The sequence below is a fragment of the Plodia interpunctella genome, chromosome 24 (assembly GCF_027563975.2).
Source record: "Plodia interpunctella isolate USDA-ARS_2022_Savannah chromosome 24, ilPloInte3.2, whole genome shotgun sequence".
Taxonomy (NCBI): Eukaryota; Metazoa; Arthropoda; class Insecta; order Lepidoptera; family Pyralidae; genus Plodia; species Plodia interpunctella.
Genome location: NC_071317.1, coordinates 4030201 through 4159516, shown reverse-complemented (window position 1 = coordinate 4159516; position 129316 = coordinate 4030201). Strand labels below are relative to the sequence as shown.

At 34.1% G+C, this 129316-nt stretch overlaps 2 protein-coding genes across 2 annotated transcripts; both read right to left on the bottom strand.

The window, feature by feature from the left end:
* Positions 1–3314: 3314 nt before the first annotated feature.
* LOC128680577 (fumarate hydratase, mitochondrial-like) lies at positions 3315–5233 on the bottom strand. The gene has a single exon (XM_053763816.1). The coding sequence runs from the start codon at positions 5173–5175 to the stop codon at positions 3673–3675; it is 1503 nt and encodes a 500-aa protein (XP_053619791.1). The 5' UTR covers positions 5176–5233; the 3' UTR covers positions 3315–3672.
* Positions 5234–37004: 31771 nt separating this feature from the next.
* On the bottom strand, positions 37005–100113 carry LOC128680553 (dopamine receptor 1-like). The gene is made up of 8 exons (XM_053763777.2): positions 99867–100113; positions 52906–53049; positions 51905–51992; positions 50434–50614; positions 49716–49844; positions 48543–48788; positions 46064–46311; positions 37005–44143 (listed from the first exon to the last, which is right to left on the bottom strand). Exons 2-8 carry the CDS (start codon positions 52933–52935, stop codon positions 43833–43835), a joined length of 1233 nt encoding a protein of 410 aa, XP_053619752.1. The 5' UTR covers positions 52936–53049; positions 99867–100113; the 3' UTR covers positions 37005–43832.
* Between the last annotated feature and the right edge of the window lie 29203 nt (positions 100114–129316).

Below are 129316 nucleotides of genomic sequence, written 5' to 3'. Positions count from 1 at the left end.
CTCCATTGACGTCATAAATTTTTGAAGTGTTTTTTATCCGAAACCTAATTTCCTATGAGAAATACTGTAAAGATTATAATTTGAGAACTGTAGGTACACCGCTAATTTTCAACTAGAAAATGTATACCTAGAATTGATAGTTACGTGTGTATTTTCCGCTAAAATTAACGTAGAAGGTATGATAATATCCCAATATAACCGTCGGACACACGATGGTATCGATTTTACTCAAATTCGCTCGCTCATACCGAATAATTCGATTTGTCACGTGTGCGTGGGTTTAGACTAATAATGCTGGTTATACTATTAGTGACATGACACTGAATAACTAGATAAATTTTGCGTTTATAACGTACTAGCGCTGCGCCTCGGGGCTTCGTTCCCGTGGGAATTTCGTGATAAAAAGTACCCTATTTGTTATTCCAGGTTATATTCCATCCATGTACCAAATTTCATAATAATCGGTCCAATACATTTTGCGTAAAAGAGTAACAAACATACATACATACACACATCCTCGCAGACTTTCGCATTTATAATTATAGTAGGACTTGCTTTTTGCCGTAAATTTTCCACGGGAACAGTTATTTTTCCGGGATAAAAGTTATCCTATGTCGTTTTCTATCCTTAAAACTACATGTACGCAAAGGTCCTCTATTTTGATGCATACAATTTTATGACATATTTTACCACGGCATACTTTTACTTATCATAATAATAGTTACGCACAATATTAATTTGGCGTAATGTTTGAGGCACAATTTTTTTACGCATACCTACCATAAGCATAACTATTTTTAAGCATAATATTCTAAAGCATATTGGGCTAACCTAACCTCCGTAACTGTAGCTTTATGCAAATCAAAATTATGGTAAAATACATTATCCTAAACTATAATTATGCTTATTGGAAAGGTATGTCAAAATATGATTAATATTATTATTATGTCAAAAAAATCGTAAATTCTAACTCGTTATGCTAAATTAAATAAGTATAAAAAATTTATGCGAAAAAAGGGATCCTGTATGCAAAATTTCAAGAAGATTGGTTGAGTAGATAGATTCTGAAGAGGTAACAAACAAACTTACTTTCGCAATTTATAATACCTATTAATTAAACTAGCTTTTACCCGCGGCTTCGCCCGCGTCATTTTCCCACGATAACAGTATGATTTCTTGCACTATTTCACGAATGTCGATTAAATAGAAGCTTGAAGAAGAACAAACTCACTTTAATATTAACAGTAGCTCTTTTGTTTAAGTAACAAAAAATCTTCTTTCTAATGAAAAATGTTGTCATTTTTCCTTGAAAGTTGGAATTATTTTTTAGCAGAAACCTACAGTGACACAAAGGGAACTACTTCCAGTGAATGACAAATTTAATATGTCCGCATTAAAATCCCTACTATATTACTTTTCACGTCACGTACGAAAATAGCTTGTGTTACACGAAACACGAGAGTTTGTAAATAAAGTATTTCTCAACTGGGAAAAACTTTGTTTATACGTTGTCATCTACATAGCTGTAGCTAGTAGCTAGTGGCTAAGAGCGTCCGCCTCAGACCGAAAGGTCCCAGGTTCGAATCCTACTCGTGCCACATGAGTTTGTATAACAATTTGTAACATCATGTGTAGTAGTTTTTATTGATCACCACTTGTTTCTGGCGAAGGAAAACATCATGAGGAAGCCTGCACACCGGTTGACAGTTTAAGTTCACTTGCCACTAGACGTTGGTAGGTTGTCGTAGACGTCATGCAAGATGCCTTTAGGCGACTTGATAAAAATTTGACACCAGTGTTAGCAATAACACACTCATAAATCGAATCTCTCAAACAGTACAGTTGTGTCGAATATGCCAAAGTAATTATGATTTAGCTAATTACCTAATCAATATATGCCGACTTATTTAAAACAAGTGGTGACGTGCCAAGTAAATATACTAGAAGAAATTCTAAAATATTGTTGATACCTTCGATGAAAATAACTATGTTTAGTTCTAATTGTTATGCCATGGCTATAAGAATTTTCAATAATTTACCACGAGACATTAAAAATATAACGAATCTCAAATTATTTAAGAGAAGTTTATACAGTTTGTTGGTAAATAAATGCTGATATAGTGTCAAGGAATATTTGAGAAAATGACTTGATATTTTGTAATTTATTAGTCAATGCTAATTTAATTTAAATTTAATTTTTAATTATTATGACAAAGTCCGTTGCACATCAGAAATGACTAAATGTGTGAAACGCTACTGATTTTTTCCACCATTGTATGTACCACATTTTATGCAATAAAAAATATTCATTCATTCATTCAATGCGTAAATATTTTAATACTGATTTAAAAAAAATTGAACAGGTTTCCAATACCAACACATAAAATTGTGAAATAATATAAAAACAAAATTAAAAAGAAACCCCCCGTCTCCGAAGTAGGTGTTATCAATAGATCACAAAAGGGAAAAAACGCGTGTGTCAATTTACACCAAAAACGGTTCAACCATTTGGCTGATACGGACTACTACTGTAGTTGAATAGTTAAGCAATTTGTATAAAAAATTTCGTGTTTGACTTAGCAATGGAGGGCGAACGCTCACTATATCGAGGCGATTCGCAGTGAGACGCAACTAATCAATCACATTGCGGTGTGGATGACATCGCGTCCCAATGGCGCATTGTGATTGGTTAGTTAGTATAGTGCGAATCTACAGGATAGTGAGTAGTAAATGCAAACCCACACTTTACTCTCGGGTGCATGCAAACAAAGCATCTAATAAGGCCACGGCACAGAAATCGTTTTAAAGCAATAAGATTAAGTTTAATATTTTAAATGTTGGAAATGTGTTAAACTGCTGCTTTGAAGCAACACAAAGGTATATTATGCTCGTTATTATAACTGGGTGCATAATTAAAGTCTGTCTCTGAAATCTGCATGAAACTACCTTCTAATACCGCGTTCACACGTAGTAGTTAAATATAGTAATAACCTAACTAAAGAAAATTTATATCTTTTCCACTATATCACGGAAAAGGTTGAAGGATATTTGTTACTCAATCACATTAACTACTTGATAGTATAGGTAAATATTATAACCTGGAATAGTACATACCTGGGGTACTTTTATCCCTAAATTCCCACGGGAAACGTATTTTTACTCACATAAGAAGTTGTGGGCAAAAGCTAGTACTTTATAATGCCTAAGTTACACTATCTTGCTCGAAATACGCTACTCCAAGTCAATGAATATCGATCACAAGTCTATGTCACCAATCACTATAACACAAAATTAATAATTGCACCAAATAATAATAAAATTTATATTTATTTTGAAGAGATATAATATAATGTATCCCTAAAAATTCGTACTAATTAAAATTAAATATCAAGCATTAAACATTTGTTACAATCATTTTAATGACATCATAATTATAGGTATTTTGTCCCTTTCAGGGAGAAACAGACCGGGACCATACGGGCGAAATACTATAATTTGGACCAAAACTTCTTAACCGCCCCGTTTAAATCGCTGTTGTCATACGTTTTCTTGAAATCTTTCGAAAAGCCGTTATTGTTCTATTGCTATATCATTTAAACTTTTGATACATACCTCTTGAAGTCGACTCAGTAATATTTACACCTAAAACTCAATAGCTTTGCGACGCCAGTGTTACTTTGGCCCCAACATGTTTTCTGGCTTGACCCACTCGTCGAATTGTTCCGCTGTTAAAATACCAAGTTTGATTGCCGTGTCCTTAAGGTTGCCGCCTTCTTTATGTGCTGTCTTCGCAATTTGAGCAGCTTTATCATATCCAATATGCGGGTTGAGGGCAGTTACCAGCATAAGAGACTCTCGCATGATCTTTTCTATCTGTTTCGTGTTAGCTTGAATGCCCACTGCACAGTTTTTGTTGAAAGATCGACATCCATCGCCAATAAGTGTGATAGAGTGGAGAACGTTAGCCACCATCATCGGTTTGAACACGTTCAGCTCAAAGTGACCATTACTGCCACCGATTGTACACGCCACATGGTTTCCCATCACCTGCGCAGCAATCATTGTTAGTGATTCACACTGCGTAGGGTTCACCTTCCCCGGCATGATAGAGGATCCAGGTTCATTCTCAGGTAGCAGTAGTTCGGCAAGCCCACATCTAGGTCCAGAGGCCAGCAAGCGGATGTCATTGGCAATCTTCATAAGTGATACAGCAATGGTGTTCAGAGCCCCGGAGACTTCAACCATACAGTCATGACAGGCCAGCCCTTCAAACTTGTTAGGCGCAGTTTCGAAGGGAATGCCTGTGAGATTAGCTATCTCTGCAGCGCATTTCTCCGCGAAACCAATTCTTGTGTTCAGGCCGGTACCGACGGCAGTGCCGCCCAGTGCCAAGTAGTGTAGCCTTGGAAGCGTAGCACACACCCGCTGAATGCCGAAATCCAGTTGTGTCGTATAGGCACTGAACTCTTGTCCGAGAGTCAAGGGCACGGCGTCCATGAGATGTGTTCGGCCGATCTTGATGATTTTCTCGAACTCTTTCGATTTATTTTTCAACGTGTCTCTCAGGCAGACCAGGCCAGGCATTAATCGGTCTCTCAGCTCCATAGCTACGGCTATGTGCATAGCTGTAGGATAAGTGTCGTTTGAGCTCTGGGATTTGTTCACGTGATCATTTGGGTGGACAGGGTCCTTGCTGCCGAGCTTCCCACCAAGGATCTGAATAGCTCGGTTGGAGATAACTTCGTTTGTGTTCATGTTGGACTGCGTGCCGGAGCCCGTCTGCCAGATGACCAGAGGGAAGTGACCCTCGTTGTACAGCTTGCCGGAGATGACATCATCGCACGCCTGCATGATAGCTTCGGCAATTTTCTTATCGAGACCGAATTCAATGTTTACTTTAGCGGCCGCCTTCTTCAATATGCCAAAAGCGACGATCACTGGATATGGCATACGTTCTGCGATGCCGCCGATGGGGAAGTTCATGACAGACCTGACGGTCTGAGCGCCGTATAGTCTATCATCGGGCACGTCCAGTTCACCAAAAGTGTCCTTTTCTTTCCTCTGATTGACATTTGTGATAGAAAATTTCCTTCTACCTGGTCTAATGAAGCACCAGAGATTGTTTCCGCGTCTGATTAACACAGACGATGTTTTGTATAATGAAGAACCAAACATAGCTACAAAATGTTATGAAATTATTGTACGCTAAAAAACACTTTTTCGACATTATATGTCATTGATATATTGATTGAAGTCACCTCGACATATGAAAATGTCGAACTAACCTGCCATAAAGGTTTTTTTGAACCAGAATTTACTCTATTTTGGTGTAAATTTATGGAGCAATTTAATATTTAATATTATGGTATATCCTATCCATAATTTCTGTTTTAAATTGATAAAATTAAAATGCCTACAACTAAGTACTTTTGTATTCATGTAATAAAACTGTCACACTACATTGTTACAATTACACTGTTACGGTAAAAGAATTTTAAAAAAATACGAGAAAAATCCTCATTAAAATTTTAACACCGGGTACTTTTACTCACCGACCACCACTTGTTTCTGGTGAAGGAAAATATCGTGAGGAAACCTGCACACTGGTTCATTATTATTAACTTGTGTGTGAAATGGAGAAGGCAATGGCAACCCCTCCATTAATAATGCCAAGAAAGTTGTTGTGTGTGTTTCATTCCACGTAATGACCATGACCCTCAGCCATGAGGAGTATTCTTCATGGCTGAGGGTCGTGGTCATTACGACCATGAAGAAGAACTTTTATAGTGGGTACGAAACGCTTCAATATGAACGGGTCCTTGCAGCAATTTTCAGCTCCCGAAATGCAAATAGTGGCGTTGTCATTCTAAATTGATATTAAAATGAAGTGACTTGAAATGAATGACTCAATACATTCATCTCCTTTATTTGCGCAGTATGTCATCAGGGCTTTGAGATCTGTGCAAATTTTAGTTTCTATCGCATATTCGTACCCTCTTATTCATATAAGTTAAAGCATGCTTTATGCTAAATATGTTTTGTCACTATCGCATTTTACACATAAAGTATTTTATTTAGTATTTAAATATTTATGTAATTGTAATACCGCGACGACATTACAGTTGCACATTACAGACATCGTCGCGGGGATAATACAATTTTATGAAAATATCATATATGACACAAACTTGTGTCAAGCTAAATAAATGACATTTTCGTAAAAAACTTATTTGGATTGGAGCAACGATCCATATTTCCATTTAAGATGAATATTATTTTGAATTATGTTAAATTTCAGCTACGTTTTACGTTTTGGCTTCAATGAATTTACTGTTGCCGTCTGAAAAGTTAGTAATTTGCATCATTCCACAATGAAGAGATTTATTTCAGTTTTTTGTTGATTATGATATAAAGGATAAGTACATTTATAAACCTAAAAACAAGTTTACACATATTTATTTTATGTATATTTTACTTACATTGTTATATTGCTGATAAAAAATTATACATAAATTTATATTTAAAAAATGGTAAGCCCTTCTGGCATAATAGGGACCAACACTGTTTGAATCGGAACAGTTCTTTCGGAATTTCTTCTCAGCAGTGGTCGTTCCGAAATGCTAGTAGTTTGTAGCTTTGATAAACATCATTTAATTTAGAATATGACGTGAAAAAGTGCCTGTGAAGACCTAATTTCTGAATAAATTATTTTATTTTGATTCAATTTTGTGAGTAAAAGATAAAGCAAAACAATTCACAAACTAAGGTAATTAAATCTAATATGTGTTAAACACGTAAATCAAAATTGACAAAAAAAAGTGAACTTTTACGGACTCTTAATTAGGGGCCGGCAAAAGTAGAAAAAATATTACTGACAAATGAGATACCAATGTATCCAAATACACAGACTGATTTCCCTATAGGCTACATAATGATTTGCTTTCAAGAAACGAAACAAGAGCGAGGATATTTAAAAAGATTTTAAATAAAAATTCTACAATCAAATGGTTGATATAGAAAATTTCATTTTGTCTGTATTTTGAACAGCAAATTTAGGTTTATCATTTTATTTAAAGAACTTATTCTAAATAAATCTATCAATATTAAGTTTCATTTCTCTAAATAAATACAAAACTTTCATCGTACAGTCAACAGCACGTCAAGTTACACTGCATGATTCTATGGCGAGGTAATAGCGAAGAGTTTGCAATAAGGGTGCAGTTAAGGTTATATTTATATATTTTGGGTAGGTTGATGCGCTATTGACTGTACAACGGGAGAAATAGATACACAAATGATCTTTATTATCTTGCTAATATTCTCCATTCCACATGCCAGATGATTTTATCAGCTAGAGTGCAGATTTCACCACGATGGTTTCCTTCAAGTAGTTTTCATCTGTCAGATTGGTATACAAACTTGCGTGACACGAGTAGGAATCGAACCTGGAACTTTCCCACCACTCACTTCCTAATCATTAGAACATCACCACCACCGCTTAAAAATCTTCCATCAAGAAACCTTTTAAAAATTTGGCTTTATCCAGCTCCACATGAAGTTTTAGTTTGCAGCTTGGTAGATAAGTGGTTTTTAAAACTGTGACACTTATCTTAGTTTCAGAAGGGTTTTAACCTATAGCTAATGGAAATGAGTTTGTAATTAATTTCAACCGAGACGCGACACAGCATAGGGACGGGCAAAATATCGATAATTTAGGTTATACATCGCCTAGTTTAGCAAGGGAACTACTTACGTATACGGGAATCAGTTGTGATAATATAATGTGATTTTCACCGAGTTGAAATTGCAATATATAAATAACTAAATAAATCACACAGATTGTGCTAGCCCCAAAGTAAGTTAACTTGTGTTAACTTGGTATACTAACTCAACGATACTATATTTTACAACAAATACATATATAGATAAACATCCAAGACCCGGGCCAATCAGAAACAGATTATTTTCCATCATGACCTGACCGGGAATCGTACCTGGGACCTCTCGGTTCAGAGGCAAGTACATTACCAATGCGCCACCGAGGTCGTCAAAATATTCGAGTCCCGAGTGCCCTAAAACCTGTACTAGGGCTGAATTAATGGCAGTTTCCGATGAAGCCATCGAAGTGGCTCGGTTCTGGCAAGAACATATTTGGGTGGCACCCAATAGAGCATTGTAGATTTGCCATCGACACGCGAAGAAGAAGAATATATTCGAGAAATTTCGAGGAATACCATCAAAGTAGTTACGAATTTACTTGCCAATGCTTAGTTATAATGTGCAAACTATATCAATTAATTGGACATGCCGATCTATGGATGTATCCGAACTGAATATCTTTGTATCTGCCAAACTAATAACAGTAAACCCAACAGTCGTGTATTGGCCGAATAAGGTTAATACTGCAGATTCCATTGCCCCTTAGAATTCGGAATATAATAGAAGTGTCACTTGCCTTACTTTAATCCTTATTCTGACACTCTTGGAAACGTCAAAATATCGTATCAAAATAGCCGTAAGATTCCTATTTTTTGTCATTAGAGTGTGATAATTATCAGTTTTATTGTTAGCTATGACGCTTATAAACTAGGGATAACATTGTTGCAGACTTTGCTTGACAGTGAAGTTTTATGACTAGTTATCAAATCCCTTTGGAGTGAGATTCCAAAAGGGGGTTGGCATCAAAAGAACTTATCCAGTCGAATATAATTTCAGTTCAAAAACATTGTTAAATACGAAATATTTTTCAATTGACATTTCAGCGCTGTTTCTGAAAAGGTAAGGACGATTCAAAAAAAGAGTCATCATCACATTTTTGTGTCTGAAATCGCCCGCTGTTTAATTCGCAGATCACCGTGTCACATGTCATTTCTATTAGTTTTTATTACGAATTCTAAGCATCGACCCATTCCTTAAAGTAATGCAAACAGCAGCCAAAATTAATGCCTCTTAACAAAGGGATCAAACAGATACCGGTATACGTGTTTCTCCTGAACATGTTACTGTAGGATTTAATCACTACAGTTCATAGATTAGACCATTACCTACTTGTTTCTAGTGAAGGAAAACATTCTGAGGAAACCTACACTACGATGACTAATGGCGTTGGTAAAACACATTTTTATTTTTAAAAACATTGTATTGATGAATTCGAAAATCTCATCGTAAAGGCCACGAAAGTCGCAAAGTAAATTGATTGATAAAAATAGCGTAGTAATAGTTTAGCTTTATTATTAATGCTAAAGACGATTTAGAAAAGCGAATTTTGTAAAAAATCATCGAGCAACCGACGACACTGGTTCCCTGGTGTTGATTAAACATGAAGAGGCAAGTTCGAGCACCCTAGCAAGTTGAGACACCACTCTACAACGAATGCAAGCGACAATCTAATATAAACATAGCTGATAAATTCGCATCAGCCAATTTACAACTCTCATAAGTCAAAAATGCAAAATTTTCGATAAGTATGGTATGTACATGAAAAATAAAATTTTAAATATATCCGATTTCATACATAACATGAAAAATCACACTGACATGTGACAGAAAAATATTCAGTTGTCAGTTCAGATAGCGGAACCGGAACTGATTAAATGAAACAGTTGAATGATAGTTGGATTCGAATCTTGTTTGGTAGCCGTTACGTTTTAGACATTCGATTAGCTTTGATGTCGTCGCGCAGAGTGGTCGTGCTTCTCTTAGTTTGTTGTCTTATAATAGAAAGGTATAAATTGTGCGGATGAGATGTTTATATTTACTAAACAAATTAAACTTAACAAATTTTGAGTTGTACCATTTTAGAATAGAAGTTGAGGGACACTCCACGTCACTTGCAGAGGCCCTCGACACAATAATCTGGAGTTTGGAACTTAGATTGATAAGATGAAGTTCGCTTGTGTGACATGATGTGGATTAATATTCATTTAGCTGACGGCTGACGTTGTTTTCTCGAGAGATTTCGGGAAAAACAATTAAGTGCTAATTGGATTTATCATAGGTCTTTAATTCTGAATTTATTAAGACGAAATTGTCTTGGTGGTTTAAAATTATTTTAAGTACTGCTCAATAATTAAAGTTTGCGACCTTTGCCCAAATAAAACATGTAATATTTTTTGTTCACTAATTAGGTAGGTACCTGTTTGCATTTCGAACGTCAATTTCAAGGCTAAAAATCACTCTGGTATAGCACACCTAATAGGAATAGATACTTAAAGAGATTGCGATAAATTCCAGGTTAAAATAATATCCCTCCGTCATTCCTGATACGATTCTAAAATTCTAATCATCGAAATAAAATAGGAATCTTAATTAATCACTGTCAAAGTGGGCTAAACTGAATGGCGTGACGCTTTTAACACATGACCGGGCAGATTATATGGCAACACCGAAATAATGTTTTTCGTGTAAATTTTGCTGCCGTTTCATTATAATTTTGTGGATGACGTCGCCGTTCCGATAAATCGCTTGTTCACGATCTTTGTATTTTCGTACTGAATATTTCATATTTCACGACAACAATAGGCATCTATTACAAAAACACACCAGCGATTGGAATCGCGAGGTTATTCAGTAAAAAAGTTGTTCAATTTTAAAGAATAATGGGAATGGACATTGTTTGAATTTTATTTACTTTTAAATCTTATCTTTTTTATTGAAACTCTACTACATATAGAAAAAAAGATTGATGTAAAAAAAAACGTGCATCGTCAAGGGTCAAAAAGAGTTAGTTATTTCATACCCCTGACCAAGCGGCTGAACTGTTGTTGATCGAAATCTAGTTCGAACATAACTTAATTTAGATTTCAAACCACAAACATAACTTAATTTTATGTTTGTGGTTTGAAATCTAAATTAAATTATAATTAAAAGATAATTCATAAATATATATTATGTAATATTTTTCTCTCCCTCTGACCCCCGCGTATTGCCGGTTATTTTAAGGTCGCAATGCTAACGTAAAAATATATCTAAAAATTTGGAAGATCCAGCTGACTTTACGGCCGGCCGCCTAACATGAACAATTTTTGGGTGTGCTGTTTCAAAGCACAATAGTACTAAACTTATTATTGCACATGTGGAATAGTTAAATGGTGCTGCAGTTAAGTAATTACAACCAAGAAGTGCAAGTTCAGAATTGGCGTTAGTTGCAATTCCCACTGCACTGCAGACAGACGTCGATTTAACTTAGTTATCGCGTAAATTAGCGGTGCAAGGTTTTGTACTAGAGGACTTTCAATGGGAATAGGTTGGGACTCTTGTCTTGACATTTCTATTTTATAAGAAGGAAAAATCTATTAAAGTTGAAATCGATCACGACTTATCCATTGCACACTGAGCTCTTACACCACGTGTTAACGCAAACAGGGACAGCTATAGTCTTATATTCAATTTCGCTCACACAAGAAAGAGACAATAATTTATAATGGCGATTTTGTGTTAAAGGTTTGGTTACAGTTCAAAAATAGGCAACTTTTTTTCAAATATCAACCCCCAAAAGACTGTATTATTAAAAGTTTGACCAAGCAAAAACTAATAAATTAGCTATCGCTGTCAGAAGTAAATATTCTACGCTGACGAAATCGCGAGTAAACCAGCTTGATAAGTACACTACCGAATACATTTTAACTAAATAATGCCATTGACACAGCATTACATAGATTCACTGATGTAAGCCGTCCGTAACGCACAACTTATTGAGGTACTCGGAACACTATCAACTATCTGGTTGTTCAATTAAGTAAATACTGTTCTGATGGCTGCCGAACGTTCAATATTCTATTCCAGTACAAAATGTAGATAGTACAGAGGGGTTAGTGCGGGTTAGCATTTCACTTCTCATCATCGAATCGATTCGAAGTGAGACGCAGTGAACCAATGACATTGCCGTGTGGTTGTCGTTGCGTTACAATATCGCACTGTTATTGGTTAGCTGCCTGTGAGCTCAATAGTCAGATGTAAAGTCACACTACGCACACGGCACTACTATCCCGGTTATGTACGGGGCTGTGACGCCGCGAAGCCCAGGTTCAGCATTAAATATATATTTTTTTTTTATAACATATTTAGACGATTTATTTCATGTTTAAACAGTTTTTAATTGAATTGCAGTAGACCATTTTTCATTACTTTTCTTGTTTTAATGATACCTACTTTTGATGTTATATTTTTAGATTTATGTACACATAAAAATTACAGAAAAAATGTATACATTAAAACAATCATACATTTTGATATTTTTATGGCTTAAATTGTGGTAACGTTACAAAAGATATCGCAACTAAATATAGTACAATCTGGAAACACATAGTAATTGTTATAATCTTCGCGTTATCCTTCTAGGTATACCATAATTGTGTTACATCAACGGTAACATAAAACTAATATTTATTTGGCCTGAAAGCCTAGTGTTTTCCAACTTTGCCAGTTGTTTTAATTGTTAAATTCTATTTATTAATTCTATTTAGTTTAGAACAAACTATCTCAATCGGTTCAAGATATCTGCTTCAAAATCGTTTGTTTGAATGGTTTGATATAAGTTTATTGCATGTGTACTCGTATTTGTGACACAAGAAACAGAAAAGGACTAGCAACGGCGGACTTATCCCATGATCTCTTCCAGTCAATCGACTGGAAAATGCTTAGTTGGTTTTTCTTTTAGATTTTACCCAAGTCGCCTAAAGGCATCTGGCATGACTTTTACGACTATCTACTACGTCTAGTGGCAATATATTTTCTACAAGTCCTAAACTAAACTAATCCCTAACCTTTTTCAGGAATCATTATTACCTTACTTTAAAAACTTGTATCAAAATCAGTAGTTTTTATAATCAAAAGATACTCGTACATCCCTATGTACGAGTTCTTCCCCTAAATAAAATAGGAAACGACTTTCAACTTTGTTTTATACTATGTAGTGATAAACAACGCAGTATGAATACATAATATAGATACATATATTGCAATTCAAATAAAAGCTTGAAAAGATATAAATATGGTATAAAAGATACTTCAGTATGAAATGTGTAAATGCGGAAAGGGTCATACATCAGAGCAATGTATTACGGTAGTTAGCGGATATTTTCCTACAGGGAGCTTGTAGGGCGCGGAGGATTATTCCAGACAAATTGTTGGATATGAGAATCTCCCTCAATTGCAGATTTGCTCGAGACGTCGTCCTAAGTGAGTGATTGATCGCTGCGTGACGCGAGCGTCGCTACGAAAGATTACAGCGCACGTGATGCAAATACATTTGTTTAGTTGATGCCCGCAGGTGCGCCCGCCGCAGCCTATGTTCGACCTCGAGTTATTTGATTATATAGATATGGCTATAACTATTCCAAATGTCATTCAACTCGGCCCAGCGGTTTGGCCATGAAAGACTGACAGAAAAACCGCTAGAATGGATGGATGTTTAAGTTAAGGTTAATATATCTCATTTAATATCTCATTTAATTTCGGCATTTCTTCTCAGCAGTGGTCGTTCCGAAATGTTAGTAATTTGAAGCTTTGATAAATATAATTTAATTTAGAATATGATATGAAAAAGTGCCTGCGAAAGCCTAATTTCTGAATAAATGATTTGATTTGATAGGTGTAGCATGTTTATTATCGGTTAGATCAAGGTTTAGTTTAATAAAGGCAATACGTAAACACTCATGTTGGATGTAGCCACAATGCATCGCGTTGCTTTGTCGCATTTATTACTTTGCTAGGACACATTTTTCCTACAGGGCGCGGGACCTTCTCGACAAATTGCTAGATATGAGAGACTCAATTGGACATAGCTAATGCTTCATGTTTACTAGGAGTTTGAGTATGCTTACTGAAATATTCTAGGGTTTTTAATTTCCAATGATAAAAAAAACCTTACAGGATAATTTTGTCAATATAATATAATATTTAAAATATTTATACTCAGGTCTACATTGTCTCAATTTAAATCATCAAATGTTGTCAAAAAACTTCTAACGAATGACAGTGGACTACACAATAAAAAGGCAATATATTTGCAATTCTACGGTCCGATTTTTATCGGATGACGGATCCGGTGAGACAGATCCCGTGGACACACGGCCTGACTCACTTACACATTTAAAGCAAACCATACGCTGGCGAAATATAGCAAACATTTGTAACTCTGACTGGCAAAAACTGAAAATATAGTGAGTGTAGTTTTACCCTCGCACCCATTCGCCTGTGATGAACTTAAAAAAAGTTCCAGTTATAAAAATCTTAGATTTTCTAATTCCGATTCCGTCATGATCAATTTCATTTATTTACTAGTATAACCTAAAAAATATTATAGTTTTCTATAGTTGCAACGATTTATAAAACTGAAAACGATGGCCGTCAAAACCCGTGTATTATTTTTACACTGGTTTGTGATTACATTACAATGATAAATTATAATAATATGTACTCTGTACTAAAATCAATTATCTAATGTAGCTTATGTATGTGTTTTTCAGTTTTCACTATTATATAACGTAGCGTGACGGTGACGATAGTGTGTACGCGTTTGCATCCTTTTTAGTAGTAGATCCCGTAGGCAGATTCATGACAAAAAGTCTCAAAGCACGAAAAAAATGTGTTTGACTTGTTTACACCACAACGGTAGGAGTGTTTACGGGACGTTGAGTTTTGTGTAAACCACAACGCTGCGGGGTAAAAGTAACAGGTCTCAAGTGGGTGCGAGCCCGAATTTCTTACATCGCTGAGCCGGGAAATTGAAAATTTTACGTTGCTTTGACCGAACTATGCGGGATTAGAAATAAAAAACTGCGAGGATCAGTGTAACGCAATCACTTTGTCAATACGAAATGTAAGTTCCTAACACTTCCTAAACTTAATTCAGTTCTTAGATTCAATTTCGATCAATTTTCGTTGCGAAGTGTATTGTCAATGTATTTTTTTATCTTTTGTCCGTAGTGGAAATAGGCATTGAATAATTGGTGATTCCTAGAGAGTTTGGCGGCGGCGGCGGGGGCCGCGCGTTCATTACAATTTTTACAAAGACAAAAATTATTTTTACTAACCAATCATTTAAAATATCTAAATATTATTAGTCTGTACTGAGATAGTATCAGTTTTATGAATGATTGCTTTGGAAAAATGATTCCTTCCTCAAGAAAATTTATGGATCGTAATGACAGCGAGGCCGCAGCGGTCTAAACGCTCTGAGAACGACAGGTTTTGAGCATAAGCGTTTTATGAGTGATTGCTTTAATGACTTATTTACTACTAACAGCATTCTAAATGTACCTAGATCATGGCGATGGCGCCATTTCTGACAGCATCATTGCAGCCGCGTATTTTTTTTTCTTTTTGTTAATCAATGTTCTCACTTCATACGTCATAGGCCATGTCCTCCATAACTCCCCATAGCCGGATGGCTACGGGGAGATGAGGATTCATCTAGCTATACCCGCCATACTACTTGATATTGTCCACGAATCTCTCTGCTAAATTACCTATAGGTCACCTAAAAAAAAAAGTTATTGCTTATTCACTTTCATAAAATTTGCATATTGCAACTTTTATGATATCGTAAATATCTATAAACTATCGATTACTAATCGAGATTGAAAGGCTATCCAATATTGCAGTTTTGAAACTCGTAAAAATGAAATAATCGTAACGCGAAAGAGATCTATATTAAATGGAATCGTTAATGGCGTTATAAAACTCTAGTGTAGGTACAGTACAATCATTTGACGACCTCCGTGGCGTCGGGGTCACCCGTAATGTTTTTATATCTGTGTGGTCACCACGCCCGTCTGCTATCTAGATGTCCTGGGTTTGATTCTTAGCATGAAAAAATATGTACCTGTGTTGATAACGACCCCGATCACATTCAGTTACGGTCTTACGGCTGAAAGTCTGCAAGTCAAGCTGCTTCAAAGTTCACCTGCACATAGTATACGGGTGTAGTGTGTACTGTGTAGGTATATCCGTTTTACAACATATTCTGGGAAGAGTGGTTCTTTTTGTGTCCAAAAGGCAGATAAATTATATTAATTTGGTCCAGTAAGCCACATCAAATTACATTGTCATAATCATCATTACGAATTTGCAACAAATCTCATTATTACGAATTTGCAACAAAAATAAATTAACGTAATTAAAATAATGTAAAGTTTTATACTTAAATATTGAAATTGCCCGGATAATATAATAAAATGATTTTCATTTACCGGAAATTTAATTAAACTTTTCACGTAAAATTTAAATGCGATTTAAATCAGTAAAGTGGTCAACTATTCACCGAAGTGAATAAGAGATATCTGTAATGGGAATCAATCTCACTTTGAGATATTCTCACATGTTTTAGCTAAAGTTATGTCTATGCATAATCTAATTTAATTGTGTTATTCAAATTGGATTATTCAATCCACGTGTACTAATATAATGTGAAAAAATCACTAGAACGGGGTATTGAATTGACGTTACTTTGACGTGAAGATAGTGGAGAGAGCACAGATAGATATATAGCACGTTATGTCCATACTTTTTGCCGCAAGCTACAGTTAGTAATTACTAAATCAATGCTGGGAGGGAAATTCAGAATGCAGCTTACAAAACCTAAAAACAAATATTATAAAGTGGAAGTGTGTGTAAGTTTGTGTGTCTTCGGCGCCACCCAATTTTCAAAATTCTTTCACTAAGTACTGCTATTATTCTTGAGTGACCTATGATACTTTTATCCCGCTATTCCCACGTGAGCGAAGCCCCGACCCCGCAGCTTGTGTAATGTAAAAATGCGACATTTTTATGTCATAAAATATATGTATTAAAAGTGCAAAGTAATTTTCAATAACCTGCTTATTTTTTCAAAGTCGGTTGAAAATGAGTAAACACATTTAAATGTTTCGAAACATTTAAACTTTTGTGTACAGTCGATAGCACATAAAATTAATTGTAAATTAATCGCTATTACCGTCGCAGGGAGATCCATGCAGGGTGACTTGACGTGCGGTCGGCTGTACTCAAACTTCACCCTCAATTTAAACAGCCATAAGCAAACGCCTGCTAATATCAACATCTTTTCGATGACAAGAATTTTCTTCTTTTTATTCTAATATTTTAAATTATATTTCTGTGGACTCAAGCATCCCATTAAATGTGGGCCAAAAATGTTTAAACAGGACTTAGTAAATTAAAATGTGACGCATTTCCATTTTTGTGCTCGTTATAGACTACAGCGAAATATTTGACGAACTTTGGTTTTTAAAATCCAAACAATTAGGTTTAGTTGCACCAGTCAGTTTGCCGTTGAATTTAACCTGCGCGCCACCGACACGTTTTAGACAAAATTGCGTACTTTTCGTTTTAGAACATGAAAGTTGACTGCAGAAAAGTACTTACTATTTTTTACCTAATATTTTTATGTGTTTTGTCTTTAAAACGATTTATTTCTTTCTTTCTTTGATGGACTCGACGTACAATGCTTATTACAATGTTTTGTCTAAATTTAGTTGAAACATGTAGGGTACATACAATAATTATGTAAAATTTAAGGTACGATTGCAGCATTGTTTATTGCACCCTAAGGTGCAGCCTAAGGGTATATCAAGTCCTCGATATGCCACAGGATCCAATTTGACTAGCTTCATGTAGGTATAACTTTCGCTGACGGGCTTTGTCTGCCCGAAAGTACGACTGTGAATACTATGTCCTTATATTGAAATTCATAAAGGTCCTTTTTTATTTACACTAAATCTTTATCAATATCATTCATATACCTTATCAAACATTTGCCAAACCTACAATTCGTATACCAACTTAGAATCTCTATTTTGATTTCTATATCATAAATATGTTATTCAAATTCGACGGTCTATATTTGGGCCTGGCATCCCACTTGTGGCAATATTTTCTGGCCTTTTCTGTATCAACATTATGACTTGTTTCCAAAGAAAATATTATACTTCCTTCTAGGGACATCCTTCGTCTTAGCTTCTGGAATGCGTGGGCATTTTATTTCTGTTTGTAAGGTTAAATTATTTTTTGTACAGAGCGAACCGCGTAAACGAGTTTCGCTTAGTTAGTTAGCGGTGGAGCATCAGTGATATTGTAGTTAGGTTCAAGGATGGGGCACGTGACCTTGCCGTATGCTACAGTCACAAAATGATGTTTGACCTAAACTTATTATTTCCTTTTCCGCTCCGCAGGTTTACGAAATGTTCCTGGACATCGACTGTAAAAAGCTCGGATAGCAAAGCATCCTCAATTTTTGGAAGCCATTCTCAGAAATAGAATAGCTTTCAATTATTACTCTCATCTGAGCGTTTTCTCGGCGAATTCTGCTTTTCTACTTTTTCTATTTATTTCGTACAGTCTTCGGCATCTTTCGTTATCACACCATTGAAACGCATATTATTAACGTGGCATTAAATCTGAAATTTTGACTTTAATAATAATCGATGTACGTACTTCATTTTTAGTTGAAACAATAATTTGAATTTCTCAATCGGGTATTTAATTTTTTCAGATATTATTAAATCATTGTACGTATGTTTGCTCGTGTCGTTCGATCTGTAATTATGATAAATTATTCAACAAAAGAAACAATTTGACTGAATATGCGTATTCACTGCAAATGAGCGTGTAATGCTAATAGACCTAAACAAACTGACAGAAATTACGACCGTTTTCACTGGAACATCATTATTGAAATAGCTAAATGTATCTATATATTTTAAGAACACAGTAAAAATGTTCGAGTTTACATTAAGCACACATCGTGCTTCATACAATAAAGTTGTTTGTAAAATCCTAACTAATATAAATGCGAAAATAAGTTTGTTCGTTCGTTCTTTCGATCGTTCGTTCGCTCATTCGTGCGTTCGTTCATTCGTTATTTATTGTATATGATCTCTGCAATTAATAATAATTATTTATTGCATATTGAATGTTGAAACGGAACCTTTATTCTTACAGACAACGACTCGTAATTAAAGGATTTTAGCAGATCCCAAGCAATTAATGTAAGATCCACCAACTCAATTAAAATAAAAGTATAAAAGAAACCCAGCTTTTCGTACTGGCAGTTTTTCAAAAGAACTCGAGTCGAACTTTTAAATTTCCCCGAATAGGTTGGTACAATTCCACAACTTTACATTTTTTTAACAAGATTATTTAAGTTAGTAGGTACCATAGGTACATATTTCCTAGATGGTTAGTACAGAACATTTACTTTTGTGAATAAATTATTAGACAGAGACAATTACTAAGTTTTACACTATATGTCACAATTAAGAGTGATGTGAGGTTCCGCCCTAGAATAGAACCATTCTATATCCTCCCGCGGATGTCGTAGGAAGCTAAGGGATACCTTAGCGGCTGATAGGCAATAAATTCCCAAGGAGGATCGACTGTCAGGCAGACGGTCGGTTGCAAAATCATAGCCGATCAATTTTGAAGAATTGACTGTGATTTTCGGGCGTCGCGGCGTCACATCCGAATGCCGAGAACACGTGAAAATGAGAATGAAATACAAGGTTCTAATCTAAATTACATGTACTAAATTACACTTGGCTTCATTCTGATTTAATATACGTAATTGTAACTTTAAGTGGTCCAAATGATGTATTTCCACAACAGCAGGGGTTGTAAATCTGTCTTGTTTAGAAACACCCAGTCTGGCTGCGTTCCAGCCTAGAATATGTTATTACCACAGAAATTGGAATAACTAGGCAAATATAATCATGGTATTAGGCAGAAAACGGGCATATGCTGTATTTTAAATGAAGAAAATAACGATTCGTTCGACTTTTGTGTCAGTATGCGATGAAATTTAGCGTCAATTGAAATTGCTATGATTTGAAGCCATTTAAAAATTTTTATACGTTTTATATTTTACTATTGTTATAGAGTATATCTATTAATCTCAAAAAATAAGAAACTAATTTATGACAAAAATCCGCATCATTTTAAGCCTACATTGACTCACTCTGTCTGTGCAGTCCATACTTTTTTCGCGCCGTGCCAATAAAAATAAAAGTAAGTATTTTTTATGTAAGTTTTTATATTTAATTATTTTGTTTGTGTTTCTTTATGTTCATTATTTTAAGTTTAGTTATAATTATTACTTATATAGATTATTAATATGTATAACTTCTATGCGATCTTTATTAGCATTTCCGTGGTTATTACCTACTATGATAAATGTGAAGTGAAGTTTGTGGGAAATCGCACTATATGATATTAATTTGGTTTCAGTAAATGGCACTAAAGGGCTTACTACTATTTTTTATGTACCTCTATTAATATTCAACTAGCTTTTTATCTATGAATTTATTTTTCATCTTTGCGTGTTCCCGTTTGCATTGTAGACTGTGTAAAAAATTAAGTTTCCGCTGTGATTTTACAACCGGCCTGCTGATAAGGTGTCCCGTAGTCGCCTCGTACGAAATCGACCATCCTATTACAGAGTGAATAAAATTTAAATCTCTTTTTATGTAATCATGTGGGTAGTTTTCTCGTATTAATTTCAATTTATGAATTTATTTTTTGTACAGTAAAATTATTACAAACAAAACAAATAATATAAAAAATTAGTTATCTCCCTTTGTAGTAGTCCTATTGGATGTCCCATTGATGGGTCGATGGAAAAAATCAATTAACTTTAGACTCATTTACTCCTTGATTACTCCCATTGTAAAATATTTGTGTCTGGAAAATATTTGTGTCTGGTCGTCTAGCAGTATCATTTTAAAACTTATAGTATTTCAAACAATACATTAGATGATCGTCTCAGCTCTAACCGAAACCGATTCAGTGGGATTATGGCGTCGATTCGATCGGGATTCGAATCCCGGCTCTAGTATTAATCTTCTAGTCTAATGCGAGCTATATATAAACCATTTGATAGGGGCTTACACGGAGTTAGGCCGAATCTTGGAAGTTAAAACGTTTGTTTAAGAATGAGCGTGATTTATTTAAATTCATACTGAAATATGATGTATTTCCCTTTTTTGCCAAATTAAATATTGTATTAGGGAGAAATCACACAGATTGATTCCTAAAGTAAGTTCCTTTTTTTGCATACTAAATTTTATTATGAAAACATATTATTCACTATGTTTCATACAATATTTGCTGTTCATCCATTCATATCGAGTGTGTTATTGCTAACACTGGTGTTAAGATTTATAAAAATACAGTTTAGGTTTAGTCTTAAAAATGTAAAAGCGCAAGCAAAGTCGCAGGTGAAAGTCAGTACGTCAAAACGTAGAAATAACTAATTAACTGGATGAGTCTCGGAATGTAATCGAGCGAAAAAAACGAAACTCGATAGAGCCTGTACTGTTGTTGAGCGAGGCTAATTGCTGGCTAGGAAAAATGTTAAGCCGAGTTCGCATTTAAATAATATTCTGTTTCAATTGGAGACCGGACTAGGAATATAATATGAGAATTAAAATTATGCTCAGTGTACTATACTTAAAATAGGAATGTAAACAAATAAAAAAGAGGTTACCAATATGCGGCTTGTACAAGATCTAGCCTATATACTACTATAGTTTTAAGACGACGGTATCGTCTGTAAAAAAAATATCACAAAGGTACACTGAAAGTATCGTATTTCCGTATGATATGGTCCAAAATAGGGCGAGGCCGCATTCTACACACCTGAACACAGTATATTGAAGTACCTTAATAATATTAGTCATAATTGTATTATTAAGAATAATGTTTGTAACTGTAAATGTAATTATTGCATGCCTGTAGAACTATATCTCGTATGTACCACCTATACATTGTAACGACACAGTTATCGCAATAAGTTTGAGTAACAAGCCTAACACTAAATACATCGACGACGTCAAAGAGAAGCGAAAGAAACTATTGTCGGAATCCTTTGTAGTTCCTAGAGCTTTTAACGACACGTTCATTCGAACGCTCAGGCGGGTTCATTCACGTTCAGAGTTATGATAATTTAGCTTCCTTTGGACGGTTTTCGAATTCGCGTAGCATTTTATTCATGTAATGATCTATGATGGCGATGAAACTAATGAATTGAGCACAAATAAGTTTTTTACCAATTTATGGCACTTTTGTTTTAGTGTTTAGAGTTCTAATTGCAAATAATGTGTGACAAAAAAATGCATTGTCATGAAAATCAAACGTGTGTACAATATTTCAGCTCAGTAGGTTGAAGATATCTGCTTCAAAATTGAGTTACAAGATTCCACCCGAACACAAACACTTACATTTCAAATTAAAAGTTTGCAAAATAGTACAGTCCTAGCAAAAATATTGTTCGTTGTTTTAATTTTTACGCCCAATAGTTTTGGCAGTGCATTGTCTCTTGTCGTTTTACATTCATTAATTTAATTGATTTATGTAAAAAAATTATAATGTCGATAAAAAAAACATCATCACTCATTTATAACATACGTCGAATTTAGCATACATTATACATACGACTTAACTCATCCTCCATTATAGTGCTAAGAGATATAACTGTAAGTTATAGAACGTTCCACAGACTTACCAAGGTTCGTCCTCAGAGACACAAACAGACAGACAACGGATAGTCTGCTCGATTGTTCGAGTTCTCGACTATTAGATATCGACATCAGGGTGAAGTGTATGTTTACACTATGCACGTACGGATTGAGAACTACTGTAGATTTTAAAAGGAAACTTACGCCCACATTTGGTACATGATGATAGTATTCTTTTTTAACCACATAACCTGGAATTTGTAAATCAACACATCCAAAGTTATGTTAATGTAAAGGCTCCTCAACCAAAAAATATGATTTGAGTAGCCACCTCGGAGAGTACTTGATGAATATTGTTGAAAATGATACATCATTTTGTACCTGTTTTATATAATCGCGACTAATCGATCGCGAGTAATCTTAGTCCGATTCTGTTTATATTCAACAAGGTACGTTTCTAAAGTGGCTCCTCAATCTAAATGCAACACCATGTATGCAGTTTGATATATTCATTTTCCACTTCATAAACATTTAGTATGTCCTGGGATTAAATTTGTACTAAATAGAATATGGAACATAAATGGTCCCTCAATCCAGACTGCAGGCGCTTCGCATTATTATAACGTACTGTAGCTAACTGGCTATTCGAAAATCAGAGACATACATTTATATTTATACATGTATGTACAAAATATCAATATACAAATCAACATTGTATATATTCGGTATCAGAAAAGAAAATACTTTTTGAAATTCCTTAAAAATTCGCTAGCAAGGGTGTCCATGCGCGCATTTTCACTTTTCTGTCACGCGACACTACGACGATAAAATGTTCTGACGAGTAAAGAGCTCGTCAAAGTGCTTAATATTTATCAAATTCAGTTGTCTGTAGTTACCAATCTATACACTATATATTTTTATCAATGGCTGACTTATTCACTTTGGTTCTAATCACTTTGTCGCTGCAAATCGATAGAGTAGTGACAGTCCCTGGAGTTGCGGGCTCAAATCCAGAGGAAAATGCGTTTTGCTTTATGAGATGGACAGCAGACAGGACATAGTTTTCGTGGATTTTAACCTATCTGAAAGCAACTCGGTTATTTCCTCAGAAATAAAACGTTGGACGCTCAGCGTCCGCTATCTTTTATTAGACCTTTAATTTGCTTGTTAACGAATAGTGATTGAGGGTGAAGTAGAAGAGTCCCCTTTGTCCAGCAGCAGTGGGAACCACAAGCTAATAAAAAAATACTGTTACCGGTAGATTTTGAAGATTAATGTGATGTATCGTATGTTATTGATTTTTTTTTCGTATATCGTTTAAATTTTCAAGCAAAAGCAAGTATCGTGAGAAGTTAATATTTGTAAGTTGTTCTCGATTAGCTCATAAACTATGTGGATGGATTTGGTACTGATAAAAATGAATTTTTTTTCATTAAAATTGTGTATCCTAACTAATATTATAAATGCGAAAGTAAGTTTTTTTTTGTTATCTCTTCACACTCTACCTACTCAACCAATCTTGAGAGTATAGTTTGAAGTATGGATATAAAGTACCTTTCATCCGGAAAAATAACTGTTTCCGTAGAAAAATTACGCGTGCGAAGATGCGGGCAACAGCTAGTTCTGTATATTAAACACGCGTTTTGAATCCAATTTTTGGCAAGTAAACTCAGCGGCAAACATTTCCACAACAACCTCTTGTTAATTTCATTATCTGTGTTTTTTTCCCGTGAAAATAAACAGTCTAAGCAGATTATCATAATTTGACGACGATTTCGAGCGCTTAGCCAAATTTCATTAAATTCTTAGCTGTCCGATGAATGGACGGAAGATTTTATGGTTTAACAGGTTGTTATTATTTTATATCTACATTTTCAGTTTAATCTACAGTTATTTCTGTGTTGTCTTCTAAGGTATAATAAAAAAATTATATACAAGTTGTACTGTGTAGAAGGTAAAGATGTCGTATAATGTATAGGTATATGCATACATATAATAAAACTATGAGTGGGTTATGTCTGTATACATATATAGGAGATAATAAAAAAATATATGGGGGTCTTTATGGGACTAAAAGAAGCCAAAACATTTTTTTTTAGAATTTATTTATATTTTTTATATATATGTATGTTGTTAGTCTGTAAGGTATTTATAATATGGGTCACTAGCATTTGTATCAGGTTTTTTATATTGTACTTATGTTATTACCTGAAATAAAATGATGATTATTATTATTATTTTATGTTTCTCCTCTTTTGGAATTCACGGCACTAAGTCCGGTCCTTTGAGAAGCTTGCGTGGGGATATGGATCCAACACGTAGAGGCCCTTTGGAGAGTTTTAATGTTATGTAGGTCTTCCGCCATAACCCACTCCCGGATATACCAATGAGCAGATCTCGGCGGAAGTGTGAACTATTGCAGAATAATGGATACAAGTACTGATCTATGGAATGATATTTGGATCGACTTAAAATGGGCTATTGCAAAAAGTTCGGACACCTGCCGTAATCATGATAACTGACTATTAAGTGGCAGGTGGTGACTCGCCGCTCATTGGATGGGCTCCTCAAAACAGTCGCCGCGATTGGCGACAAAGGGGCAACATTGGCGTGGGCGGCTAAGGGTGTAGAGAGGTGAGTCTGCGGGGAGCGAAATCATGGTGATCCAGTCAGACGCCCCCGGCGTTATGATATTTAACACTTCCACCCTTCGAGCATATAGCTCTCGCGACTCCACTCTGGCCGGCCGGTGAAGGCAAGCCAGAGGTAGGGGTCCTGCTACCTCTCGGTTTCCACTCCGACTTTGGGGAAGGAAGATCGGAGGTGAGGAACAGGGTCCTCCCCTGGGAGCACTCAGGTCCGTGAGGTCGTTACTCCCCAACAGCTCGCCACAAGCTGCCCTGCGGGTTTACTATTATTTTTGTTTTAGAATTTTGTCTGTGTGTTTGATTTCTCATCACGCAAAAATTACTGGATAGAATTTGATGCGATTAGCTATACAATTGTACGAAATAAACGCGGCCGAAGCTGCGAGCAATAGCTAGTATAAAATAAAAATTAGTAATGGTGATTTCGGCACAAAAACAATAAGGAGAATAAAATATGTTTTCCACAAAATATTATCAGGAAAACTAAATTTCGTTTGTTCCGGCGCTATTCTGTTTTTCAGTTCTTGAGTTTAAAATTTTATTTTTAATATTGCTATGTACCAATTTTAGTCAAAATCGAATATTATTGGCTGTACTTACTAAAGTAATGCGATGTGATCGGCTACACTCTTCCTCCATTACTAGATGAAACAAAATTTCGAAAACGGATATACTTTTGAAAGCTGAAATAAAAGCGTGCAAATTTTTCACTAAGAAATACTTGGTAAAAGAATTATTTGCTGACTTTACATGTCCTTCAAAAACGTTTTCTATTCAAATGTATTTCTGAGTTTTCTTAGTTTCTCTCTCTCTCTTTCTCTCTCTGAACTAATATAATAAAACACTATGTTCTTATATAAAGTTCCTAAATTTTATAAATTTAATTTAGTATAAGTATGTCCGAATATGAAACCGAGTAACCTCAATCCTAATATCCAAATGCATTAGAATTTCTAACGAATGTCAACCTAGCTGACACACTGACAGACAGACGGATAGCCAGGACTAAATTAAGACAAGTGGAAGTAATCAGTTAATTCCATTGGTTTATTTAGAGTTACTATGTTAATTGCTTTAGAAAAGTTGATTAATTTTTTGATTGAAATGAATAGGTAGTTGTTTTTTTGTTATTAAGATAGCGTAGGTTTTAAACTGCATGATGATGATGATAAATATAAGGAATCCAATGAAGCACATCGATTGGGGCATTTGTTATGTTATTTATGAAAGAAATTGTATAACACTCCATTTTTTTGCAGTCGTGTAAAAATATACAACAAAAACCAAATACAAGTCCCTCATTACTGCAAATATTTTGCATAGAACATTACAAATGAATATGTACGAAATTTATTCAGAATACAAGTGAAAATGATTTTTTCACATTATCACTGAATATGCAGTCAAACACTTTCAAATTCTCTGAATAAAAATTCCATAAAATAGTTTAATGTACAATATGTATCGTTCGTCATGAAAAATGGTTTACTCTCTCCAATACGCGATGCAAAAAAAATGCCATTACTCATTTGATAGATAAAATAATAATGTTACATACCATAGAAAATATTGTCCTGAATGAAATCAACTTTTCAAACATGTTTACTTTTTTCATGTTCCTGGCGGTCAGTTACAAAACGAAAACTTTATTTTTAATGTTCAGACTTTATAGTTTTCACAAAATGTTATTTTTTTAACTGACCAGTTTCAATGTTGTAGTTTTTCGCTTATTTTTGTTCGAAATGAACAGTTAAGCCTGAAGTTTAGCGTTGGCCAAAGCCGCTTACCAGTTTGTCAAACGAAAAGCTGTGTTAAAGTTTCAAGCACTTTTTTTTTAAAATAAACAGGTGGCTTTCGTGCACGTTGAAAATTTTACTCAGAGAATTCATAATGATGTACTTACCATAAAACGAAAAATAAAACCAGATAGATTTCAATTAATCAGAAAGTTTTCTGCTTTCATTTAAAATCTATTCAATTTGTTTCATCGAAGTAAGTCACAAGGCTTCAAAGCTCTCATACAATATTACACATATTGTACCAACATAGTTCCTTGTCCATTATGAAGGCTCCAAAGCTTACTATCGTTTGATATCGAAATTGTACAATTTCTATGAGAGACGCCATACAAATACTGGCTGCAAAGAATTCCGAACAAACTGCTTTTGTTATTATTGAATGAAAACTATTTACGCTACGTGTTCGTTACGTTCAGCAATTAAATTAATTTTAAATTTAGAATCTTTATATTTTTTATTAATGGAACATTTATAAAATTTACTCATTTTGAATATCGAATTTAATATAAATTATCACGATAGTAAGATATTTCATTTAATTGATTTTATAAAAATTATCTTTACCCGATAGGCTTGCTCTATCGTTACATATATTCGTCTAACCCCAAGAGCGTCATAACTGTCAAAGTTGTTTTATAACCTTAAACATGAGACGTTCTTAGAAATAGGTTCAAATTACTTTCGCAGAGACACCGAAATGACTGCGATTTCGCGAGTGGAAAATTACACAAATGTGATTGTGTAATTTTCCACTCGCGAAAGATGATCTTCAATATCCCTTTGATATCAGTTTTGATCTTTGGTTTTCAGAAATTATAAATGTTTATTTGCCAGAAAGATGATATATCAGAGTAGTTTCATGTGTTCAGTCTGCAAGCAGACGTGCAAACTTTTGTGAATATTAAACATACATTACATTTAATCAAATTCTAATAATAATGTTTACATGTCTATTTTCAAGAAGAACTTTGATTACGAGCTTTCACTACAGGCTTTAACAGACAACTGTAACTATTACTGACAGAATTTCAACATAAAAAGTACCCTATGTGCTATTTTACTGAGGTACTCGCAGTACCATTCCTTTCGAATTATAATTATGCGGAAGATTGTCAGAAAGCAAAGAGTTCCTAAGTACTCTTGGATGCTATATGTAGCTCAGAAAAATCAGAGAGTGGAGTCAAAACAGTCGAATTTATTCAGACCAGCTCTGGATAAGACTAAATTTAAGGAGCTGGTGGCCAACGTTCAATAATGAAGAGGCACTTATAAAAGAAGATGTGCTCTCTCTCTCTCATTCTCGCGTGTTACTGGAGTCATTTTTGGATGTGACGGTGTGAAGTCTAGGTGAAAATAAACTTTTAAAACTTACAACTGATTAGCCAAAACAATCGTTTAAGTTTAAACAAGCTTTAAACAATCATAAGTATATAAGAGGGTTAATATTTTTTGGTTAGTGGCTTTTCATTCTTTAGTAGCCTATAGCATAACTTGCACGAGAGAATATGCCGTCATATTCACTCGTGCAAATTATGCTATAGTTATGCTGTTTTCTATTCTAGGGTAAGTTTATATTCCAAATATATTTATATTAGCTCAGACTTGAAAGCGACACCTGGGCTCCGATGTTCAACGGCGGTGGATGAAATCGGGATAATGCTCGAATAAGAGCATAATACATATATAGATTAGCGCCCTTGGTAATCTACATCCGTACTAACTATGACGTATAGGGATATGGTCAGAAGTTCGTTCGAAGTTTAAATATTACAAAAACAATTTTCTTTTCGTAAACGCCAGAAGCGTTCTAAATTTAAATAACAATTTTCTTAATTTTTTATCATAAGCGTCAACAGTTCGCAAGTTAGTATTCATTTAAGTTTAAAGCTACAGTTTAAATTAGTTAAAAATAAGTCATTACGTATTTAATCGCACGTATTATATCGTAGAATAGAGTATTCTCGCAACTCCGGAGAAAGATGACATAAAACTAAATAGAACAGATATTGCTATTCTATCATTTATTGTGTTATTTTGTCCGTTTATTGTGTCTAGACATTTTGACCTGACTGGGATCGAACCCGGTACCTCCGGCATTATGATTGACGTCTCTAGAGAAATCCTAAGTAAGTTTACTGTAGTATTTTCTACTTAAGTGTTTTGCTAACACTGGTGTCAGATTATATTCAAGTCGCCTTAAGGCATCTAATATGATTTTTTTTGTATACCACCATCTAGTACATTTAGATCGTGAAATATTGAACCGAGAGAGAGAAAGTTACCTAACATTATGTATTTTATAGAATTTGCATGCTTACGTTAAGCTAACGTGTTAGAGTGTACTATGTTGTGTAGTGAAAATAAACAATGAATGTAACCACATATTTTAAATAAACTTGAACTGACTATATTGTGAGACAAAAAACTTTAACATGAGTAAAATATATTCATACAAAGCGCTAGACCAGATTTAGAAAAAAAAAAGAATTTTTCGTCTATATCTATGTTGGTCAGAGCGCGCAAACGTCTCGTGTTCGGTCTACCTTATTTGCTTTACAAAATCGAGATGGTATTTACCGCGTTATTTGCCCGCAGTACTTCGACTCAAATGTGGGTATTAATGAGATGTGAAATGTTTTTCAAACTAACACAGTTAAATACGTTTTAAGCACATGCGGTGTTAAACTTGGTTTGTGGAAATTATTGACGCTTGTTTACAATTTAGTTCACTAGCGTTTATGAGATTACTTGTCAGTAGACGTCGGGCGTCATGCAAGATTCCTTTGAGTCGACTTGAATAAAATCGGACACCAATTTTAGCAATGAAAAAAATTTAAATTTTATTTTTATACTAGCTCTTTCCCGCGGCTTCGTTCGCGTTAATTTTAAGCAACAAAATACCCTATCTCCTTCTTCATCCTTTAAACTATATCTATGCAAAATTTCAAGAAGATCGGTTGAATAGATAGAGCGTGAGGAGGTAACAAACCAAATAACGTTCACATTTTATAATATTAGTTTTAGTTAGGCTAGATGTACATACGTGATTTTTCAAGCTTATAGGTTAACTAGACAAAAATGAAGAAATAAATTTACTTTCGCATTTATAATTACCTATTCGTATATCTATTTATTTTTCACTCTGACGAAGCATGTTGCGAATACATTTCTGCAAACTATTATTTAATGGAACAAACTATTATTTAATGGAACAAACTATTATTTAATGGAACAAACTATTATTTAAGAATAAGAATAAATTAATAATACTATTACGTATTAGTACATAGTGTAAGTACCCATAGATTGAGCATTGATGTATGAGAACAACTCAAATTGTGTGCTTATGAAATCTGTCACGCATGAACCGGGCGAATTTACCCCGGGTCGTAGTTTCAATCGATGTCTCATTTCCAGTCGGCTTACCCCGTAATTGGTCTGGTTCAATCAAACCATGTTCAGACACAATCCACTGGATTATCGAAAATTGTTTGTGCTGATACGATAAATTGAAATTTTATATAATCCAGCAAGAGGGGAAAATCTCTCTTATTCTCGCGTGTTGCATTCTCCGCTGTTGCGCCTTGAAGCAGTTGGTTAGCGTAAAAAAATACTTGTAACTTTTTGGCACGACCGGCATGTCGTACGAAACTAATAAAGGACACATGCGTTAACAGCTGATAGGCAATAACAGATCCCTTTAATGGTTAATTTTTGACGTGAACCGTAGTTTCAGGACGTCACAGCCACGAATGTAACCAGAATACGCGGAGATGAGAGAATGATACCTAAATCAGTTCGATATAATTATATTCTTTACTTTCGTCCAGGGTTTTATATTGATGTGTTTGTAACAATTATTCAGTGTTGAAATTTGTTAATTTCCCGCCATTTTCCGCCATTCCGGAGCGGGACGATGACACGCTCTGCGAACAGCGTCAAATCAATATTAATGGAATTTGTCCATAAATGTTAATGTCCGTGAAAAATTTTTATTTGTCCGGAAATATTGTTGTAAATGTGTATCTCATATTTATGATGAAAGAAATGAATTTTGTAAACAAAATGGAAAAATCTGAAATTATATTTCTAAATAGCTGTAAGAATACATACCTATATATTGGTAAATTAGAGGCCCGCCCCGGTTTTGCTCGGGTTAAACCATAATAAAATGTAGCCTATACCTATACCTCTCGAAAGTTTTTTCTATATCTGTGCCAATTTTGTAAATCTTTATATTATAATCTCTCTCTCTAATATATATATTTGATTTCCGTTATTCATAGAACCTTAAAAAAACTAAAGGGAGTTCTTAATTGTTCTTTTCAAAACTTAAGATTCATCGCGAGTCGAGGAAAGCGAAATAAAAACAAAACTGGATAAAGTTTGACGTTGAACTAGGACTTGAGACAAAGACAGGCAAAAGAAGAGAAAAATAATAAACAGAAGTAAGTAAAGGTAGGCAGCTGTCTACTTAGCGCCGTTATAGGGTTGACACATAGAAGAAAAAGTAAAAAACTGTTTTTGAAGGAAATTATGACTATACAAATTATACCAAGTATAGTCTATACTTATTATAAATTGCTAGGACTATGTCTGTACTGTAGATGTATTAAATGTCTGTACATATTAAGGAAAAATCTGGAGATAATAAAAAAAAAATTAGGGGCATCTTTACGGGGCTGTCTGTATGTTTCTTCGCATCAATCAAGCAATATTTCATGTTTATTTATTAAAAATCTCTTTCAGTTTTTTTGTACTTAGCTATAAGGTCCCACTACAGGGCAAAAGCTTCCCCTGTCTGTTTCCAACCACTTCTATCCCTTGCTAGTTTTTGCCATCACTTTTCGAAGACCGACTGTTCGTAAGACTATTGCATCTTCTGATTGCCATGCGATGTATTTTCATGTGTTTTCGAAATGCCGGTCAATGTATACCGAATCCGGCAAAGTTTGCCGGATTCGGTATACATTGCTGGTTTTTCATTGCGGTAAATATATTATATACACTCATATCGAATACGCAATGTTCACGCATTCGCGTCGGCATGTATTCGAGTTCGGCGACAGTGTGGAGCTGAAATAATAATAAAACAAATGTAGGTTTATACGAGACAAAATGTATGAAATTAAGAAATGTCTAATATAAATTCAGGTGAGGGCGTAGTGACATTGAATTCGCGAGTGAATGAGGGCCGCGCTTCTATATATTTACGACGGAAATAAAATTGTCGTAAAGGCGAAATCCTACTGAAGTATCGTGCTTCAATTCATGATCTGTGCGTTTTAGCTAATAGTTGTACATTTTTTTGTATACTATTGTGGTAATATAGATATTATATATCGCATAAGAGGCGGAAGCGGAACGCGATAATAATGCTGAGCAAGGGGATATTATATGCTCACATATAATATGGTGTTTTTGAATAAAAGTATTTACAACATAAAGTACTATAAGTTAAAATTAAAAACTAAACAATAAATTAATTTAAATAAAAAATAATTGATATTAAATCGCGGTAAAGTTCCCAGAAGGCTGGCGACCGTCACCGGCCTTTGGGTCCCCAGAGACATCGACCAGGCGTGCGAATTTTTTTTGTAAAGGGATTTTGCATCCGCATGGCATTTTTGTACAAGAATTTGTAAATAAATAAATAAAGGTTCGATATCGCATCTACCACGAAACAAAAAACATCCTGCACGTCATTGCGTACACAAGTTCTCCCCTTTTTTTACACGACACGTACACGATATGTTAAAAAGAGTAAGCTTGTGCACATTAGTAACGTACTACGGGTTTCGTGGTAGACTTTCTGAAAATCGCTACCGTCTCTCCCTTGTACCCAATCAGAAGACAGAGATTTGCCGCTCCAGAATGCTGTTGGTTAGAATCCGGGATGGTCTAGACAGACAGAATTGTCTTCGTCATTATGTATTGTATGTTTTAGTGGAGTATGTAGGTGACCGAAGTAATAGCTAACAAAATTGTTTACCACAGATTTTTGATCTTATTGGTGGGCCTATAAAAAATATTGTAATCGTGTAAGTATGTATGTCGGGAAGAATCTTGCAGCTCAATTTTGAAGCAGATCTCTTCAACTGATTGAGCTGAAATTTTCTATACACGTTTGGATGACAATGCATTAGTATGAGCATGACCTTATTTCTAAGAATTGAATGAATAAAATAAAGTACCGTTTATGTTATTCGAGGTTCTATTTATCTTAAGTTTAGTGTAAAAGTAAACAAGGAGTAATAGTCAAATGAAATGAGGTTGTTAATGTACTTGTAAGTAACCTAAAGGGCTACAGTAACCGTTAACATTACGACGAGAGCCCAAGATCCGACGGGGTCTATTGGACCCTTTGAGTATAAACGGGTTAAGTAACCAATTTAGACAATTTGTGCCATAATGTCTCTTAATACGGTCTTTGAGACTTTTTGTTTTTGTAAGATAGAATACTAGCAGAGCTCCGCGATTTCGCTATAATAATAAAAATTAAAACACAATGGCGCGCAGAAATCGTTAAAACCATCCCTATAATAATTTCGTCCACTGGTATCATTTATTAGATATACATCAAACAACTTCCCAACCCTACTGCAAAAAGCAGTTATACTAAATACGTGTCGTATTTATAGTGTGCAAATTTCTATCTGGAGACTCCTAATTTCTTTTTTCTTTTCAATTGGTTACCTTTGGCCACAAGCTCGTGTATATAAAACTGCTCAAGATTAATTTTGAGTAAAATATAAAAAACTCAATATAATAATAATATATTTTTATTTCAGACACATTCAAATTCAAATGGCATAGGCATTATAATTGGGCACGCTATTATTAAAACTGGTATGAAGCTGTGTCCAGTCCAGTGACATACAATGTAACTCGGTATGTACACCCAGTAGAATATAACCTGGAATAACACATAGGGTACTTTTTATCCCGAAATTGTTGAAGGGAGCGAACTCCCGTGTGAATTTCGGGACTTGAGAATTTGGGAGTCTCTACATATTTATTTATTCATTATTTACTTATCCATCCGTCTTGGTCCACGGCAATGTCTGGCCAATAAATTACTAGAAAACATTCTTCAACTTTCTTTTTCGTCCAAATCTAAACACATTTTTAAATTGCCTGGAATTGACCGATTTTTTTTTCTCTAGCCTGTAGTTGTATCCCACTGCTGGGCAAAAGCCTCCCCTCACTTGACAGAACTTGTAAAAATTATTATCATTTTTCTATTTAAATATTCAATAGTAAAATCACTTTACTTCCAAGCCAATGTCGGGAGTGTGCATCGTATGTCAGAAGTCCCAAACAAACAAACACTGTTTTGTTTGGGAGACTGCTCAGTTCGGAAACTACCGATGTTTACCAAGCCCTTACTCGGCTTTACCGAGTTTAAACAATCAAAGGTAAGTTCACTTTGCATTGTTACGAAGATACAACAATATCAGTATATATTTGTTTCAATTACGACGTCCTCTGTGGTCATGATGCTACACTGAAGGTTCCAGGTTCGATTCCCGACCAGGTCAATACAGGATGGAAAATAAACTTTTTTAGATTTACCTGGGTAATATATCATCGTTGAGTTAGTATCCCATAACACAAGTCTCGAACTTATTTTGGGGCTAACATAATCTGTGCGATTTGTACATAATGAATAATTTATTATTTTTTTATATTTCCAAAGTCAGTTATTTAAATATAATTAAAACGCGCATTTTACTATACATTTTCACCAACATCTTAACATTATGTTTGCGTTAACTATTAACCAGTTCTGAAAGCTTATTGGTGGTAGTAGAGACTAAATAGCGAAGGAGAAACTCCAGTGTAAAGCTCTTTCCCTTGATTGACTTTTACAATTTAAGCGGGAGCAGAAGCAGCTCAAAACCTAACTGGAAGCATCAGATGACCTATATTTCAACAAACTTTCTGAATAAACGAATATGCATTTTTAAATTATAACCTGCATTTGCAATGCAAAGTACTTATTTCAAAGCAATATTTCTCTTTCAAAACCTCATAATGTCATGTCCGAAATAGTACGACCGTCTTTATTAACCGCCAACAAAGTCTCGTTTTATTGGCTCGTGCCAAGGAGCTCAGAATATAATAAATAAGATTTTTTGTTTTCAAAGTTAATTTCTTAGTAAATATTAAAAGAACTGTCGTTCATCTTCATTTCTAACCCCCGACGCAAAAGAGGGGTGTTATAAGTTTAACGTGTCTGTCTGTGTATATGTCTCGTAGCTTCCAAACGGATGAACCGATTTTCGTCTAGTTATTTTTGTGTCATAGATAATTTTATCCCGAGTGTTCTTAGCCATGTTTTATGAAAATCGGTTCAGCTGTTCAAAAGTTGTAGCGAAATGAATATTGAAAGTCGGGGGTTTATTAATTTGTCTAATAAATAAACTTGTTAATTAAAGTAATACTATTATTTATTCCTCAGGCTGGCAAAAAATTTATACCATTTTCCGAACATTCATTTTAAATGTAATTAGGTATGTATGTTCGGGTAGAATTTTGTAACTCAATTTTGAGGCAGATATCTTCAACCTATTGAGCTGAAATTTTTTGTTTCGTTTGGATGATAATGGAATATTTCATTACCAGATGGTGCACCCAAGAACGCCTCCTGACGAAGGAACTCTTCAACGGTTTGCTACCTACACATGATATTTTTGTCACGCATTGAAATGCAATAAGGTCTTTGTGACAACAATAAAAGCTTGTGTCAAAAATGTAATTTTTGTAAAAAACTTTATTTAATTCCGTAAGTCTATTTTATTCCAACTTCCATGAGCTCGATGTCATTCACGAAATATTTCAGTGTCCGCGAAAGGATCGTTTTTATATTACTTCGGGACGGAGGTTTCATTGGAAGATGTTTTTGTTTGTGCAATGAATGGCGTGGGTTTTGCATAATTAACGATTGAAGACGGGTATTTATTTCAATGCCTATTTTGCTAATGAAGTTTCGTTTTTTGTTGTTTAACAACAAAGTGCGTTATTTTTTATCAAAAAGCGTTGAATTAGATTTGATGGAGATGACAAAGTAGGGAAGCGGACCCTGGGCTCCGATGCTCAATGACTGAGAAGGGAATCAGGAAAACGGTCAGATGAAAGAGAGAGAATAACAGTTGAATTAGAAAACCATATTTTGGTATGTATATGTACTAAAATATGATTTTATATGACACAAACCATTTTCATTTTGCTTGGTTGTTTAAAACTTTTACGAATGATTATAGGTATAAGTACCTAGTTTTTATTTTTTCACAATTCGGTAACATATTCGGTAGTATAAATCGCAATATGATTTTTTTAGGTAAAATTAGTCTCGCCATATTGAAGGTAGTCACAAAAAAAAATATTCTCAAATATTGCCAGAAAAAGTAACAACTTCAGAAGGCGCAACGTAACTAAAATGATAACGATAGTCGTTATCATTTTAGTTATTATATTCTCGAAAAAAAAAAGTGCAGTGTTAAAAACTGTATGCAGATTTACATGCAATGAATATAAAATAAAACTGTGGAGCGCTGGATTTTATGCGGTCGTTTTTGTGTGGATTTCTCTCGAACGAATGTTGCTTTTCGTTTTTGTACAGCCGCGTTGATTTATCGGGTTGGAATGGAATCTATTTTAAGGGCAACCTTTTTAGCTTATATCACTTTTAAGAGTTCTGTAACTCAAAAGCTAAAAACAGAACCTTTATTCATTTCACTTCTTTGTTTATCTGTCTTTAGGTCTTTTGTCAGGAACGTCTAGAGGTATTAAATTAAAATGTTTCAAATGCGTCTCTGTGTACTTTTTAGCTGTCGAGAAACCAAATTTGTATAGCGTCGTAGCATGTAGTCATTGCAATTAGTAGTTGGGTCAATCCTTCCAACTTGTCTATGTTACCGAGGAGGGTGGCCCGGTGCGCCGGACGTTTCGTATCGGAGATCGAACATTTTCATTAACAATCCGGCATTACGTCGCTCGAGGAGGTTCGAGGAGGCTTATTTATAGAACAACTATTTTATATTTTGTGAAAATAAATAAATTAATAAGAAAAGCAACGATTTTAAAGGTAGAATAAAACACAAGAATATTTTAACGTAGTTTATTTTCGACTAGAAATCTCTTAAATAAACCAAATACCAGCTTTGGCGTCACTTTCTGTTATCAACGAAGCCACATATGAAACATTAAGATTGATAGAAAATACTATTTACAACATCCACTGGTACTAACATTGCTTTTATTAATTTATGTATGATATAAACAAAACATCAAAAATATAATGTATGAAGTGTAACATCTCTACCAAAGCTGAAGATCAACATTACTGAAAAAACTATCGATTAAATTTTTTTTCATATAAAAAATCTAGATCAAATTCGGTTCATCTTCTATGATGCCACGGATCGATATACAGATAGACAGACTTTAAATTTATAATTATCCTTCTTCTGTAGTCGGGGTTTTAAGATATAGACAGAATTGTAATTGCTGTTTTTTTTCCCCTTTTTTTAATGTCTGGTGCGACGGGCTACAAAAATACCTTCTATATAGACATGCGAATGGAGAGATGTTACACATTTTAAATTATTTTTAAAGCAATCGTAATTTAACAACGAGAAAAATAAAAAACAGCATTGCATTACATTAATACAAAATAAATTCATTTTCTCTTGACAATATTTACTAAAATAAAATCGAGTATATTCATTTAAAATGTAACAATGAAAAATTCGTAAAAATTCTGAATTATTTTTTAACGGCTTCATAAGCCACGGAAAATTGAGCCTTGTACTTTATAAAATAACGTCTATTTTTAACCAGTAAATTAACTTATATCATGTTTCTGAAAACAAGCGCTTTTATAAAGATGGCAACACAATACACTCGTATTTACAATAACTTTTTAGATATTACTGATATTATATATTGTATTTTTAATATTATCATTATACATAATTCCTATGTGATTGTGAATATGACTACTGATATCAATTAATGGTACACCTATTCTATTGATATGAACAGATATAATGCAATAATTCGATTTTAGATAGGCAATTAATATTATTTGCAACATATATTTTTCTAATCGAGGACAATGCCAAATAGATTCATTCGGTGCTACGCGTAATTTATAACAAAAACGAAACGATTACGTTATGTTTTAAATATTGAGTCTTGACTGCAATACTGCACGTGAGTTTAAAAATGAAGACAGAGCCCTTTCAACATGTTAAAATGGGTTCAAAGACTGAGATCCTCATGACCAAGGTTTTAACAACTAAAATAAATTTATTCAAAAATCTGGTGGATATCACGAAAAAATGATTATCTTTACACTAACTATAATAACGGCATTTTGAATCTTTTCTTTCGTGTTTTAGCTAACGTGTCGTGATTACGTGGCAGACGCCGTGCTCGCAGACAGACTTGTGAATTTATGAAATTATTAATTAGTAACACCTAAATTTGTGACAAATATAATATTACACAATACTTTAGCTGCTAAATGGCCATTTCCTGCTAATTCCATGAAATCTTTTGACCTCCGACTGAATTATTGAAGAAAATTGACTTTTGCCACAATGAGTCAGCTGGAATGTGAATAGCACAGGAGCACGTAATAAAATAATAGTTCCTGAACGCAGACTGAACGTGATCCGAGCCGAGGCGGGAAAGCTCCCGGGCTTCAAAGGCTCTTTGTAAATTTTCCTGTTTCTGTCACAATTTTAACCCGAGATATATAACAAATTTTAACTGAATTAATTATTGAGCTATAATCCTCCCAGGATTATACCCAGTAGTGGGACACATTGTAGCTATTTAAAAAATCATAATTTCAGTAAAGTAGTCAATAAATAGGAGGTACTAACCTACTATTTACTGAAATGGCTAAATGGCGGTAGGCAGTCGTAAAATATATACGTATATTTTTAAGCTATCCGGGTAAAATTTGACACCAGTGTTATTACAGCAATAACACACTCAATTACAAACAAGTAAGCTAAAAGGCTAAGTGGTTTTCTGCTTAATTATTAAAAACTATTTGGTTAAATCTCACAATATCTTGATTTAAACCGAATTGAAAGTGGGTTTTTTGTAAGAGACCTGTTTTCGCCCGTAATATAGCCCGGAAGCAAGAAGAAAGGACTGGATGTCAAGCAAGCAATTGGCATCATATTACACGACTGGCAGAATAAGAGAACAATATAAATGTCAAAATTCATTCGAAACACATTTGCCATTATGTTTCTAGTTCGAAAATAAAATGAAATTGTTTAAGGAAAAAATAATTTCGAAGATATCACGAAAACTTGTACTTATTTTGATGAAAATATATTGAAATTAAATCGCTTTTCCATAATTATTAAATTTATTTTTTTTTGTTATATATATTCTGTACTTAAATTGTCATAGATAATTATAACATTTAATTAATAATAAACTGACACATATTTAATTTTATAAAAAAAAAACGCTTAATTAATAGATAGAAATCATTTTTATAATTTGGTTGTTTTTATGGTATTCTTCTTAATCTACAATATCATAATCCTATTATATCGCCCGCTCGAGACGGCTAGGCAATTTGCGAAATTCTTTTAGATTATTTTTGGTTCAATCCAAAATTTTACTATCTTATATTATCTATTACGACTTAAATATATTATGTTTAAAACTATCTATACACAGCTTCCAGAAATTTATTGCGTTTTCTTTATAGATAATAAAACACACAATTCTATGATATTTTCAAAAGGGTCTCCATAAAAATTACATATATTTGATTCACAAACATTTTTTACAATATTAGTTTACAGCGAATATTTTTTAAAATAAATTATTGTAACATTCATAATATTTTATTTACAATAGTTATATAGTTATAAATTCATTTGGAATGACTTGATATGTCCTACGATATTTGCAATACTGACATGTTATTACTATGATAATATAATTTATACAATTTATTTAATTAATAAAGTTCATTAGCGCTTTTCCCCATATGTTAAATTATATAATTCGATTACAATGTTTAACACTGAGTGCTTTCTACCAGGAAGTGAGAGGAACAGAGTTATAATATAAGTATTTAATTTTAATACTCTTTAATTTAACTTTAATAGGTACTCCAAGTTTCTTTAAGTGTTAATTGTTATAATATTTTCTTATTATTTTATATTCCTTTGCATATATATTTTTTCTACTTAGATAAGCAATATTAATAAATAAAAAAAAAACGACTTTTTAGAGCGATGGGAAACCACGCCTCTGCCGGTTCAGAAGAACAAAACAACGCAAAGGTATACGCATAATGTCATCTTGATATAATCTTGTCACTTTCGCAAAAAGTAATTTTCAAACAATGCCACTTTCGCAGAATGATATTAAATTTTTACACATACACACTATATTGAGATTCTAATACATACCAAAATGTTTGTATCCATAATTACTGGCCCCAATGTATTAGTATTATTTGAGAAAACATTTTGCGAAATTGACGTCGAATCCGAAATCCGAGAATAAATAATAAAAAAGGTTAATTAAAAAACATTATTTTATTAATCCAACTAGGGAGGTACAGTATACCATCACACATAGGTAATTCAAAAGATAGATATAATTAGGAATAGTATTTTCGTTGAAACTATTTGACCGATATCTCGAACATGGAATCTAATAATATTGGTTCTGTGCAGAAACTTGTTGAACCCACCAACATCTTCAAGGGTACAGTAGTCTGAATATCTTATCAACCCATTACAAATTCTCGGAAATAATTAAACTCACTCGCCCTTCGATAGCGGATACTCAAAATAATAAATGTGTTCATCGACAGAAACATTATACAAATTCCTTATAGAAATAATTAGAAATAATAATTAGAAATAATCTATGGCTCGTAGCTTCGCCCGCGAGAATTTCATTTTTATAGGAAGAATTAAAGGAAAAGATAGAAGAAAGGAAAAAAAAATCTCCTGATTGGTTGATAGAGCGTGAAGACGTAACATACAAACAAACGCATTTATAATTATTTAGAATAGTTAGGATGATAATGCCCAGACTTACCTTCTTTTATTTGTAACAGAATGAACTGATTGTATCAAATGATTCGACGTAACAAAGTTTGGTGTACGTCTGTGAGATCTCTTGATACAGATCGTCATATTAATTTCTCTTTACGTATTCTGATCAAAGGCCCGCAATAAATAAAATATGAGACAATATTGTACAACAAATAACTTGTGAACAACACAAAAAAGCGATATTATATTGTTCTGTGTACTTTGGTTTTTATTGTTCAGTTGTACTTCTGAATGCGAACCTGTATATGTTTTTTTGATAATAATTTTACAATTCTCGTATTTATAAAAATATGCATAAGGGCGCAAAAATACGAAAAATATGCTCACAGAATTTTACACTCTTTTTTTGATAAGGTATATCAATTATATGAAATAACACGAATATTATAGAGTAAATTACGCAGTCAGTTTGGAGCATATATATATATATATATACGTGATTTTTTGAATATATTTACACAACTTATCACTAAATATATTTACAAAAGTATCACAGGAATCTTAATATGAAATTGGAACAGGTAACTCAGACTAGATAACTTGTACTTAGCTCAATTATTTAACGAAATAGTAACACTGGGTACAGTCAATACTTTGAAGTAATTACAAAGAATACTTACTTAATACTTTATTGCACAAATACTTCACTCGGATAAACACACAATAAACTATACACTGAAACCTTCCTCAGGAATCCTTTTTTCTTATTGGTGAAAACCGCATGACTAAATCAATGCAATAGTTTTTGTGTTTATCGCGAACAGACAGACAGATAGACAGACGCGACAGAGGACTATGCTATAATATGTAAGGAATAAGGATAAACGTTTAGACATGATAGAAAGGTTACATATTATGTACTATATAAGGCATACATTACATACTTACGAGGCGGGATTTAGGAGATCTGAGGCAAAGCCGAGGGCTGTATTTGTAATTTTTGTGTATTTCGATCACCGTCATTATCCTATTTTAAATTTCAACCACGACAAGAATCTTTTAACTGGCCTAATTTATGAATAAATAATCTGTGTTGGGGGTAACAAACAAAATTTCATAAAAATCGGTCAAGACGTTTCGGAGTAGTATGTCAACTAACATTGTGACACGAAATTTTATTGCATATAAAGAAGTTATAATTATGCATGTCACACATGCTTTTTAAATAATGAGTAGAAAACTTCAGGAAAGCTCAGTTTTTTTATCCCATATTTAAATTTAACTTTAAATTGTCGTTTGTAAATAACGTTTATTAAAAAAAAACGTACCGAGTCAAAAGTTCTAAAATCAATTCGAACGCGTCAACCTGTGAACTGCTAACATTTGAGCATTTTGCGATTGACAGCCCAATTTATCGATGACCGCTGTATTTCCAACTGGTGCTTCAGAGGTAGCCGCAGCCGTTTGAAACCAATGACAGACGAAGTACCACACCGCAACTAGTCTGCCTATAAATAGTAGAAAAGAGATTTTAACTTATTTTTTTACCCAATCTACCAAATCTAGTGGTCCAGATTGGTTGCAGAACAGTGTTGCCAGTAAAAAGGTCACAGTGCCTTTATTTATTTTCTGCTTTTCATAGACAGAATGTAGTCAATTATTTTAGGCGTAGCACATATGAGCGTATATTTACTCGAAATAATTATATTGCCTAATAGCGCAATATGGTCCGTTGAGCAGCTTTCATGTTAGTTTAATGTTGAAAATCTGGTTAATGGTTAATTTAAATTAGAATCATTGACTGTACCCGTATAGTGATGTTGAAAAATAGAATCAGAAATAATTTCAATTTATAACTATTGGTTATAAAAATAAGAAATATCTATTTCGTACTGAAAATATACATTATTACAAAGCAACAGTGTCACTGTTCACCACACTAGGATTCCCTGTGTCGTGGCGAGCAGTGTTTTCCCCTTTTATATTATTTCATATATAATAATGAGAGAAACACTGTTTCCAAATAAAATCATGCTTAAATTATATGAGATCAATAAAAAATGAGCGATGTTATAGTAGTTGTTAAAGTAGCAACATATCACGTGTAATATCTGATATCTCATCTTCACAAGAACCCGACGGGTGACCTTATTGGGCAGGAATAAAATAACACATATCCCCAGTTTCCTGTAACATATTGCCATCCCTTTTCCCGAAATCACTTGCACATATTGCAGAAAAGTGAGAGAATAGGTGTTAGGGTACACATCTTACATATAATTTTTGACATATAGATATAGGTAATTCAGTGATTAATGATCACTTTTATGCTACATTTATTTTCAAAAAGCCTATTAATTCGGAAACTTTTCGGTTAATATTTGTAAAAATTTTCTAATTTAATAATTTACGGAAAACAATTTCAGTGACAATAGAAAATTATTACGAAAAACCATCGTTTAAAATAATATATAGATAGAACAACTATTTATCGCATCATTTAAAGAAAATACATGAGTTGTAGCATAAATCTAAAAAAAAAAATCGCAAAGGCGGACTTATTTTAAATGCATTTTCATTACAGCCAACCTTTGGGTGAAAAGAAAAAGTAAAAATAATATAAAACACAGATAACAAGAATTTTTCGACGGCAAAATCAAAACTGATTTTGTAATAATATATAAGTTAGAGAGCCATATAACATGAAACGAAAGGTAGAAAAATACTTTATAATATTTTAATTAACACTCATTAAACAGCTACTTCAAACATACAATTAATCATTCAGTTGTCAGTGTAATATACATAACCTAAATACTAACCGGTTTACACTACGTCACTTTTGTTGAGTAGCCCATTGTTACTACTCCCGTCCTCTTGTCAGATTTGATAGTCCCTGAGTGGTCTTACTGACTCCGCGGACGATCTTGGAGTAGGATCTACTCCTGACAGCCCTAAGGAGCCGCTCCTTCGGACAACCAAAGTCTTCGTCCCAAAATCTGTGACGAAGTTGTCGTTTCTTGTCGGCGGCGTATTGGCTCTGACTGTTTGGTAACCGCAGCAAGGTGGATATCGTGATGTGAGGATCTTCTTGAAGGCCTCTCTGAACTCTGTGTTGAAGATAGAGTAGATGATCGGGTTGAAGGCCGAGTTGGAGTAGCCGAGCCACGTGAGGATCTTGAAGGCTAGGTCTGCAACAATAATACAGATTTTAGCTTTGGAAATGTAGAATGAAACCAAAAATACGAGAGAATGAAAGAGATATATATATTGCATCCTTTTCGTTTCATGTACCTAGTCGTATAAGAATACCACTGTATTGAGACAAGAGAACCTTTTGTTGAGTCATGGTCATTGAGTGGAATGAAACACACACAAAGAGAGTCCTTCTCTCTTAATATTAATGTCCACTGCATTATTTTGCCATTTCCTTCTTCATTTCGTAAATTTTCAACTAGCGTGCAGGTTTCCTCACGATGTTTTTACCTTCATTAGAAGCAAGTGGTGGTCGATATAAACTACTGAATCTAACTAGATTGGTATATAAACTCATGTCGCAGTCGAGTAGGATTTGAACCTGGGAAATTACTGTCACAAGCGGACGATCTTAATCACTGGAGCACCACTTCCTTTGTAATTAATACATTTAATGGTATTTGGATGTTAATTATAGAAGTTAGCGTGGGTTTATATACCGTTAGTCTAGTTTATCGACAGAATAAAAAGAAATACCGAAATAGTAAGAACATAAAGCAATTGTCTAAATGAAATTTTCATTAGGTATTTTCGCCCAGCTCTGAGAAAATATAATTTATTTCATTGATTTACTGAGAAAACATAAAATTAATTGAAACTCGTCTTATTTTAATGAAAATAGCACTGTTATATCAATTTTAAAAACAAATCAAATTGAAACTATCATCATTTCGTTTCGTATAATTTGTATTTTTCATCTTCAAAGAAATTTTATTCTATTATCTCTGAAACCTTATTAAAGTTTATACTAGTATTAAAAGATCCACAGTTTCGCTCCGCTTCGTGTTTCCTACTATTATAGTGTTTATATGGACTATATGTATGTATACTGTGTGACTATATATATTCATGTGTTTATAGTGAGAAGGCTGCAGTCTACCACATCAATTGGTCGGGAGGAATTTGACTCTTTTTGAAAATCCATATTTATAATTCAACCAGTAGTGACACACTCAGGCCAGATAAGTTGGCCAACGTGTATGCCGACATGTAGTTTCGAAGTTTACGCGCCAAAAGATCAGTATCGCTCTATACACTTTGTAGGTCCATTATGTTTAAACGAGCTGAGCTGCCAAAATAGGGGGTGTATTCTCAAAAGGCGTGTTTACAGTTCGTTACCTACCACATCAATTGGTCGGGAGGAATTTGACTCTTTTTGAAAATCCATATTTATAATTCAACCAGTAGTGACACACTCAGGCCAGATAAGTTGGCCAACGTGTATGCCGACATGTAGTTTCGAAGTTTACGCGCCAAAAGATCAGTATCGCTCTATACACTTTGTAGGTCCATTATGTTTAAACGAGCTGAGCTGCCAAAATAGGGGGTGTATTCTCAAAAGGCGTGTTTACAGTTCGTTAGCAGCTCATTACAGGCGTTCGACGTAAAAGAGAAAACAAAAACTAAAAAATAAGCACAAAGCGTTCTCAAAGGGAATTTACGGTTCAATTTTAACACTGACATACAAGTTACTCACAGATACTAAACTTTAATATTTTTTACCGGTAGAAAATAAAAAAGACGATTTTCGTGGCGTGTGGTCACCACGCTCGTCCGTTATCTAGAGGTCTTGGGTTCGATTCCTTGCGCGCGCAAACATTTGAACTTGTTATCATATATATGTCTTCGGTTCTGAGTGTGTGTGCCCGTGTGTGTATTCGTTGGATACTATATACATTTAGTGCTTTGTGTGGGCCATTAAGTGTTGTAAATGCAATGAATAGCAATTTTATTAAATTCTACAAAAATATACAAACTCACGCGGCTCGAGTAGCATTCGAACCTGGGACCTCTCACCACCACCTCATTGACAGAATCACAGAAAAAATCATTACAAGCACGGAAATCATACGTACCAGGTATGCAAGTCTTGCAGAAAGCAGCCACGATATTGACACAGAAGAAAGGCACCCAGCAGAGGAGGAACACCCCCATAATGATGCCGACAGTAATGGCCGCTTTGTGGTCAGACACGTGGTACGGGGACGAGTGCACGTGTGTGTGCACCCTGGTCCGGACGGATTTGGTCCGGTTGTCCGGTAACTGCACGGTCCGGGTCACGGCACGAATGGATTTCACGTGCTTCTGCGCGTAGCAGTAGAGCCTGAGGGAGAAAACGAATTGTGTGAGTGATATCGACGAGACTGGTCTGTAATTGGGTTTGAGAATAGTCAAGATTACAAATATATTTTTTTAATTTATTTTGATAGTAACTGCCTTTGATCTCGTGTGATTTTTGGGATAGTACCCTATATGTTATCGCTAACATAAATGTTTGTTTGTATACAAACATTCATACAACTATCGCTACAATTTTCTTTCAGTTTTACCCATATATCAATCTGTCTTGTAGAGTTTGCGTGATTCATTCAATCATTCATTAGCATTTATAATATAAAGGGCCTATTTCATCACTTTCTGATAAAATATCATATTGTAATGTGACAGATAAACTAACCTGCTAGATAATGCGTTTTTTCGGTTGCTTTACAACATACAATTCTTTAAGACATTAATCATAAACGCTTTTCAATCAAAGAATACGAATTTAGAATCTAAACCCTACTCGTACAACTTATCAATATCCTTTGAAATCCATAGATTAATTAATTTAACTTAGAATTTATTTAGAGCAACTCTGCGTCTTGAGGGTTATCAACTGGGAGTTTGCTGAACGCTCCAGAAAGTTCCAGAGTTTGATCGACCAATAAAATTATATTTATTGGGTAATCGCTTAATGTTCCAGCCGCTTCTGTTTATTTCATATATTCATATTTATTCATTAAATAAGACACCAATTTCGTAAAATTTTAATATTGACGATAATGTTGTAGTGGAGTTTGTAGTTTTTATTAATTACATTTGGTTATTATTAATTTTCAATAATCTTGTACACAATACTCAGTTCACTACAAGATCTAGAGCAGAACAGTCGGACGATATTTAGATGACATTACGGCATAAGCAACACAATAGGTCAATTCAGCCATTCTAGGTCAGAATTGTCTAACAATAGTCGGGTAATATTTATACGACTGTATATTGGTGGACTAGAAACGATTGTTAAATTGCAGCTGGAGGTGATATAGGTTTATAGACAATGCAGCAGTTTAATAGGGTAGAAGGTTGTGAAATAGGCCAAAATCTTCGATTCTACGATATGGAGAAATAAGTGTTTATGAATTAGCTTGTTTCGCGGCATGTTCCCTGTTACTTTCGAGGTTATGACGCAAAGCCCGGGTAAGCATAAAAATAACCTAAAAATTCGTGCTTGACGAAAACCCTCCTTGAGAATACTATTAATATTGCCTATCAGTTGTCTAGGCTATGTGTCCTTTAGCCATCTCGTTCGTAGCATGGCAGAATATGTAGTGAGCCTATTCTAGGCGGAACCAACTTACTAATACCACGTCCACCACAAAACCACTTATGAATATGATAAGTTTTATTAAGGTACAATGAATTTCGAATTTCGATTAATGTATTGTGTTATCATATTATTCCACATGTATTTGGACAACAACATATTTTGTATTCCAATTCAATAGAATCAAGAAGTATAAACAGAACCTTACAATATTAAAATTAATATTTTATGAACACAAAAAATTGACATCCCGGTCCAGCGGGGTAAAATATGTGAAACGGATTTTCCAATCGAAACATTTTTATTATTTGTACGAATATGAAATCTTTTTGCTTTTCGCATAATAAATTGTTTTTTTTTTCAATTCCCTCCATTGAAATCACATGCTTTATTTTTTATTACAGGTTAAAATGCTGGTTTCGGGAATACAAATGGAATTTGTCGATTGATGAAAAAATAAACATGTGAAGATATTTTTTGTGAAATTACTTTCTGTATTTCAAGAAACCATTTTTCATAAGCACTTTAATCAGTTACCCACTTTTTAGTACCGGCAACTCCATACTATACATTGCTTTGTTTATCCTAATCCTAACATTTCTTATCTCTTCATTTATTTACTCAAAGAATTTTCTTTTTATATTTAAATAGGACATAGTATTTTAATAAGAAAGGACGGAGTCGCGGTTATAAATATGCGTTGAATAAGTAATTATTTCGTTGAAACAAAGAAATGGCGAATATGATACCTAGAGGGCACGCGCAAAATGCGCTTACATTTCGTTAATGGCTTTGGAGTTAGATAGTAAGTATGCATAAATACGTCCTTTGATATGACGCCGTCAAAGTCGTGTGGTTTCTCAGCCATCACGCTAGGTCTGTCAGGTATATATTCACTTTGCGGCGATCAAACACAGCACCTAGTTCCCGCTACAGCTTAAGTAACGATGATAATTGCCAAATCTCACCTGCAGTATATACTGATCATGACAATACACGGCAGTATGAAGGATATGCAGCTGGACACGATGGCGTATGTCGGGGTCAGGACCAGGGCGCAGGTGGGGTACCGCGGGGGACGCTGCGTCGCTAGAGCTTCCTCGTCAGGTCTGTGGAGCCCTAGAGAGATGGGCAGGAAGCTGACTAAGGCAGCTAATATCCAGATCATGGCTATAGTGATGATGGCCACGCGCCGTGTCACCCAGCGACCGTATCTGAAAGATAATTCTTTATTAGAACAAATAAATTGTATTTTTGAATTATTTATTCAATTAAGTTCATAGATGGATGTGTGGATAGGATGAATAGGATAAGGAATTAATGTGTGAGGGGAAGTCGGAACGTAGCACCAGATTTTGGCATTTTCTGAGAAGGGAAGCTAACTTTGTATAATGGGTACAGGATATAGGTAAATTGGTAGAAAAGTGGACGAAGACCGAAGAAGAGATGGCTGAAATGCGTTTAGTAAAGATAGGAATGGCAACGAGGAATGTGACAATCAGACTGGGAGAAGTATAGGAGGCTGACATGCTGTATCAAACTCACAAAGTGGGATAAAGATAGGCGGAGAATGATGTTCATTTCAATTTTAGAAATGCGTTTTTTACTACAGAAGGTAAAGGTTTTCTCTGTAGTCTCCTTACATAGATGTTAACTATGAGTCATTTACATAGCGAGTTATTATATTTTTATAGAAATATGTTATTATAAATACAGGTAAAAGGGAAAATTTAAACAAGTTTGGCTTTTATTAAGATTCGGTAGGTACATTGTTAAGAACAAACAATTTGTAGGTACATTTCTAATAAAAATAAAGGAGATAAACTTATAATATTACCTACATTTAGATGGTAGTGATAACAATGAGAAAGATCGTCTATCTGATGTCAAAGGACCAATTCAAGATCTCATAATATGTTAGGTGTATGTTCGTACGATCTGAAAGGGTAATTTTTAGGACGACGAGATGTTTAACGATTATTGCAATATTTAGTTTTTCTCTCAATATTTAATATTGTGAATAGTCTAGGAAAGAGCATCCTTATATTAAGATATTACCCAACTTGTTACACTCTGTATACGAATACAAAAACCAATCGTGTAAATATTCATAGTGTTAAAATACAGTGGTGTTGTCATACCTGAGAGGGTCCTTGATATGTATGTATCTGTCGAGTGAAATGGCGCACAGATTGAGGATGGACGCGGTGGAGCACATGACGTCACAGGCTACCCACGTGTCGCAGAACTGCTCGCCGAATACCCAGTACCTGGACAAATACCATACTAGTTGTAGATAAACATGTACATAATAAAAGGACATCCATCCCTCTGGTCCTGGCAGAAGGGGCAAACATTAGAAGTGCTGGCTTGATGTCGTCAACGATGAGACACTTGCAATTGGTCTGACTATTAAGGATACCAAAAAGTTTGCGTAGTGGAGGAGAAAAATTAAGAAACCAGGGTTTACTTTGTTAATTTTGACTGTTGGGTAAAGCGCAGGGCCGACTAACAAACACGGCCTTCGCGGGACCTGAATAAATCTTTTTACGTCCTTCCCCTCGAAAAAATTTAGAAACTTACACGATCAAGTCTTTAACACCAGCGAATTGATATTAGCAGACAGCAGCGGCAACTAGCAGATTAGGATTTTGCTGACAGAACATAGATTTTGATGCAAAAGGAAATTGACAGTACATTGTGAAGAATAATGAAGAATGTGATGAAGACTTGCCCAAACAAGTCATTAAAACCAACAAATGTCATAACATGTAGGCGAAGGCCAGCAACGCTAAGAACATGTTGCCGAGGTGATATGGTAAAAACGGGAAATAGTATGACAAAATATAGAAAACTTACCCAAGCAAGTCATTAACACCAGCGAATGTCATTACAGCAGCGGCAACTAGCATGTCGGCGATGGCGAGCGACGCGAGGAACAAGTTGCCGATCCGTCGCAGACCGCGATCCGTGTAGATCGCCACGCACACTAGGATGTTGCCCGCCACACTCAGGAATATTAGGAGCGATAGGAATATGCCTGCCAAGAAAACAACAATTTATTTACAAAAATCTTATTTTTGACTGTTATTGTCGTCGTTGTTAGACTGTTAGACGCGTGACAAAAATAACCCATCGTTCACTTTGGTAACCAAAACTTAACTAACAAGGTGAGAATTATTTTTCGTTGTTTGGTACCTTATACTTGGGAGAGAAGAATTATTTTTATTGCTTCGTGTCAGTTACAAACTTGGACGATAATCAGTTACAAGAGAAGATTATTATCTCACTGTTTGGTAACTAATATCAGTTTCGTGTCACCTTCCTAAAACTAAAAAATATGTCTCTAAATTGGTCTGAGAAGGATAAGATAAAATAGTTCTTTTAACTAGTACGAATTGGCCCCAAGTTGGGGCTGTTGCTGGGGCCCCCGATTAACAAATTCTGCACGCGAAATTCACTTTAGCAGTACGTTATTTATTAATAAGACTCCATTAAAATTCATATCGCAACATACTTAATATGAGGTGAGTAACCGGTAGGTTGCGGTTTTGACAAACTTTGAGATGTAAACATACCCTAATCACTCTGTAGGTTTGTAGTCAAATATTTTCCACTCGTGTAAAAACAAGCTTAAAAACGAAAATATACGCATTATTTATCGATATCAATATATTTTTATTTATTAAAAAAATTATTAAAGTCCGCCTAATCGACATGAACAAAATGAAACATTATAAAAGATCTCCTTTTTTTGAAGTCGGTCAAAAATAGCAGCCGCACAACTCTAGTTGAGACAAATTTAATTAAAAATATGAGTTAATATTTAATCTCTCGGGACAGAATGCCACTCTGGTCCAAGAGGTTTAATTTCCGTGTACAAGACTTGAAGACTGTCACAGATTAAAGTTAATTTATTTTTATCTTATTTTTTTTAGTTTTTATGAAAGAAACTAGCTAGTGCCCACTTAGTACAATCAACAGCAAGTTAAGTTATTCAATATTGAGCATATACGATGTTAAAAGTTGGCAGTAATTTTGAAATAAATTAGTTGAACACGGTTGAAATAAATATATTAAATAAATCAATATATTAGGACAAATCACACAGATTGAGCTAGCTCCAAAATAAGTTCGAGACTTGTGTTACGGGAACATCCAAGACTCGGGCCAATAAGAAAAATATTATTTTTCCATCATAGACCGGGGATCGAATCCGAGAACTCTCGGTTGGGAGGCAAGCACTTTACCACTGCGCCTCCGAGATTGTAAATATATAACCAATAACATTCTCCTTTTTTTGGAAGTTGTTTAAAAATAGCACACTAACCGACGAGCAGTATAGAGAGCAGTGTCACCGCGTCCGGCTCTTCTCCATCTTCGAACTCCACCGTCGTCTCATTCTCTTCTAGCGCCACCTACACACAAAACATACATACATAATCACACAACACATTTTTTTTAACCTACGACGACTGAAGGATTAGTTATAAATTTTACGTGACTATCATCTCTATGTCTGTCCGTGGCATCGTAGCAGCCAAACTGCTCAACCGATTTTGATCAAGTTGTTTTTATTTGAAAGCTTGAATTTAATCGAGAGTCTTCTTAGCTATGTTTGGGAAATATACGTTTGGATATCGTCAGCACTTTTATAGCAGACTAAATGTTGCCCGGGGCTTCGCTCCCGTGGGAATTTTGAGATAAAATATAGCCTATAGCAATCTTGGACAACGTACCTTTTTAATAGTGAAAAATTTAAATATGTTCGGTAGTTTCGGAGATTACCCGAATCAAACATACAAACTCAGAAATGCTTACCTCTTTGGTAAAAGGATACCTATATGAAAATTCACCGTCTTTTTGCCAATTTGTATCTAACAAAATCCGTCTTTGTTGAATATTATTTACATGAATCACGTGTTTGCATCTTACGGAGTTTAGCCCGTATCAAGTCGTCGACAAAGCCGGCTTGTACGACAATTTTGGGAGAACACAGTTGAGAAGCTTTTGTTTAAACCCTTGAAGCCGATTTGAACAGGGGGTTGATTTCACTTCCACGTACTATATATGTTTTTTGTCAAGAAGGGAGGATGTAAATTAAATTTATGGATAAAAATATGTGAAGTTTGTTCTAATCCAGTGTATCAACGCACTTTGAAAATACACCTTTCTAACGAGACCTAAGGCGTTTGGGACTGCGATGTTATGACAATGTTACGTCCAATGTAATTAGTCAAAAATATTTCACCAATGTTTAAAGTGCTTGCGGTCTCGAACGCCTAACGACCCAAACTTCAAACTAAACCTGTATACTAAAGTGTAACTTACATTTGTAGGAAATATAGAGGCGAACTCCATTTTAGTCTGTTTGTCTGGTCATGGTTCAGGTCTTAGTGTCCACCTTCAACAGGAACGTCTCCCGGGAAGACCAGGCGATGTGTAGCGCCGCCATTGTGAGGGGCGGTCACATTTCTAGAACAAATAATAATAATAATAAAATATCTTTATTCAGACCATAAGTCCATTTTTTTATTAGTAACAATGAAACCTTAACCTATTGTTAGTAAATACAAATAAATTAAAAAAAACACAAAACATCCATCTGTCACTGCTGCACAGTTCCGTGGGAGACTGCGCAACACCACACTCAGGACGCTGTTGGTGCTGGCCCGCACACTGCGCACCAGGGATAATAATAATAATCAAATATTATAATTTATTTAGGATAGGCGGGAAGACTTTTGCAGGAGACAGCACATATTACCCGTATTTATTAAGTACATAGTGGTATAAAACAGAAATAAAGACGCTTGGTTTCGCCCTGGAATGCGACCACTCCTCTCGTCACACACTGACTTCACCCGCCAGTGAACCGAGAGGTCCTTGAAAATGTTCGAAACCTACTCGTGCCGCATGAGTTTGTATACCCATCTGACTCATATGTAGTAGTTTTCATCGACCACCACTTGCTTCCGGTGAGGAAACCTGCACCCTGATTGATTACAAACTTGTGTGTGAAATGGTGAATGAACTCATCAAAAATTTATTGTGTACGCGAGTTCTAAATTCGCGGCGAACAACTAATACCTAATATTAGTAGGAGCCTAAGAATCCTAATATAAGTATGTGTAAAATATGAAAACCAACGTCTATACGAAATGTAAATAAGCCTAAGGAGCATAATAAGAAACATGTTAACCGTAGGTACACGGATTTTTGCACAAACAAAAACAGCAGTAAAGTTTTGACGGCTTTTTTCGCGAGAACGTAAGTACTGCATTATATTAAGAGCTACACCTTAGAGATGCCGTATTCATCACAGCCTTCAAGATTCCAATGCCTGTATTATTCCGACCCTCGTGTAAATTCGTCGTAACCTAACCAGGGCTGAAAACGCCGTGAATGCAGAAATAAAGCATCTTGAAATCCAATTTTAGTGATAGAAGAGCCACGAATTTAAGTGCGCTCCTCCAGTTTCAAGCTCGTCAGTTTTTCTTCTTTCAGTTCTGCTATACGTCACCTACATTAATTAATTATTAAAATAATTAATAAATCAATCTGAAAATATTTTAATTTTGATTACACTTAAACTGTTTTTGTCCCCTCTACACATACATAGGCCACAATTGTTGCCATTCTGTTAATGTCAGCCTTACCTATATCAACGCAAGAAAAACAGCTGCGTTTTTTGTGATACGGAAGAAAATTAAAAAATGAAATTAAACTATTATGGCGCATTCGTCATCCTACGCTATAACGATCGCGTATGAAATGATATCATTTGAGTCAGAGTACAAATATTTGCCCGTACTGTGAATCGAACCTAGAACCTCCAGATAGCGGACAGGCCACTACGCCACGGAGGTAGTAGACATCAGATATGCATGCGTAGCTTAAGTCCGTATTGTACAAAGCTTTGTCTATCCACTCTCGCTAGTTTGTTCCGCGCACCAACATCCCATTACACACTCCTTATATGTGAAAGCATCACATAGAGGGGTAAATCCGTCAATTTTCATGTGGGTACACGCCCTTAAGGTAAGCACTGGTGGTAAATAAAGCCATGAACACACACCCTGACTTTTCGAGGCTTTTTCCATACAAACTTTTCGTATAGTCTAGGGTGTGTTATGTATGAACCTTTAAATAATTCTAATAGTACTTTTATCACGTCACTTATTTTTTATACATCCTAAATTATATATCCTAAAATTTAGCATATTGAGGCTATATAAGTATGTACAAAGCATAGATGTAGACCCTAAATCCTATTATAGCCCAAAATTATTTAGTTCAACTTCTTGTTGGAAACGATTAGGCTTGTCCAAACGACAAGCCTAATCGTTTCCATCACTGTCATAAATTTATCATGTTTATTCGAAAGGAAGAATATATAAAAAGTAGATTTATTATGGATTGTTATCTATGTAGTCAATCTAAGCCGCTAAAAGTGGTTGATAACACAAATATTTCCTAAACAACGACAGAATTCGATTTATTATTGGGTTCAAATAATTTATTTCCCAAAAGAATATACACATATTTTCAACGAGCGAACAATACTAGTACTGTTAAGACATTACTTACAAATTACAAAACACAAAGTCCCTTTGTTGCGTTAGTCTGTCTATTCGCGATACACTCAAAAACTACTGCACAGATTTTCATGCGGTTTTCGTCATTCGACAGTGTGTTTTCTAAGGAAGGTTCAGGTGTATAATTTATTATGGTTTTACCCGAGCGAAGCCGCGACGGGCTGCTAGTTTACATATAATTACATTACCTAAATACATCATACACAAAACATTCTATATAAATAAAATCTTCTTGCTTTTGCCATAATTACAATTAATTATTTTATCTCGACGAATCCGTCTACGATTCATATGAAAATTATCAAACAATAAATAATTCGTTCATAATATTCATTCATATTTGCCCTCACCTTTACGTTGAAATTGAAGAGTCTAAGCAATTTTAGGTTGAAGTGTACAAATAACTCGTGGTTTATTGTATGTAGATACATGCCTCTATAGTAAATCATTTTGTGTACCTGTATGTAGGTATATGTCTCATAAACGTAAGACTCGGGTACGTAAAAGCAGAGTTTGAAACGTGACACAAACTTTTTTTTATTATATCGTAACATTAACTTTTTTGTTTACCCATGCGTTACTTGGCGTCATTTTGTTTATGTGTACTCACGATACTGAGGAAACTTTATGCAATATATGTTTCTTCTTCTTCATGCTTTATTCACTTGGATCAGGTCTCCTGGCATTTCAGAACGACCACAGCTGAGAAGTAATGCCAAGCAGTGTCGGTCCCTATCACGCTATAGAAGGGCTTAAGCGTCAAGACATGTTTATTTATCCTTATCCTTAAGTATTATAAAACAAATTCCTCTACCGTGTCTGTTTGTCTATTCGCGTTAAACTCAAAAACTACTACACGGATTTTCATGCGGTTTTCACCTATAGATAGCGTGGCCTTAGGAAGGTATAATTTATTATGTTTTTACCCGAGCGAAGCCGGGGCGGGCCGTTAGTAAGGTTATTATCGTTTATATTTATTTATTTGATCGAACTTAACCTACCATTAGTGAAAAGGTTCATCATTTTATCATCTTGTCCTAGTTCAGTGAAACGTACAGACAAACAACGTAAGTATTTCGGAATTAATTACGTGGGTTATACCACACGCAAAGGCTGTCTTTTACACAAATCATCTGTCTCTATAATAATATTTAAATACTTTTTTGTTACATTATTTCCATGCCTTTTGGGAATCGTGATAAAAAGACAATATTCTTTCCCATTATCCAAATCAATCTACCCATCTCTAAGTGTGCTTATCGACGAACAGCATCGAATAATTTTGCATAAAAATTGTCTCGAGACAACCCGTACGTCTACGAGTATTTATGAGGAGCGGAAATTCTTTGCACGGAATTTTAGGAGATTTTTGAAGACGAGAATTTCGTCTTTAAGGAAAAACCGATTATATTGAGAGGTATTGAGTGGCGAATTTTAATTTCTTGTAATAATCATATTCTTTCATATGCAAGATGTTTGCCTGTTGAGTCAGAGATGTGGCATGTGGATAAACCACTTCATATCATCTCGTAGATGTCGTAAGAGGCGACTAAAGGTTTTAAAATCTTCAAAACTGGTAACAATAGCATTCCCTAAGACGGTTGATGTCAGGCAGGTGGCTGGTGTGAAATCTCAGCTTCGGCTAGGGCTTCGAGGCGTCACAGCCGCAAGAAAACTTCGCGAAACAAGGAAGGATAAGGACAGAGAGAGAGAGATTTATGAATCTGTAAAGGTAAAGACGTGATCTGTAATTAATTAGGATAAGACACAGAGAAATTTGTGAATCTGAGATTTACAGTAAGCAAGTTTTCGAGCACTGTTCAGCCCGTAAAGGTAAAGACGTGATCGGTAAGTAATTATGTTAGTTTATAGAGGTATATTGCTTCGTTTCTTCATGCTACCTTACTAGTAGGTAGGTATTGACGATGCAACTCACCCTAATAAATTAGGGTGAGTTGCATCGTCAAATTTGACGTTGACGAAACCGGCGCGCCGCTGACGTTTAGACAGAGTTTACGTTTACTTTACGTTTTTCTGCGCACGTTAAAGTTAACGTCAAATGTGACGATGCAACCCACTCTTAGAGATATATAACTTTAAGTACCTATGAATGTTTACGATTAGAATTCTTGCATACATAATCGTAAATTATATGATATTTAATTACCCACAGTGGTATTTCCTTATTTATGTCATTTCAATTTTACTAGTCTTCAATACACATAGCATTTGGACTTTTGCCGATGTTAATGGAAGATATAATTTAAAAGATATTAATTTAGTCCAAAAGAGCGTTAATGGCGACCGTTGGTTTCACAAAATTCACAGACAAATTTTCTAAATTCTAAGGCTTGTCATATACGCTTCACGGCGTCATAGCCCCAAATGCAACCACGTAAAGAAGATACATAAATGAGTCAGATTGGTATACAAACTCAGGTGGCAATACATGTGTAGCTGTCGCATAAAACCCTCGCTCTGCTGTATAAAATTGTATCCCGTAGTTACTTTTTTTGTTACTTTACTAATTTGTCAGTAGGAAGAACTATTTGACACAAACTGTGCTATTTGTCTCGGTAAAAATAGACTTATTGACCGACGAGTGCCGGCTGCTGGCGGTGGTTAAAACATCCGCCTGACATTACGATGAAAAACGTTCTATTCCAAATTCGAATAACGTAATGTTTCATCGTTCATTGAATGAAAAAATATTTTCATATTTCAGTCTATCTTTTTTTTTTGTTACAAAACGTCTCAACAGGAAGGAGAAATCTGAAAGGTGGAAACGGAAGTGCAAATGGAAACACAATGACAGATTATGCCTACTCAAATACGTGTTGAATAAAATGACAGGTAAAATTATGAGCATTTCAAAGAATATTTTATCGGATATTTCTCGACGCGTGTGTTTTTTTGAGCGTAAAAGTAGATAATAAATGATAAAATCTTCATATTTCGTTATTCGACAGCCTTACATTAGTACAAAAATTATATTATTATAAAAAACAGTCCCCCTGTCGCGTCTCTCTGTATGAAATCGACGAACTCAAAAACTATGGACGGTTTTTGGTACGGTTTTCATCTAAAAATATATAGTTTGATTCATAAACTCTTCATCAACCTAGGTGTACCCGGTCATAGCTTTTTTAAACCTGTTTAGTCGGCTAACGGTAAATAGCCGCACATCAAGGTTTAGCTGCAACATATATACCATAAACCGGGCGCCGGACAGACGGAAGTTTTCTCGGCGTAAAACCATATCATATTCTGGTCAATGTGGTAAATAACTTTTAGATATCGATATTCAATACAATTCATTATTTAATACTTAAGACAGCGGAATTCCGGGATGCAACGAGTTAAAAATAAGGTGCCTATAACAGTTGAGTAAGTGTTACACGGAAATATACTTAGGTCGACTTACGAGACTAGGTCAAGCTGCTTGGTTTATCCTTAGTAAATAATAAGATCACATTTCATGAAAATTCATTAAAGACATGGCTTTTTGCTTTTAAATTGTGTTAAGTTATGTGGATTTTTTATACAAAGAACATGCAATTTCTATATCTATGATTAACAGATTTAACCTTAGTATATTACCCTCACTTCTGTTATTGGACTAGACGGGGTCAGAAAAAACTAGCTTCATTTCAGGGTTCTGCAGTAAGCCTTCCAGCCAGAAGAGAGTATTCGTATTAGGAAACTGCAATTTTGTAGCGAAACATATTAGTTTAAATGTGTATTTTTCTTGTTTGTGTCACAATTTAGTTTTTCTATTTTTGTTTTCACTTCCTAAGTTATGCTACTTCATAAGTAGTTTGTTTTGTGAAAGAAATGATTGTTGTGGTGTATTATTATTTTAATATAAAAGATATTCTATGTAACACGTGTAAATCAGCCGGCAAATGTACAGAAAAATTCGGAAGAAATCTTCCGTCAAAGAGTACGTAAGTAATTTCAATAGTCTATAAAGTCCCCGAAGTGTAAACGAGAAAAGTTTTATCTTAAACACTGACAATCCGCACTCCAGCAGACCTTTCGTACAATTAGAAGGAAATGTCAAAACTTCGTTAAGAAAAAGTTAAGTTTTCCCGACGTTTTGACAGCGGGAAAGTGTGAGGATTTCTGGGATTGATGAGCGCCAATTGGGGCCAATTGAATTATCCTATTTAGTAACTTGCCCTGTTTTGTTTTGTCACTACCGCATTTTACAAAATTTGGCATTGTCAAAACGAGACAAAACACACTTTGGATTAAAACGTGCTTTAACTTTTTTATGAATAACAGGGCTGGATCTTAGTAAGCTTAGTAGTTGCACAGGGGGTTCTGTGTGTGTTTTTAGTAAGTTAATAATCTATATATATCTTCTATCTAAACCTAACTTAAGAGCATGTTTGTCTGTCGTTAGAGAATATAAAATTAGGTAATCATCAAAATAGATGTATTTTGATAATATGTAGACCGAACATTGCAGCTAGTTTATTTAACGATGAGTTACGAAGTCATTTGCATAAACGCAATTTACGTTGAGTCATTTCAGCTGGGATCTAAATAGGCAAGCAGTGTTATTACATAAATGAAAATATCATTGTTTTCGCGTATGATGGAGCCATAACACAAGAAAGAAAGAGAAGATGACAAGTCATACTTAATAATATAATGTATTTCCTTTTTGAAGTCAGTTAAAAATCACATACATTACCTTTGCTAACATAGGTGCGAGTATGATATAAATACTTCTCTTTTAGGCAGCTGTTTAAAAGTAGTTAAGCTAATAATTCCAAATCATAATGTACGGAAGTACACCCAATTATGTTAAATATGCGAATGTTAAAAAAACTCGGGAGTTTTCCTAAAATAATGCTAATGAACATGTAATATGTATGAAGGCGGGAATCCAGCACAAATGTAGAAAAGTGACCTAACACTAGGGTTGCCATTTGGTCGGCTGGTATTTTGTGTCCGATTGTAATCTTAGATTTTCCATATTATTTAATCTAATTAATTCAATCAGATGCGAAGATCTGATAGAATATATTACGTGTTTTTTACAGCAAAGCCAAATTAACACAGAACTTTACTAAAAAAAATAGTCAGCGCTAACTCTCAACCGCAGTGCATTCGAGAAATTATGACGCGGTTTTCATCCTTATCGACCTGGTAACTATACTGTCACTGAATGAGTTAGCATGGCCATGTTCAGTGGGAGGCAGGGAGCGGTCGTACGAAATACATTTTAAATAAGATTTTTTAAATTCAAAATTATTAATTCGTTTAGTAGAGAGCAGTTATTAGACATCATCATTGTATTTTCCATAGATAAAAGAAATATATAAAAGTATTTTCCCTCACGTTGTAGGCATAGTCAGTTACATTATTTAGGGTCAATATATCGTAAGTTAGACCTAAATATAATGTATTTTCTAAATGTCCTCATTTCTGTGTGGCGTGTGTAACCCTACTCCTGTCCTTGCAATATGTAGTGAAGTGCACTCTAAGGGGTAGTCGGGGGTAAGCCGTGTCGGTGACGGGATTCGGGGAGATAAATAAAAATAGAGGGTTGTTTGCTGGTCAAACAAGATGTGGCACCATTTCATATGTGTCTTTGTAGAATGAAATCTCAAGATCAATTTAATTTATCATGACTCTTTTAGCGGACAAAATTTCAGTATCGATCAGTATTACTTCCGGAGGCCTACCAGCAAACATACTAGCACAAACCGCGTTACTAAGTCCACATGCTGTCTCTTTTTTCCCATATCGTGTAGAAAAGAGAGACAGTGTGGACGCATTGACGTGCTACGTGTTTTATGTTTCATGGTTAGAACCCCTTGTCTTTTCGGTTCCAACCGCTTCTAAAATTGTTATTAGTGAAGTTGGATCACTATAACAAAGCACCAAATAATGATCTATAAAATTGGTTATTGTTAGAGCCACAAAGGAGGATGCCTGAGGGCGTGCCTGATGATTCACATGACCCAAAACACATGCAATTGTGGTGTCTGAGGTGTCTCTCCGCAAACAATGGTTTATCTGCTTGTTTGTCCTGAGAGCACAAACACCACGGCGTGACCTGATGTCAGCCATATCACAGATTACATAATACCTCAGTAGCCATACATAAAGTCATCGAGGTAACTCATTTTTGGAAAGACACGATTTGATTGATAGGAAGTTCCTTTTGTTTTTTTAGTTACATTATATTACCTTGCTATCTCTTGTTGGTTTAATGGTTCACTGGTAGATAACGCCATATGGCGTTAACTCCAACTTTTATACATCATTGTAGGTAATTTTGTGCAATAACATTTTAAAATAAAATAAATTTCACTTGTTTCGCTGTCACATGCTTTCCACACGAAAAGAAGAAGCATAAACACAGCACGACAAGATATTTCCTAAAGTCGGCTAAAGCTATAAAGTAAGTATATTCTTTCTATCATCCCCGATCCACATAAAGGGTGTCCTACCCTAAGTCTCGGGTAATTTGAGCAAGGGATCGCGATAAAGTGGGGAAAATAAAACGGTGTGCCCGCATACATTATGCTCTCTATTGTTTTTCGATCATTGTAGATCTGCCTCAGGGAAAAATCCGTTTTTATGGTAAGGATTGTGAGGTATCCTACTTAATAAGTATATTTTATCTTCCAGCTGATAGGCTGAATATTACGCGGAATCGAGACACAATAGATAAACAATTGTTTGAAAATCATAATGAGATGAGAAAATTCTGGAATCAAGCGGGAATTGAACCCGCGCTCTTTCTATCCGGGACATTGCTCTTAACCACTGTCCCGAATGGACAGGGGCGCGGGTTCAATTCAATTCCCGCTCGATTCCAGATTTTTGTCATCTCATTATTATTCTCAAAAATAAGTTAAAAATACATGTGTGACATGTATAACAAATTCATTTAAACAATTGTTTGCCCGGCGCATTTGCACCGGTTCGTAAGTTAAACGCACTTTTGCAATAGCCATTCATTAGATGGATGACCACAAATGTATTATCTCGAGCATCACGCTTCGGAAGGCACGTTAAGTCCCGGCTGTATTTGCCGTCGTTAAGCCCATCAATCCCCAATGGCCCCGCGTGGTCGTGACCCATACTCACGGGACAAATACGGGATGGACTACTCCGGTCATATTCATCCATAAATAATACCTTTAATCAGCAGTGACATTATATTGGCTGCTGATGGCTTCAAAAAACAATTCCACAAAAACTATATCATTGACAGAAAATCAACTTTTTGAATAAGAGAGTTTTTACAGCCGACAATAAAAAGGCCATTCAACTGTTTATAGCTACCTACTGTAAATTTATGGACACCTCTATAGAAGTCTCGACAGCTTGCAAATACATTACTTTTCAATTTAGGATCATAATGGTATAATATTTATGAGATTTTACATCGACCGACCTTAGGTAATGGTAAAAGGTAATTAGGAATTAGTCGACTTCAAAAGGAAATAATTTTGACCTCGCCTCAGTTTAGGAGGCAAATTGGGAAAAAATGTTCCAAGGATTGATGTTTGCCAAACTTTCGTTTCAAATATATTGCTGGTCTTTCATTGTTGTAAATAAAAGCACTCATATTAACTACACAATGTTCACGCATTCGCGTTGGCATGTGTCTAAGTTCGATGACAACGTGGAGCTGACATAAGTCCAAATTGAAATAAAATAAGAATTGTGTGCTTAGACGATTATATTTTTAATGAATATTGTCGTAATAATAATATTTTGGTGAATACCAAAGAGCAACCCGTTGCGTAGTATAGTTGTTGTTGTTGCGTTAGTATTTTGTGTGATAAAAGATTGAATAATTTCGCTTTTTATGTCACAATGAAGTATAGCTTCATTATGTACAAACTCTGGCCCACGGCAAATAACTATTTACTCTAAACAACTATTATTTTTTGAACAAATTCTAATAATAATTGAAGATCTCAAAAAAGGAAAGGTCGCGACGAATAGAGAACCTTCTCTTTTTTTTTAAATCCGTCAGAAAGGAAGCAAAATTTTTTCCTTTTAAAATTCACATTTGAAAATAAATTTTCAAATTTTTTGCTTCCTTTTCTAACGAATATGAATGTTAAAAGGAAAAAAAAATCACTGTTTTTCGTTTCTATACGAAGTATTTTGAAATCGTTAGCACTTCGAGTTTGGTCACAAAAAGAATACAACGTGTGAAATTTTATTTGCACGAGTTTCCGTATCGTAGGTGCTACACGGCCGGCAGCTGGATTCATTGATTTAGCTTCTGTTATCGGTACATAAGGACTACTTTGGAATAAACGTCCAAATGTAGTGGATTCTAAGTAAATGCCAATTAAAATTGAATAAATCGTGCAGTATTCCATTTTTTGTTACGATGTTTTTAAGCATATATTTTAATTGGCAAATTGTGAAAAAGAAAATAAAGTAGCATAACGCCCGACAGGATTTATTTTACACTTATTTTTGTTAAGAGTGTATTTATAGTTAGTTAGATTATAGTTAGTTTATAAAACTGTATACTACAATGTAGATGCAATGCAAAGAAAAAGTTTAATAATTATTTTATTTGTAGATAAATAATTAAGATATGTTTAGGCTATTTTGAAGCGGTGGTGATGTAATGGTTAAGAGGCCCACCAGTGGATCGAAAAGTCCCAGTACTGGAAGTATTATATAACCTGTGGTCCCAGACTCGAATCCTATTCGTGCCACATGAGTTTGATTAACTATGATCTGGCTCATAGTTTTCATAGACCACCACTTGCTTCCGGTGAAGGAAAACAAGCCAACTAGTTAAACGTTGATTGATGCTATTTTAATTGATGATAGGTCTAAGCGTCAATTGAATGCCGGTGTTTAATGATCGGGCTAGCCTTCCAATTAAATATTGCCACTAGATTTGGTTCCATATTTCAAATGCCGAGGCAACTTGAATAAATTCTGACACCATTGTAATACAATCGATAAGAAATAATTACTATTGGGCACGTACAGGAAAAGTAAATAAATAATCATTTGTCCATACAAATACTTATCTGAGTAAACAAAATCACAAGTGTATTTCAATTTCTGGAATCAAACAGCGTGACAAGCTGTCGGCTGTCCGTATGTTTGTTTACAAAACGATAACGAAAAAATACATTTCTGTATTTCGTCGGAAATATGAAACAGTTTTAGTGATTTTCACCAGTTAACTTTGATCTTGATAACCTGCGCGCCGTTGACTTTTAGACACAATTATTACTACTTTACGTTTATTATTACTTTACGTTTTTCTGTGCAGGTTAAAGTTAACGTCAAAGTTGACTAGTGCATCTAATTATTTTGCTAGAATTCAAAATTTTATATCTAGACAACCACATCATTAGTGTTTTAGAATCAGGGCTACGGGGCATTACAGGCGTGAATACAACCGGGAGACACTCCAATGAAAGAGAATCTTGAACATTAGTTATTGTTTTTATATCGGTATTATTTTTTTAGGAAAATATCTAAGCTAATCAATTTTGATGTTATTTTTCTCTATCAGTAGTGGTTGCAGACTTGTTTACGTAACTATACAAGAATACCTTTAACCATGTATCTCTCTCTCTCTCTGATCTGAACGTTATCTTTGTGTTTTCCACAGCCATATAGCGTCGGAATGCAGGGTCCTCTTTCATACTTTTTCTTCTCCACCTCTCGCGCATCGATCACGCAGAATCGAGACACAATAGTTCGTATGTACGTAAATTCTTTACCACGAGGTAATAAATGACACATTTTACGATTGAACACACGACTTTCCTATGGTAAAATGTGATATTATATATTAGTGTGGAATAACATTTTTAGATGAAAACTCGTAAAATATAATCAGCATTCATTGGAATTTTCATTGAACTTAAACTAAACCCTATCAGAGTTTAGCGGTGAGTGCTGTACTGATATGAACTAACTCTGCCCGGTTCAATACTTGGGTTTAGTTGAGAAAGTTAACCACTTACATCGCATTTATGGTAAGATAGTTATACCAAGTTTACATAACCGTCATCGCAAGTATAAAATCGAGATGGTGATGAACTTTGGACTGTTGAAGTACATAGTCATTTAACTGTTCAAACTTTCAAAAGAAGTTTAGATGATGTTTATATTAAAGTATGAGTTTTCGATTTTAGTATACATTTTACTGTGATATACATTTAAAATCATATTGATGCGAAATACATAGAAGCAGAACTCTCTGCTTCTATGTATTTCGCATCAATATGATTTTATGATGGGGCTACGTACTCACGTAGCCCCATGGGAATAACGTTCGCCTGTAATCGAAATCTTAGATTCGAATCCTAATCGCACCACATAAGTTTGTATTCCAATCTAATTCACGTTAATTAACGTAGACCACCACTTGCTTCCAGTGAAGGAAAACATCGTGCGGAAACCTGCACACTTGTTGACAGTTTAAGTTCACTAGTGTGTATGTTACTTGTAATTTGACGCGGTAGGTAGTCACAAAAGTCACGTCAGATACCTTTAGGCAACTTGAATACATTCAGAAGAAAGAAAGAATAAATAAATATATATGTACAAATCTCACAGATTGAGTTTGCGTCCAAGTAAATTCTTGATTTTAAATTGATTGATTCGGTAAATTGTGTTGTTTAAAAAAATATATGTATTGTGTTTGTTAATAGGCAATGATTATAGCTAGCAATGCTTATTATACTGTAAACGGGTCATTAAGTAAGACATTCGAGGGAGCGATTCATTTAGTCTTGGAATTGCCTGTAAAACAGATAATTGATTGCCACCTTAATCTTCCATCAACATAAAATGCTACAATTACGAATAGATTAGGATAGAAACGATTATTCGAATAATAACTTTAGTAGAAGATATACATTAAAATATAAAAAAGTTGGAATGGTGTTGGACTGGACACATGATTGACTAGAGAAAACATAATGAAATGGACGAAAATAATAACAGAATGTCAACCAACAAATGGAAAAAGAAGGAGACGGAAATAAGTTAAAAGATAGGTGGATGATATAAACAAGAAAAAATACTTGGACAAGGAATTGACAGAAAATAATGGAAGCGAGCTATGTGTCACTGAACATGCTGAAGCTGGGTAAAGCGTTGTAAAAAATGTTTTGTAAAAATTTTGTTTTTTAGTTTCAGCAATAAAGGCTTTATTATTTCGATGTTTAGTAATAACATCAATGATAAGCAAATAGAGGCTAGCAGATGTTTGGATGTGTACAAACAATTTCGGAAAAATCGGTTCTCGGCGAATCATTAGTTTAGTCAAATTACACATTTTTTATTTATATGATTGTATCGTATCTAAGATGTCAATTAGGCATAAAAGTACCTTCATACCAAACTTCATATAAATAGGTCTTATATTATATAATTACAGACAAAAATTCCAATTGCAGATTTGTTATCTTTTTCTTTAGATAAGTCTATTCCAGTAAAAATTTCCAAAAATATACAATGTATAAATTTGACTTTCTTCAGTTTTATTATATGTATCGAAATAGTACTTCATGGTACCATCTTGCTAACTTTAATTGGTCTAATTGTTTACTGGTAGAGAATTCCTTATGGCGTTAAACCACCTTTTGTATATAAATTTTGTGCAATAAAGTCTTTAAATAAAATAAAAATAATATTAACCACAATGTGAACGAATATGAACATCCACACGAGGTAATAACTCCACAAATTGGCAATCGATGTAGCCAATTAAAATTAATATGTGTGTGAACGAGACTGAGCTGCGGACAGCTCATTCGAATGCTAATTGATCTCTTTTATTTAAATGTCTACGATTTTTCGAACATTACTACAAATGTTTGACTTCCATACTGTTTTGGGAGTGAAAGAAAACATAAAACATAGCGTGAGCCGGCTTCTACTCCTCTCGTGAAAACCGATCAAGGGCTATAGTCAAAGTTACAGCAGTAACGCATTACGCCAAGTAACTTCATTAAACTAACAAAGCTATACTCAAAATATTTACTTAAAAAAATACTTTTGCTTGCGACTTCTCCCGCGTTTAAAATTATTTGCGTATATCTCGGGTTCTAAGCAACGTATCGCAACGAAATCTATACCAGATTTTAAGTTAAACTATTTATATATACAAAAGGTCAAAATCGATAACACAGTAGTAGGGACGCGAAAAGAACGGATAACCGGATTAAGGTCAGCGACGGTGGTTACTCGTGAGGTATTTTATTTAAACTGTAAAGGAATATCGCATTTGGCAAACAATATTCTCAGTAATTCATTGTAAGATTTTATAAAACTAGACTAGCGGCATGTTCTGACTTCGCTCGGGTGGCATAAAAAATTAACTATTCTCAGACCTACCGAATATATAAATAAAAATTCATCAAAATCGGTCATTTCGGAGTTATATGGCAACGGACACTGTGACACGAAATTTTGATTTACATAATTTTAAGTATATAAAGATAAACAAAACCGCTTTAAAACATCGGAGGAGGAGTTTCTATAAATCTTAGTTTATGATTTACTAGATGTTGCCCGGGGCTTGCTCCCGCGGGAATTTCAAGATAAAATATAGCCTATAGCAATCTTAAACGTACCTTTCTAAGGTGAAAGAATTTTCGAAATTGGTTACTACATTACTCGCCTCAAACATACAAACACACAAACGCTTACCTCTTTATAATAATAGTATAGATAAAAAGTTTTATAGTGAACGAAATATAAATAATATGGAAAATAAAGAGGCTTTATTGTTTATTTTATTACTTTTGGTGTCGTAGGTACATATTTTACTATTGAGTAAAGTAGTTTTTGATACATATCCGTATACGTAATCGTGAACGATAAATCATAATTTGTTAATATTGTCACAGACGGTCGAGACAGATTAGATACACATAAATACACGACCAGAAGATCGATGCGCCTACAGAATGGGATCCGTGGCCCTCACAGCGCGCTCTAGTGGAAGTTCCTTCCATGCCAATGCACTTTCTCGCCCAACACACAGCTTTGAACAAATTTTCCACTCTGGAAATTTGTTTTCTTTCTTTATATTCGTTACGCGTTGTCAGTACATGTGTAGCAGTGGACATAGGATGCAACCCTGGGGTTCGCCAAGTTTTATAGCAAGTTGTGTTCGGATAGCGATAATTTTGTAAGATTTTTATGTAAGAGATTTACAGATATTTTTTAAGCCAAATTTTGAATTATATGATATTCCTCAAAGCTACTGCTGAGAAGAAATGCCGAATGAAACATTTATATTATTAATTTTAAAATTATTAATAATTTTAATAAACAATTCTTCTAGTTAGTCAACTAGAAGAATTGTTGTAAACAACATAACACCTTGACGACCTCCGTGGCCTAGTTGTCATCATGCCCGAGGCACTGGAAGTCCCGGGTTCAATTCCCGGTCAGGTCAAGATGAAAATGATCTTTTTCAAATTAACCCGGGTGTTGGATGTTTATCTATATTATATTAAGTATCGTTGAGTTAGTATCCCGTAACACAAGTCTCGAACTTACTCTGTGATTTTAATCTGTGTGATTTGTCCCTATATATTTATTTATTATTTACCTAAAAATATTCTTAGTAAATATCTTGTACTCTCTCGTATCGGAGGGCTAAATCCAATTGTCTAGAGGAATCTAATAAACTTAAGTTTTAAATACATTGTGTACGTAAGAAGTCAACAGGCGTCTAAAGTGTCTTAACTCAAAGTTATCAAAACTCGTCGCAATTCTATGAAACAACCAGTCGTTTCATACTTGAAGTACCTTATTATTAGCTTTATAAAATTAGGGTGGGATTCCTAAAGCCCACCCTTTATAATTGGATAATCTTTTCACACTTGACAGCCACCTTCGGATGTACCAACCTTTAATTAAATGTTGTACAATTTCGGTGCCAGGAAATTACCAAGGTATAATTATTCTTACTTCGTATTCGTATGATTTGAATAAAGTCTTCGTTTAGGCATTTGTTATTCTTTTATTTGAGAAAATGTAACATTTTTTAAATTTACATTTTTTAAGGGAAATACTTAATTATCTTTTCCATATTGTTATATCATTTGCTAGTCTAGTATTAAGTTGAAGAAAAAAACCTTATCAATTATAAAAAAAATGTTTCAATATGAAATATCCAAAATCCTTCTTCAATACATAAATTTACAATATTATGAAAAAAAAACATTAAAAATGGTGAAATAAATAATTCAGCAATGTGATTTTATTTCTACATAAAGCATTTAAATATAATGACTTTATTTTATAACATTAAGATGCTTTCTTGGAAAAATTTACTGACGTGTACTTCGAAATGAACCTAAATCTCAAACTTATTCTCAGAATTTAAAGTTTAGATAAAATGGCGTACTTTGCGTTTTCCTGCGCAGGTTAAAGTTAACGTCAAAGTCGACTGGTGCAACCCACTCCAATAGTCTATAATCCTATTCACTGAATATAATTTGAAGTTAACTTTATTAAATTCTAAAGAAAAATTAACTTCATTCTGGGATATATTAATTCTAGCCATTTTTAATATCGTTTCAAAGTTTGAACTAGCAGTCTGTCGACTAGAAAAAATATTTAATTAATACAGATTGCTAGTTATATCTAGTCTTTGCTTAAAGTAAAAAGAGTCTTTTGTCTTTTTTCATAAAAATCTTTCAAAATGGAGCGTCTTGTTACTCCAGCTTGTTACTTGTTTCGATTTTTGTAAAACTATAATAATATTATATTTGACAGGACGTCAGGAGGCTGGGCAGTAATCTCTGGATGTTGGTTAACCGTCTCATCGGCCATGGACTCTATCTTGGGCGTTAACTACAAGGGAACGTGGAAATAACAGCACCGCAACGTGAATAACACTGTTTCACTGTACAATAATACAAATCATATAAATAATCACAGATTACAATAATATTCTTGGACTTTCCAGCTTTGGATTGGTTTGTGAGTGACCATAACGTGCGACCGCCATCAATGTCAAACACGGAATGAAGCTCGTCCGCCATGACAGCCACAACTCCTTTCGGGGTTGCCCGTTCTCAAACTAGAATCGAATAATGAATAAGATACAAAATTAAAAAAATACGAAATTCTAAGATAAAAAATAACAAATTTAATTTCAAACTCCTAACTAAATATCGATTACTGACAGATTAACTAAATTATCAAATAGTATAACGCGCCGTTGTATTTATTATTATATCAGTATAGTTCACGACCAAATGGTCGTGTATCTTAAGTTCTATCATCCTCACGTGTTACTGGTTTCATCCGCGCCAGCTTAAGAAAAAACTTTAAAATTTTCAACTGGGAACGCTATTGATCTGTAACATCTGCCAAGGATGTCCCTTTGTCGTCTCGTACGACACGTACTGGAGGTCTAGAGACTTTGGAGAGGTCCTATTTTAGAGTGGAGCTACACGTCATACGTTTTCGTATTATTAAAATTGTATATCACGTTTTCAGCTATGTCCATTCTTTTGCTATATAGTCTGATAAGATGCGGCGTGTCAATCTGCCCTGCGGATAGGACCACTCCATTCATCCCGTGGATGTCGTACGAGGCGATTAATTAATACACAACCTTGGCGATGAAAACTATATGTTTATATATATATAACTATACTCGTAGTTTGATTTCCAGCTCTAACCTTTTATTAAATTGATCATAAGGTCTCTTTTGTAACATTGATACTTGAGCGTCGGAGCTCAGGATCCGCTTTCCAAATTTTTCGTGTCCAGTTCGCACGGTTGTCGTTATCCCAAGATTTCTGACCATTGGCCCCAAAATAGTACTATTGACAAATAATGACGTCAACCCCAGAGTAGTGCTCAGAAAGCCATAACATTTTATTGTCCCACGCCCGGTGGCTGACACGAGCCAGTAATGGCCCCTTACTGGAAAACGGCACTTCGTCTGAAAGTACTCGTTTTATGTGTAACTGCTATGCTACTAACTATTTATGTTAGTTCGGGAAGTAATTGTCGGTCGAGTATATTTTAACACAGGAGCCGCTGTGCTAAGCGCTATTTGCTGCGCCCCGGGGCTTCGCTCCTGTGGGAATTTCGGGATAAAAAGTACCCTATGTGTTATTTCGGATTATATTCTACGCGTGTACCAAATTTCATAACATTCCGTCCAAAAGATTTTTCGTGACAGAGTAACAAAAATACATACACACATACATCCTCACAAACTGCAATAGCTACCACTGCTGAGAAGAAATGTCGAAATAAACTGATTTAAACAGCTTCAAGCGCCTACAATACTGAAATTTTGAATTTCCATATAAATTACAGGCCCTTAGTGTACTCGAAACTTTACAGCCCTTTAAGGCCCATCTTATCGTCAGACATAAACCTGGCATAATATTTGAACCGAAACACCAGCCTCACCTTTACGAGATACGTCACACTTGTTGAATTCCTACCCTATATACCATAGAGTTGTGAATAATGAAGTAAATAGAAGTGCCATTGCCTTTTAGGGTTCTAGTTCCGATAGGCAAGAAACCCTTAGCTTCGCCATGTCCTTCCGTCCGTAGCTCAAAAACTGTTGGTACTAGAATAATGTAATTTGGCATGAGTGTACACATTAATCACGCCTATAATTTTAATTCAAACTTATCTAGATTTAAATAAAATTCGGAATGTGCTTTCTGTAGTGTTTCTGTGGACTGTGGACATCCCCTGCCAAGTATTTTCGGATGTATATCAATCGAAATACTTTGTGGATGCGAAGCAGAACTGGAGATGTCTGGGGGCTCATCATAATAACACGTTTATATAACACTTTTTACACTTTTTATGTAAATAAAAGCCATAATAATACTATTATATTTTTCAGTTCGTATTGTTGGTCTGACATAATATCGGTGAACACTAAAGATACATGTTCTGTGATATTTTATATTTCCGATTTCTATGCTCAATAGGTAAAAGACAACGTTTATATCACCCGTAAAATTTGAAAGTTTTATCGTCGCAAGATACGATCTCTGGATTCGCTGGAACTGTCCTTTTAGACGTTGTTTCAAAAGATTGTCGACCTTTCAATGGTATATAAATATTTTATTAGCATGCTCCCACTGATTTACCACAATGTGATAGAATAAAATGATTTTATACACAAACATTCATAACATTCATAAATAACAGTTTGGTTAAAAAATGAAACCTGAAAATGTAGACGATTTGGCTGTTTGTATTAAGCTTCTGACATCAACCTTAACCTTGATAAATGAATTGATATTATTGCTTATCATCTTTAGGCACCTCTTACGACATCAAAATGAGTATATGGAGGTCTCCAACCTTAGCAGATTGTATGGTGCGTAAAAGTTGACTATTTTTGCCCACCGTTCAAGATTTTATAATATTTACTAGCGACCCGGCCCGGCTTTGCATTAGGTCAACAAACTTCCGTGGATAAACCGCCTAAATAACAGTGAAAACTACTTAAAAATAAGTGTACTTTAAAAAAACTTTAGAACAACAAGACGTGGAAAGCGACTTGTTTTCTACTACACTAAAAACATAATGAATTATACACCTAAACCAGGAATCACACTATGTATTGGTGAAAACTGCATGAAAATCCGCGCAGTAGTTTTTAAGTGTATAGCAAAAAGAAGACAGCGGGCTTTGTTTTATAATCCTACTAATATTATATTATAAATGCGAAATTTTGTGAGGATATGTGTATATGTATGTGTGTTCATAATCTTTCACGCAAAATCTACTGGACTGACTGTTATGAAATATAGTACACAGGTAGAATATAACCAGGAATAACACATAAGTTACTTTTTATCCCGAAATTCCCACGGGAACGAGGCCCCGGGGCCCAGCTAGTATGTAAGAATAATACCGATATCCAAATAGACCTATTTTCTAGTCCTACTAGTCGAAAAATTAATCAGTTAAATTGTTTCAAAGAACATCTGGTCGAACCCGAGGAATTCAATGCAAAATGCAAGCTACCACAGAATTGGTACTAAAACGTTCACAAAGCATTTGGTATTCAATCCGCGCCGGCTCGTACCGGCAATACGTCATGCAGTTCACTTTTTATGCATTTTGCGCTCATTTCTCATTCAAAACTTCCTTGGTGTTTTGCTGTAAATTTACATTTTAGTTACGCATTGTATCATTATTATCAGCACCTGCTCCGCTCGATATTCTTGTTAATGTTTCAATGTACCTAAGTTTTTCTTCTTGTGTATCTTCGTGTGTGTGTGTTTCGCAATAAATATATTCTATTCTATTTAATTAAACTAGTTGTTCGCCGCGAAATTAGACCTCGCAAACACAATAAATTTAAAAAACATTGTGAATCACGAACGAACACGAAGTTAAAAATTCTATTAGTATATCCTACAGACCTTTGAAATTAGTCAAAATCGGAACAACGATTCGTTATCATGTTACAAACATACATACATACAATATATGTATTTTTGCCCTAAGTAGAATGGAAAACACTAATCTTCCTAGATATGGGACGAACGCTTTTTTTCTTGCACCCACATGAAGAGCCGATTTTAATGAAATTTGCAATAGATTTAGACAATGACAGCTACTTAGTAAAAATATATACCTAGAAGTATGTATGACTGTAAAGATACGAACCAGCCCTAAAACGCCCATTTGTTTACATTTAAGATTATAACAAATACGTTAAATTACAAAAGAGACGTTCTAGGAACTTGAGACCATAATATAAACATCGTGATAATTAAGGAAAAACAAAGGGATTTCAAAGGGAGACATTCCAAGAAACGTAAATTCGAAGCCTTAACGTAATCAGTAGATAAAGTCGTCGAAAACACAACAATGACCTACTGATATTATTTTCGGTGAAGGATGTTGTGGTAAACCCGCACTCTGTGTGATGGAGAAATATCTAAGTTTTTGCGTGCATTTGTTGTTGTCAGAGAGATCTTATTGCTATGGAATTAGTAGGCACTCCGGTTGTACGAAGTACTTACTAAATCCTTGCTTATTGCATTCAATGCGTGACAACAAGTCATGTCCGTAGTAAACCGTTAAGGACTCTCATCGGGAGCCGTTCTTGGATGCACAATAAATAATGGTATTAAACGTATTACCTAGGACTATGATTAGCGAGAATTTGTAAGTGAATTTTTTTTTATTTAATCATACAAAACCTACTCCACAAAATTCGATGAAAACTTATATAAAAAATATTTTATCCATATTAATATTACAGAGATAAAGATTTGTATTTTTATTTGAAAGTGAATAACTCAAAAACTACTGGCCCGATTTTGATGAAACTCGGCACAGAGACAGACGAAACAGTCAAGAGCAGTAACATAGGCTACTTTTTTAAAGTGCTTTTACCCGAGTGAAGCCAGGACGGCCCGCTAGTCTACTATATAATTAGTATTCGAATAGATCCGACACTCGTCAATACTCCTCAAAGTTGGCCAACATTGTTCGCATAACATAACTAAACTTCCTCGTAAAGATATGCCTCCGATGATTAGGCCATTCAGTACATGTATTCAGTGGCGGATTTGCCCTGAGACCCAGTAGCCCTAGGCCTAGAGCGGCCAGATTTTAGGGGCGGCCAATCATGGCGAAAAATACAATGATGTAAGTACGGATATTAGATACTAGACTGCTTGGTGCTAAAATGGTAGAAGAAACAATTGTCACTTCACATACATTTTGACGTGTGTTATTTTGTAACGACGGCATTAGAAAATGTTTGTATATTTTTCGATAAAAGTCGGCAAAAATCAAATAAATTCATTTGTAGTAAGTAATAGGAGCAAATAATGGGGCGGCTGGTACTACATGGCCCAGGGCGGCAAGGAATTCAAATCCGTGCATGTATTAGAGAACTCAGAACCCACCATCTTGTTTGATAACGACCCGTATCTAATGAACTGGTCTTTGTTATCTTGATTAAATGACTATCTGGCTTTGGTCTGGGACATTTGATTATAGAAAATGTACAAACTTTAACTATATATATTTAAATCTAGCGGCCCGGCTTTGCTCAGGTAAAGCCTTCTTCAGGAATCGTAGTACTACCTATTGGTGAAAACCGTATAGAAACCAGTCTGGTAGTTTTTGAGTTTATCGATTCATATAGATACACGCGACTTTGGAGACTAAGTAACTGAAAAATAACTAAGTAATAACGTTTTTATGTTTAGGACAATATATTTATTTTAAAATTCAATTAAGACATATTTGTGCCAATAGCCTAAAAATGTTATAGAGTCACTATAAAATACCGAAGAAATTTATCTTTGCGATAGATAGGATAGGATTAGATAGGGGCACAGGATGAAAATATTCAAATAGATAAACCTCAAATAATCCCCACCCAACGCGCGGAATTTGAATATTCACACATTTCGCGGGTATTCTGTCGTTTCAGCCAATTTTAATATCTGCAGGCGTCCGAATATTGAAATTCTTTCAACTGTGACTTGCTACTTGACAGTTTTATTAAATATATTTTAAAACACACGAAATTTGTTGGTTTGTTATTGATTGAATTGATTTTTTTTAAAGTTCGTAGTTTCATCGAAATTTAATATTTTTCTTGTGACGAAAATTTTTACCGTAAAACGTTGACAGTTGAGTTATCACGTGACAATGACGACATAACACAATATTCTGCTCGCGCATCTAGGTCATAGACAATAGAACTAGTTTGCAACCAATGAAAAAGCGGAATTTTGACAATGTATTGATATCACCACTGATTATTTAATGAGCTGAGAGTTGTCATGGCTGTCTGTGTTATTAGTTCCCGTAAACCGAGACCAACAAATTTCAAATTTATTTGTAAAAAATGAAATTAATGTATATGTGTAATATTTCAAAATGTAAAATATGAATACCATTATTACTAACCATACTTTATTATGATGTCAAGTGGCTAATTATGTTACTCTAACGGTCAGTAGGCGATAGGTTAATATAATTAATTACACATACACAATATAGGCTAACAGTCTGATATTTTTATAATGTGTACAATATATTTTCTGAATTATAGACAGAACTGATACGTGTTCTGTGCCATGTTTCTCTCCATAACAACGATAGAGTTTATTAAAAAGTAAGCTATCATTATGAAGTACATATTGGTACGTATAAAACATTCTTTTCTTTACGAAATCTTCGTCAAATACGCTCTCCAATTTGTGACGCAATCTAAAAAGTTGACTGTGCAAAATAATATTGTTTTATTGGGAATAATTGGAAAACAAAAGTTATCGCAAACCAACATTATTTGTTTGCGGAACGGAAGGAAAATGAGTTAAATTCTTTTTCGAAGTCTATTAAAAAAGTACTACGTGGATATTTTCTTGTTGTATTGTATCATTTCTAGCGTCTATTCTAAAATATTTCATAGATATAATCATACTTCTTTCTTTCTTTGCTAAAAGTAAATGAAATGTAAGAATTTAGGGAAATTAGTTTAAATTTAGTGATTAACAGTCTAGAAAGCAGTGTTATTCTTAATGCAGCTTTTGCATAGCTTTGCAGTAAGCCCCTGAATTCAAAGCAGAGCTTTGAGCAAACTCAAAAACCACTTATCATGGATGCTGCCAGGAGATTTATCTTACTGTACCGGATTTCAGGCAGTGTATAAGTTGATAGGAGTATTTTAAAGGAGGTTCTTTTACCAGCATTTCATAATATTTTATTTAACCATCTTAAGTATTTTAGTATGTACGTACAGACATCTTTAAATGAGGGTTTACTTCACATTGCCAAAACAAAGAATTATGATTGTGATTTGTAGTCACTACTTACGTCATCCCTCCCAATTAGGTAGTTATAAAACGAGCTGGGCTATGGGAACGATGGTCAGTCGATCCAGAAATATTGAATTATGAGGACGTCCTGTGTGTGACTCACTCACCTAACGCTGCGCGTGCACATTCGCTAGTTATTATGAAAAGTAGTAAGCTGGCACAAGTGCCAGAATACGAGCATGCCAGTAACCACTTAACTCGTGTTGGAACATCAGTGAGTCACGTGGTGATGTACAGTTACTTGCGGAGGAAGGATATGTTGGGTCATGGAGACATTCAAGATTTATTGTATTAGTTGATTGTACACAAATAATAGTGGGTCCAGAAACCCTTGTGATTTAAGAAAAACATTAATATATTATTCTTGTAAAATTAGAAAATATATTTAAGAAGTTGGAAAAAAAATTGGAAATGGTTCGCTGATTTGATTAGATGGACGCTACTATACAGCGTAATATAAATTAAAAAAAAACCTCGTTATAATAACGTTCGGCCCTCATAAGTTCGTATAGCTATATAATAAAATTAACCTAACCTTAATGGAATTAATATTAATTTTGTGTCGCAAAATGAACCCCATTTAGTTCATTAAAGAACTCCCAGTTCGTGATGAGAAATAATTTCGCGCTCATTGCGTCAAATGACATTAGCTCAAATTTGAGTTTAGAAATTAAGACTTAGAAATTTATAGATGCTGGAGTGTATATTTTTTGTTAATGATGTGAAATGGAAGTATATAATTTTAATTCAAGAAATCACTAAGTCCAATGAAACAATTTTGAAAATCAAAATGTTAATGCAACCTAATCGGAAGAGAGTTATATATTGATCATGCCGATTTTGCAGCTGAAGGCAAGCAAGAGAAACTGTCAATGTTTGCCTATTTAAATAAAATATTCAGAAAGCGGTGGTGGTGTAATGGTTAAGACGCCCGCCTGTGGATCGAAAGGTCCCAGGTTCGAATCCAACTCGTGCCACATGAGTTTGTATACCAATCTGACTCATGTATAGTAGTTGTCATCGACCACCACTTGCTTCCGGTGAAGGAAAACATCGTGAGGAAACCTGCACACTGGTTGATTTAACTTGTGTATGAAATGGAGAAGGCAATGGCTAACCACTCCATTAATAATGCCAAGAAAGTTGTTGTGTGTGTTTCATTCCACGTAATAACCACGACCCTGCCATGAGGAATACTACTATGAAGAGGAATATCGAATAGTAAAAAGAAAACTTTTCATGGTGAAATTACAACCAGGAGAGTATAGATTTTTCAGCATCGCAACGGCGATTATACAATAATTAATTACTATACATTTATGAAGTTTGTCTATATAATATCTATTACCTTTCGAGACCGGCCTCATAGATCTACGACATGTCGTAGACAGATGGCCCTTCACGACTAATAGATATTTACTAATTAATTTTCTTAATTTAATTATATACAGTATTGTAAGGTGGTCTTTATTAGTTATTAACAAAATTTTCCTTCTTATTGTATAAAAAATGGAACTTAAGAATAGGCTAGTATTCTGTCACTCACTATTACAGAATTCCATTCTCAGACACATTCAAATTTAGTTACCTACACGTACCAGCCTGTATGGTTTACTAATCGAAATTATACACTTAATTACCTGGAACAAAATATTTTTTTTGTTAATTATAATTTTGTGTAGTCAACTCCGTTACGTTACAGTTTTATTTAGCAACATTTAAAGCTCATAAGCTTTAACATTTAAGCCATAGCTTAAATATTTCATTGGCAACTGAAAAAAGAAAAAGTATATTCTTATTTTAAATATTTTTCACTCTGACTGCTAAGAAAATTCTCGCTGATTGTCTTCAAATGTGAAAAATTATTTTTATTGTAAAAAATAGTTTATTTCTCATTGCAAATTCATTTTATTTAATACTAAAATACCGAAAACGCTAACCGTGTACTGATTAAATCAGAACTGAATGATAATATACCGATACGCGACCCGCTAAAATAATGTATATTAATGTATATCAAAAGTATCTGCTAACATAACATCACTGATATAATTCCTATTGCCATATGCTAAAATGTATTGCCGAAATCTGTTCCCTCGTGTAGGCCCGCGAATGAGATTATGCACATATTTTTGCGTAAATCTAACATATTTGTATACCGAGGTTTTTGTATATTATTATCCTGTGTATATTTTGATAGTTACCATGGAATTATATCCTTTAGGTATACCTAGTAACTACCAATTGTTTATTTTCGATGTTTCAATAAATATTTCGCAAAACTTAATGGTATAATTCAAAAATTACATAAATTAATCGTTTACTATACAATCTTAAGGTTCAGCCAAACTTTTGTTGATTTTTATTTCTACAGTTTAAGGCTCAAATCTTCTTGGTATTCAGAGAAGAATATACATACATGCAAAATACTAAGAGTTTTCTTTCATCATCATGTGGCCACAAAATGCGGATTAATGATGTTAACTATATAAGCCATGAAATAAAACTATAATATTTAATATTATTATTAAGTATTAATATAACAAGGATTAAGTACATATCTTTAAAGCAGTCGAAGGGACAAAAGTTTTTAAATCATAAAAAGCAGTGTAGATAACATAAAATAGTAATAGGAAAAAGCATTAATTTTCGCGTATATAATAGTTAACGAGTTATATAACCCTCGTCAACATAAATATTTTTCGAGATTTATTCGCATATTTGTCACACTTGAGCATACATATGACACACCCGCACGGCTGTTGACACTGCCATATTTCTACTGAAATGATTTATTATATTTATGTAATATTATGAATTGTAAACGATGAAATGGAAATATGATTCGTACAATACGTCCAAAAGATTGTAACTGTGCGTACTTACGGAGTGTGGTTTCTTTCTGGACGTCGTACGAGTCGACTAATTGATAAGTTTTTGTGTCCTGTTTGATATAAACTTTTGTCGGCAAAGAGATCTTGTTTCATTACATGTTTCAAAAAATGTCATTTAGTTTTGTCGCTTTGACTTAATAAATATGATTTTTTTTAAATCTGAAAACTATTGTCAACCGTAGAATTTAATACAAATTTAATTTTAAAAAAGGGACTGGCTCTTATATACTATATGAGATGAGTCTAGGGATATATGTATTTACCTTTTGAGATACTGATCCCTAAAAAATATTTTTCCATATTTAGTGAGTAAACGCAAGTCATCTTTGCTCTTTTAATACTTATTCGGACCCATTCACAAACTGATCGATGAATGGAGTAAACATATTAATCATTTTAACAAAGCATACAGGCTATTTGAAGCGCTCTGAGGAATATTATCTAGACCATACCATCTGTATAGCCGACATAACATCAAACTGCTCAATTTCACTGAAATTTAGCCGTTATTACCGCCGCCTAGAGCAGAAGAGAGTCGACTGTTCAATATTAAAAGTTGTATAATGGTGAGATCATAAGAAAAGGTATGAAAGATAAGCATTTTATTCAATATTCACAAATTCATTATTCTAAAAAGGGCAATTAAAAAAATCTTTACAATATGCTCTGTTAATACATGAAATAATAACTTTAAAAAAACTTATATATATATATTGTATGCATTTAAGTTTTTTTTGAAGAAATATGATTAAAGAAATAATATATTTCTAAACGCCAAAAAAGAACTGTGGCCTTGAAAATATGTGATAAAAGTTAAATTAAACATTTAAAAAACCCCGTCCTAAAAAGCGAGCTAAACGAAACTATTGCAAACGATTCACACATAGCAGTTTATTTATCATTTAATAAATTAACAACTTAATCATGAACCGACACAAAAGTTAATACAATTAAGGATTGTCAATAAACAGTTCAAACTTTCGGCGAAACAAATGTTGATTGAAATACGAAAACGGCTAATCAAGTCGCGACGGCTTTACCCTTTGAAAATAAATCTTTAAAATTTGAATTTTCGGCAGCTAGACTGCGTCATTGCGAGTCTTTGGGAATGTTCTTGCTGCCTATTAACTGTCAAGTTTTTTATCCTTTATTCAGCTCTCACGATATCCATGAACAAGTTCTATTGTAGGGCGGGAACCACACGCTAAAAGTAACAAAACAATCTAATTTGGCATTACTGAAAAGAACCTAATCTCACCGGAATACTCCGACAATTCTTTAGCGACAAAACATCGAAAAAGGGATTAAAAAAGTTTCGACCTCATTTGTTTTTATTATCATTTTTTAAAACAAAATTTACCACACAAACTAATTTCATCCTTACTGTCAATGACATAAGGTTATAATTGAAACGACCGGAAATACTTACCGGTTGAAAATCATGAATTTTTCTCTATTTCGTGTATTGAAAAACGCAGTGCAAATTTGTTTTGTGAACAAACTTTTGTCAGGTAAAATGAATTGTTGCTGTGTAATGAAAAATAATTGGTATATTCCGACTCACGTAAAAAAATGCAAATAAAGTTAACTATAAAAAAGTTTACAACAATAATTTCTATTAATAGTTTCAAATTTATAGATTTCTCGTCTTTATTTCATGAAAATATGTTCTTTGACTGTTGAGGATCGATCGAAGGTCTAGACGGAAGATGGATGGAAGAAAAGGCGACAGGAGAAGTCAAACTTACTTCATATCATATTATGTTATCCTAATACGTGGAAGCAATTATTTAGTTTCACATATAAAACAGTATCAATTAACACACAACAGAGTTCTAATTACGTATTTATGTTCAATTATGTCTGTTAGATAGAAACTATTATTTGGGTTTTAGCGAGATGTTTGTCTATTATGTTTGTAATCATTAACCAACTCATTCCGTGTAATTTGATAATGTATTTGCAATGTGCTTTCAAAATTACCAGTATACATTCGAAAACCTACAGAAAGCTTACTTATAAGAAACTACAATAATTATAAGGCTTCCATAAATAATATTAAAATATAAATATTAAAACTATGCAATCATATTAATATGGTATATTGCGATTTTGCAGCCTAAAGACTTGGGAGTGATTTATTAAACTTTATAGGAAAGTCCATTCCTTCACTGATGATTATAATTTTGTGAGATTCATGAGCGGCATCAAATCAAAATTTTGAAATATGTTTAAGTACATGTTCATGAAAAATTAATTTTAAAAAATCCCATACACTGGAAAATACATAAACATACTTTTTTAAAAATTGTTAAATTCTTTATGATTCGATAAATAAACTTGTGTTTGACCTCGTGACCTAATTTGAACTAGGTACGTAAACCTAACATACATTTCTCACAGATCTCTGTGATTTTTGGAGTGAGCACAGTCAATCGACCAAAACTCCGGAGATCGCCGCCGAATCTATCGCCGAAACTCGGGCAGATGCCGATGCGAGTGAATGAACATTGCGTAGTTTGTTTGAGAGCCTTTTATTTACCACAATGAAAAACCAGCAATGTATACTAAATTCGCCAAAGTACAGTTTGTTGAAAACTGTTTCGCGATCGCTGTATCGCGAATATGTATAACCGGCTTAAACAGAGAACAACTGTGCAGTCCTAACTTTCGCAATAAAAGTTAGATTATAAATATTATAATTCGCTGAAATGAGGCCACTTGCCTAATTTAAGTTGGTAATTGATGGAGTTGCATAGTATATTGGGCTTGGGAGGGTAAAAAAAAGCTTTTAAAAAAAAAAGGAACCGGCGGCGGACGCCTAGAGCTTGAAGTTTTAATATATTATAGTCAAGAATTTACTTTGGGGCTAGCTCAATCTGTGTGATTTGTCCTAATATATTTATGTATTATATTTATGGCGCAGGTTTAAGTTGGCGTCAAAGTTGACTGCAATTTACCCTATATTTAGCAGATTATCTTACCTATGCTATTTGTGTATCACTCCACGTTATCATCAAGGAAGCAGGCTCCGTGATAAATTATATGTGTGCCAGGAATTAATTTCCCGACGGGCCAGATAAGGACAGCACGCAGAAATATTTATTTGTCATTTCACAGCCTGTTTGAGCGGCCACGTTCGTGTTTCCTTGTTATCTTTAATCTAGTTGAGAGTATTTAATTAATTTTTGTCTAAATTAAAAATACGTAATCTCAAGTGTATCTATTTATTTATTGACGGAGATTATGTGTATACTAACTGTCGATCTTATTTCAAACACGTAATTTTATTTTCATTAATTTTTAAGATGGATAAAGTGATTTAGAAACATCACTTTACACATTCTATTACTTACAAATTTGTACAGATCCCTCAGTGCGCGAGTTGTTCTTGATCGTTATTTTTTTTACCAAAACAACAGTATTCTCAATGGTATCCATTTTCCAAAGCAGTTAATTTTCAATGATATCGCAACCCAATTGTATCAAACATTTTCATTAAAACGGACTGACACTATAATTTATGGCGGCAATTTGATCTTTCTGGAAGATTCGAGTGATCCAGTTCATTGTGTAATAACAAATTATGAATGAAACCGTCGATTTATCAATATTCGAATGGATGTATTTTCTATTGAAGTTGTTAAATTTAAATTTTACTATTGTACTGCCTGCAGCTTCGCCCGCGTTTATTTTCCACGAGATCAATGCGTTATTTCGGTATGAAATGTTGGTAAACATAAAGCCTTCAAAGTAAGTCATCATGCCTGGTATCATTAGGAAAAAAATAAATATTAATTATTAAATTTACAATTAACATTATTAATGCTTATATAAGTAGATGTATATAAAAATAAGTAGAAATAACTGCGAAATATTATAAAACAGATTTTGTTCTACGTTAAACAAAATTAATTGGTCTATGGAAATAATTGATTTTGTAGTAGTAAAAAAAGCATTAGTCAAAATCTAACTAACTGGCGAATAAGCCAGGCGGCAGGAACGCAACAAATTGCCACAGAAAAAAAGAAAAAGATGGCGTCACGACGAACAATTTGCTCTGCCCAGTCAATTTCGCTGATGCGAGGGTATTTGTAGGCGTCTTTCAGCTATTTGGCTATTACACCAGCTGCAGTATATTCTAAGCGGAAAGTTATTTTCGTTAATAAAACTTATTAGTATTAGCTACTCATATTTATTACGCATTCTATCCGGAAATATTTACATTATAATATACCTACACATAAGACTGACACGCGTAGGTACACCTACACATAAGACTGACACGCGCCTTTGCAACTAAAACGCACACTGGCAAATGCACGTTTGGTTCAAATTAAATTTATTAATACTAATAATACTACTAATTGTCTACTCATATTTATGTAATGTATTTCATTTAAATCTTTCACTTGATTATTCTAAATTTCTTTATAATGAAAATTATATTTCCAAAAATTGTTTCTTAGCATGCAATCTACTTTTATGTCAAATATCATCTTGGTTGAGTCATCTTAGTTTTGATGATAAGTGTTTTTGCTTTTATGTATTATATAGTAAATATAATAGTAATTTGTAAGGCCCAGTTTCACACACAAAAACAAAGTTTGTTAAACAACAACGAGTTTAGTTCGAGACGAAGTTGGTCTCATTTTGTCTCATATATTATCTAGCCTCCCCTTTCTCCCCGGGGACTGTATGCACCATAATACCGGGATGAAAACTATTCCGAATTGTTTTTAACTCCAACTGTGTCCGAATGCTCGACAATGATTAACTTTACAACGGTGGTATCTAGTAACTAACAGATTGTTTCAACCTTGTCAATAGTATTTCTTTCGTTCTTTTACAGCTACGCTTTGGAAGTCGGCGGGTAGACTTAGTTTAAGTTTTTTTTTTACTTTAATAAGGGGTGAATATCACATCCTAAATTGAATAAAGAATTCAGATATTCCAAAATTGAATAAAGAATTCAGATATTCCAAAATTGAATAAAGAATTCAGATATTCCAAAATTGAATAAAGAATTTTAAATTTCAACCTATCCAATGAGCCAACGCTCATTGCACGATATCATCGGGCATTTTTAGATATTTAATTTGAGTTTATTTATATTTAGGTTTATATTTCAGGATCATGGCAAGCAGAAATTCTTAGTCCTTACCGCTATGGGAAACAGGTGTAAATATATATCCATAACCACTCTTCCGTTTCTATATCAATATTATAATTATGTGAGAGTGTTTATTTGTCTTTCTTTTACGTCAAAACGGAACAATGCATTGAGATGATTTTTGGTGTGAAGAAGTTGGAGAGCTGGAAAGTGACATAGAATAGTTTTAGGCGCAGACGGAGCCACTAGCAACAACTATTATAAGTATATCCACAAAAATCCAATTCTCCGTCCCCACTATTGGAGATAAATCGTTGCCATTCATCTCTATCTGAATGCAGCTTAACGTCTCCTTAACTGTGATGAAAGTTCAGACTTACCAAGTTTAAATATAAATAAATGCTCACGGAAAACTACTGGGATCTTAAGATACAGTTTTGGTTAAGTATTTACTGATACTTTCAAGTGTTAATTTTGTAAATAATTTAAAAAATAGTCTATTGTATCTTGGCTTTGAGGATATTGAGTACCTAACAAAATACAATCAGTGAAAATTACAAATATCCAAGCAATGATCGGATAGATATATTGAAACAATCAATTTCATTAAACAATATACTATTATTACATAGGTATTTAAAATATCTTTCACGCGAAATTAAAATATTTTATAAACAAAGTTCCGAATGTTACCAGGAACACATGAAGATGTGAGAGTCTTTATCAAATCATTATTATTAAATAATATGCATGTCGCGATACTGAGCGCGTCCAATACACCTCAACACGAGCTTCACCTATCAAGGGGCAAGATTGATGACGCGCGCTGGCGAGGTGTGGAGTGCTGATTAAAAATACTTCGGATATTTACACGTGCATATTTTAAGTGTGTGAATTATGATGAGCGTAAATATTAACTGCCGCGCCTATTCCCATAGAGAAAATTATATGACACGAGCTATTATTGCCCACAACTTTTCGCGTAAATTTCTTATGGAAACTTTTTCCGGGATTAAAGGTATAAATATCCTATGTTCTTCTCTCTTCTGTAAGACCGCCTGTGATTCCAACGGTCTAGGTTCGAAATTTTAGTGAAGATATTTCGTGAGGAAACCGCTGTCAAACTATTATTAGTTTCTACAGTGTATATAACTAGTCTTATATACTAGATGACGATAATCATAAAATCACGGCAGGTGCCTTTACGAGAGTTGAATAAAATCGACACCAGTATTAACAATAACCCTAACAAAAACATCCACAACCTTAGTTAACAACATCTTAAGCCTAGTTTAAAATTAACACAATTTATGTCGCCTTACCTTAGAATTACATTGTTGCAAAATACGGCCTAATTCTTGGTGTCCTCATTAATCCTCGTCTTATATTAGTACCTGTGTCGGACAGGACTTATCCCGATTAAAATCTTAGTTCGGACTTACAATTAAATAAGATTTACATGTAACAAATGACAGCTAAGAGTTCACTACTATCTTATGAAATTATCGCTAAGATTGGAGGATATTTTTTTCATTATATAACATCATCAAAAGCATTATCCCACTTTTTCTTTATGGAAACTAATTTTGATAAAAATTAAGTAAGTCGATTTGCACATAATATATAACTGGTATTTAAATAAAAACCCTACGATTTATAAGAAATCTAAACTATACTAAATAAAACGAAAATAGAGAAAATTAAAATCTTTACAAAGCCAGCAGGCATATACAGATAGTAACAGTAAATTAGTACTAAATTATAACAAAATCTTGGTACTATTAATGAATTCACTTAGTAAATACTTACTTAGCCATATTTTGTAATAAAAAAACCCTTTCTTAATTATCAAAATCAAGCATTAATCGGTTAAGTAATGGTTATCGAAAAAATGCAAAGACAACGAGTGTAGCCACGCAATATGGCCATACATTAAAGCCCGTACATTGTAATAAGAAATTACTATGAAAATACGTGAACCAAATACCGTGATTTCTCGGCGATTACAAAAATAGTTCATTTATAACGCGGTTGTTTAGTTACTTAGAAAATGGTATACGATCTTTACATGTCTCTTTATTGAAATATACTTTATATATATATATATATATATATATATATATATATATAAATATAATTTAAGTTTCGAATTAGTAGGCATTCGTATTTATCATTCTTCTTCTAGCCTTATCCCATTTACTTGGGGATCGGCTTGCTGGGTCATCAAGTGTTGGCTGTTTGCCCTTTCTATATAATTTTCTCTGATGAAGATTGCGTGAACGACAATAATGTTTGGCCCAAGCATGGTACAGTATCCTTATAACATATGTCATTCATATTGACATGATTACGTACGTTTTGTACATTTAGACTTTTATTTATATTTTTGTTGAGACAATTTTCAATAATTTTATTGGAAATTCAACTTTTTAAATTATTTTATTTATTCATTTAAATTTAGACATTTTTAATAATGATGTAAATTCATCTTTCTAATTTTTAATATATGTATAAGACCTATATTTGTTAATTGACGTCCTTGGAGAAAAGGCTGCGGTGAAGTTTGTTGCACCGCTTCTTCGTCACGTGCGCTTTGGAAGTCGGCAGTAGACTTAGTTTAAGTAATTTATTAACGTCAATAAGTGATGTATAATCCTAAATTGAATAAAGAATTTTGAATTTGAATTTCTCGACATAGTTTTTTCTTTGTTTGCTAACCCTTATTGTCCCACTGCTGGGCAAAGGTATCTCCATCCCCTTCCATTTCTCTCTATCTTGCGCAACCTCCGACCAGTTCTTTCTGAATACCCTCAGATCGTCGCTCCATATCCATCATCAACATAGGTTTAAATAACTTTATTCCCATTAAGGCATAGCCATTTCACGACATCCATGTCACTCGGGTCTTCACCGTGCATAATGGTTAATCGAGATTTAGTATACTCCATATGGTTGAGATCTCGTCATGACAGATTCATAAAACTACTAATTCAATATTTCGTCCAACGCGTCCGACTGAGGCAGGGTGCCAATAACGCTGGCAGCATTTCCTCGCATTTTTCTGACTTCTCATTTAACATTATTTAAATTGCATAAAATAAATATTTACTTAATTCAGTTCTTCATTTATTTCATTCACCAACTTGCTAATTTCTTATTCTTATCTAGTAATTTTCCAGAAAGTTGAAGAGAAATTTCTCACAGAGATAAGGCCGTTCTATCCGTATTCTACTTAAAACATAAAATTTGACATTTATTTTAAGTGCAAAAAAGGGTTTTGTATTGTATGTAAAACATGTAGTAAATGTCACAATAAAAGTCACTAAAAACAGATCGGAGTTATTTTCACAGCCTCAAAACTTTTCCCTTGACATCAAAGTTTGAACATTCAACAAAACGTTCATAGCCCATTTACACGTATAAAACTGAACTCTCATTGAGCTCAGTTTGCGAAGGAAGTGACCTATATCGGTGACACGTCGACCGCACTCCCGGTTAAGCTTATATCCAGTACGGGTTCTAGGTTTGTGACCGCCCTGGGTTCTAAATAAAAAATGCTAATACTTAATAGCCCAATTATAAAAGCTCGCCCCTAAAGTAGGAACAGTCCATATACTGTTACAGATGTGGAACGAGGCGAAATGCTTTGGCAGCTGACAGGCAACAATATCATTCTCAAAGAGTTGACATCAGGCGGCGGCCGGTCGTAAAATTACGGATGAATCTTAAAAATGATAAGATATATTTTTAGCGCTCACATTGGGTTTCGTGACGTCACAGCCCCGAATGAAGCTAGGGTTACGCGAAGAAAGAGAGAGAGAAGCTTTGTGACTATGGACCAGTTAAATGCGTATATCTAACAAATTCTTACAAAGATGAAAATATTAAGAATAGAGAAATACACTTAACAGTAACATATGGTACGAATTGTCATTATAAGCTGCTATGGTCCATAAAACTGTGCAACTTTCTAGGGAATCAAGTAGCTTAATTTATTTTTCGTGACATATTTCAGGGTAAACAAGATTTTCATTTCTCATACATAACTACTTGGAAAGTAGTATAGCACGAATAACCCGTACGATACGCTTTGTGAATATAATTCAAATTTTGCTACTGCATTAATTTGTCTCCGAACAATTTTAAATTAAGAAAAATATCTTAAAGAAGAGAAAACGCAACGCTAATGTTAGTTTATTTTATAATAAATGGCCAGTAGTATGTAGTAAAATAAAATGCATAAATTTAAAAAAAAACAGCGCCCGTGACGCCGTGTGTTCTATATTTTAAATTTGAAACTACTAATTTGAGTAATTTCTTGAAATGTTTCACAGGATAAATTCAAAGAATTTTGACTTCATTTTCAAATCAAATTCTAAATGAAAATAAGAGTGATACTATTAAAAGTCCGAAGACCTCTGAAATGATTTTTTCGAACATTGTCTATTCTACTATTTCTATAAAAAACACCGTAAAATTTATTAATATACAATTATATTATTAAAATCTGAGCACGAAAGGACAAATGAATAGAAATACTTGATATTCCCGATATAGCCGACGTGTCTGCTCCTGCAAGATTGGGGTCAGTTCCCATGGGACTTCACAGCTCCCATCCGCGGCCCGACACACAAGAACCCATCCAGTTTAATTGTATCTCAAACCTCGGACCCGAAACTTGCGTTATATCAAGGGATTTTGAATATTTTATTTACATTCAAATATAAAATATTCATTTATGAAGTACTTATAGGTTTATTTATTAAAGATTTAGGTTTATTTTAAAATACGTAAAATATGTTTTCTTATTAATTTTATTCCAAACTAGATTTTTCCCAAGGCTTCGCTCCCGTGGGAATTTTGAGATAAAATATATTTGAAATCGGTTCTGTAGTTTCGGAGATTACCCGCCTCAAACATACAAACTCACAAACGCTTACCTCTTTATAATAATAGTATAAATAGCAGCCAGAAACTTCGGAGTCGGGGGTTTCTTAGATTTTTTATTGATTTGAAAGAAACGTCAAACAAAAACACACACAAGAACTAATAATACAGACAGATCCACAGATACGTTAATCTTAACTAGCTTTGCTAAACATCGTTTAATTCAGAAAATGACGTGAAAAAGTGCCTGTGAATGCCTAATTTCTAAATAAATGCTTTAATTTTGATTCTATATAGAAAATCCCGCATTAATCATACAATAATACATTGCAGTTTTAAAGATCTACACATAAGGACAAACAGACAGCGGGAAACGACTTGATACTATGTAAAGATAAATAAAAGTTGCTACCCAGATCTTTAAAACTACACAACGGATTTTTATGCGAGTTTTAATTGATTTTTTCAGTGATTCAAGAGCAAGCGAAGCCGGGACGGGCCGTTAGTGTATATATAGTTTACAGACTGCAGGTCACATGAGCCACAAGAATTTGCGGTCCACATGTCGCGCGCACGCTGACTGTACCGCAATGTTTGCTCGTGAATTAATCGCCATTGTTTGTATACCTGTTTCATATTTGTATGTAATATTCACATTGTTGACTGATGACCATATAAATAAAATTATGAATTTAATATAAGTAAGATATTTAATATGAATAATATGGACGTTTATGTATGAAATAAAGACATTTTATTTAATATTTGTGATGAAACCTTAGACTTAAATAATATGTTGTCTATCATATTCTAATATAAATTCGAAAGTAAGTTCGTTTTTCTTGTTATCAATCAATCTTCTTGAAATCTTTCTTAAACAGAACCTAAACAAGTTTATTTGTTAGACAAATAAAAAAAAAACTACTTTCAATATTCATTTCGCTACAACTTTTGAACGGCTGAACCGATTTTAATCAAACATATCTAAGAACCACCGCATTTGCGGTTTTTTTTATTTAATAGCAAATTTTTGCTATTAAATAAAAAAACCGCATCCAAATCGGTTCAGCCCTAGATGAGCTACGGTGCCACGTACACAGACAGACAGACATATAGATAAACAAACACGACACACTTAGCGGTCAAACTATAACACGAGGGGTGTTTTTTGCGTCAGAGGTTAAAAACCTAGATGGTCTAAACAAAACGGTCTGGTGACATTCAGATTGGTGCGTCGAAAGGAATGCCTTTTTATTTTGGGCATACCATAAAAATAATGCAAACGAATATTATTAATTCACTTATTCACGAAAGGGAAATGCGGTTGGGTATTTTCGCAGTCCCTTTGCGGTAAAAATAGGGGCACAAAAACCGGCTAAGGCGACAAATGAAATTTTCCAATAACGTAATTGTATTTATAAGAATTCCATCGACGACATTTGGTCCGGCTATGAGACATTCAATCCACTAGGCCCTCGTCCAGACTGGCCATACATCGCAAAATAGATTTTAGTCTGAAACTAGTTTTAGCAATTACTCTCAATAAAGGAGAATTCAAACAATAAACGCATATACGTTAACGCATAGGTACAACACATATGCATTTGGTCTGTATAGCTTTTTAAGTTACGATTTTCGTGAAACGAAACGGAATGTTTCGACTATGGAGGAATTCTACAAATAGCTACAAATGTGACTGGGACTGTCTCGAAACGCGTATTATTGTTGAACTCTTTTATATATATTTATATATATAGAGTGCTTAATTCAGTATGTTATTGCATACATCGTATTAGCTAGTAATCCTGTGATGATAGCTACAAGTTTGATGTATACATAAATACATAAAATAAGACCGTAAGGGCCAAGGGCGTCCTGGGATAATGTAAGTGAGGGCGGCCAGGCCGAGATCATATTGGAATGAGTGCCAAATGGCCGCACCTGAGGACGGTCCGTGCGAAATATCTGGCAGATAAGACCGCTCGATTTGCTTATTTTTCTTCGAAATTGAGAATTCCTTTGTATTTGAATTTTCAGACATTTTCTTATAACTAACCAGCTAGAATTGAAATAAATTGAACGACATTTGGTATCGGGTTTTCAATTAAATTCAAAAATGCAATTTAGAAAAGATTTTGATTTTGCTTTTGTTTGAGAACAATTATTGCTTACTAAAACTCTATCGAACAGAATCAGAATATTTCCAATTAATTTTGTTTAAATATATTGTACTGGTTGTTGTCTGCAGCTGCGTCCGCGGTAGATTATGTTTTACCTAGGGCAATTAACTATATCTATTCCAATTTTCATCTAAATCGGCTCAGTGATTTAGCCGTGATAGAGTGACAGCCGTCTGGCTGTTTGTTTTTCATTTATTATATTAGTATGGATAAATAAATAAGTTTAATTTTGACTGTTTCCCTAAATTTAGGGAACACTCAGTGAAACGATTAAAAAGAATAAATATTTTTGACGATTTGAATAAATTCTGACACCAGTGTAAGCAATAACATATTCTTTAAGACACACACAAGTAGGAACAGTTTTTGAAATAAACTAGTAAACTTCAGCACGATCACCTAATCAATTACTTAGCTCCCAGACTAACACAGATTGAAGGTGATATATCATTGGTTTTCTAGAACCTTCTATAAAATACTTAACGGTCTTACCATTCTAACAAAATGAATTGTCGTCTGTAACAAATGGATACAGACGGCGCACTTTACCAATTTCCTATTTTTCGACCCAATCACCATATTAAATAGCTCGGAGCCATTTCGTGTCAATGGTTTGTAAGAAATTGATTGTGAATTACTTGGATTCCCGGTGCACAGACGGCGAAAAAAGATGGTTGGGAGTTTGGGAAAATAACATGTTTAAAAGTCGAAAAAAATTTTACGGCTTTTTTCCATGTGATCCATTACTTTTCTTTCAACATTAAGTTTTTATGTGTATTTCTTCAATCGATTGCCGTGTATTTTTAAAACCCCGACTACAGATAAATGTGTCTGTATATCTATATATTGGTGGCATCTTAGCAGCCAAGCTAAACTGATTTTGGGTGAATTTCGCGACTGTTTGAACGCGGTGTGTAGCGTTTCATTAGTGTCGCAAATTTTTTTTTAATAAAGAATCTTTTTTTAAAATTAAACATTTATAACATCAACATTGTACCAGCACTTTTATATTAATAATTAATTATTTAATAGGATAATTAAATTGATTACTGTGTAGTACAATTTAATAAACACTAATGATAGCCCACGGCGGCGTTCAAAATGCTCGTGAAATTCACCCTTTTGATCTAGTTTTTGTTTTATTCGAAAGAGAATTTAAACGAGAGTGTTTTTAGCTATGCTATTTTTAGCTAATTTGGGAAGTGTGTTTCTAGCGATTGAGATTTCGTAGTCGCGGGGTTCCTTAATTCTTTTACTTTATTTTTTTTTAGTCATAGACTAATCATAACAGCGGGCGACGTAGATAGTCTAAACCTATGGTACCTACTTATAAAACTTCTCAAATATTTAGATTTTTCCTAACCGTAAGAATTTAAACCATTGAATATAAAAGAACTGATGAGGCTACTTGCAAATTTTACGACATTCTTGCAGACAAATTATGTCGTGGATAAAACTGAGAACATAATATTTGCATTACAATGCTAAAATATTCATACTCTGCAGTGTAGTTACCCGTAAAACTATATTACTAATATTATGCTAGAAAGCACTTGAAGATAAAGATAATATTAAGTTAAAGATAGAAAATTTGTACATAAATTTTATCCAAATCTTGCTATTAGTAAGTCTACCTATCTCCAGCTAGCAATCAGTGCTACCAATCAAGAATTATTAACGTACAATCAAATATTATTGAATATTTCAAATCTAAGATAAATATTATTACATTCAAGTTCAAGCTCCATAAAATATAAAAGAGGGTTTATGGATCCTTCGACAAAGGTCAAAGACATTTCAATCTTAGTGTATCCAAACATCCCTTTCGCTCGACTAAAAATAACTGTATTCACATTGAAGCAACACACAAAATATGACACATTTATCTTTCAATTCCGTCCGATGTGTGTTCTATTTCAAATATTCAAATAATCCAATACCGGCGAGTATTTGTTTCATAAAAAGCAACCTATTTGCAAGTTGCCAGTGAATAGAAGCGATGAAGGGGTTAGAGCATACAAATGTTTAATCCAATTTCATGTTTTGTTCCAAACTTTTTCTAGCGAGTTTAATATGTAGGTATTCTAAATTCAAATTATGGGAGTACCTATAATTGCATACGACTACTGCAAACCTGGTGCCTGATTCTCAAGCAATCGAAGTTTACTTCATGAGTTTTCTCCAATTTATTTTAAAGAACGCATCGATAGATTTAAATTTATCGTTGTATCATCGAAAAAAATTTCAGATAATTTATGAAGTTCGATTGTGTGAGAATCGTCTCAGGAACAAAATGGTCTGATTTTAAATTTTATATCACAGTTAGTACGTATGTGTACAGTTACAAAATGCTTTTATTTTTTCACAATTAATTATTAGATACAATAAGAACATACCTTTGTGATTATTAAATTCTAATTATTTCGACCATTTAATATCGGAATATAGCTTCACGTTGACAAAGATGCGGTCTAATTGCAATTAGTGGATCATTAGTGACCCAATCTCATTATTATACGTTTGCGGAAATAAGTGTTCTTTTTTATTGGAACTTCGTATAAAATATAGACTTTCAGTCTCAATATAATACCAAAAAAGTAAAACTTGTTTATGCACCAATGATCTGGCAATTAGAGTTCCCGACGCATTGTGGCTAACGAAGACACTAACGGAAAGCGTTAAGATGAAAAATATTTCGATATGAGAAAGAGAGAGAGATAGCGATCCCTACTGCCTATCAGCTGGTCCGCTTAGAAATTAAATTTACGTTGGAATTTTCGAAATAAATATTTGTAAACTGCCATGTCTAACAGTATTGTATACAAAAACTAAATTTTGATTTTGAAATACTTAAACGGAATTCCTTGACGATCTCCGTGGTCCGTGGCGCAGTGGTTACCATGCTGCGGGCAAATATTTGTACTTGTGGTCACAGATATTTGCCCATCGTCCCACGATACGATATTGTGTGCCGTTGGGCATTGTCGATTTATTTATTTATTCAACGTGGACCAACCAGTCTCAGATGCCTTAAACGACTTGTATAAAATCCGACACCAGTGTTACCAATAATACACTCGATAAAAAGTGAAGGATCTTAAGAAGCTTAGATAGTTAGGTACATTTGTGGTGTGTAGGTATATAATGTGCGTGTGAATACACACATTTCAAATTCAGAGGTATTACATAATGAAGTGCGCCTTATATTACCCGAAGCGCACCATTTAGCAACAACATGAACATTGCGTAGTTAGTATGAGCGCTTTTATGTAGCGCAATGAAAAACTAGCAATGTATACCGAACCCGCCTATGTTTGGCAAACTGTTCGACGACATTGTGGAGCCAGCGTAAGGTGCGCTTCGATCGACTAATAATTCGAGGAATACCTAGCGAAATTCAAATAAATTTCTGGTATTTCCAGTAGGTATATTTTACAAACGAAAACTTGATTTATCATCCTGATTCATTAACTAAGCAAAGGATAGGCTTTGTGTTCTCAATATAAATATAAGTTTAGGCAGACAGACAAGTTTAGGTGAGTTAATTAGGTTTCAAATTGGGCGGATCCATCCAGGCACTCGAAAACAGATATTGGAGACATCGGTCTTGTTAATTAATGTTTATGATTGGAAATTTATGAAAATAAAAAAGATCGGCGTTGATTCCTTGAAGAAAGGAGAGCACACAGATAAAAAATGGAGAGAGCTATTTAGCTGGCTATTTCGATTATTTTCGCCGACTGAAATTTCTTTATTATAACAATTTATGCACCAAATTCAATTGTCATGCAAAGTCCTTATTATCTAATGAAATATAATATTACCTATATTATATTTCGTTAGATAATAAGAACTATAAATTCATTGGGACAGTCCATTCTGACGACCTCGGTGACGCAGTGGTAAAGTACTTGCCTCTAAGCTGAGAGTAGACGGTAAGTATAATCTGAAAAATTCGGATGTTGACAATTTTTTAATCGAAGCACGATATTCTCAACCTTATAGATTTTCTTTCGATTTCAGATATTTTGAAAACTTCAAAGTTATGGACCGGGTTTCATTTCGTTTCAATTTTTTTTTTATTTAGTATGTGACGACCTCGGTAGCGCAGTGGTCAAGTGCTTGCCTCTGAAGCGAGAGGTCCCGGGTTCGATCCCTGGTCGGGTCATGATGGAAAATGATCTTTTTCTGATTGGGCCGGGTCTTGGATGTTTAGCTATATATGTATTTGTTATAAAATATAGTATCGTTGAGCTAGTATCCCATAACACAAGTCTCGAACTTATTTTGGAGCTAGCTCAACCTGTGTGATTTGTCCTAATATATTTATTTATTTATTATTTATTCTACATATTGGTGTTTGTTTTTATCGGTTACGTAGTCCCGTATATTACCCCTGAACTTACAAACACTACCTCTTTATAATATTATCATAGATATTATTGTAGATAGTGAATATATATTATATACTTATATTACCCGAAGCGCACCATTTAGCAACTATAATGTCAGCTCCACACTGCCGCCGAAATTAGACACATGCCGACGCAAATGCGTGAACAATGCGTAGTTTACTAACTACGCATTGTTCTCATATACTTATGAGCGCTTTTATTTAGTGCCTATGCGCTCCGAAGCTCAATGCTCAATCTGGAAAGCAACCGGCGGGAATACGCATCAGAGAGACAGAGAGTGAGTGTAAAGTGTAGATTAGTGTACCTAGAATACGTGGCGACTTATGACTATGATTTTATCAATGATTTTATATTCACGTCACGAAGAAAAGTAAATCTTAACGCGAGGTTACTAATGGATCAATTAACGCTACACGCTGCTGGCTTACAGGGGTGACATGACGTTATAGAAGTTAGTACTATAATCTCTGTGGTTATTTATCTATGATAGGTAATATAATTAATATTTTTGTTTAGTTTGAATGTGATTATATTAGATTATAAAGGTTCCAAAAGACATACAGCTTAGCTAACATTATAAATGCGAAAGTAAGTTTGTTTATTCCTTCGTTATTTCATTTGTTTGTTGGTTACATACCGTTACCGTTATACCGTTATCTATTTACCTACCTATTTATTTACCGTTTTATATACTCAACCAATATTCTCGAAATTCCACATACATTCGTAGGCCTACCTTTCTCGGAAAAAAGTTCTGTTCCCGTGGAAAATAAAAAAAACAATGAACAAATTCCATAATTACTTCATAAATTAAATTTGTGAGTATTAAATTCGTAATTAGTAACCCTGAATCACATGCGGGGCAGGTTTAATTAAAAAGATGATGTGGGTAAAAGTGAACCGATTTGTGGAGCAAAAACTGGGATTGCGGTAGGTGAGCTGGATTGGCTTGTTCAGATATGAGATACATTGTATATTTATCTACATTGAACCAGTCTATCGGATCAGTGTTTCATGAAAATACGTTATAGCATAGATTTTATTTCTGCGAAGGTAAAGGCCTTGCCATTACCTGGGACCCTGATTATTAATTAATAAAATTTCCCAATTTTTATCGATCATTTAAATTAAATTCACTACCGAAAGTGTTCCATCGATCGAACATTCTGTGCTTTTACCATGAGTTTACAGTCACCGAACTCCCTAGCGCCTTCGTAAAAAATATCTATGAAGAAAAGTACAGCGCCTCTAGTGTTTACTTGAAGAACTAAAACTGCTACCATGAGCTTCGCTGAAAACTTATGCTGAAACTATCACGATTTTTAAGAAAAAAAATATTTCAACATTATTATTATTTTTAAAAAATCTGCATTCGCACAGAAACAATTTAACATACAACCGAAATTTTTCGATTGCGTTGGTCAAAACGTAAAAAAATATTGGAGATAATTAATGAACTTCGATTGCATGAGAATTGGAACTTATCTGTGCATAATGCCTTTGAAAATTGGCTCATATGAATGTGCCGAGATGAAGTGTCTGGCACTTACATTAGGAAAGATTCCAACACAGGTTAATTTGTGCAATTTGGTACCAAGCCAAATCAAGTTTGGTTTCAGACCTGTAGACCTGAATAATATTCATTCATGGAAACTTTTTTCATTGAATCCATACCAATATTATAAATATGAAAGTCTGTCTGTTCGTCAGCTTTCACGCCAAACCGCTGGGTCAATTTTGATAAAATTTAAAATAGGTATGTAAACCCGAGTTCATACATAGGCTATTGTGAGCGGAGCTACGAGCAATATTTAGGCAAAATTATACTTATTACATTCATGACTTAGTCAAGAGATTTTAGTTTTTCAAAAACTTTCTTCTTTCTTTCATTTCGACCATATCGCTAACACCGGTGTCAGATTTTATTCAAGTACTTGTAAATGTTATTGTACTTCAAATCCTTAATTTTTTCTAATTCATGAAATTAAGATGAAAATAGTAAGCTGCAAAAATTGTACGCGTGCGTTCGTATAAAAGCAATTTGATTTCCGTAAGACATATTTTTCATGATCAAAGTTTTTGGAATAAAAATTCGGTAAAACGAAAAATAGGGATTTCAAAAATTTGGAAAATAAATATTATCTAAGTTAGGATATCGATTACACGTCAATAGGGAAACATAGTTCAATAAATTGTTTCTGAATGACGTAGGGAATCCCACCGAAACAACTACTCTATGCAGTGCAATATAAACTTCCATCTTATTTCATCAAATGTCATAATTTTCCTATTCAGGTGCTGTTCATATCGAACAAAGGGTGCGTGAAACGAAACTTCTTTACGAAGCGGCACGTTTGCTTTGAAGTCGCTAACCTAGTTTATGTGAAACGAGCACATGTTTATCGTATCGTTGAAATATTGTGAACAAAGAAAAATTATAACTGGCTAGAAAACGAAGAACATTTTCTTTTCTCTATTTAAAATATTTCAACTCGCTCTCCAGCTAGTAGGATCACTTATAATATGCAAACAACGGTTTTTTTCTTCGGCGTGTGGTCCCTTAGAAAAGACCACTCCATATCCTCCCATAGATGTCGTACGAGGTGATTAAGGGACACTTACCTTAATAGCTAATAGGCAACAATGGCTCCTCAAAGAGGGTTCACGTTAGGCAAGCTCGGGAACACGCAAAAATAGAGAACCGTTTTTTTTCTTCTTAAATGTAAGTTTTTCGTATTATACAATCGAAATCTGTTCATAGGATTTATTTTATTAACTTATTTATGTACACAACAACACACAGTATAATATAAAACTTACAAATATAATTGGTATGCTATAATGTCTCTGTCTGTCTCATAAACTGAGATAAAAAATAAAAAATGGTAAAAACATGAATTTTTAAAATTAACCTTCCACAATAGTGAAATAGGCACTGCTACAATATTGTATTGTTTTCATTTTTAGATAAAATCACAATTAATTCAATTAACTTTACGAATATTATTTTTCATAAAACATTTAGATCACCCTGAAAATAACTAAAACCATTAACTTGTCAACAGAAAAGCAGATATTTTTTTAAATATTAATTTCAGTATTTTTAACGTAAGTAAAAATGATAACGTCCCATTCAATTCACATACGACTCATATTATCCATAAGGCTATAAAAAAGCCGTATATTAGCGTCGTAAAAAACTGACTTTCTTCTGTGAATCTAGGCACAGATATGTTATTTTAATAGCTTTTATCATTAAATGCGCATTAAAAATATTATTTCTTCCAACACTAAAATAGACTACTATCTGTAATGCAATAATTATAGGAGTATTAAAACAAACTAATAAAAGTGTGTAAAACTTACCTGAAAAAAAGCGTGACCCTTCGAAAACTTTCAAAAAACTTCAGTTTTCGAATGCAAAAGTTAACTTTCAACACTATGCTTTAACCACTTCACACAAAATTACAAAATCCACGAAAAAAAAAAATACGCCAAATTATTAATATTTTCGTAATTGTTTTGTAACTGGTTGTTTTTGTTTAATTTTTTATTTTTCGAATTTGGAACGCGCGTTTCGTTCGCCGATGCTGTGGGTGCTCCGATCGGCGCCTTTCCGTCTACTGCCGACCGGTGCGCTCTACACATAGCCGTGGATACACAACTTCTGTGGTAATGCCTCAACTGTGAGGGCCAGTTTTTCTTACCGATGGAGTTTGTTCCTCTAGTTGTTAATTTAATCAACAATTTTTTTATTTGACTTGGTTTCGATAGAGGAATTTTTAATTATCTAAAAAACGATAGTTGAAAGCGAAACATCATTTTTTATATGAAGAGTTTTGGACTGTATTCTCTCACACAGTTTTATAGCTATGGTCCGTCTAATAAATAAAGAATAATAATAAACAAATGCTTCACAAATTTTGAAATATGTATATTTTATTGCAAAATCAAGATTATTCAGAATCTATCAATTCAGAAATTATACCTTCACAGGCACTTTTTCAAGTAAATTTTCTTATGATTTTAAATATCAAAGCTACAATTTTAAATACTACTTAGTTGTTTTCGGAACGACCACTGCTGAGAGAAAATGCCGAAAGAATCTCATTCTATCTAGAATCTTAAAATTTTTTTAAATCAGTATTTTTCTAATCAAATAATACATGTACAGTCTACCTACTACCTCCTACCAAAATTCATTGCAAACGCGGCTTTATTACCGCGCCATCGAGGCTCGTGCAGGGTAACTTGATGTGCTATTGACTGTACCTTCATATTTTATTATAGTCATGGCTGACTTTTAACACTCATGTAATAATACAAAAAAATATCATACAAATGCTTCAAATCTCTCATTCATAACATCCATACAGGATTTTTCTCTTTATCCTTTGAAGCAGGTACAATGGAGGATGTTTGACATTTCATCAATCCCTATTGTGTCCTAACTAACCGTATCAACATGCTAAAATTATGTGCATGTGTAATGCATTCTCGGTTCGAGACAGATAGACGACAGGAGGCTATTAGTACGGATTGTACAGTCAACTGCACATCAAGTCACCATGCACTAACCTCGGTAATAGCGTCGAGTTTGCTATGAATTTGGGCAGGTTGATGGGCCGTTGACTGTACTTGAATATGACACGTTTTGTGTTCACATTGACGGAATTTGCGGCAAGAAAAGCATGATTTAACACTTTTGTTGGCGCACTGCCTGAATATATGATGAAGAATTTTGGACAGTATTGATAGGTGCTGAATGTGGAAAAGAATATAATTTGAAATTAGCTTTTTAACGTATCATCTGAGCGCTCCAAATTTTTAAACTGTCAAATGCACAATCCAATCCAATTTCAATTCAAAAAATCAGTTTTAAAAATGAAAGTGCTATCAAGATTTCTTGGACCGTCCTGACACTGTTTCCGTATGCGCATAAATTTGTGGCAGGTGTGAATGTTGTTTGAGGAAACAATACAAATTGGTTGAAACCCTTCACGAAATATGTAGTCTAGTCTGACTTGAATGCCTGGAGGTAGATCCTGTATAACGGTGAGTAACTGGAAGAAATACCTTCATGGAATAAGTCCGCCGTTACTAGTGCTTTTTCTGTTTCTTGTGTCTTTGCGTTTTATTATGCAATAAAGTTATTCCAAAACTGTTTCATGGAGGGAAAATGTAGGTGTGTTTTTAACAACTTTTATTAATTATATCAATTATTATTGAATAAAGTTTTGCCGTCATACTGAAAAAAAGTCTCTTTTTAAAATTTCAGTAATTTAATTCTATAGGTATCCTAAACTAAAATGTGACTTACACTTTAATGCGTGGTACAGAGAGAGAGAGAGAGTATGAAGTAAAATATTTAATGTATTTCTGAGGTAATATACATTACAAACTTTAGCACTTTAACTCTATTTCACTAAGCTCTGTCGCCATTTTATATAAACTGCTAAAGTTGAGCTTCAGGGATTATAAAGACGGGAAGTATAATCAATCATCAACTTATTCTACCAGGACACCGGAAGGAAAATATTATAAAATATTTTTTTAAATTCGAAATTATTTAAATAAATTTCTCTACCCAAAGGGTAAAACGGGATCCTATAACTAAGACCGTCTGTCTGTCCGTCTGTCTGTCACCAGAATATATCTCATGAACCGTGATTGTTGAAGTTGAAATTTTCTCGTATATATTTCTGTTGCCGCTAAAAACATAATTAACAACAAAAACAATAACAGATACTAAAAAACATACAATTAATATGTAAGGGGGCTCCCATTGTCGAAACGTGATCAATTTTTTAGTTTTTATATATCTTTCTTTTGCAAGCAAACGAGCATGCGGCCTATCTGATGGAAAGTGGTCACCGCACCCTGGTCACAGGGCGCCTGCAACACCAGTCCTAAATAATTATTTTCACTTCATATTTTCTTAGTGCTCTTAAATAGTTTGGTAAGTGTGGTAAATGTTCAGTAACATATCTTAAACTTTAACTTTAGCAAGTTCTAAAACAGCTATTTGCCCTTAAAAGGTTATCCATGTCTTTCAAACAACGAAATAAACGTATCATTCTGTATTCCAGTCACAAATAGTCTAGACAATCTAAATCACAGGTGTCTAACTTGAGAAATCGCGTGCTATTTACCTGAAATTGAACAATAAGTGCCTAGAAATTAATTGGGGGTAATGACCTATTAGATAAATTGACTTGTCTCGGAAAGATATATATAAAACGTAGGTATTCGGTGATAAATTACACTTGTCTGGGATAATACTTAGTTTATTACGTGTGAAAAGTGCGTGTGGTTCCTTCTAGAATTGGAACTCTCCATATCCTCACGATGTTGTCGTGTGCTAGCTAGCATCTACCCTAGGTCGTATAAGGCGATTAAGGAAAACATAAGTGTTCCTAAAACGCCTCATACGGCCGCTAGGTCTAAAATATAATCAAAGGACTGGACCGATTCATTATTATTTTCAATTGATTCGCGCCAATTAAGATTAGCGCAGTCACACGGTATTATACCAAATATTATTACCTAACATGAATTTATAGGTAATTAATAACAATTTAGCGGGAAATTAATGTATTGAAATATACAATGGGATAATAATATAATAGATACTATAAATCAAAGTTAAAGGTCTAATCCAAACTTCCTGGATTAGAAACCAGATTCAAAGTTTGCAGCCATAGACATATTGAGAAATAGACTAGAGAAATAAAAAATAATGTACATAAAATAATATACCTACCCTAAAATGTAAAAGCATACTTTAAGCTATAGTTTATTTTGTCGCTATCGCACTATTGTATTCATATAATTTGTCAGTTACATGAAATGTATTTAATGTATAAAATATATCTCAAAGGATAATTAATTCCCGAAGGTTTATAGACCTCGTACGAAGCCGGGCCGGGTCCCTAGTCTATTATAAATTTCGTCAATGTTTGTATCGCACTAGTTACAGAGTTAAGTTCCCAAAAGTCCTCTTTAATTAATGGAGCAACTTCACCAGAATATGTTACACGTCGGTTTACTAACATGAAATTTTCTATGATAATAAGATAGCCAGTGGCTAACTTGGTTCTGATTAATTTATAGTACTTTCTCTTTATTTCAAGGAGAAAAAATATTTTGTACTCACATTTGTTTTTTTCGATTGGATTGACAGACAAATTAGCTACCTACCGCCTTTTTCTGAAGACTATAAAATAGTAGGAAGTACAGTTTGAGCGAGACAAGATGAGCAACTGTTCTTTTCATTATTTTTATGATTTCTTTCTTATCTAAACACTTAGGTGATCTATGACTTTGCGCACAGCATTCGTCATTCGTCATTCGTCATGACGAATGAATGATATTTAAAAAAATATATTATTTTTCGTAAATCAACTGGTTTTGTCAGACCTCTATTCTAGATGTTCCAGACATTAAATAAAACGAAAAATATATCGAGATAAAATAAACAGATAATCATTAAATTGTAAAGACATTCTTCTTAGCGAGTCGACTCTTGCGTTCACGCAGGACCCAAGACCTCGCCTCTAAAGACATTTAATAAAATACTGACATACATTTTAAAATGTGTAAAAGTCTTTTAAATTTTATGGCAATAAAATGTACGTAACCTCTTTGGGAATCTCATGTTGCCAATCAAGTGTTAAAGCTGTTATAATAAAAATATTCAACCCCAATATCTGACCCATATTTGAGTCGCAAGGCGAGCGAGGTCGGGCAACAACAATAGTACGCGTGCACCTAATGGTTAATATAATAACGAAGTAACAGGAAATTAAGACTGACGTGTGAGAATGTATGTTTTCTCTTACCGCGGTTTTTGTGTAGGCACATTAGTGAGACAACTAATGATATATTATGAACGGATATATTATATCTGGCTGAAGTAAATGTAGCTAAACTAGCGGCCCGTCCCGATTTCCCTTACTCTTCCCTTACTTTCGTCGCATAAAATGAGGGTTGCCGAAACCAGCATTGTCATCACCATAACAAAACAGGGTATCAATAACCTGCACCAACCCACACAAGCATTAGGGCATGAGTTGCTAAAATTAGAGCCCCAGGTCTCATTGGAAGAATATGAATATGATACTATTATGAAACTTATGTATGGCATATCGGGTTAACTCACATAGAATCATATGCCCTGGTATTAGGGGCGAATTTGCAATTATTTTAGGTACTCGTCAGATTTCTATAATACTGTCTGTAAATACAACTAGAGTTAGTTAGCCACGAATACACTAGGGAACATTTGACGCGCAACATCACGTTCTTTCCTTTTCATTACAATTTGCATGAGTGAGATCGACTATGTGCTATTTCACTCGAGTCAATGGTAATGCGTGAGATAGAGTGATATGTTGCGCGCACTCTCAATATTCAAAACCTTCTTTGCGGTGTGCGGTTCCGCACTAAAATAGCACCACTCCTTATCCTCCCGTGGATGTCGTACGAGGCGGCTAAAGGACACAAAGTCTTAACAGGGGATAGGTAACGATGGCATTCCCAAAGAGAGTTCACGTCAGGCGGGGCTGGTTGTAAAATCATAGCCAAATCTTCCAAACTTAATGGCATGTTTTTTTATTACGCTAACCCTGGGCTTTGGAGCCTCACAGCTCCGAATGCACCTGCGAAGATGATAGAGAAAGGAAATGCTTTTTGACTTAGAAATAGTGATGTCACTTGTTAACAAGACTTGCATATTAATCCCACAATCTAATATGCAAGGAGTACCTAAGACTCCACGCCATTCAGAGCAACACCGTCTATTAATTTTTAAATTCTCAAAGAGGGCGCGATGCGCGGAAATATGCAGATATTTTTACGATAATGGAGCTATCTGTAAAGAATGCCCTTTAATTTTATCCGGAGCTTTGAATTGTGTAGCCGTAGTTAATATACACTAGTATATTAACTACGTATATAGGTTTAGTCATGAGGCTAATAGTTTTAGATACTTAGAATAGGACCCACTCCATATCCAGTGGATTTCGTACGAGGCGACTATGGGACACACAGCCTTGGTAGCTTATCAGCTGCCAACAATAGCATTCCCAAGAAAAGTAGACGTCAGGCAGGCGGCCGGTTGTAAAATCACAGCCGAAAATATTCAACATTTTTAGTGTTTTTTGCACAGACCCCGGACTTCGCGGCTTCACAACCCCGAACGCAACCGGGATCATGCAGAGTGAGAGAGCAAGAGAGAGACTGGATGCATGTTTCTCTTAGCAGTACATGTGTGTAATTTGGTTCCATTTTTTTCTCACATGCTGGTTCTATGTTTTGAAAACTTAGAATGTTCCAAACGCATAACTTCCCGCGCAGATTGTAAAAGTCAATCAAGGGTTTATATAAACTTAAACCGACTTCGATATTTCTAACTCTCCGTGAAATAAAATCAACATACAGGTTTAGTCCGAGAGACAAAAATATATTGGCTTAACCTACTTGAGTTGAAGTCTATTGACTATCAGGCTTTTTTATCAAATCCTACGGGAATTGCGTAATTTCAGGATAAAAGTACCCTATGTGTTATTCCGGGTTATATTCTAACCGTGTACCAAATTTCATAACAATCCGTCCAGTAGATTTTGCGTGAAAGAGTAACAAACATACAGATATATCCTCACAAACTTTCGCATTTATAATATTAGTAGGATGCACGTCAGTGCACGAACGCATCTGTGTGAGTGCATCTGGTGGATTGCACTTATTCTTATTTGATTTGCTCCGGCTGATCGCGACTGGGTGAGCGCGATGATAACAAAATGTGTATGCAGCATAGGTACGTACAAGTATATTTAATGAACATTTTCACGAGACCTTTATGTCTACCCGGTAATTGATAAAGATACCGAATATACAAGGAACTTATATTATGTCAACTGAAATTTTATTTTATGTACTTATTATTGTCTATCTCGAGTTCTAAGCAACGTATAGCGATGAAATCTATACCAGATTTTAAGTTAGACCATCCGCTATATAACTGTGAAAACCACATCAAATTAAATTTAATAATTTTTGCGTGACACGCGAAAAAACAGAAAGACAATCAAAAATTCTAAAATACAATGTTTTGGCTTCTGTTAGTCTTATAAAAGACCCCTTATAACGATAATTATTCTTATCTTCTATGTACAGACATGACCTACATACAGTACAGTTTTATTATAAGTATATATAACAAATGTCAAAATATTAGCTGAGTAACGAATCGTATCTATTTACATCTATGTTCAATATAATTTTATACTGCACACAAGTTATTTATAAAGGTGATAGCTCCATTTGTTCATTCAACATTTAACTTAAAGATTTAATAAGCCAAGGTGTAAGCCAATTGTAACTTGGAATAATAGAAATTTGGGACAGAACTTAATTATTTTAATAGAACTATTCAACACTGAGGATTTATTCTCGTGGGAATTTTATTTTTCCAGCAAAATGTTAGCTTGGAAGGAGATAGATAACTTATTTAATAGACAATATATTTACTACCTACGAACCGAACCAGTGCAAATGCGCCGGTCGAACAATAGTTTATCTGTTGCGTCTCGAATCTGCGCTATTTACGGGTTAAATAGGTATATAATAGGTATATGCATAAGAATGTAGACCTTGAATATATTAAATAAATATTAGGACAAATCACACAGATTGAGCTAGCCCCAAAGTAAATTCGAGACTTGTGCTATGGGATACTATCAGCAATAATATATTTTATAACTAATACATATATAGATAAACATCCAAGACCCGGGTCAAACAGAAAAAGATCATTTTCCATCATGACCCGACCAGGGATCGAACCCGGGGCCTCTCGCTTCAGAGGCAAGCACTTGACCACTGCGCTACCGAGGTCGTCACACACTAAATTAAAAAAAAATTGAACGAAACGAAACCCATAACTTTGAAGTCCATAACTTTGAAGTTTTAAAAATATCTGAAATCGAAAGAAAATCTATAAGGTTGAGAATATCGTGCTTCGATTAAAAAATTGTCAACATCCGAATTTTTCAGATTGTACTTACCTAGAAATATTTTACGTACATTATTAGTACGAGATTATTTTAGCTATTCTTATAATGCAAAATTATTAATTAATTTTAATTATATAATGTCTTATTCTCATTATCCTAATCATTACATATTATAAAACAAAGTCCGTTGCCTCGTCTGTCTGTTCGCGTTAAACTCAAAAACGACAGGCTAGTAAAATATAAGCGTATACGTGAAACAATAAACAGGATCAAAAAGTGAAATTGTATTGGTAATACGAAGCATGCATACGTAAAGAGAGCCGGAAACTCGCGGCTAACTAGGAATAAATAATTAAGGTTTATCTGACCCACATATCTGACGGCAAGCATAGACTAATATTTTTATAAACAACTAGCGGCCCGTCCCGGCTTCGCTCGGGTAAAAACATAATAAATCATACACCTAAACCTTCCTCAGGAACCACACTATATATTGGTGAAAACCGCATGAAAATTCGTGGAGTAGTTTTTAAGTTTATCGCGAACCGGACAGACAGACAGATGCGGCGGAGCATTTTGTTTTATAATTTGTAAGGATACAAATAGAAAAAAATCTGTCAGAACATGTTGCCGGTTGCATTCACGACTATGATGCCTGGAAGCCTGTCATAAGCTTAAAAATAAACCTAAAATAACCTAAAATTTTTTAAATCTTGCTTGTTAAATCGTGGGGCCTGCCTGACGTCAACCTTCGTCCACGACCTCCGTAGCCTAATGGTCATTATGCCAGACTGCTACAGTGGAGGTCCCGGGTTCAATCCCTGGTCAGATCAACATGGAAAATAATCATTTTCGGATTGACCTGGGTCTTGGATATTTATTGTATATATTATAAAATATAGTATCGTTGAGTGAGTATACCATAACACAAGTTTCGAAGTTATATTAGGGCTAACTCAATCTGTGTAATTTATATATATTTATTTATTACTTATTATTTATGAACCCGCTTCAGGACTTCTCCATTTCTTATAATATCAATGAAAACAACCCAGTTTTGAACAAAAGGCGCAATGGAGGCAATAATACGCAAGTAATACAATTACGCAAACAAGAACAGCAACAGATCTAGTTTTTTGCGTACTTGTGAAAAAATTGTTTCGCGATAACTGCATAAAGATTGTTCCAATCTTGACGTAACTCAAAAAATATGCAGTGGATATAAACACTTATAGAATCGGTAGACATCAAAATCGCTTTACTGCTTTCTGAATTTAGCATAACACACATCAATGCTCTTTAGAGCGATGCCCCATTGCTCAGTCGTGCTCCGTTACGACTACGCAGCAAGCTCCGTTGTTTTCTATAGGTTTTGAATGAAGTGCGTTGTCGTACATCGAAACTTCAATTTCTACGTTGTTCTTCAATATCTACGGATCAATATCTGTCAACGGCAGTCAACGTGACGGAGCGCAACGTAGCAATGAGGCATGACTCTCAGTAGTAATGCTTGTTTTTCGCCCATTGCGCTGATATTAATCTGCCATACAGCTAAATATTGTCTTCGAGTTTTCCTATCTTTGGCTCTGTCTACCCCGTAAGGCATAAAGACGTGTTACTAAATCTGTATCCTCCTTGTTGACACTACCTAACACGGAAACGTGTATCGGAAATATCAAAAAATCTGCATCGGTACATAGTGAATGCCTCCGTGCCTGGGTAACCTTGCAGACTAACGACCTAAACCATTTTTTTTGCATTAGGTGAATACCCGATTGCATTTATATTTGAGCCAGTGAACCAGCAAATGTCGCTTTTGACTACTGACATCGTTGCCAACTGAAGATAATAGTTATGTAATACTCATAGAAATATAGAAACAAAATACAAAATTACATATATTTACGAGTACAATACATGTAATTTTGTATTTTGTAATAATTAAGTATGTTATGTGATATGATGTATTTTCAAACTTATATCAAGTTAGGTACTTACACAATACTTAAATCTGCACAATAGTATGGTATAATAAATTAACATAGAGGAAAAATAAGTAATGAGCAGACAATTTTAATAATAGTGGTTTTCATAGACATGCATTTTTTAAATTATTTTTTAAAAACTCTCCGTGCAGTATACTGAAAGAAACTAGGTAAAAGCAAATTAATTTAAAAAGTTACATTCCAAATTTAAATTGTTGCGAGATCGAAACAAGAATATTATAACCATCGAATTTTCATTTTGCCTTTTCTCTTTTAGGTGTTTTGTATCCAGTCAATCAAGATTCAAGGTCTAGCAATAATAGTTGTTTCCTACTAAGTTAACAATTTTGAATGTCTTAAACACGTATATATTAGTGAACAAATAAAATTGTAAGTGGGCTGGTGTACCTAGGAGATATTAAAAAAATTAATACAACTTTTTTTAAATTTTTGTCTGGCTGTACGTTATCCGCGCATCACGCGAAGTGTATAGCGGATGGAGAACTTAAAATATGGTATAGGTTTCATCTCGATACGTTGCTTAGAACCCGAATATTGACAATAATAAAAGCCAAAATCTTTCGAATTTACAATATTATTTATATATTAACTTATTGGGAAATTATGAAAAAAAAAAAAAGAAAAATTCCATATTTTACAATCATTTTCATAATACACTTTATAAGTGTCTTTCTTTCAACGATAACTACTTTCTAAAACAGTTAAAAATGCCATCCACTAGTTTCAATATTATTCTAAACTCCTTGTATCCAATGAGATTTAAAGTCTCGAGTTCCGAGTTCGAGTTGCGAAGTGCGCCTTTAGGGAGTTCGGATGAACGATTGTAGCAAAGTTAGTTGTGATAGATTAAATGAATGTCGCTGTATAGTTTCTGGTCTGGATCTTAGGATGACAGCGTCAAACAATGGGGAACTAGGGACGGGAAAATAACTGTAACTGACTGGAAAATTGACTGAATAATTTTTAAATGTGGAACATTCTTTTTTTGTCTTGCTGTTACTTTTTCACGTCAACATATTAATTAGTGTCTTGAATTAATTATTTTTATCTGTATCAAATAAACGTATCGTCTTCTAATATGTTTTCAGGCTACAAACTACTAGCATGACAACTGCTGGAAAAAAAATACCGAGAGAAACTCATGTAAATAGTGTTGGCGAATTTAATGCCAAAAGGGTTTTGCTATTATTATTTATATGTTTTTAATGAAATTACAAAATAATAATAACCTTCTCAAGGTTGGTCCAGAACACTGTCGCGATTGCGAAAGCCTTGGAATGCCTTGGAATGAAACGCCTAAGTAATCTTGTCTATCCGGTGCTGAAAGGTCATTAGTGTTCAAATAAATATTCCGCAATAATTAGAAAAACTATGTTTTGGTAGCTGTACATTAACGACTTAACCCTTCATAATATTATGTTAACAAAAATGCTTGCGTCATTAATCCGGGATATAATTACAACAATGTTACGATTTCCCGCCAAAACGCACCGTGAAAATAAAGCAACGTCCACAGAAAACAAATTTCAAAACAGAGTGTGACGTTTCAGATTACGTGTTTCATTAAAATGAACGTTAAAGTAACAGACGCTTATATGTTTTTCGTGTGTGTTCCGGGTTTATTAAAAAGCGCTTACACTCAAAATAAATTAAACTGAATTTTCCTCGCACGTTTCTCGTAGCTAACATAATGTTGGGATTTTAAATAATTAAGAGTTTTGGAGTACGGTTTCCGGTAAGTAAAAGGAATTTACTTACCGGAAATATTACACATATGCTTACCATATTAACTGCCTACTATTCTGTAACAAAATATATTTGTTCTAAACAGTGAAGTCATCTTTCCAAGATCAAATATATTTTATTCTCTTTTTCGTATTAATTTTATTAGAGCCCAGTAATAAGTTATGCATAAAAAATATTCATATTCTGTTTTTAAGTATATAATGCACAAAAAATAAAAATCGCAGTGGAAACGTGCTGGGCCCATAACCTGAAGGATTATGGTGCAAAATAAAAAGGAAGGATGAACCGAGATTTACTGGGATTTATCAGAGCACAAATACACAGCGTAATGGTTGAAGCTAGAGAGAGAGAGAGAAACAGCAGTGACATAGACAACTGTCAAATTATAAGTGCGTTTAATTACTTCAACTTATTTTTACTTTGTTATTTACATAAGGAAAATAAAACGTCGAGGACTCTCCAGGGCTAGGAGGAAACAAAACGAACATTCAAATACCTAGTAGTATCGCAAGATGGATGGCCCAGGGTCGAATCCCCGAGGCGCTAGATAGATTACAGCAGTACACATCAGTTTGGGTCTCGCACCCACTCGCAGACCTACAGTAAATGATATACAATTAATTTATACTTAGGTATATTTATATATTAAATACCAGCTGATCCCCGTGACTTCTTTCGCGTGGCCGAACAATTTTTGGTAATGAATCAAAATTATTAGATAAATTTAACTGTACAAACAAACCGTAATGAAACCTATACAGAAGATGCTCATTAGACTGAAAAACGTTTGTTAACGCATCATTGTATGTATATTTCCTGTAGTTTAGCTGGACCATTATAACTCTTCCTCACGTGTCAATAGGAAATCTCATCAGACTGAACAACTTTTGTGAGGGCGTCCTATTTCCTATAGTTTAGCTGGTCAGAATCAAGTGTTCTAGGTTTTCGATTTTTATAGCTCAATATAATGTTTTTAGTTATCTCAATTCTGTTTGTGTGCCTGAAAAAATTCTTTTATTAGATTTTTTTTATTTATTTTTATCGTATATAAAAACCACGATGATGGTGAATTCATAAGTGGGTGCGAGACATTAGTTCTAATAATAAAATTGTGGACATTATTTACTTTTTCGTAAAGTAGATCACACTCCTGGGACTTATAGAGTGACCATTAAATTTGCAGTTACGTACATATTTTTTATCGTTAGATAAAATATGTATCAAATAAATGAACTATTATAATATCATGATACTAACTTGTGGAAAATGTATGGATCAGCAGATTTTTTTTTCGCGATTGGTTGGTTGCTTCCATACGAAAAGTTTTTCAGTACCATGGACTGAGCATGTAGATAAAATAATTCCAATGTATAATAAATCACTCTGTAGTTACTTATAAGAAATATAATTCATATATTTTGGATTATTCCGCAATAATTCGCCGTTATAGTGAGACAGACAAAAATAGCGACTGTGCATTTATAATACTAGTACGAATATAATAGTAGTTGTTCGCCGCGAACTTAGACTTCGCGAACAACATTTTTTAAAGAGTTTTTACAAAATTGTGAATATTTCAAAAACCACTTAGCCGATTTTGATGCCCCACGAACTTAAAAATTCTATTGACAGATCCTCATTCCTTTAAAATTTCATCAAAATCAGACAAACGATTCGAAAGTTATAGCATTACAAACATACATAGGTACATACATACAAAAAATGTATTTTTGCTCCAAGAGATTACATACAGATTACTACTTATAGATTACTACTATACTAGATTTTATACAGATTTTATACAAGCAATTGTATTCCAGTTGCGTTAACAGTTGATTTAAAGCAGAATTTGCTCGCAATATTTGTCCACACAAATAAAAATATCGATGGATACTCTGTTTGTAAACTAAGGGTCAGTTGCACCGCTCAACTTTGACGATAATTTTAAATCTGCGCAAAACGACGCAAACTTCGCCTTTTTATCTAATCGGTGGCACCACGTATGACGTCGAGTTGACAGGTACCACCAACTCTTGCGGTCGGTTGCACTAGTTAACGACGTAAAATTTACCCTCCGCAGAATAACGTAAATTTTACCCGATCTATAGCAGCGTGCGAATTAAAGTTAACGTCAAAGTTGACTTGTGCGACCGACTCAATGTTTATCTAATCCATCTAAAATGCAAACATTTGGCTGTGGATACCGTTTAATTTGATTACGAGCTCAAAACTAAACTGTGTACACTCACCCATCACAAGATCCATCACAACACCGACAACTTTAATCTCAACTTAATTTAACTGAAAACATAGTAATTTTGTTTATTATTAAACTTATTTACATTTGTTTATTGTTTACGTTAATAGAATATAGTAATTTGATTAGAAATCTTTCGCTTTGTTGTCACAAAGTTTGTATTCTAAGATTATGTGAGAGGTCTGTGTTTACTTGGCGCGTAATACTTAGCACACTAGCGCCACATGAACAGCGAACATGTTGCAGCAGTTTACATAACCTAAACAGCTTTAACATCGAATGTACGTGTTTAATGAAATGATTTGAAATTACAAGCGCGCTGAATGCAAGCATTGTCTGCGTTGTAATTAATTAATGTTTGTGAAATGGAGTAGTGTTCGTGTTAGTGAAGCTTTCAGATTTGTAACATGGCGTTGTCAACAAATTAACATCGGTACAGTGCGGTCAAAGACGCTTCCGGTGAAGGAAAACACGGCGAGGAAATCTACACTCTACTCGATAATTTAAAATGGAGAAGGCAATGGAAAACCACTACATTAATATTGCCAAGAAAATCGTTATGTGTAATTTATTCCACTTAATGATCAAGATCCTCAGCCGTGAGGAATACGGCTGAAGGAGGAGGAGTAATGCTTTGATCAGCTGCATTGTATAAATCTAATTACTTAAATATTAGTCTCTTATTTAATTGTCATTCCTTAACAATAACTATTGAAATTAAATGAATTAATTTTACAGACAAACAGAAGTGTTTATTTTTACATTGCATTTAAATTAATATCAGTTCTTTTCCATCATCTAAAAACATACAATTGAAGATTCTTCCCGCAACTTGGCATCCTCAAGTTCGCAAAAGGTACTTTTCGTAAAATATTTTCAAAAACACCGTTTTGTGTGGGTGGTTCCCGACCTAGAGTAAAATCACCGAGCGTTAAATTTGACGTTGATTTTAACCGGCGCGCCGGTCGCTGGCGTTTAGACAAAATGGCATGCCTAATGTTAACTTCAAAGTTGACGGTGCCACCCACCCTAATAAATAAAACGTTTAAATCAAAAACACCAATATCGTAATCGACAAAATGACAAGCTTACTTTCCAAAATTAATTAAAATCTTGTGACGTATTAAATTTATCGATAAATGATCGATATAAAACAAGTATTCTATAATCCGGTCGCCTCCGGTCTCAACATTCCTTTTGATCCGGTGGCGGGTGTTATCGACGTCTGTTAATTACAAGATGGCCGATAATATGAGAAAAGTTTTTCTTTTTTTTAGTTACAGAGATAATTACAGACATCGTAAAGATAAGGCGTGTTTTATATATAAAGGGTCTGTTTCGCCACTTTCTGATAAATTATCAAATTGATTAACTAACTGTAACATAAATCTGCTTGATTTTATTTGTAAGCAAGCAATGTACAACATTTGTGAAACACGATGTTTAACTTAACCTGTGATATATTTGTCAGATACTTATCACTAAGTGGTGAAACAGTCCGTAGACATTTTATAAATACTTTTATGTTTAGGTATATACTTTAGATATATACTTCATTATGGATTTACCATTTGGGACGAGCTAATAGCGTTCGAACACATATTAGTTTGATAGCAATTCTTATGATGCATTTCATATTTTCTCTTGTCGGTGGAGTATTCGCCACACTTACTTTAAGGTCTCCATACGAAACAATGTCTGCCTTGTCTTTCACTTGGCTCGCGTAACTCTTCTTCGATCTCCCTCAACACCTCATTATTCTAGTATTCCAGTAAATCTTTTCACTCTAGAGTTTGCGTAAAATGGTTTAATCGTGTTTAGAATACGCGGCCGCCAGTGTAAGTAGGTTGCTGTGCATATGAGTGGCTCGACGAATATTGGCCCGGTTCAGAAAATCGTTACCTGGCCGATGGCTCGCTAGGGTTGTCCTATTTCTATTTGTCGATGTATCGATTTCATTAACAGAAGCTGATTGTCTTGCCTTGATGTTGTGTTAAATATATTAGTAACTATTGGTTAATAATAGTACCTAACAATTCTTTCAATTTACCCAATAGCGGAAATCCGGCAGCCAGATGGGTCGATGATGTAAAGGAAATTGCTGGCAACAACTGGATGGGGATGGCCCAGTACAGTGATGGTTGGCGGAGACGGAAGGAGGTCTATGCCCAGCAGTGGGTCCCGGAGGGCTGCAGATGATGATGATGATCATGATGGCTGAATGATTGTCATCGATTTTAGCAAGCACGACTATTCACAAAATAGAACCCAATCGTTTAATTATTTAGAAACTTGTCCTTCACGGAATCTTTTTGTGAATTTTCTGAATATAACTAGATAGGTATATAATATTCTATCATCATCATATAATTTCATTAACAAATCTTGTATCCCAAATAAGATCTTCGCCCCTGTGGGAAAATTAGGATAAAAAGTTCCTAATTCAGAAATAACGTAGCTTCCTATTTGTGAAAGAATTCTGGACATAAGTTCATTAGTTTCGAATATTAACCCCTGCAAACAAACTTACAAAAACTTCCACTTTGTAATATTAGTACATTACATATCAGTGTAGACATACATTTTATACTCAAAAAGCCTAGGATTAGCAAAATAATAACGCTGAACAAAACACATTATAAACTTTGTACTGGCCACAATTATTTTAAAAACGCTTCGACAGTCAATGGATAAGTCTTTCGTTACAATTATGACAACACAAAATTGTACGTGTGTTAAAATTCTTACCTATTCTAGTTTAGTCGAAAATTATATCGATAAAATGATCATAAGTTACATCACTATCGAAGGAGCTTCCTGTAACCCAGTTATGGCACGATCTAGTCCGGTTTCCAATATACTCCATAAATCTTCCGTCCACATGTTGTACCTGCAATGTTGACTCCCATACTATCTCCTGTACTCCCAGCCTGATGAATATTGACTATAATAAACTGAGTGGAGTAAGGATTTGTTTGTTGATTAATTTTCTGATTGTTTTCCTCAACAATGGTACAAGATTCCACTTGTAATTTTGCGCTTCACCATTGAATTTTGATATCAAAATCGGTTGAAGATGATTCAGTCTATATAAGGTTCCATAATCTCTGTTCGAGCGAAATATAATAAATTTGCAATAAACAAAAGATTTTTCGCTAGGCAGATAAATCTTTATTTGTAGCAAACGCACAAATACAAATTAAAGTAGGTACAGCTTAAAAATATACAATTTATATGCAAACAACATAAGGATGAGAAAAGCAACACAAAAAGGACACAACTCAGTGGACATTCAATTGTTGAAGGATTTTCAATTGTGACGAAACGAGTATGAATTATCAATTAAGTTTTTGACAGAGACCATTTTTCGCAATTTTTATCGGGTAAAATCAAATTATTGGTTCATAAATTTTACCTTCACAAGCACATTTTCACGTCATTTTTTATTATATAGTAATTTTGCTGATAACTATGGTCTTTTCTTTTGTGAACTTACACTATCAGTAAAACATTGACAGATCTGGATATTTATATGTATGTATGTCTCTGTTACAAAATACAGTATCGTTGAGTTGAAATCAATATTGAACCTACCAACTGAAACCTATTTTACCATCATTAATACCACATATAATTTAACATCATTCCACAAATTAACAGAATTAATGGCTACATAGTACACGAGTGAACTAAAAAACTATTTCAATTAAGAAGCTCGAGAGCAATTGAGGATGGATATTGTAGAAGCCTGTTACGATTTCAATTTTAGATATACGCTGGTTGAAATTAAAAATTGTTAGTATGCCACGAATACCGTCATATTTTCATGTGTGTGATTGTTTTCATAAACGTAATACGACTAGATGTTGCCCGGGGCTTCGCTCCCGTAGAGAAATATTGAGATAACATATAGCCTATAGCAATCTTGGATAAAGTACCTGCCTAATGGTGAAAAAATTATAAATTAAATTTTTGAAATCGGTTCGGCAGTTTCAAGAGATTACCCGCCTCAAACTTACAAACGCTCACCTCTTTATGACAATAGTATCGCCACGTCTATGACACTCATCTTAACTTTCTCGTAAGACAACAATGCACATCATGAATCACATTTATCAGTGGTTATAACGAAAACAAAAAGCAAATACCACGAGAGTTATGCTACACTAAGTAATTGTTGAATTTTTAATATAATTTTTTCACATTATAGTAAAACTAAAAAAAAAAATAATTAGACAATTTAAAAATAGGATATGAATTATATAAATATATTTACAAAAAAGTCAGCCCCTCAAGTTCGTCACCTTAATAAATACACTAATCTTATTGGACGGCCGACGACCTGTATCTATTCGAAATGTTATCAAAATCGACTTAGCAGTTCAGCCATAAAAGCGTGGCCTTCAGACTTCCGTATTTATAATATTGGATAGCCACTACAAGTACCACACATATGAGCAACCCCAATTAGTTCTGAAAGCTGAACACAATTAACGCGACACACGGACTCCGGACTAAGAGTGGATTGCACCAGTCAACTTTGACGTTAACTTTAACCTGCCCTCAGCTTGTTCTGTGCAGATTAAAGTTGACTTTAACCTGCGTACCGCTGTCGATAAGGCAAAATGGTGTACTTTGCGTTGTTCTCTGCAGGTTAAAGTTAACGTGCGATGGTGCAACCTACTCTAAGTGATTATCTTAGTTACTGACACGCGCCAAGATCTTAATACAAATTTTGTTATTCATATTATAGACAGACAGTCTCGGCTTTTTGGCGTGTGGTCCTAAAATTGGGACACTCCATGTCCTGTAGTGGATGTCTTAAGAGCCATGCCTCATTGCTCAGTCGTGCTCCGTTGCGACGCAGTACGTTGGAGCTGCGTTGTTTTGTATAGGTTTTTCACACTGACGTGCGTTGATGTACATCGAAATTTGGTACAAAATTATAGAGTGTGACTGAGCAATAACTTATGACTCTAAGATATAATAGCCTTGACAGCTAGGCAATAATAGTATGCCCAACAGGTTTGACGTCAAGTTAAATTCGGCTGTGATTTTACAACCGGCCGCCAGCATGTCGTCAACCCTCCTTGGGAATTTTCGTCTGTTGGATATTATTGAAACAATATATCATATAACATTTCTACGAAATAATTTGTAGCCTTCAGTATAGTACTCGTATATGAAAGAGACACAGAGAGAGAGTGTAGTCTAGACGGAATAACTTTATACGAATTCATTTATAAATTGCATGTCTTGAAATATGCATCCATATGACTGTAATTTGGATTATACTTTGTCTAGAACTCCTAAATCATTCTAAGAGCGACGATATTTCTTGTTGAAAATTGTTATATTTTGTACAAAATATTGTTTTTATCACTTTGGAAACGTGGAATGACATCGAGAATGAAACCACGAACTCTCATTTCAAAACTCTCTATGAGTTTAAGTTTTTTTTTTTTCACTTAAAACGTCCTGATGACGGCTGTTGGTTTTTGATAGTTTTAAATTTAAATAACAAAACTCGTCAACCGCGTGGGTACTACTCCAAATACAAACACTACTATAAAATAAAATGTATGAAACGAGTAATCTTTTTTAAAGTCGGTAAAATCCAATTACCAACCATAAACTAGATGTCTGACTCAAAAAAAGTCGAGCACATGTTATCACACAATTTTTGCTAAATGGTTTGGATCCGATTGTGTTCCATAAACTGCATCTCTGCTAACGGCAAACAAAAGTGGAGTACAGTTAGTCTGGATGGCTTTTAGACACAATCCCGAGAACAAAGGGAAATGGAAAATAATATTTGGATTTTCCGGATTTACTCGTCCCGGTTACAGTTTAAAATATTAAGAACACAGAATCAACACGAGTTTTATGTTTTAGTAGAATTCAAAGTTAAGTTGATGCAAAGTGAGTGCGTGGTTCACATAGTGCCAAGTCAATTCAAATCATTTATTTCATCAATCGAATCACTATACTGTTATAATGATTTGATTGATTAAAAAATAATTAATAAATAATATTAGTATGACTACAAAAAGGTGTTATGCTTACATGCAGTTTGATCCAGTGTGACAAAAACCAATCCAAGTTCAAGTGTCCCTTTAATAAATCTAAAATGACACTCAGGAAAAAAGTTTATTTTTTTTAGTTATCATTTTGATTTTGTAAATTTTTACATAATTAATTTTTACATCATTCATATTAACATAGCCGCTCGTGTATTATTTTGCAGAATAAATTATAAACACTATTACCCTAATCTATTTGAAATTATTTGGATCTTGAATTTCATATCGATTTAAAATTAATTATATAATCTATTTCAATAATTATCATTTTATAAAAGACACATCTACTTTTACATAATCCTTTAGCTTTTTAGGTAACTAATTCACGCAAATTAACATACATACATTACACGTTACACTTCTGAACATACTTAATTTATGATGACGGGAATAAAACGATGAGGGAAAATAGGTTGTAGCTATTGAGAAATACTGCTAATATTGTGCTTGAGAGGAGCTTATGTTTGTGTTTTGTTTCATTCCACGCTTGTTCAAGTCTAAACAATTTTTATGTGAATTGAAACCATACGTACTACTATGTTAAATGTATAATACATAATATACTACCATGTTAAATGTACAAAGTAATGGGCAAAAAGTACCATAAAACACGATTAACCAAACAAAACATATTGGAAAATATAAAAAAATGGAGCTGGCCAGTACTATTCATTTAACATGTGACCTATGTTGTCGCCCTTATCACTCATTCACGTACACGGTCGTGTCGCGTAGTGCAACGTTACGTAGCTTACGCAGGACGGCCGTGTTCGATTTGCATTCTCCATTATAAGATGCGCTATCTCATTAAAGCTGCGAGAAAGGTGTCCCGTTAACTTCAAGTGCTAGGAAAAATTAAATATTTTCTTGTAAAAATGCACTTTATTGGATCAGGTTGGTGATTCGTAGTAGAAACAACTGGATTTATTGTGCTCTCTCTCTCTGTGATCCCGGTTTTTATATCGCTTAATATGCTCATAGTCCGAGTTCCATGTAATAATTAATATTTTTTTAAGAAAATAAATAATTTTGGAAAATTCAGCTTCGACATGACACTAGTGGAGATGCCTGGATTTTCGTTCGGTCGCCTTTCTAATCTCTAGAACCATTCGAGTGATGTTAAAAAAAAAATTAGGACTAATCACACAGATTGAGCAAGCCCCAAAGTAAGTTCTAGACTTGTGTTATGTGATACTAACTCAACGATACTATATTTTATAACATATACATATATAGATAAAGATCATTTTCCATCATAACCCAACCGGGGATCGAACCCGGGACCTCTCGGTGCAGAGGGAAGCACTTTACCACTGCGCCATCGAGGTCTTCAACATCATGTTGATGCTACTTTTTTATTATATAGCTATTAAGCCTGGGCAACATGTAGAATATAATTCATGTTGAAAACCGAAACTCCTCATGACAGAACAGATAAACTGTAAATTATATGAAAACGTCTCCTTAGCAAACGTTTTATTTTTAAAAATCATATTCTATTCTACACGTATGAAGATCTGGAACATCTGATATTGGAACTCCAAGAGATCAGCTGCACTATAGCATTAAATGGAAGTAGACTTGGCAAAAGCTGTTTGGCATGAATAGCATTTTCTGTTGATGTATAAAAATCTGAAACATCTGATGTGAAACTTTACGCCCTAGTCATTGAATCCACGCGAACGAAATCGCGGACATCAGTAATAATATAATAAGATTAATTATTTAAAGAATTGCTGCATGTTGTCAATTGAGCCAGACCAACTGAAAAACGGAACGTGTAAAACTATTTAGAAAACTACTTCTAATTAGGAATTTGTATAAAATGAACCAAACGAAAACTGACTCGAATAATTTTACTTAGCAATTTTATTTTATTTTTATATTATTTAGGTTAATTAAAATAATTTTCAATTCCATATACAAAATGTTAAAAAATTGTGAATCGTGAATACTGGAAACCGCTACAGTCTCGTAGACCGTCTACAATCTGCTACGAAGCTCTACGGCGTAGCTATTTGTAGTTATTATAGGCATTTTTATATCTCGACATTTGTATAGGAGTGGACATTATATTATATGCGTCTTCATCGTCATAATTATTTTCAGACTTTAAAAACCAACATTCCAATATTCCTTAAAAACCACATTCCATTGCGATCGCGGTATAAAAATTGGTTCACTTTTTTTTTTAAATTAACGTAGACAAACATACGCAGTAGAGGACTTTATTATATAATATTGCGATGATAGTGACATGAACTGCATCAATTTTTATCACCACAGGCAATTAATTAAATAAAAATCATATTACCGAAATGTTTTAGTAAATACATATATGTGTGTTTATTATTTATATACTTTTTTCTCCTTACAGGTTTAGTTATTCGTGGCTGTAGTGCGTGTTTATTAAGTGGAATGAAACACACAAACACTTTAATGGCGATATTATTGGAGTGGTTTGCCATTGCCTTCTCCATTTCACACACAAGTTAATAATCAACCAGTTTGTGCAGGTTTCCTCACGATGTTTTCCTTTACTGGAAGTAACTGGTTATTTATGAAAACTACTATACATGAGTCAGATTAATATACAAACTCGTGTGACTCTTCGAACATGGAGCCCGATTCTCATGCCACCGAAGTTCGCTTCATCATTGTTGTCCTTTTTTAAAATTTTAAGATGATTTTAAGCAAATTTATAAATGAAGATGCTTGATCGGTCTTTTTGATGGTGATTTTTCGTAAATATAGAGAATCGGGCCCCTCCCTGAGGCCTTACGGTTCACATACGCACAATTAGTATACTGAAATTAATATAGCCAGTTTTTTCCGATCAAAACTAGTTTTAACCCGCTATATATTTATTAGACCATCTCTTGAATCGTTTCAGTCTGCTTGAGTTGCAACACTACCGGAATGCATTCTGAAGTGAAGCAACTCCTGATGAAGTATTATAAGAATCTCCGCGCTCGCCCGCGATTAATCTAATTAGGAATTTGGCGAGATTCGCGCGCGAAATATCCAGACGATGGAAATAGTCTCCGCTTTATGAAAGCGGTTTCCGCCCTACAATAGGACGGGTAATAAGTACTAGAATAAGTACTAGTGTGGACGCACATGTTTAACTTTATCTGAAATAGTTTAATCTTCTTCTTGTACCGAATTTTTTAATATTGTCGGCGCATAATCCTGTCAATATTATAAAGGCGAGAGTTTGTGACTGAGTTTGGTGATTTGTCCTAATATATTTATTTATTTATATTTATTTATTTGTTACATCTTCACGCTCATATGACTGGCCCATTTTTTATGAAATTTGGCATTGAGATATCTTATACCTTTAATTAACACATAGAGTATTTTTATCCCAAAAGTAGATACAAAAGTACGCGATACCCGTGGGAGTTAGTCAAAAAGTCTGAATGTCAATTGGCGCTTTATTAATTATGTAAATGGCGTTACTGTGCATAAAATTACAATGTTTCAATAATTACAACGAATGTTAAACCGCAGGTAACACCACGGATTTGTCTAAATAAATGTTCGAATGCTTTTTACTGTTTTCTATAAAAAAAATGTACTAAACATAGTATCTTTTCTTCAATTTACTTTAATTTGTGATCTTGGGGAGCACAAGCATCGTAATCCAACTTGAGTTAAGTGAATAAAAAGAAGTTCTAAGAGCCCAGAAATTTCTTTATGTAATATTTTTCTGGATAAAACCACCAGAGAAATAAAAACTTAAACATAAAACTGATATTAATAGGAATAATCGTGAGCCCTTCTGGCATGATATGGACAAACACTAATTACCTGATTGCCAGTAGTATTAATTAATTAATATTAATACTGTGATACTAAAGTATCACATATATAAAAACATTACAGTGATTAGTATAGCTTTTTGAGACATATCATAAAACTTAACATTTGACGTGAAAGTCTGATTTTTTTAAATTTTTTATAACTTAGCGCTGGCACCTGTATTCAGAGCAATAACTGAAAATCAGTGTTTTTCTACTAATGTGAAGAAAGTTCACTGAATTATAGCCTTTTTGCCTTGCTGCAGCAAACTAATTCTTTTGGCATTATGCTTGTATGTACATGTAATATAAATATTGTTTTAATGCTTTATATGTTATTGTTTTTAGTGTCTGTGGCAACACAAATAAACGTTTTCTATTGCCTATGCCTAATTTCGGAAAAAAATCTCGATTAATAAATACAAGCAAGAGCAAATAACAGTAACAATTTGAAGTATAAAACAAATTCAGCATGAACGAAAGCTATTGTGAACGGATATTGGATATCAAACGGAACAGGAGGATATTGTTTAAAGGAATCGATCCGCACTCACTGGATGTTGTCAAAAGGAATTTATCTCAACTTGTACAAGTTACGGTATCTTTATATTAGTGTATATTATGGCATTTATTTCTAAATTCGGTTAAAAAATACCATGCTTCCAAATACATAAAATACCAATTCGTGAATTAAAATATAAAGTTTCCATTTTCCACTTCATCCTCTTCCGCCAACCATTCCAGCAGCTTATAACCCCGCGTGTGCTCATTCAGTAAACACGGGTGAGTTCATTAGGCGAGCCGATGGAGTCGGCGCTAATTAATTTATTCCAGGACCAGCGCTTCCTAAACTTTTCCAACGCAAATGTGAAAGTCTGGCAGAATGTTATTTTTTTGGAAACTGGTGTTAGGTTGGAAAGGTGTCGACAATTACCACATTTTTTAAATTAGGTATATTTCTAAATAAGTATACAATCAAATAGGTATTCATCGATCTACGAAAATAACCATTCAAGTAATACGCCAACAATTTTCTTGTCTGGTAACATCTGACAATTGAAGAGTGTAGGGCATATTAAAAGTTCAATTAACAAATCAATGTAAAATAATATTTTACCTACAATCAAACGAATATTCATTTCATTTCAACGAGCGGCTCTCGCCTTACTTTTTTTCATTTTTAGAAATGAACACTGTGTAGGAGACATAATTTGAAAGATATAATTTTCAATTTTTTTAAATATAATACAATGCAGTCTAGAAAGCCAGTTACTTTGGAATTAATATCAAATTCACTCATTCTTTGAACTTGCAAACTAGTCTAAATTCGTTTTATCTACAAAGCAAAAGTTAATAAAGTTTAGAAGCCGCTGTCTTGCTGTAAAGTCAGCTTGCATGTCGTTAAAGTTGAGTATTATTATTTTTTGAGCCGACACGTCACGTGACAGTGTGTCGTGAACAAATCCAATACACACATTAGTGCCATTTTAAAAATATTTAAGGCTCAGTTGCATATGTCAACTTTGAAGTAAATTTTGACAAATTAGATTTAAAAAACCCAAGTTTGCGTTGTTCTGCGCATGTAAAAAATTAGAACATGTAGTGATATAAGCCAACTTACATAAACAATGTAAAGTAGATGTATCCAACAGCCAGTCATTGGAGCTGAAAGAGGGATTGATCGAGCGAATAAATATACTTCTAAAGTGTAGACAGAGATTCATTGAGTATAATCTCTGTTCCTATCTTCTAAGGATAAAAGTTTCAGTACAAAAGATTGACGAGTTTGTAATGAAACTAGCTGCGGGAATTTGAGGACAAAAAACATATTTTAGTTACCATGTAGTTACTTTATCAAAGTGCAATATAAATCATCAATGGATCTTCGCAATGGATTTAGTGGACGTAGGGAATATAATGTAAATCATCGTCATCCGACATTAAACGTTGCAGATGTCACGAAAGTGGAACATTAACGTCTTAATATTCTGCAAAAGTGAATTTTATGTGTGATATTAAATTCCATCGAATAGATACGTCTTGCTATTGCAGTAGAATATAATTACCTACCAGTTTCATTGCAAAACGTAGGTATAAGAATGTTGTCACGGACTACTCTAGATGATCGATTTTACTAATTCTTTATGTATTCAAATCTAATTCACCATCGTAAAGGAAAATAATAGAATTTGACCGAAGTTTGACAGAGGATCAAATGGTACCTATGTAAAATAGTATATAAGGTGCATTGGGTAATTCCGATAGAAATTTCTAAGAGATGACTAAAGGTCTATGTTTCGGTTAATAATTCGAAATTATTTTATAATTACTGTCGTTTTACCTCTGTGTACTCAAGAAAATGATGTATTACTAATTGTATTAGAATATTAAACATATTATTAGGTTCAATCAAGCATTGAAAATGTCAAATAACATTTTTTCGTGCAGGGCAAATTACGAACTATCTTGAGGATATTATGAAAATAAACGAAAATGGCACGAAAACCACTTGAACTTGAAAAGTTGATGTTACTGATGTAACTAATTCGGAATATACCTATTTTCGGAAGTATGCACTATATTCGTATATTAACAATTTTTATTGAAAATTAATAATTATAAATTAACATTTTACAGATTCGCAACACGATTCGTTAAAAAAATTACAGAAATATATCCGCCACAAGCTTCGTCAATAAAGATGTTTTTTCTGCAATTCAAAAACAATTATCTATATGGAAATTTATCTTTTCCTGGGCTCACAAATCGTTACAATTATACTCTAATACGAACGTATAAATAAATCATTTGGCTTATTTCTAAAACTTCGATTCCCATGTTTAATCTCGATAATTAATTTATACAAATTATTATTTGGGATAAAGCCAGGAATAACTCGCACGTCTATGGAATGTTTCTCAGAAGACGGAGTCTTGTTAGCTGTTGAAACATATTTATTGCCTCAATAAACTGATCTCCCGAAGGAATGCCTGGATTTGTCGTTTGATATTTGTTTCCTTTTAGGGAGAAAAAGGAGCAATAATTATAAAATCTATTTCTAAAATACAAAATTGGTTTTGACTCTTATTGCAAATATCTGAAATAAGTATATTGCACGGACGCCTTCATTATTGTTAAACAAAGGGTCCGGTCCCATTGCTACAATGCTCTCTGTCGTCGTCCTCAGTTGCGTTGACGTACGTCTACGAATCAACGCAGAAATTGTATGAAGTTTCGACGTACGTCGAAAGCGCTCAGTTATAGAGTCGGGTGGGGTGTCGTAAGGTGGAGTGTATAATTAGAATTTAGCGCTCTCTTTTTCCCCGCTAATCTGTGTAAACAGGCAGAGAGAGTCTTTGGTAAAATACGGATACGGGTTTGGTTAAATACGGATACCATCGTCAGACCGACTACGTCATCAGACTATGACGTCATCACGATAACCATTAAATTTTTGGTAATAGCAGAGGTGGGCGAATGTCTTATATTGAATATGTGATGGCAAAAGGCATTGTGATTCTGAGAATTTCTCAATGTTTAATTCATCCCTGATGTGAGTAGACATATAAAGGAGGTTTAACTATAACATAATTAAATTATATTTAAATACAACACTTTAGAGGCAGTAAAAAAATTTAGCTGTAAACAAGTTTATTGTCGTTATAAAGCAATGTATTGTGAGTAATGCTGAAAAAGATTTTTTATACCAGGAAGCAGACAACGGACAACCAATATACGGCCCATCTGAGTAGAAAGTGGTCGCCACAGCCTGCAACACCGGCTGTCTCACGCATGTTGCCGACCTTTGATGAACCCTACTTTTAACTACAAAAGAACTACAAAATTTTGTAGTTCTTTTTTTTTACAAAAATCTATCAATTCCAAAACCAAGATCTATGTGGTAAATATGACATAGTAATTTAAAAGGGATTATCGAAATATCTGATACATTTATTCTTGGGTCTAAAGGGATCGAACACTTTCGGTCGAAAGGCGAACATTTTCACAGCGCCATCACATGACATATTATTTATTTGCCACCAATGAAGTTTAAGCGAAAGTTTAGAAGGTGATTCTTCGATCTCTTTTAATTTCTTAACTTTGAACCAGTTTGAGTGGAAAAGTTAGTACTTTTGTAGGCTACGAGGCATGACTCCTTTATTTAGAGCTAGCGACGCATCTCGGACGTTTAGTTTGGAGTTAAGGGAAGAAAGGAATTACATTATTTTATTTTTCTTTACATTAAACTATGTACAACTAATAAAAAACTGATACTAACTAAAAACAAGGTACATAAAAAAAGAATTGTATACATATTTTAACAACAATACCATGCCAATTGAATTAAGTTGAATTAAATACAGTGATTAACTGTAAAATTTTGGAGTTTACCTTGCTGGATTTATTTGAAGTATATTATGTATTAATGATGTGTGACAAGGTTCGAGGGGGATCCGATGTGAGATATCGTCTAGCTCTTCCTATAGCCGCGATGGGACTATTGCTAAAAAACGGAAAATTTTGATGTTTTATTTCACTTTCATCACATCATTTTAAAAAGGTAACAATTGAATATCCAAGTTGTACGTTTTTTTTTGTTGCAATTGTACTATGAGTCAGCGTGACAAATCGCTAGAAAAATGTCTCTAATACACAATAGTAACCCTTGTCAGTCCGTTCGTTTTATCGGACAGGTGTTGGGTTACTCTTTTGCTCGATTAATCTTATATTTTCTGCGTAGATTTAGCAAAGATTTCCAGTGAATAAACAATTCATAGTTTCGGGCTGTGAAAGGGTGGATTTGACCCGTGGTCCAAAGGTTGAGGTCATATTCTAAAGCCAATAGGCTATGTTATTCATTAGAAAAGATAGTTACTCGTTTATTTATTCACTAAGATTTTGCTTGCGACTTAACGATAACCCTTTTGATAAACTATATTTTACCCAAATTCTTACCCAATTTTTTTTTATAAAATCCCCAAATATTACCATTCCTGTAGGAATTTGGGAATTTTTGATAAATTCAAGTCAAGTTGATAAATTCAGTCGGATTAAAGTCAACATCAAAGTTGACTGCTGCAACCCACTCTTAGTGATTAATCCGATTTTGGGTAGCGTTTCAAATCAATTCTTTGCGTCAGCCATTCCATTCACAATTGAAGTTCACTTCAAATGAAAAAGTAGGATGAAACGAAATCTATTTATCTGAAAACGCCACACGTGGATCAATGAAAAGATCTGAGTTTTGAAAAGAAGTGAAAAAAACTTGCCTTTTAATTCATCTTTCAAATTTAAAATTATTTATTAAACCTATAGGATGATATAAAATTTATCCAAACCTAAATCTACCGCCGACGTCCAAAGTTCAAGTGAAGAAGGAGCGGTGCAACAAACTTTTTGATCACATCACAATATGTGACCAGCGAAGTCACGCTTCTACTTTCAATAAATACATTTTGATAAGTTTTCAGTAATATTATGAACTGCTATACTATACCACAGATTCTGATTATATAATACTTCCAATAGTATAACCTCAATTTAAATAAGTGACCCATGCATGACTGAGTTTCAAACAACTTATTTTCTATAAAAATATATACTCTTGTTTGCTACCTCGATCGCCTCTAACAGATGTACTCCGAGACCCAAAGATACTTACAGTATTATAAATTATTCCGTTTTTATTCCTATCGAGTACGTTCGAAGGTCAATTGGCTGGTACAACCTGGCAACGAGTATTAAGGAAGAATCCGTCTTATTTTTAGGAGACAGAAAATCGATCTAGGTCGCTCATCCTTGAAATATCGCACGTGCCAAACACAAATTTTGATTTATTCGATGTTTTACATCACAGAGACTCTCGTTGTTCGTAGCGTCTTTGACGTGCGTTCACGTACATA

Excerpts from the sequence above, each read along its gene's own strand:
- LOC128680553 (XM_053763777.2), bottom strand. The coding sequence starts at position 52,935 with ATGGAGTTCGCCTCTATATTTCCTACAAAT. Across the intron at positions 51,993-52,905 it reads CCTCTATATTTCCTACAAAT|GTGGCGCTAGAAGAGAATGA; the intron begins GTAAGTTACACT and ends TTTTGTGTGTAG. Across the intron at positions 49,845-50,433 it reads GGTGTTAATGACTTGCTTGG|GTACTGGGTATTCGGCGAGC; the intron begins GTAAGTTTTCTA and ends GTATTTGTCCAG.
- LOC128680577 (XM_053763816.1), bottom strand. The coding sequence starts at position 5,175 with ATGTTTGGTTCTTCATTATACAAAACATCGTCTGTGTTAATCAGACGC.